This window comes from Oncorhynchus nerka, linkage group LG23 (genome assembly GCF_034236695.1).
Source record: "Oncorhynchus nerka isolate Pitt River linkage group LG23, Oner_Uvic_2.0, whole genome shotgun sequence".
In the NCBI taxonomy this organism is placed as follows: domain Eukaryota; kingdom Metazoa; phylum Chordata; class Actinopteri; order Salmoniformes; family Salmonidae; genus Oncorhynchus; species Oncorhynchus nerka.
This window is the reverse complement of record NC_088418.1, coordinates 19,033,373-19,177,551: the sequence shown is the minus strand read 5'-3', so window position 1 is coordinate 19,177,551 and position 144,179 is coordinate 19,033,373. Positions and strand designations below refer to the sequence as shown.

The following is a 144,179-nucleotide window of genomic DNA, read 5'->3' as shown; positions in this document are numbered from 1 at the left end:
GGAGACACGTTCTGATAAACGTACTTCAGTTCGAAAAGTGCAAATCAATCCCAGAACAACAGCAAAGAACCTTGTGAAGATGCTGGAGGAAACAGGTACAAAAGTTTCTATATCCATAGTAAAATGAGTCCTATATCGACATGACCTGAAAGGCCACTCAGCAAGGAAGAAGCCACTGCTCCAAAACCGCCATAATAAAGCTAGACTACGTTTTGCAACTGCACATGGAGGACAAAAATCATACAAAAATAGAACTCTTTGGCCATAATGACCATTGTTATGTTTGGAGGAAAAAGGGGGAAGCTTGCAAGCCGAAGAACACCATCCCAACCGTGAAGCATGGGGGTGGCAGCATCATGTTGTAGGGGTGCTTTACTGCAGGAGGGACTGGTGCACTTCACAAAATGGATGGCATCATGAGGTCGGACAATTATGTGGATATAGTGAAGCATCATCTCAAGACATCAGTCGGGAAGTTAAAGCTTGTGGGTCTTCCAAATGGACAATGACCGCAATCATACTTCCAAAGTTGAGGCAAAATGTCTTAAGGACAACAAAGTCAAGGTATTGGAGTGGCCATCACAAAGCCCTGACCTCAATCCCATAGAAAATTTGTGGGCAGAACTGAAAAAGCGTGTGCGAGCAAGGAGGCCTACAAACCTGACTCAGTTACACCAGCTCTGTCAGGAGGAATGGGCCAAAATTCACCCAATTTATTGTCGGAAGCTTGTGGAAGGCTACCTGAAATGTTTGACCCAAATTAAACATTTTAAAGGCAATGCTACCAAATACTAATTGAGTGTACAGTATGTCAACTTCTGTCCCACTGGGAATGTGATGAAAGAAATCAAATCTGAAATACATCTTTCTTTCTTCTATTATTTTGACATTTCACATTCTTACAATAAAGTGGTGATCCTAACTGACCTAAAACAGGGAATTTTTACTAAGATTAAATGTCAAGAATTGTGAAAAACTGAGTTTGAAGGTATTTGGCTAAGGTGTATGTAAACAAATGACTTCAACTGTAACTGTTTAACTTTTAATAAGAACTACTACTACTACGCTACTACTAAAATACTACTGCTACTACTAATAATACTGCTACTTGGCTACTACTACTACTACTACTACTACTACTACTGCTACTTCTAGTACTACTACTACTACTAGGCTACTACTACTACTTGGCTACTACTAGGCTACTACTACTTATTTTTTATATATATTTTTTAAACATTTTTTATTGAATCTTTATTTAACTAGGCAAGTCAGATAAGAACACATTCTTATTTACAATGACGGCCTACCAAAAGGCAAAAGGCCTGCTGCGGGGATGGGGGCCTGGGATAAAACTTTTTTTTTTTTAAATACAATATAAATATAGGACAAAACACACATCACAACAAGAGAGACAACACTACATAAAGAGAGACCTAGGACAACAACACAGCAAGGCAGCAACACATGACATCACAGTGCGGTAGCAACACAACATAACAACAACATGGTAGCAACACAACATGGTAGCAGCACAAAACATGGTACAAACAAGCTACTACTAATAATAATACTAATACTAGTAGTAGTAGTACTACTACTACATTCTACAACTACTGCTGCTGCTACTACTACTGCTACTACTACACTACTACTACGGACTAAAGACATCAAGTTCAATCTGTGTTTTTCTGCTCTACTAATAATACTGCTACTAGGCTACTACTGCTACTACTACTACTACTACTACTAGGCAACTGCTACTATTAGGCTACTACTACTACTACTCATCTGCTACTACACTACTACTATTATTACCACTACTGCTACTACTACTATTACTACTGCACTGCTGCTGCTGCTGCTGCTGCTACTACTACTTCTACCACTGCTACTACTACACTACTACTACTATTATGGACTAAAGACATCATCAAGTTCAATCTGTGAAAGTGTTTTTCTGCTCTGTTTCACATTGGATTAAATATCACTGTCCTCATCTGTCTTATCTACATGAACATCCTGTTTTCAGCTAACAGTTTCATCCTTACAACAAGTTGTGGACGCGTGACTGTCTGAGACAGATATTAGAGAAGTGCATTAGCTTGTTCTATAACAAAGTTTATCCCTGTGTTTCAGAGTCTATGTTGACAAATGTGAGAGGAAATGAACTGGAAAGCAATGAAGAACCAGGTAAGAAAGAAAGTTTCCTCAAAATTCATATCTATACTATAATGAGTCCTTTTTCTGTCAGTAGACTTTTAGTTGAGTGACCTATTTAGTAAGTGACCTATGCAGCTCAAACACTGACATGCCAAACAAGCCAATCCCCTATTACAATCCAAGGCCTTCCGATTCCAAGTGAGAACCACTGATGCACTCAAAGCATTTCAGATCAACACAGGTTCATACAGGGACTGAGGACCTAACTGGACCTTTCTTTAATCAGACTGAAGAAAAAGTCGACACATTGCATTCGGCAGCTCTCACGTGTAAACTGTCCTCTTGAGCAATCCAAGCAACTGTGTGCAGCTGCTTTCACAACATGCTGTTACAACATGCTGTTGATGACTTAGTCTGCATATTACATTCTCAACATTGTGTGTTGGTTTTTCTCAGATGCCACATATGCTTGGATTGGGGCAGGGATCGGGCTCTTCTTTGCTATCTGTTTTATTGGCAGCAAGCTCTACATGATTAAAAAGCATATGCTTGATAATGAAGTTTCAGGTAAATGCATAAGCACTACTGCATAATAGCATACCCTGATATACCCTGATATATGTGAAACTGAAAAGCATTCTTTACTTGTTTTAGAGTATTCCGTAAAAAGACCATCTCTTCGGTAAGTTGACAGTATCTAACATGATGGTAGTATCGATATATAACAAATTTGACTTAACTTCCCATGTGTGGTTTTATTCCTTTGCTAATAGAACTACTTTTGTGGACATGAAGGACTGAAGAAGAGTAACTGATAGATGAAGAGAGCAGGACACCAGGGGAATACTGAAGATAAATGGCATCTACTAATCTACTAATGTAATTCACTGTTTGGGCATACACAATGTGAATAACAATTTAGTAATATGTGTTGGAAGAGGGTCCACCCTATGTTCCCTGAGCCCTATGTTTCCTCAGTCCTATGCTCTCTCAGCCCTATGTTCCCTCAGCCCTATGGTCACTCAGCCCTATGGTCCCTCAGCCCTATGGTCCCTCAGCCCTATGGTCCCTCAGCCCTATGTTCCCTAACACCTATGCATGGCAATTTTAGAATGTAAATCTTGGTGGGGTATGCCAGCAAAGCCACTACACAACACAACAATAAACAATACATTAATTACACTACTACGGTGCCCACAAACTGTTAGGGCCTACATAAAGCTGTCCCGACGAATCCAAACAGCAGTCCCAACACCTTACCACTGGCTCTCAGCGGAGCCTTGTCTGGCAGTGAAACATTTAATTCAGACTCATTTACTGCCTTTAAAAAAATATAGCTGATTTGGCTGAAGATCTTCTTCTGTTGGCACTCCAAAAGGGCCAAGCTACATCACAAATGGTCCTTTTGTTCGATAAAGTCTTTATTTCCCCAAAAACTCAGTTTAGCTGGCGCACTTCATTCAATAATCCACCGGTTTCCCAACTTCAAAATACATACAAAATGAATCCCAAACATTACCAATAAACTTCTTCAAACAAGTCAAACAATATTTATAATCAAACCTCAGGTACCCTAATACATAAATAAACGATACAATTTAAGACGGAGAATCGATATTGTCTTTACCGGAGAAAAACAACAAAGAACATGTTCTCATCCACGCACATGAAAACACTTCAGCCAATATGGGAAGCACTTAGAAAAACTACAAATTCTAGATAATTCTTCCAAAAACAAGCCTGAAACTCTTTCTAAAGACTGTTGACATCTAGTGGAAGCCCTAGGAACTGTAATCTGGGAGGTTTTCCCTTTATATTAAACATGACAGCCATTGGAAACAGTGGTAGGCTGAAAAAAAAAATCTGGATGGTTTGTCCCTGGGTTTTCGCCTGCCATATCAGTTATGTTATACTCACAGACATTATTGTAACAGTTTTAGAAACTATAGAGTGTTTCCTATCCACATCTACCAACCATATGCATATCCTAGCTTCTGGGCCTGAGTAACAGGCAGTTTACTTTGGACAAGCTTTTCATCCAGACGGCAAAATACTGCCCCCTAGTCCAAAGAGGTTTTAAACTCACTGAAGTCAGATATCCCAGTTCCGAGTTAACAGTTGTTTTGAGCGTGGCAGAAATCATGCTGGATTGACAGCATGGCCAATGTTGAATGTTAATCATTTTAAGCTTGGAAAAGAGACCCTTAAACCCAGAATTGGGACCACACACCCACTCTACTGAATAGCAGACTAGTGATTGCTTTGCAATGCTTGCAGTTAGCCACTGATTTATTCCAAATCACTCATTGTTGAATTTGCAATTTCCTTCTTGTTGTGTAATGTTTATGTCCAATGGCCGATGAGCACCAATACATTTAATCTATAATTTCTCTTCATTATTTCTCTTCATATGACAAGGATTAAAACACATTTGCCAGTAGATTGTCGACTTGATTCATGATGATGACTTCTAGCTAAGATGTTGAGATGATCAGTCTACTGTAGCTACTGTAGATATAACATGATTTGACGTCATTTTATCTGTGGCCAATTACCTTGAGCCTTCTTGATGGGCACTTCTAATGTAACTCTATGGCAGCACCCAAGGGGATAATTTTGGCAGGGACATAGGTTCCCCCCTCTACTGACTCCCCATCCCGCATGCGGGAGCGTAATCATCGCCTGGCACTAATTAGCATAATGCAACGGACATAAATATCCCTAGAAAATATTCCTATTCATGAAAATCACAAATGAAATATATTGAGACACAGTTTAGCCTTTTGTTAATCACCCCGTCATCTCAGATTTTCTAAATATGCTTTACAGCCAAAGCTAGACAAGCATTTGTGTAAGTTTATCGATAGCCTAGCATAGCATTATGCCTTGCTAGCAGCAGGCAACCTTGTCACAAATCAGAAAAGCAATCAAATTAAATCGTTTACCTTTGATGAACTTCGGATATTTTCACTCACGAGACTCCCAGGTAGATAGCCAAAGTTCATTTCTTCCCAAAAGATTATTTTTGTAGGTGAAATTGTTCCGTTTGTTCTTCACGTTTGGCTGAGAAATCGCCCGGAAATTGCAGTCATGAAAACGCGAAAAAATATTCCAAATTAGCTCCATAATATCGACAGAAACATGGCAAACGTTGTTTATAATCAATCCTCAAGGTGTTTTTCAAATATCTATTTGATAATATATCCGTCGGGACAATTTGTTTTTCAGTAGAACCGATTGGAGTAATGGCTACCTCTGTATTTTATGCGAGAGTCACCCTGGGAGCCATCAGGTGACGACTTACGCAATGTAGCCGCCTACGGCTATTCTTCAACATAAATGTGTAAAACTACGTAACAATGCTGTAGACACCTTGGGGAATACGTAGAACGCGTAAGCTGGTTGATAGCACATTCACAGCTCAATAGCGACTCATTGGAACGCAGCGCTTTCAAAATATGGGGCACTTCCGGATTGGATTTTTCTCAGGCTTTCGCCTGCAACATCAATTCTGTTATACTCACAGACAATATCTTTACAGTTTTGGAAACGTTAGAGTGTTTTCTATCCAAAGCTTTCAATTATGTGCATATTCTAGCATCTTGTCCTGACAAAATATCCCGTCTAAAACGGGAACTTTTTTTCCCAAAAAATGTAAATACTGCCCCTAGAGTCGCAACTGGTCCCCTTTAAGTGACAGAACACTCAGCCAATCATGGCGCAACTAGAGAACATTACCAACCACTGGCTGCCCCACCACCACAAAAAGCACTGAGCTAAGCCAAAACACCAGCATTCTGGAGCTTCCTTACTCAAGAAAGCAGAAAAGAGACCAGGTTGGTATGGAGGCTTTATTAACTTATTTATTTTTTACATTGTTTTCAAACTGATATTTGACACGTATTGATGCTAAAATAACATGCAAAACAAGCAACCCAAAACATTTAGCTAAAAATGTGGAGCTCAGAATGTACCACCTGCCACTGGCCCTACGTTACCTAAGCCCTTTATTTTATTATTTTTATTTCACCTTTATTTAACCAGGTATGCCAGTTGAGAACAAGGTCTCATTTTTTCTATGGCGATCTGGCCAAGATAAAGCAATGCAGTGCGACAAAAAACAACAACACAGAGTTACACGTGTACAGTCAACAAAAGTACAGTCAATAACACAATAGAAAACGCTATATACAGTGTGTGCAAATGGAGTAAGGAAGTAAGGCAATAAATAGGCCATAGTAGCAAAGTAATTACAATTTAGCAAATGAACACTGGAGTGATAGATGTGTAAGTAGAAATACTGGTGTGCAAAAGAGCAAAAAAAGTAAACAAAAACAATATGGGAATGAGGTAGGTAATTGGATGGGCTATTTACAGATGGGCTGTGTACAGCTGCAGCAATCGGTAAGCAGCTCAGATAGCTGATGCTTAAAGTTAGTGAGGGAGATATAAGTTCCAACTTCAGCGATTCGTTCCAGTCGTTGGCAGCAGAGAACTGAAAGGAAAGGCGGCCAAAGGAGGTGTTGGCTTTGGGGATGACCAGTGAGATATACCTGCTGGAGCGCCTGCTACGGGTGGGTGTTGTTATGGTGACCAGTGAGCTGAGATAAGCTTTACCTAGCAAAGACTTATGGGTCTGGCAACGAATATGTAGCAAGGGCCAGCCGACGAGAGCATACAGGTCTCAGTGGTTGGGTGGTATATGGGGCTTTGGTGACAAAAAGGATGGCACTGTGATAGACTGCATCCAGTTTGCTGAGTAGAGTGTTGGAGGCTATTTTGTAAATGACATCGCCGAAGTCGAGGATCGGTAGGATAGTCAGTTTTACGAGGGTATGTTTGGCAGTGTGAGTGAAGGATGCTTTGTTGCGAAATAGGAAGGCGATTCTAGATTTAATTTTGGATTGGAGATGCTTAATATGAGTCTGGAAGGAGAGTTTACAGTCTAGCCAGACACCTAGGTATTTGTAGTTGTTCACATATTTGTCCAGAATAGTAATGCTAGTCGGGCGAGCGGGTGCGGGCAGCGATCAGTTGAAGAGCATGCATTTAGTTTTACTAGCGTTTAAGAGAAGATGGAGGCCACGGAAGGAGAGTTGTATGGCATTGAAGCTCGTTTGGAGGTTCGCTAACACAGTGTCCAAAGAAGAGCCAGATGTATACAGAATGGTGTCGTCTGCGTAGAGGTGGATCAAGGAATCACCCACAGCAAGAGCAACATCGTTGATACATATATACAGAGAAAAGAGTTGCCCCGAGAGTTGAACCCTGTAGGTACCCCCATAGAGACTGCCAGAGATCCGGGCAACAGGCCCTCTGATTTGACACACTGAACCCTATCTGAGAAGTAGTTGGTGAACCAGGCGAGGCAGTCATTTGAGAAACCAAGGCTGTTGAGTCTTCCGATAAGAATACAGTGATTGACAGAGTTGAAAGCCTTGGCCAGGTCGATGAAGACGGCTGCACAGTACTGTCTTTTATTGATGGCGGTTATGATATCGTTTAGTACCTTGATCGTGGCTGAGGTGCACCCGTGACGAGCTCAGAAACCACATTGCACAGCGGAGAATGTACAGTGGGATTCGAAATGGTCAGTATTCTGTTTGTTAACTTAGCTTTCGAAGACTTTAGAAAGGCAGGGCAGGATGGATATAGGTCTGTAACTTTTTGGGTCTAGAGTGTCACCCCCTTTGAAGAGGTGGATGACTGCGGCAGCTTTCCAATCTTTAGGAATCTCGGAAGATACGAAAAAGAGGTTGAACAGACTGGTAATAGGGGTTGCAACAATGCTGGCAAATAATTTTAGAAAGAGAGGGTCCATCGGTGGTGACTGTATTACCTAGCCTCAGTGCAGTGGGCAGCTGGGAGGAGGTGCTCTTATTCTCCATGGACTTTACAGTGTCCCAAAACATTTTAGAGTTAGAGTTACAGGGTGCAAATTTCTGTTTGAAAAAGCTAGCTAGCTTTGTTTTCCTAACTGACTGTGTGTATTGGTTCCTGACTTCCCTGAACAGTTGCATATCGCAGGGACTATTCGATGCTAGTGCAGTCCGCCACAGGATGTTTTTGTGCTGGTCGAGGGCAGTCAGGTCTGCAGTGAACCAAGGGCTATATCTGTTCTTAGTTCTACATTTCTTGAAAGGGGCATGCTTATTTAAGATGGTGAGGAAATTACTTTTAAAGAACAACCAGGCATCCTCTACTGACGGGATGAGGTCAATATCCTTCCAGGATACCCGGGCTAGGTTGATTAGAAAGGTCTGTTCCCAGAAGTGTTTTAGGGAGCATTTGACAGTGATGATGGTTGTTTGTTTGACCGCAGACCCATAACGGATGCAGGCAATGAGGCAGTGATCGCTAAGATCCTGATTGAAAACAGCAGAGGTGTATTTGGAGGGCAAGTTGGTCAGGATAATATCAATGAGGGTGCCCATGTTTACGGATTTAGGGTTGTACCTGATCATTTGTGTGAGATTGACGGCATCTGGCTTAGATTGTAGGACGATCAGGGTGTTAAGCATATCCCAGTTTAGGTCACCTAACAGAACAAACTCTGAAGATAGATGGGGGCAATCAATTCACATATGGTGTCCAGGGCACAGCTGGGAGCTGAGGGGGGTCTATAACAGGTGGCAACAGTGAGAAACTTATTTCTGGAGAGATTCATTTTTAACATTTGAAGCTCGAACTGTTTGGCCATAGACCTGGAAAGTATGACATCCTGCGAAGATCTAACTCTGCACTAGATTGCAACTCCTCCCCCTTTGGCAGTTCTATCTTGACGGAAAATGTTGTAGTTGGGGATGGAAATCTCAGAATTTTTGCTGGCCTTCCTAAGCCAGGATTCAGAAACGGCAAGGACATCAGGGTTGGCGGAGTGTGCTAAAGCAGTCAGTAAAACAAACTTAGGGAGGAGGCTTCTGATATTAGAATGCATGAAACCAAGGCTTTTAAGGTTATGTTCCTTCAGCCCTATGTTCCATCAGCCCTATGTTCCATCAGCCCTATGTTCCTTCAGCCCTATTTTCTCTCAGCCCTATGTTCCCTCAGTACCCACAGAATCACCTTTATTTGCCAAATTCATTTGCATGTACAGGAATTTGACTCTGAAATAGTGCTGCTACAATAAACAGAATATACAGACAAAATATTTAGACACATCACAATCCACATACAGTATATACATGAAGCTAAACACTACAGGCTACACTATGAACACTGAAGCTAAAAACTACAGGCTACACTATGAACTCTGAAGCTAAGACTACAGGCTACACTATGAACTCTGAAGCTAAAGACTACAGGCTACACTATGAACTCTGAAGCTAAGACTACAGGCTACACTATGAACTCTGAAGCTAAAGACTACAGGCTACACTATGAACACTGAAGCTAAAGTCTACAGGCTACAATACGAACACTGAAGCTAAAGACTACAGGCTACATTATGAATATTGAAGCTAAAGACTACAGGCTACACTATAAACACTGATGCTAAAGACTACAGGCTACACTATGAAAACTGAAGCTAAAGACTACAGGCTACATTATGAATATTGAAGCTAAATACTACAGGCTACACTATGAACACTGTAAGCTAAATTATAACTGTGCGTGTAGAGATGTATGAATAAAACATTTTTAAAGGTTGAGCATACAAAATATTAAGAACACCTGCTCTTTCAATGACAGGTGAATCCAGGTGAAAGCTATGATCCCTTATTGATATCACCTGTTAAATCAACTTTAATCAGTGTCAATGAAGGGGAGGAGACATGTTGAAGAAGGATTTTTAAGCATTGAGGAGATTGGGACATATATTGTGCATGTGTGTCATTCAGAGGGTGAACGGGCAAGACAAAAGATTTAAGTGCTGTTGAACGGTGTATGGTAGTAGGTGCCAGGTGCACCGGTTTGTGTCAAGAACTGCAACCCTGCTCGTTTTTTCAAGCTCAACAGTTTCCCGTGTGTATCAAGAATGGTCCACTACCCAAAGGACATGCAACCAACTTAACACAACTTTGGGATGCATTGGAGTCATCATGGGCCAGCATCCCTGTGGAACGCTTTCGACACCTTGCAGAGTCCATGCCCCGACGAATTGAAGCTGTTCTGTACAAAAATTCGCTTTTTGGTCTTAATTTAAGGTTAAGGTTAGGCATAAGGTCAGCAGTGTGGTTCATTTTAGAGTTTAGGTTAGGGTTAGGCTTCAAATACAAATGTAAGAGGAGAAATTGTAGAACTGGGTGAGATTTATGACTTTGTGTCTATAGAAGCTAGGGATGACCCAGAAGCAGCTCAGGGTGAAAGGTCAATGGCGTTTTGCTGCACGCGACTTCTGAATCTTCATGTTTTCGCACTGTCTCCATCCACCTTGTAATTCAATATTTGCCATGTTTGGAAATATATTGGTGGAAGCACTTAATGTCCCTCTATGCACATTAAACATGTTTTCAGCTGCAGGCAGTTTAAATGTACTTTATCTATCTGTAAGATTGATGGAAGAATACACCAAACATAATTTCAGAAATATCCTGACTTAATTAAATCATACAAACTCCAAAAATGCTTGCTATTTCAGCTAAACCTACTTCTGTTCTGATGACACAAATAGAGACAAATGTTCTTATTGGGAAACACTATCAATATACATCCCACAAGGTGGCAGTATTTCTTACCATTGATAGCACCATAACAAGGCAGCTTGCCTAAACTGCAACTCCACAACTCACTTCCCTGAGCTCCAATTCCTCCCACACATATCTCACATCTGAGTGCAAGAAGGATCTTGTTAACATGCCTGTTTACTTGACTTTCCCTGCAGCCACGTCAGTCTTAAGTGCCTTCTGTTGACAACACATAGACTTTGACTGAAAGGAACACTTGACTGATGAGAGTCTGAAGTCACTGTAGGATTTATACCCCCCCCCCCCCCCCTCCCCGCAATGGTTTCAGTCTCTCAGTGAAAAGAGAGAGAGTGTAATACTACGCAAACGTCAGATGCACTTAGGATTATCCTCAACAGATGTTCTTGAGCAGTGAAAATACAGTAACTCCCCCATGCCGCGCCCCCCTAGTAGCCTAGTGGTTAGAGCGTTGGACTAGTAACCGAAAGGTTGCCAGATCAAATCCCCGGGCTGACAAGGTAAAACAAGGCAGTTAACCCACTGTTCCTAGGCCGCCTAGTAAAATTAAATTAAAAATTGCTCTATATAAGTGTCTTCTTGGACGCTTGTCAAGGGGATGCGGAATAGCTCAGGATTTTCTATACAACTCACAACCGAGATGATTGCATCTCCAGCTTCGAGCATGGATAGAATATACAGATTTTAATTAAAGACTTTTGAGAAAGTTACCAGACATCCATGCACAGTTGAAGTGGGAAGTTTACATACACTTAGGTTGGAGTCATTAAAAAGAAATCAACCACTCCACAAATGTCGTGTTAACAAACTATAGTTTTGGCAAGTCAGTTAGGACATCTACTTTGTGCATGACACAAGTAATTTTTCCAACAATTGTTTACAGACAGATTATTTCACTCATAATTCACTGTATCACAATTCCAGTGGGTCAGAAGTTGACATACACTAAATTGACTGTGCCTTTAAACAGCTTGGAAAAATCCAGAAAATGATGTCATGACTGTAGAAGCTTCTGATATGCTAATTGACATCATTTGAGTCAATTGGAGGTGTACCTGTGGATGTATTTCAATGCCTACCTACAAACTCAGTGCCTCTTTGCTTGACATCATGGGAAAATCAAAAGAAATCAGCCATATCCTCAGAAAATAAATTGTAGACCTTCACAAGTCTGGTTCATCCTTGGGAGCAGTTTCCAAACGCCTGAAGGTACCACGTTCATCTGTACAAACAATAGTACCCACGTATAAACACCATGGGACCACGCAGCCGTCATACGGCTCAGGAAGGAGACACGTTCTGTCTCCTACAGATAAACGTACTTCAGTTCGAAAAGTGCAAATCAATCCCAGAACAACAGCAAAGGACCTTGTGAAGATGCTGGAGGAAACAGGTACATAAATATCCATATCCACAGTAAAACAAGTCCTGTATCACCATAACCTGAAAGGCCACTCAGCAAGGAAGAAGCCACTACTCCAAAACTGCCATAAAAAAGCCAGACTACGGTTTGCAACTGCACATGGGGACAAAGATCATACTTTTTGGAGAAATGTCCTCTGGTCTGATGAAACAAAAATAGAACTGTTTGGCCATAATGACCATTGTTACGTTTGGAGGAAAAAGGGGGAGGCTTGTAAGCCGAAGAACACCATCCCAACCGTGAAGCACAGGGGTGGCAGCATCATGTTGTGGGGGTGCTTTGCTGCAGGAGGGACTGGTGCACTTCATAAAATAGATGGCTTCATGAGGAAGGACAATTATGTGGATATATTGAAGTGACATCTCAAGACATCAGTCAGGAAGTTAAAGCTTGGTCGCAAATGGGTCTTCCAAATGGACAATGACCCCAAGCATACTTCCAAAGTTGTGGCAAAATGGCTTAAGGACAACAAAGTCAAGGTATTGGAGTGGCCATCACAAAGCCCTAACCTCAATCCTATAGACAATTTGTGGGCAGAACTGAAAAGCGTGTGCGAGCAAGGAGGCCTACAAACCTGACTCAGTTACACCAGCTCTGTCAGGAGGAATGGACCAAAATTCACCCAACTTATTGTGGGAAGCTTGTGGAAGGCTGCCCGAAACATTTGACCCAACTTAAACAATTTAAAGGCAATGCTACCAAATACTATGAGTGTATGTAAACTTCTGTCCCACTGAGAATGTGATGAAAGAAATAATTCTCTCTACTATTATTCGGACATTTCACATTCTTAAAATATAGTGGTGCTCCTAACTGACCTAAGACAGGGAATATTTATTAAGATTAAAAGTCAGGAATTGTGAAAAACGGACTTTAAATGTATTTGGCAAAGGTGTATGTAAACTTTCGACTTCAACTGTATGTCTCGCTAGCTCTAAGACAAATGGATCCATGAATGCAGTCACGTTTTATTTCAAGAAGAGTGAATGTCTGAACGTTTGTTCTAAACTCTAGTGTGTCTATAAAGAGAGGAAACAGAGTTGCTCTCACAAACTCCTGTACAAACATTGTCTGTGGGCTCCAGTTACACAGTCAGAGACTGTGTGTGTGTGTGTGTGTGTGTGTGTGTGTGTGTGTGTGTGTGTGTGTGTGTGTGTGTGTGTGTGTGTGTGTGTGTGTGTGTGTGTGTGTGTAATACAAATCTAGCCAAAAGTGTCTGTTTTCTCTGCTGTAAGTCTGATCGAGTCTGCGTCAAAGCTATAGCACAACCTTCCTTCCTCCTACACAGGAAATTGCATTTCCCACTTTCTGCCAAGCAGAGGAGTGAGGTGGGTGGGGTTGTGAGCCTGGGGGGAGGAGGGTGGTTCTAAGCAGAAACAGAGCGAGCCCCATTTCGTATTACACACGAATACAGAAAAAAGAAAAGGGAATCCTGAGCTGAGGCTCTTTACTTCGGGAGACATTTAACTGTTTTTTATGGAGACTGCTGGTCTGGAAAATGAAGATCTCTTCTGTGGTCATAGTTCTCCTGACTAAAGCGTTCATTGGAGGTAAGCAACTTTTCTATTTAGGTAACTTGGTTAAAATGGAAAATAGTGTTTTTAGGTCATGATATGAAATTTGGCAATACCTTGAAGAGTTATGTGTTGATGGAGAGAGAGAGAGAGAGAGAGAGAGAGAGAGAGAGAGAGAGAAGAGAGACAGCAAGAGAAAGAGAGAGAGAGAATGTCATAATAAAAGATTGGGAAAACTTTTGTGAAATGAGTAAGTGTTAGAAAACACATTCCACATGACATGCATTTGAATCAGTAAATAATGTGTTTTCCCTCATCTTTGTTCAAAACAAAATTTACTCTGGTTTGTGTGACTTTTTTCATAAGATGCAGCTTAATACTTTAGCTAAATAAATATATCTAGAAAATTATAGATTTTATCTAGAGATGAACAGTTCCCTTCTTAGTGGCTTGATGGCTTTGTGTGTCATATAAATATGCTGCAAATGGAAAGTTATGAAATTACTTGAAAAAACAGATGTTGCTTTTGTCATGAAACAGGCCATAAAGTCTGGTCCTTAATATTTCTTCCACTTAAAATGGACATATGCTTGCACTTGAGCCAAACACCACGTTCAGATGTCTCATCCACAAACATGCTGGACTGTGTTGACTCCAATTCTTACCACAGTTGTGTCAAGTTGGCTGGATGTCCCTTGGGTGGTGGACCATTCTTGATAAACTGTTGAGTGTGACAAACCCAGCTCAAACTGGTGTGCCTGGATCCAACTACTATATCCCATTCAAAGGCTCTGAATGGCACACATACGCAATCCATGTCTCAGTTGTCTCAAGGCTTAAACATCCTTCTTTAACCTATCCCATCCCCTTGATCTACACTAATTGAAGTGGAATTGAAGGTGACATCAATAAGGGATCATAGCTTTCACCTGGATTCACCTGGTCAGTCTATGTCATGGAAAGAGCCAGTGTTCCTTATATTTTGTCTACTCTGTGTTTATTTACTGTACATACCCTTTGTGTACTATATATTTCAGAAGTGTGCCAGGCCATCAACATCACTGTCACCCCCTCCCCATTTACGGTGGCCCAGGAGGGCGAGAACGTCACCCTGACCTGCCAGGTGTCCCAGAGACGTCGCTCCAGCAGCCTGCCCGTAGTCAAATGGACATTCCTGCCGGAACGTTCTTCAAGCGACAAAGAGTTCCTCATCGCCAGGGTCAACATGAGAAAGGCCAGGTTCTATGGGGACTATACCAAGAGCTTCCCCTGGCCTAAGTTGAAGCTGACAGTGGTCAAGCAGGGGAAGATTTTCGACCTGCTCATTATGAACATCTCAGCGGAGGACCGTGGACTCTACATATGCCGGGTGCAGGAGTTCAAGAAGCACCAGAACCGATGGAAGGCATCAACAAACTGTACGGCCGCCACCGAGCTTAGAGGTAACTATGGCTTTAGGTGTAGCACTGTCTGTGGTGCAGTAGAATATAAATTATGCAGTTGGTGGTGGTAGTAGTAGTAGTAGTAGCAGTAGTAGTAGTAGTAGTAGTAGTAGCAGTAGTACAGTGGTATAAGTAGTAATAGTAGTAGTACAGTGGTATTAGTAGTAGTACAGTGGTATTAGTAGTAGTACAGTGGTATTAGTAGTAGTACAGTGGTATTAGTAGTAGTACAGTGGTATTAGTAGTAGTACAGTGGTATTAGTAGTAGTAGTAATAATAGCAGTAATAGTAGTAGTAGTACAGTGGTATTAGTAGTAGTACAGTGGTATTAGTAGTAGTACAGTGGTATTAGTAGTAGTACAGTGGTATTAGTAGTAGTAGTAATAATAGCAGTAATAGTAGTAGTAGTACAGTGGTATTAGTAGTAGTACAGTGGTATTAGTAGTAGTAGTAATAATAGCATTAATAGTAGTAGTAGTACAGTGGTATTAGTAGTAGTAGTACAGTGGTATTAGTAGTAGTACAGTGGTATTAGTAGTAGTAGTAATAATAGCAGTAATAGTAGTAGTAGTAGTAGTACAATGGTATTAGTAGTAGCAGTAGTAGCAGTGGTGGTAGCAGTAGTAGAAGTACATTTACATTGATATTTTAGTTATTTAGCAGACGCTCTTATCCAGAGTGACTTACAGTTAGTGCATTCATCTTAAGATAGCTAGGTGGGACAACCATATATCTCAGGCATAGTAAGTACATTTTTCCTCAATAAAGTAGCTATCAGCAAAGTCAGTGCAAGTAGTAGCAGTAGTATTAGTAGTAGTATTAGTAGTAGTAGAAGTAGTAGTGTAGTACTGTGGAAATAGTAGTAGTAGCAGTAGCAGGAGTAATAGAAATAGCAGTAGCAGTTGTAGTAGTAGCAGCAGTAGTAGCAGTTTTAAGACAGCGCCGGAGAACAAGGCTGACGTTTTACGTATTCCTGACCAATTTTCTTTTTTTTTCTTTGCGTTGTTTGTAACCTAGTTTTCAACATATTTTGCACATAATGTTGCTGCTACAGTCTCTTATGACCGAAAATAACTTCTGCACATCAGAACTGCGATTACTCACCATGGACTGGCAGAATCCTTTTTTCCCCTACATTTGCGTGAAGAGAAGGTCGGAGAAAAAGGGGCCAGAGGGCGGGCTGCCTTCTGAGAATTTGTAGGCGATCGAATAAACCCCCACTTCCTTCCATTCTGCTAGCAAACGTGCAATCTTTGGAAAATAAAATCGATGACCTGCGCGGAAGATTTAACTACCAACGGGACATTCAAAATTGCAATGTCTTATGCTTCACGGACTTGTGGCTGAACGACGACATTATCAACATACAGCTGTCTGGTTATATGCTTTATCAGCAGGATAGAACAGCCATGCCTGGTAAGGCAAGGGGCAACGGACTATGTCTTTTTAAAAATAACAGCTGGTGCACGATATCTAAGGAAGTCTCAAGGTTTTGCTCGAGAGTATCTCATGATAAGCTGTAGACCACAATATCTACCAAGATAATTTTCATCTGTGTTTTTCATAGCTGTCTACATACCAGCACAGACTGATGCTGGTACTAAGACTGCACTCATAAGCAAACAGGAAAACACTCACCCAGAGGCGACGCTCCTAGTAGCCGGGGACTTTAATGCAGGGAAACTTAAATCCATTTTACCAAATTTCTATCAGCATGTTAAATGTGCAACCAGAGGGAAAAAACTCTGGACCACCTTTACTCCACACACAGAGACGCATACAAAACTCTCCCTCACCCTCCATTTGGCAAAACTGACCATAATTCTATCCTCCTGATTCCTGCTACCAAGCAAAAATGTAAGCATTAAGCACCAGTGACTCGATCAATAAAAAAAGTGGTCAGATGAAGCAGATGCTAAGCTACAGGACTGTTTTGGTAGCACAGGAGTACACCACATCAGTCATTGGCTTCATCAATAAGTGCATCGATGACATCATCCCCACAGTGACTGTATGTACATACCCCAACCAGAAGCCATGGATTACAGGCAACATCCGCACTGAGCTAAAGGCTAGAGCTTCCGCTTTCAAGGAGCGTTTCACTGACATTTTCAACCTCGCCTTATCTGAGTCTGTAATACCAACATGTTTCAAGCAGACCACCATAGTCCATGTGCCCAAGAACACTAAGGTGACCTGCCTAAATGACTACCCACCTGTAGCACTCACGTCTGTAGCCATGAAATGCTTTGAAACCCTGGTCATGGCTCACATCAACATCATTATCCCAGAAACCCTAGACCCACTCCAATTTGAATACCACCCTAACAGGTCCACATCTGATGTAATCTCTATTGCACTCCACACTGCCCTTTCTCACCTGGACAAAAGGAACACCTATGTGAGAATGCTATTCATTGACTACAGCTCAGCGTTCAACACCATAATGCCCTCAAAGCTCATCATTAAGCTAAGGACCCTGGGACTAAACACCTCCCTCTGCAGCTGGATCAGTGATAGGCCTGATCACCGACAATGACGAGACAGCCTATAGGGAGGAGGTCAGAGACCTGGCCATGTGGTGCCAGGACAACAACCTCTCCCTCAACGTGATGGACTACAGGAAAAAGAGCACCGAGCATGGCCCCATTCTCATCGACAGGGCTGTAGTGGAGCAGGTTGAGAGCAGTTTGACCACAAGGCACTACAGAGGGTAGTGCGCACAGCCCAGTGCATCACTGGGGCCAAGCTTCCTGCCATCCAGGACCTCTATACCAGGCAGTGTCAGAGGAAGGCCCTAAAAATTGCCAAAGACTCCAGCCACCCTAGTCATAGACTGCTCTCTCTGCTACCACACGGCAAGTCGTACCGGAGTGCCACGTTTAGGTCCAAGGGGCTTCTAAACAGCTTCTACCCCCAAGCCATAAGACTCCTGAACATCTAATCAAATGGCTACCCAGACTATTTGCATTGCCCCCTCCCCCCCACCCCCTCTTTTACACCGCTGCTACTCTCTGTTGTTATCATCTATGCATAGTCACTTTAGTAACTCTACCTACATGTACATATTAACTAACCGGTACTACCCCCTGTATATAGTCTTTCTATTGTTATTTTACTGCTGCTCTTTAATTACTTGTTACTTTTATTTCTTATTCTTATTCGTGTTGATTTTTGTATTTTATTAACTGCATTGTTGGTTAGGGCTCGTAAGTAAGAATTTCACTGTAAGGTTGTATTCGGCACATGTGACTAATACAATTTGACTTGATTTGATTAGTAGTAATAGTAGTAGTACAGTGGTATTATTATTAGTAGTAGTAGTAGCAACAGTACAAGTAGTAGTAGTATTAGTAATAGAAGTACAGTGTTGTTATTAGAAGTAGTAGTAGTAGTAGCATCAGTAGTAGCAGTAGTAGTAGTAGCATCAGTAGCAGTAGTAGTAGTAGCAGTAGCAGTAGTAGTAGTATCAGTAGTAGCAATAGCAGTAGCAGTAGCAGTAGCAGAAGTAGTGTATTAGTAGTAGCAGCAGTAGAAGTGTAGTAGTAGTATCAGTATAAGTAGCAGTAGTAGTGTAGTAGTAGTAGTAATATCAGTAGCAGCAGTAGTAATGTAGTAGCAGTATCAGTAGCAGAGGTAGTAGTAGTAGTAGCAGTAGCAGCAGAAGTAGTAGTAGCAGTAGCAGCAGCAGTAGTAGTAGTTGCAGTATTAGTAGTAGCAGTAGTATCAGTAGTAGTAGTAATAGTAGTAGTAGCAGTAGCAGTAGCAGTAGCAATAGCAGCAGCAGCAGTAGTGTTATTATCAGTGCTAGTAGTAGCAGTAGTAGTAGCAGTAGCAGTAGTAGTGTAGTAGTTGTTGTTGTAGTATTAGTAGCATTGGCAATAATAGTAGTAGTAGTATTAGTAATAATAATAGTAGTAGTAGTAGCAACAGTAGCAGGAGTAGTAGTATTAGTTGTAGCAGCAGTAGTAGTGTAGTAGTAGTAGTAGCATTAGTAGTGTAGTAGTAGTAGTAGTAGTAGTAGTAGTAGTAGTAGTAGTAGCAGTAGCAGTAGTAGTGTAGTAGTAGTAGTAGCATTAGTAGTGTAGTAGTAGTAGCATTAGTAGTGTAGTAGTAGTAGTAGTAGTAGTAGCAGTAGCAGTAGTGGTGTAGTAGTAGTAGTATAGGTAGTAATAGTAGCAGTGGTGGTAGTAGTATTGGTAGTAGCAGCAGTAGTGGGGTAGTGGTAGCAGTAGCAGTAGTAGTGTAGTAGTAGTAGTAGTAATAGTAGCAGGAGTAGTAGTATTGGTAGTAGGAACAGCAGTAGTGTAGTAATATTAGTAGTTGTAGTAGCAAAATTATTAGTAGTTGCAGTAGCAGTAGTAGTGTAGTACAGTGGAAACATCAGAAGTAGTAGTTGTAGAAGCAGGAGTACAGTGCTAATGATAGCTGGAACCAGAACTGGCTGACCTAGTTCCGTGTTTCATCGATCATGAGAAGGAAGAGATTGTGTGATGTGTAAAGGTCATGTTTTCATTGTGGTAAGGAGTTCCGTGGTTTTGAACAAGCTTGAAAAGAAGTGATACTTGATAGTGATGCTTCATGAGAGAGTATCTTGTCTTCTCTAAAGCTGATGTCAGCCCTTCTGTTCTGCCAGTTCAATGCACAACATTCTGTGAAAGAATCTAAGCAATATACACTGTAGCACAGCAGATGTAGCACAGCAGATGTAGCACAGCAGATGTAGCACAGCAGATATAGCACAGCAGATGTATCACAGCAGATATAGGAAAGCAGTAATATTACAGCAATGTAGCACAGCAGATGTAGCACAGCAGATATAGCACAGCAGATGTATCACAGCAGATATAGGAAAGCAGATGTATTACAGCAATGTAGCACAGCAGATGTAGTAAAGTAGAAAAACAAAGCAGATGTAGCAAAGCAGTTGTAGCAAAGCAGATGTAGTAAAGTAAATATAACAAAGCAGATGTAGTAAAGTAGATATAACAAAGCAGATGTAGCAAAGTAGATGTAGCAAAGTAGATGTAGTAAAGTAGATATAACAAAGCAGATGTAGCAAAGCAGATGTAGCAAAGCAGATGTAGTAAAGTAGATATAACAAAGCAGATGTAGTAAAGTAGATATAACAAAGCAGATGTAGCAAAGCAGATGTAGCAAAGCAGATGTAGTAAAGTAGATATAACAAAGCAGATGTAGCAAAGCAGATGTAGTAAAGTAGATATAACAAAGCAGATGTAGTAAAGTAGATATAACAAAGCAGATGTAGCAAAGCAGATGTAGTAAAGTAGATATAACAAAGTAGATGTAGTAAAGTAGATATAACAAAGCAGATGTAGTAAAGTAGATATAACAAAGCAGATGTAGTAAAGTAGATATAACAAAGCAGATGTAGCAAAGTAGATATAACAAAGCAGATGTAGTAAAATAGATATAACAAAGTAGATGTAGTAAAGTAGATGTAGCAAAGCAGATATAACAAAGCAGATGTAGCAAAGTAGATGCAGCAAAACTGATGTAGTAGATGAAAGTAGATGTAGCAAAGCAGATGCATCCTTTCTTTCTAAGCTATTACTTTGAGTATATTGAAACTTAACCAGTTTTTTCCATGAAATCATTTGTTCCGGCTGTGACATTTGACTGTCCTGTCTGAGCCCAGGCAGACAGACTGGCGGAACAGCCGAGGTAAGGGAACACTGGCACCATCACCACCAAACACATTTGGACTTTGGCTATAGCCAGGATTTTCCCTGCGTATTATACACATACACAATTGTGGCTAGAAGTGAGTGAACTCGACAGTGAGAGAACAAGAGATAGTTGTAGCATGAGACTGCCCAAAGTTGGTTGCCTAGACAACTGCATAGTAATGTGTAAACACACTCATTTTGCATTTACAGACGCTCTTATTGAGAGAGACTTACAGGAGCAATTAGAGTTATGTGCCTTGCTCAAGGACACGTCAACAGATTGTTTCACTCCACAGCTAGTCGCCAACGGTGCTATCGAATTAGATCCTTTTCTATAGCTCATTTGGCTCATGTTAGGGCTGGGAATTGCCAGGGACCACAAAATGTAGGTACCGATACAATATGTATTGTGATTCTCCCGATTCTCCCTATTCTACATGTGTTGCAATTTGATACTGTGATTTTATTGCGATTTCGTGTTCCAAACATATTGCTCACTATTTGGGGGGGTCCAAATAGTCTGGGAAGCCATTTGATTAGCTGTTCAGGAGTCTTATGGTTTGGGGGTAGAAGCTGTTTAGAAGCCTCTTGGACCTAGACTTGGCACTCCGGTACTGCTTGCCGTGCGGAAACAGAGAGAACAGTAAATGACTAGGGTAGCTGGAGTCTTTGACCATTTTTAGGGCCTTCCTCTGACACCGCCTGGTATAGAGGTCGGCAGGATGGCAGGAAGCTTGGCCCCGGTGATGCACTGGGCCGTACGCATTACCTTCTGTAGTGCCTTGCGGTCGGAGGCAGAGCAGTTACCATACCATGCAGGATGCTCTCGATGGTGCAGCTGTAAAATCTTTTGAGGATCTGAGGAACCATGCCAAATATTTTCAGTCTCCAGAGGGGGAATAGCTTTTGTCATGCCCTCTTCACGACAAAATCTTGGTGTGCTTGGACCATAATAGTTTGTTGGTGATGTGGACACCAAGGAACTTGAAGCTCTCAACCTGCTCCAATACAGCCCTGTTGATGAGAATGGGGGTGTGCTCTGTCCTCCTTTTCCTGTAGTCCACGATCATCTCCTTTGTCTTGATCACTTTGAGGGAGAGGTTGTTGTCCTTGCACCACACGGTCAGGTCTCTGACCTCCTCCCTTTAGGCTGTCTCGTTGTTGTCGGTGATCAGGCCTACCACTGTTGTGTCATCAGCTAACTTAAGGATGGTGTTGGAGTCGTGCCTGGCCGTGCAGTCATGAGTGAACAGGGAGGACAGGAGGGGACTGAGCACGCACCCTTGAGGGGCCCCCGTGTTGAGGATCAGCGTGTTGGATGTGTTGTTACCTACCCTTACAACCTGGGGGCGGCCCGTCAGGAAGTCCAGGATCAAGTTGCAGAGGGAGGTGTTTAGCCCAGGGTCCTTAGCTTACTGATGAGCTTTGAGGGCACTATTATGCTGAACGCTGAGCTGTAGTCAATGAATCGCATTCTCACATAGGTGTTCCTTTTGTGCAGGTGTGAAAGAGCAGTGTGGAGTGCAATAGAGATTGCATCATCTGTCTATCTGTTGGTGCGGTATGCAAATTGGAGTGGGTCTAGGGTGTCTGGGATAATGGTGTTGATGTGAGCCATGACCAGGGTTTCAAAGCATTTCATGGCTACAGACGTGAGTGCTACGGGTCGATAGTCATTTTGGCAGGTTACCTTAGTGTTCTTGGGGACAGGCACTATGGTGGTCTGCTTGAAACATGTTGGTATTACAGACTCAGACAGGGAGAGTTTGAAAATGTCGGTGACGACACTTACCACTTGGTCAGCGCACGCTTGGGGTCTCACACGGTGAAAGAGGGTGATGCAAAAAAGATGGAGAAAAGTGAAGAAAGAGGATGTTACAGGGAAGGATGTTTTGAAGGTTTTTGTGATGAGGACTTTTGTATGGATCATCACTGCATACTGGTATTAATTTCATTTTTTTTTCTTCTTTACATTTGATGAATACTCTGACGTAGCCCAAAGTGACCCATTGAATTGGTCTATTGATTGCTGAAGACAGTATTTATCCCAGAATGCAAATCTGTCTTAGGGATGCTATTCATTCGATCTGTGTACCGTCACTGTGTGAGGATATAATGAGAGACTTCCTATCAAAAATAAAGGGGGAGCACATATGAATGGAATCAATTGAACAGTGAGAGACATTTCTTTGGCTCCAAGCAGTGCTGCAGATTCAGATGATTCATAGTATTCCAGAATGTGCAGCTGGCCTTTTGGCTCAGTGCATATTCATAATGTCCTATTGAAGTCATACTATATGATTCATGGCAAAGAAGAGTCTTCTGCACCACGATACTGATTTCTGAAGGCCACTATCAAGTATATCCGGGACTCATCAATCAGACTTGGGAACCAAGAACATATGATCGAGTGTAACTTCACCTAGATAGGAACAAGCTATAGAATGTGTGGCAAAAAAAGTACATGGCAAACACAACTACAGCAAATACTGAGCCAAGACTCATGGCTCGCTGTCATCTACCTCAGACTAATGTTTCAAAATAGTTGAATGTAGGCCATAATTATGATCGGCACAGACAAAGCAAGTGCTGCTGGTTTAGCATCAAGGGAAATACTCTAGAGGTAACCCCAGCGTAAGGGTCAGTGCTATCCGGGTTCCTTGGAACATCCCTACTCCAAACCTGACGCTAACCTTAACCTTAACCTTAACCTTAACCTTAACCTTAACCATAACCCTTACCTAACCCTAACCTTAATCCTTACCTTGACCATTTTGCATTTCAACTTCAACGTGGTTGTCCCAATGATCTTGATTGGCACAGACCCAGTTTAAACCCTGTGGACAGGCTAACGTGCAGCACACCCAGCCAGGCTTCAGCCCAGTAACCCTGGAGATCTGGTGGCTAGCTAAGCTAAGGATGGCTGCTATGTGTGAGAGAGGCTGCTGTCAGCTGCTCGCGGTTTAGGGTATTTCAGGACGACTCGGTGGGTGTTAGCTACCACTAGCCAGTGATTCAGGAAGAGGATCCAGAGGAGAGGATAACCTCAATGCTGTCGTCCTATGCCGAGCCACGTACAATTAGATGTATTGCAAATGTATAATCAGGCAGGACGGTTGACACACTGATGATCGTGGACTTTCCCTGGTTTCCTTTCAGTGCATGTCCTACCAGCGACCACGGCCAAGGAGAGTCTGTGGAGCCTGTTTGAAGGTAAGAACGTGACTCTCTGGTTCTCTGCATTGTACTTGACTAAAATAGCGCAACAACAATAAATAGGTCATAAATGACACCGATATTTCTGCATAAGTGACTAACAACTGAAACATGAGTCTTCAGGGCTGTACAATATTATGACTGTGACTAATCTGGTCGGTTTTGTGTGTTTCAGACGTGTACCTGTGCGCTGTGCTGATCTGCTCTGTGGGACTAGTGTGCATGTGCATGTTCACCGTGGCGGTGACCTGCCAATATGTTCAGAGGAAGAAGAAGTTAAAAGGTGAGTAAACACTCTATCCCTGCTCCTTCCCATCCAACACTGAAAGCCCTCATCTGGGCCATATTACCAGATCATTTAAAGATAATGGACTCTGATATGTAAAGCCAAGGCATGCTTTTTGATGACACGGCAGAATGTTTTTTTGCCCCTCATGAGCTTATGTTTTGTCTCATTGCCTCATAGACAACTACCATTTGGTCAAGAGCCTACAGAACAGGTAAGTTTCATCCTTCAAACTCAAGTAACTATGACTTAAACTGTACTTTAGCCACTATGGTACACACAGACTCTTTTCATCCATGACCGCGATGGCTACTTACATTTCCCTGCTCTAATTCTGCTGTAAACATGCCTGTCTGCTGTCTGCAGTTCAGGGGAGACGGTGACCAGTCTAGTCAGTGTGTCTCCTGCTCTGCCCAAAAAGCAGAGGAGGTACAGGAGGAAACGAAGCAAAGCCCAGTCAGAGATACCACCAGAGATACCAGTTAAAGGTAAACAGACAGTCTCTCAACAACATCATACATCTGTATCACATTTTCCCTTACCCAAGCATGTATGTTTACTTAGAAGCCTATCTTCATACGCACAGTTGGGTATGTGGTCTGGGGGAGGGAATGTGGCTAAAGTAATCATCAGAGCATAAAGGAGTTCTGAACATTTTTCCTGATGCTTGAGATGTTGTGAATTATCTATGAAATATTGCTTTACTTGCCACTACCTTTTGAGCCCATATATGGATCAACTGTACCGTACGTGTGGGCATAGATAAACTGGAAATAGAGCAAAGCAACTTCTATGTCAGTCTTTGTGATATCAGGGTGCTACCAGAAATAGTGCAAAGTTTATGGTCAACTAATCAAGTAAGACAGCGGATTTGAAGAAAGTAACGTCTGTTATTGATATTTTTGTTTCCCCTTGAGATGAATAGGCTGATGTTGGGCAGTTTTAAAGTGTTGCATCTGTCTCACAAGGAGTTCATGTCATGTCGTAGTAGTCTGAATGCCAACACACGTCAAATGTTGTATGTCTGTTCAACTCTGCTTTGACGCGGGCACGTAAACATTGCAGACGGGGAACATTTTGGTTCTGGGTTTGGGTTTTAGGGGGGAAATGGTTCTTGTGACACAGACAATGTGTTCCCTATCTGCATAAAGTATGTAATCATTGTATTCTTCCACAGCACCCATAGCAAACAAAATCCCCAAACCCAAACTTTTAAAGGTACAGCCGATGAAAGTGGTCTTGGTAAGTGCTCTGGGGTAACTCCTGGTTCATACATACAATTAAAAAGGCAACAAGTTATTTCAGTAGAGGGCTGTCCAGAAATCTAAAATCGAATCTAAGTTTTACTTCATTCGATTTTTGTGTATATGTGACTGTTAACCCGAGGTAATTTTGTTCAGTATCAAATGATAAAATACACAACGTGAATAACGAGTATGCTTCTTCACCCGTTTAATCTTTCTCCTTGTCCCTGCAGCCAAAGATTGCAGAAGAGAGCCTGACATATGCAGAGTTGGAGCTGGTCAAGCCCCTACCGGACAACAAAGCCTCGTGCACAAGCACTGTGTATGCCCAAATCCTCTTTGAGGAGAGGCAAGTATGAGAAACACACCACTTTTAGCCGAAGCTCATGTACAAAATGTTATATTTATGATCAGCATTATTGTTCTATATTATATTGAGTTTTATTTTTCTTACAAAGCCAAAATGAGATGAAATACAAACAGGTTTTCTATACTGTGTTGAATTTTTATTTTACAATTGACTTCTTTTTTTTTGTTTACCTCCCAAAACATCTGCATGATGTCTGTCATCTTCTGCTATGTTATTACAGCAATACTGCAGCTGCAAAGGTTGACATTAAGGCAACAATTAGACGCCCGCCCATTTGTGTTATTTGTGTTATCACGCAGCTCTTTCAACTGGTGCCAAAGTCAACGGGCTCTTGGCGACACACTTGTACCCAGAGCTGTGATCAGCTGTGACAGAGCAGTTTAACTGGCTACAAACGAAAGGCCTTGTTTGGCTTGACTTGTATCACCAGAGTTTTCCTCTCACCTTATGATTACAAAGCACATGATTACTTACATTTTTTATTTTATTTTTTACTCCTGGTAAGAACAACACCAATGACCAAATGCCGTTTCTTTATCTCTCAAGATCTGCACAACAGCGGAGATTTTGTCTTCTGTTTTTTAAAACTTTTCCGTGAATGTAAGTGTGTGTAAAAATGCTTAGTATGTTTAATGACCCCTTGGATTTAACCATGGAAAACCGAGCAAAACAACAGTGTTTTTTTCTCCCCCAGTGAACTTGAAATGCCAGACATCCAGGCACCATAACCATTCCCCATCCACCAGTTCTCTCTCTCATATATGAAGATCTATACATAGACTAATAATCACCAGAGTACATTGAGACGATTCCATGTAGGAAAAACAAATCCTTCCCACATCCATTGACAACAACGAAATCTATCTATATCTATCTACACACATCTACACAATGGTTCAAAGTAACCTTCCTGGGGTGAGAAAAACGTCTTAAAACCTTTTTAAACTGTGAAAATTGAAGTCTCCTCCAAACCACGTTTGACTTAATGTGGAGGCCACTGCGTGGACCTCTAACTAGAACCATGTGTGAACGCTGAACTCTGCACTTTCCTCTGCACTTTTCCTTTGCCATTCGTTTCACCCGGAGAGTGACGTCGCCCGCACTCATCAACATTACTCTCCATTCCAGTTGGAGCGCCTCTGTTATTTGTTTTTGTCATTTGAAAATGACGTCGTCGCTGTCTGATGAAAACCTCATAACTAAATTTTTGCCAATTTAAATGTTTTTTCATTTATTGAAAGCAATATGTCCCCTCAATGTACTCTCAACATTGCATGACTCTCGGACCAAGAAAATGTATTCAAAATAGCTTCTGAAGTTTCATAATTGTATGTTCATTAATGGGAAAATATGGTCATTTTTTCATTTACTGAAAAGTTTCTGTTTTGGAGATGAGGGTTCATCAGACAGCGACGATATATGTGTGTGTGTATAATGTATCATATGTGCTGTATAAACATAAAGTGGATGTATATGGTCAGTGGTTAACGGCATGTTTCCTTGTGCTTTCTTTCACACCTCAGGATATCACTTCAGTGAAAAGTCAATGATTATTCATGACATGTTATAAGGAAACGAGAAATTGAACAAGTAGCAGGTAAAAGAGATGTGGTTTGATCATACCTCCATGTGTGCTTAATTGAGGGAAATGGAGGGTGGGGTAAGGAGTGTCTCCTCTTGTGAAGGAGGAACTGTAATGAGAGAGAGAGACAGAGAGAGAGAGACAGAGAGAGAGAGAGAGAGAGGCAGAGAGAGAGAGACAGAGAGAGAGAGAGAGAGAGACAGAGAGAGAGACAGAGAGAGAGACAGAGAGAGAGAGAGAGAGAGAGAGAGAGAGAGAGAGAGAGACATAGAGACAGAGACAGAGAGACAGAGAGAGAGAGAGAGAGAGAGAGAGAGAGAGAGAGAGAGAGAGAGGGAGAGAAAGAGAGTAAAGTGTGACAGGCCCAGACAGGTTGACAGAGGGAGCAAACAGACAGTCTGCCTCCCCGCCCTGCACACAGATTAAACTACAGAGGCCAGTGAATAATACGTGAAAAATCAAAGCATATTTTTCTGTGTGTCACGGAGGGGGTCAGATCTCAAGTCTCCAGACATCACAAAGTTTCTGAATTGCAGTGTACAGTAAACATAGTGTAGCTGTTGCCTACGTATATCCTGTGTGGTAAGAGAAATAGGTACCGTGACTGTCAAAGTACCAGTCTGACATCACTGACTCAGACTCAATAAGCTATAGGAAATAAATGGTTTAAGCTATTTAATCATGTCATGTCTCACTGCAAATTACCCACTGGCTCTGTTAAACACTCATTGTGTTCAAAGAGTGTTTAGGTCATTGGCTTACACTAAAAGTGTTGGGCCGTAACTAATGAAAACAGTTTGGTAACTGATCCCCTCTGGTCCCGTGCTGATGACATCAGTCCTTAGTGACACACTATGAACGAACCATTACATTTTTACAGAATACAGAAGAGTACTATTTTCATTGAAGATGTTCTTCTGTATCGACAGAGTTGTTTCTTTTTCCACAATCACATCTCTAAGCAATGACACAGTATCCAACTTCTCTCACCACCAAGCCCTTCCATTTTCCTGTACATCACAGCACCATTAGACACATTATGCAACTTTTCCAAGTATAATTATTATTGATACTCAGTCAAGTACCTTTGAAGTAGCTCCAGAAACATGTGTACAAGGAAGGGCCCTTTAAATGTAATCTTTAGACTGTATGACAGGGTTGTATTGAGTCAGAGGAGAACAAAACCACATCCATTCAGGACTTGAATAAACAGAACGACATGTTTCTGCCCATTCTTGACAGTTTTCCTAAACATGATGTCCAACAAACTCATCCTTTGAATAGGCTACATGGCTAACTTTGCTATCTTTGAAAGGAATTACAATACCAAAACAAAACAGCTCCGCAGTCAAAGACATGCCAGGAAAAGAAATGAGAATTGTACAGAAATCCTCTGTGAGTATCATCAGACAATTAGTCACTTGGGTCCTTAAATATTTAACACATAATGAAAACTCTGTACCTAGTGACCCTACCAAGTTTCAGGTAAGACCCATGTGCAGACTGTGTTGAAGTAACAATGCTTCTTGCAACAACAAGGGCAGTCAAACGACAGGTCAAGGCAGGCAGGGATGGATAATCCAGAGTAGCGGCAAAGGTACGGGACGGCAGGAGGAGACTTGGTAGACTGGGGTGGCGGGGGGGGGGAAAGTCGGCGATGAGGGCCGGGTCCAAGATGGAACCCAGCACCTCTCCTCTGGGCCATAACTCTCCTAGTCAACCAGGTACTGCTCCGTGGACGAACCTTCAGGATGCATCTCACAGTGTATGCTGGCTGGCTACCGATGACACAGGGGGAGGGATGGGACTAGAAACAGAAGACAAGGGGCAGTCAGACAAGGTTTTGACTATAGACAGAGCCAAGTTAAGAAAAATACAGAGGGTACGGTGCAACAGAGGACAAACAGCAGAGGGGCTAATGATCTTGGAGCGGGGAGGAAAAGTCTCAGCTTCCGGGGATGTAGCCGCGGCACTACAGTGGTGTGCCAGCGCCTCAGGCTTGACCTTCTTGGATACCGGTCGGTGCAGCGGAAGCGTAGTAGCCCCTTACTGAACCCCTCCCAGAGGTCCTGGTACTCTGTAGAGCTGGCGGAGAGATCCGGGGCAGGCAGAGCTGACTTCAGGCAATGAGTGTGGCAGGACGGGCTCCAGCCCCCGATGGCACCAGTAGCCCAGGCAACCAGCAGGAATTTGATCGTCTTGCTGTGGGTCCGACACTCGTAGGTTGACGGGGGGGGGTCTGGTGGGTGACCCGGCCTATAGAGCGCCTGTACAGCGCTCTAACGCCCATGGGAATGGAGAGGGGTTGAGTGGGGATGCCCAGCTCGGACTCTAGGTTAAAGTCCATGAGACTCACATCACCCCACCGCAGGATGGCACAGAGAGGGGGGCGAGTAAGGGGAGACGGACATTTTTCTTTAAGGCCCACCAGAGTACTCACTCCAACGAATGAGCTAGGTCTCTTGAAGGGACAGGTAGATACATAAAGACCGGCAGTACCGCAATACAGACAACTCTGGGTCTCAAGTCTGCGTACGCGTTCGGCTGGAGACAGCCTGGTCCTGCAGAGCTGCATCGGCTCGGGAAGATGTGAATGGGCAGTCTCCAGAGGCTCTTGGAGAACTCGGGGAAGCTCGGATGGGGGCTGGAGGAGGGGTGGAGACAAGTCAGGTGAAACAGATCAGGGAGAGACATACCCAATAGGGCAGTTACACAACAACAGAGGAAGAAAACCGAGAGGCTGTAACATACACTGTCAGCTGGCACAGGGTTGGGAGTAGGAAAGCTAGACCGGACATAACGGATGTCCTGCTAACAAGGGTGTGAACACGAATGGCTGTGTTCACACAGGCAGCCCAATTCCGATATTTTTCCCACTAATTGGTCTTTTGACCAATTATGTCTGATTTTTTCACAGCAGATATTTTTTCAGAGCTGATGTCAAAAGACCAATTCGTGAAAGAAGTATCATATTTGGGCTGCCTGTCTAAATGCAGCCGTTGTGTCCAGCAATCCAGCCTCAGCACTTGGCCAATGTGCTAGTATCGCAGCAGTAGATAACCCAGTATGATTGATTGCTGAGTGTCAGTGTTTGACATTGTCAGCTACTGGAGGGTTTTCTTGAAAGAAACAATAAGTAGAATCAGTGTGTATGAGTCGAATAAACCAATAAAATAACTAAATGAATAGGTTAGTTAAAACACCAGTTAAGGAAATGCAGGTATGTGTGTTTATACTCAACTGGTTGTCTGGCTGTTACAGAGGAATCATCACCCGTCAAGTAAAGCAGAGCTCTTTTTACAGGGGAGGATGACAGACTGAACACAGGTAAACAAGAGGCCCTTGTGATGTGCTGTCCTCCTGGGGACCAGAAACAGGATCCCATTGAAAGACACGATGACCTGGGGGATCTGTCTAGCTTGGTCTCTGTCTGTGGACAACCCAAAAAACCTGTGGACAACCCCCCCACCCACCCCCTCATCCTCTTTGCCTCTCTCAATTCATTTCAATTTAAGGGCTTTGTTGGCATGGGAAACATATGTTAACATTGCCAAAGCAAGTGAAATAGATAATAAACAAAAGTGAAATAAACAATAAAAATTTACAAATAACATAACACTTCCAAAATAATAAAGAAAAACATAAATGGCATGTTAATCAAATCAAATCAAATGTATTTATATAGCCCTTCGTACATCAGCTGATATCTCAAAGTGCTGTACAGAAACCCAGCCTAAAACCCCAAACAGCAAGCAATGCAGGTGTAGAAGCACAGTGGCTAGGAAAACTCCCTAGAATGGCCAAAACCTAGGAAGAAACCTAAAGAGGAACCAGGCTATGTGGGGTGGCCAGTCCTCTTCTGGCTGTGCCGGGTGGAGAATATAACAGAACATGGCCAAGATGTTCAAATGTTCATAAATGACCAGCATGGTCAAATAATAATAATCACAGGCAGAACAGTTGAAACTGGAGCAGCAGCACGGCCAGGTGGACTGGGGACAGCAAGGAGTCATCATGCCAGGTAGTCCTGAGGCATGGTCATAGGGCTCAGGTCCTCTGAGAGAAAGAAAGAGAGAAAGAGAATTAGAGAGAGCATACTTAAATTCACACAGGACACCGGATAGGACAGGAGAAGTACTTCAGATATAACAAACTAACCCTAGCCCCCCGACACATAAACTACTGCAGCATAAATACTGGAGGCTGAGACAGGAGGGGTCAGGAGACACTGTGGCCCCATCCGATGATACCCCCGGACAGGGCCAAACAGGAAGGATATAACCCCACCCACTTTGCCAAAGCACAGCCCCCACACCACTAGAGGGATATCTTCAACCACCAACTTACCATCCTGAAACAAGGCCGAGTATAGCCCACAAAGATCTCCGCCACGGCACAACCCAAGGGGGGGGTGCCAACCCAGACAGGAAGATCACATCAGTGACTCAACCCACTCAAGTGACTTACCCCTCCTAGGGATGGCATGAAAGAGCACCAGTAAGCCAGTGACTCAGCCCCTGTAATAGGGTTAGAGGCAGAGAATCCCAGTGGAAAGAGGGGAACCGGCCAGGCAGAGACAGCAAGGGCGGTTTGTTGACTTAAAGGTTGAGACCGAGTGTGCGTCTCTCACATGGGTAGGCAGACCATTCCATAAAAATGGAGCTCTATGGGAGAAAGCCCTGCCTCCAGCTGTTTGCTTAGAAATTCTAGGGACAATTAGGAGGCCTGCGTCTTGTGAACGTAGCATACGTGTAGGTATGTGCGGCAGGACCAAATCAGAGAGATAGGTAGGAGCAAGCCCATGTAATGCTTTGTAGGTTAGCAGTAAAACCTTGAAGTCAGCCCTTGCCTTGACAGGAAGCCAGTGTAGGGAGGCTAGCACTGGAGTAGTATTTAGCACTAACTGAAGTTTATTTAGTGCTTTATCCAGGTAGATGGAAAGTAGAGCATTGCAGTAGTCTAACCTAGAAGTAACAAAAGCATGGATTCATTTTTCTGCATCATTTTTGGACAGAAAGTTTCTGATTTTTGCAATGTTACGTAGATGGAAAAAAGCTGTCCTTGAAACAGTCTTGATATGTTCGTCAAAAGAGAGATCAGGGTCCAGAGTAACGCCAAGGTCCTTCACAGTTTTATTTGAGACGACTGCACAACCATTAAGATTAATTGTCAGATTCAACAGAAGATCTCTTTGTTTCTTGGGACCTAGAACAAGCATCTCTGTTTTGTCTGGGTTTAAAAGTAGAAAGTTTGCAGCCATCCACTTCCTTATGTCTGAAACACAGGCTTCTAGCGAGGGCAATTTTGGGGCTTCACCATGTTTCATTGAAATGTACAGCTGTGTGTCATCCGCATAGCAGTGAAAGTTAACATTGTGTTTTCGAATGACATCCCCAAGAGGTAAAATATATAGTGAAAACAATAGTGGTTCTAAAACGGAACCTTGAGGAACACCTAAATTTACAGTTGATTTGTCAGAGGACAAACCATTCACAGAGACAAACTGATATCTTTCCGACAGATAAGATCTAAACCAGGCCAGAACTTGTCCGTGTAGACCAATTTGGGGTTCCAATCCCTCCAAAAGAATGTGGTGATCGATGGTATCAAAAGCAGAACTAAGGTCTAGGAGCACAAGAACAGATGCAGAGCCTCGGTCTGATGCCATTAAAAGGTCATTTACCACCTTCACAAGTGCAGTCTCGGTGCTATGATGGGGTCTAAAACCAGACTGAAGCATTTTGTATACATTGTTTGTCTTCAGGAAGGCAGTGAGTTGCTTCGCAACAGCTTTTTCAAACATTTTTGAGAGGAATGGAAGATTCGATATAGGCTGATAGTTTGTTTATATTTTCTGGGTCAAGGTTTGGCTTTTTCAAGAGAGGCTTTGTTAGTGCCACTTTTAGTGAGTTTGGTACACATCCGGTGGATAGAGAGCCGTTTATTATGTTCAACATAGGAGGGCCAAGCACAGGAAGTAGCTCTTTCAGTAGTTTAGTTGGAATAGGGTCCAGTATGCAGCTTGAAGGTTTAGAGGCCAATACTATTTTCATCAATGTGTCAAGAGATATAGTACTAAAACACTTGAGTGTCTCTCTTGATCCTAGGTCCTGGCAGAGTTGTGCAGACTCAGAACAACTGAGCTTTGAAGGAATATGCAGATTTAAAGAGGAGTCCGTAATTTGCTTTCTAATAATCATGATCTTTTCCTCAAAGAAGTTCATGAATTTAGTACTGCTGAAGTGAAAGCCATCCTCTCTTGAGGAATGCTGCTTTTTAGTTAGCTTTGTGACAGTAACAAAAAGGAATTTCAGATTGTTCTTATTTTCCTCAATTAAGTTGGAAAAATAGGATGAGCAACTGTAAGGGCTCTTCGATACTGTACGGGACTGTCTTTCCAAGCTAGTCGGAAGACTTCCAGTTTGGTGTGGCGCCATTTCCGTTCCAATTTTCTGGAAGCTTGCTTCAGAGCTCGGGTATTTTCTGTATACCAGGGAGCTAGTTTCTTATGACAAATTTTTTTAGTTTTTGGGGTGCAGCTGCATATAGGGTATTGCGCAAGGTCAAATTGAGTTCCTCAGTTAGGCGGTTAACTGATTTTTGTCCTCTGACGTCCTTGGTTAGACAGAGGGAGTCTGGAAGGACATCAAGGAATCTTTGTGTTGTCTGTGAATTTATAGCACGACTTTTGATGTTCCTTGGTTGGAGTCTGAGCAGATTATCTGTTGCAATTGCAAACGTAATAAAATAGTGGTCCGATAGTCCAGTATTATGAGGAAAAACATTAAGATCCACAACATTTATTCCATGGGACAAAACTAGGTCCAGAGTATGACTGTGAGTAGGTCCAGAGACATGTTGGACAAAATCCACTGAGTCGATGATGTCTCCGAAAGCCTTTTGGAGTGGGTCTGTGGACTTTTCCATGTGAATATTAAAGTCACCAAAAATGACTTATGATTAGAAGATTAGAATATTATCTGCTATGACTACAAGGTCCGATAGGAATTCAGGGAACTCAATGAGGAACACTGTATATGGCCCAGGAGGCCTGTAAACAGTAGCTATAAAAAGTGATGGAGTAGGCTGCATAGATTTCATGACTAGAAGCTCAAAAGACGAAAAGGTCATTTTATTTTATTTTATTTATTTATTGTAAATTGAAATTTGCTATCGTAAATGTTAGCAACACCTCCGCCTTGGAACACCATTTCTCTCTCTCTCTCTCTCTCTCTCTCTCTCTCTCTCTCTCTCTGCAGATCATCAAGCGTAATCTATCCAGCCTATTCAAAGGTCCACAAGGTGCAGTGGGCCTCGCTCAATTAAGTAGGTCAGTCTTCATTACATGCATACATTTGCATATGGTCTATGTTAAATTCAGGCACTGAAGCGAAGTTGGTACTGTCTAACTGGCTAGGGTAAACTATACCCTTACATTTTATTAACACCAGATTCAGTTGTCAAACCAATTAAATTTACAACGGCCATGGTAAATGTCAAGAGCACAGATTTGATGGAAATGTGTGCTTTATTAGGTACGTTTAAGTATTTTCAAGCACCAGAGACGTTATTACTTTTCATAACATTTTTTATACTGCCAGTCCTCCTTCAGATTACATCTCTATCAACAATGACCTCCAAATATTTCATGTACATATAAGACTGACCATAGATTTAGAATGTATCGATTTACAGCAGTGAGTGACCTCATAAATACCTGTTCCATTCTTAAAACCATTCTCAGTAGAATACCAAATCATGGAATGGTAAGAATTCTACCCAAATCTGTGCTGCTGAAGTTTTGGATCAAGGTAACATTCATTTATTTTCCATCACCCCTTATCATGGTGCCATCTATTGGCGCTAAATGATACTGACTGAGATTAGTGTATCTTGAATGTGTTATGAAATACCCATCTGGCTAAAAATACACTTGTTGACAGGGCTGAGTAATGTCACTGTAAGGTATGTGTGTGGCTTTAAGGTATCTTATGAACCATGTGACAGATTTCATAACACTAATTGGGCGAAGTCTGAGATGTGGGTCATAGTCTATGCTATTTACAAACATGGGAAGGGGACCAGATCGAAGGGGACAAGTTAATTTATATGCCCTACTTTTGACTCCGTCTTGATGTCTTTAAGTTGAATTACATTACTCTCTTAGGGCTTCCAATAGCCAAAGATCAATCTCTTTATCTCCAAGTAAAAGAAAACATGTTGTTTTTGCTTTTCTATTCCTGTAGGATGAGGGCCCACTTAGGTACTTATATCTACATGGAAGTAAATGTAGCAGTAAATGACTTGAGAAATATGAGAATATAACACGAAAATAGTCTAACATTTTCCACATTTATGTCTCAACATGAAAGGCTTATTTGTGCTTATTTCTTCTGAGTTTCAACTGTATGCTAACTGTGTACAGAATGTACACAGTAAGGTATTAACAGCAACAACAATACACTAGCTCTTTCCCTGTAGGCCTCAGACCTAGTTATAAACCAAATTCAGTTGCTTGGTTACAAAGAAAAACGTGACAAAGCTTGCAGCACTCACAGTGCACCCAGGCCAGGCTGACAGTTAAACACAGGGCCTCAGCTGCGTCCACTTAAAAACGTCGGAGCGATGCACTTCCTGGTTTTTATTTACATGGCTCTCGGTGGCTCTTATATATAATTCACAGCCAGGGAGATGGAATGATCCTCGACAAACACGGCCGTACCTTGGGAGAGTATTCCTGTGTCTTCGCTCTGGAGATTGCACCCTCTCTGGCTCTGCACTGATCTGGGGGTGGTGGACTGACTCCAATGCTGGTAAGAAACAAAACATCATATTTTTCTTCTATTCTATGAGTTCAGAACAAGTGAAACTTGATGAAAAGTCATAGAGGTTAGGTTAAATAGGGGGAATGTGAGAATCGGTGAAACTTATTTATAATTGTTCAGTTAAAGACAAGCTATACAGTCAAATCAATGACTATTCACTCTTTTATTCTACTAAAAGGTGGGATTGAGAGTTGTTGTGCATGTTCATTCTCTGCTACAGTGGCAAACAGCCGGCTGTGTCATGTCCTTAGCTGTAATGTGATGAGCTTAGTTACAGTGAGACAAGTCTATTGCCATGGATACAAGGGATTATGACAATATCTATTACATCAAGTTCTGGTTCTACGAGTAATTCCATTGTTCTACTGTCTACTTCATGTGTAAAGGAGAAATTAAGAGCTTTGTTACGATCCTTGAAGTAGTTAGAACCATAGAAAACTGAATAACATATTGATGGAACAGGTTAAAGCTTAACCAAGGAAACCACCTTTAATCAAACTTGTTAAACACTAAACTCATAACAAGTTGCACCTCCTTTATTTATTCAAGCACCATGGCCAAGGGCAACAAGCAGTCAAAAGAGCCCAAAGGCCGGAAGATCACCCTGAAGATGGCAAAGCTGGCACTGAAGCTGACCGTGGATGGCAAGCGTCGGCTGGACCTCAGCAACATGGAGATCGCCAGCTTTCCCAAGTGCATCCTGAAGCTGTGTGATGTGGACGAGCTGGACCTGAGCCGCAACATGCTCAAGAAGATCCCTGACTCCATCGACAAGTTTGTCAACCTCCGCTGGCTGGATCTCCACAGCAACCAGCTGGACCACGTTCCGGAAGCTATCGGGCACCTCCAGAACCTATACAGCCTCAACCTGTGTAACAACCTACTGAGCAGTATAGGACTCCCCAACGAGATCGGCCTCCTGCAGAAGCTGAGGAGCCTCAACCTGGGCATGAACCTCCTTGAAAGCATCCCGTCCTCCATCGCAGCCCTCAAGGAGCTGCGCCACCTGGGTCTGTTCAACAACCACCTGACCCGGGTGCCCGAGTGCCTCCGCAACCTGCCCCACCTTGAGAGCATCAACCTGAAGTGTAACCCAATCCCCTCGGGGGATGACAAAGGCATAGACCCCATCCAGAGGGTGGAATGTCTGTACCTGGTGAGGGAGAGCTGCCTGTGTGCCTCCTGCCTCAAGAAGGTCAAAGACGCCAGGCAGAGGTTGGACAGCAGGCTAAGCAGAGCACCTGCTCATGGGAGGTCCATCTTCGCCGGCCTGATCACACCCAACTCGGTGGCGCAGGAGGACCAGGGCACCTGGAGGTGATTGAGGAACCAGGGTTGTGACTAGATGGAGTACAGCTATGACCGGAAGTGACTTTTCATGGCAGGTTAAGCTAACCCTAACCCTTTTCCTAACCTTAACCTAATACTCCTAACCCGATACATTATTTATCCTAATCTGCTGCGTACGTTCTCCTAACCTGCTACAAAAAAAGTTACTTCCGGGAAGCTCTATTCCACCAAGACAGAACCAGGAACCAGATCCTCCATGATCATCAAAAGGTCACCAAGGACAGATTATTTAGGATGAGAACAGTCCAGGGGCTCCATTGCAATAGCTGCTTATTACAAACTATGTATATTAAGCATATCAGGAATTCTGGTAGACAAAAACATTACAGAGGTTACAGTCATACATCCGTAACCACAGCTTTTTATAAGTGTTCTACTCTACCACCCTCTAGAGTTTGGACTACTGTAATGTTCTTCAACAAACTACTAGAAGAAAACCTGCCTTAGCTTCACTATACAGTATTCTCATTTGGTGTATTCTAAATCATTTCACATGTTTCTGTTAATAAATATGATTTCATTCTCATTCTTTATCTGATTATCTGTCTCCTCTGTTCCAGTAAGGAATCACACTAGGCCCAAGACAACAACATCCCAGACATAGTTTTTATTTTGTATTTTACCAGGTAAGTTGACTGAGAACACATTCTCATTTTCATCAACAACCTGGAGAATAGTTACAGGGGAGAGGAAGGGGGGATGAATCAGACAATTGGAAACCTAGGAAAAAAATATACAGTACCAGTCAAAAGTTTGGGTGGTATACAGAAAATAGTCCATTTTATGGCAAGGACAACTCAAATAAGCAAAGAGAAATGACAGCCTATCATTACTTTAAGAGATGGAGGTCAGTCAATATGGAACATTTCAAGAACTTCTTCAAGTGCAGTTGCAAAAACCATCAAGCTCTATGATGAAACTGACTCTCGTGAGGACCACCACAGGAAAGGAAGACCCAGAGTTACCTTGTGCTGCAGAGGATACGTTCATTAGAGTTGCCAGCCTCAGAAATTGCAGCCCAAATAAATGCTTCACAGAGTTCAAGTAACAGACACATCTCAACATCAACTGTTCAGAGGAGACTGCAAGAATCAGGCCTTCATGGTCAAATTGCTGCAAAAAACAACTACTAAAGGACACCAACTAGAAGAAGAGACTTGCGTGGGCCAAGAAACACAAGAAATAGACATTAAACCAGTGGAAATCTGTCCTTTGGTCTGATTTTTGGTTCCAACAGCCGTGGGAACTCCTTCAAGATTGTTGGAAAAGCATTCCAGGTAAAGCTGGTTGAAAGAATGCCAAGAGTGTGTAAAGCTGTCATCAAGGCAAAGGCTACCTTGAAGAATCTAAAATCTAGAATATTTTTTGATTTGTTAAACACTTTTGTTTACTACATGATTCCATTTGTGTTATTTCATAGTTTTGATGCCTTCACTATTATTACATTGTAGAAAATAGTAAAAATTAAGAAAAACCCTTGAATGAGTAGGTGTGTCCAGTCTTTGGACTGGTACTTTATGTTTGGCTTGACAATGACAGTGAAGTAGGCAAAAGCACAAACTGATCTGGGACCAGGCTGGCAAAGACTGCCAGCACATTTCTGCACCAACCGTGACGGCTTGATAAGGTCTGTGCACACACCTCAGTGGAACAGCCTTGCTATTACCCTATCTTCCATTTTAATAAACCCTTGAGACACAAGGTCATCACCATCTCCAACATTACACCGTATTTACCATACGGCTGCCTGGGGCTGACGCTGACCGGAGAAATGCTGAGTCAACAAGAAGATGAAGACGCTAAATCGATAGATTAACTAGTTAGCCAACAGAAACTACACAGTATTGATCTGACCATTATAAGATCTGGTCACTATCAATGTTAAGAGGTGGTATCTTATAAGATCCACCTTTCTGTGTTCTCTCCATGCAGCCTTGTCACAGGTGAGCAGTCTAACATGCTTTGCTTTACACACTGCTCACCACTGTGTCAGCGCTATAGGAAATCAATGCACCAGTACACACACACACACATGCACACACTCACTCCGTCAGTCAGGCTGGCAGAATGCAGTGGAGCAGAAGCCGTATGTGTGTGTGTGTGTGTGTGTGTGTGTGTGTGTGTGTGTGTGTGTGTGTGTGTGTGTGTGTGTGTGTGTGTGTGTGTGTGTGTGTGTGTGTGTGTGTGTGTGTGTGTGTGTGTGTGTGTGTGTGTGTGTGTGTGTGTGTGTGTGTGTGTGATGGACTTTAACACTCATCATTCAGACATACGTGGCAGCCAGTGCATACTCTGCTGTCAGAATGTTCCCCATCACATCCATTAGCAGATGAAATGATGGCCCTTGCTAATTGCCAGTGACAGGGTAATGGGGGTTTAGGCATTGTGTCGGGGAGAACGGGGGCTGCAGGGGCACATGGGAATCAACTTTGTCTCTACAGACGTTACAGGTTTGAACTAATAAGCCCCAATTGGATTTTTCACTGGTCAATTATGACTGTAGAATGCACTCAGCGTGGTTGGAGTCCACCTCCCACATCAAATTATTACCACAGATGTCTGTATTCTGGTATAACTGAATATATAGTATTAAATATTTAGAAGAAGATTAAAGAATGATTGGCACTGGAATAGCCCAAACAGTGGTTATAGGTTTTCATTTTCAAATTCAATTACATCATTCATTACAGTAAGGGCCCACCCCAGATGTGACCCAGATTTCCATTCATCGCATCCTAAATAATTGTCAGTATAACAACAATCTGTGAAGTAATTTAGTCTATACCTGTTTGTAAACGACCCATTCATTTCTTTAGATGCCAGATATTTAATGAAGTGTAAGTCCCCAGCATTCCGACTAACGCTACATTGAATATAATGAATACTATGTTTGGCACAGTGTCAACCATCAAAAAAAATCTTTACTGTAGAAACGAATGGTGTAGATCTGCAAAGCCTTCTGTCAATACAGGCACTGCCAAACACCCCATAAGAATGAATGGCTGATTCTTGAACACACTGCAAATCAATAAGTCATTCTAAGTCATCACACCTTTAACAGACAGCCAAGACAATCTCACAACAACTACCACACGTGTCCATTATGAAAATGTACTTAGGTTAAACTATTCATATCAGAGGAGGCTGGTGGGAGGAGCTATAGGAGGACAGGCTCATTGTTATGGCTGGAATGGAATGAATGGAACGGGTCAAACATGTGGTTTCCATATGTTTGATATGTTTGATACCCTTCCATTTATTCCATCCCAGCCATTCCAGTGAGACAATCCTCCTATAGCTCCTCCCACCAGCCTCCTCTGATGAATATTTAACTTGAGAGCAAAGCTCTGGATTCCCATTTGTAGACAGTCAGCAGTATCGCTAGTCAGCATATTCCAATTCAGTACAAGGACATGCATTGACACAAGAAGGCTACATGTGTATTATAAACTGGGTGGTTCTAGCCCTGAATTCTGATTGGTTGACAGCAGTGGTATATCAGACAGTATACCACAGGTATGAAAAAACATATTTTTACTGCTCTAATTACATTGGTAGCCAGTTCATAATAGCATTAAGGCACCTCAGGGTTTGTGGTATATGGCCAATATACCACGGCTAAGGGCTGTATCCAGACACTCAACTTTGCGTTGTGCCTAAGAACAGCCCTTAGCCGTGGTATATTGGCCACATACCACACTCCCTAAGGTCTTATTGCTTAATTACTGTACAGCATTGCTTGCAGGTTTTCACACAGCTAGTGCTAAGCCATGATATTTCCCATTTCAAACAATCCATCTTAAACCACTAAACAACAATACAACGTGTGATGCACCTCTGAAATAGACATTGGAGCCCATATTTCATGAGCAGCCCAGTGGTTATGACTGAACAAAAACAGCAGTGCCCAGCCCAACCCTAACCATAGTCCTATACGCTACCCATGGTGGTGAGGTTTTTATTGCTGTCTCATTTTGGGCTTGTGCTAGGGTGTGTGTTGCCCTCCCCCTCTGGGCTCTGTAATAAGAGCATCTGTGGTCTACAGGGCAGTGCTGATTCAATTGCAATGGAGGATTTAAAGCTATTATCCTCCATACGGGAAGAGGAGCATGAAGAGGGGGAGAACAGGAGGAGGATGAAGAGTAGAAGTGGAGGATATCTGGGCTACTGCTGCCTGACTGAGGGACATATTCTTAGAGAGATGTGGAAATAAGGGAAAGAGAAAGGGAGAGAGAGATAATATACAGAGATCTAGAGATGACAAAGGCAGAGATAATATACAGAGATCTAGATACGTGAGAGGCATAGAGAGATCATATACAGAGATCTAGATACGTGAGAGGCATAGAGAGATCATATACAGAGATCTAGAGATGAGAGAGATAATATACAGAGATCTAGAGACGAGAGGCAGAGAGAGATAATATACAAAGATCTAGATACGTGAGAGGCATAGAGAGATAATATACAGAGATCTAGAGATGAGAGAGGCAGAGAGAGATAATATACAGAGCTCTAGAGATGATAGAGGCAGAGACTCGAGAAAGAAAAGGAAGAACACAGAGGGAGAAGAAGAGAGAAAGTGAGAAAATGACAGAACATCTGTGAAAAACAGGGAAGCACACAGCTGTAGCCGATTAAGATGGTAGCTGCCAGCCAGAGAGAGAGGAAGAGTGAGAGGACGAGAGAGGGAAGACAGCAGCTCTACTCCTCGTGTGTTTCAGCCTCAGTGAAGCCTGCGCTTGGAAGGACATTCTGGTCACACACAGGCATTTACCTGTCAGTGTGGTGTAGTAAGAGTGGGATGAGATCCGCCGTGGTCACCCTGGTGATGAATAATGCAGTAGGGATGGGTGGAGGACACTGAGCGTGTGCGAGGAGGAGGGATCCCTCCCCCTCAGCCTCAGCCCCCTAGCCTGCTGTTGCTGCTGCTGCTGTTGCCTACTGCAGAACGTCAGTGGTAGAGAGGAGAGAAGAGAGGAGAGGCACGACAGAGGAGAGGATGGTGTGTTGAGAGAGAGTGATAGAGAGCAAGAGCAAGAGGGGTGGGGTGCCGGACGGACGGACAGATGAACATGCCCAGTGTGGTATTCCTGCGATGACAGCCATGCTGAGTCCCAAGATTAGACAGACCAGGAGAGGTGAGAGAGCCGAGCGCGTTGTATTTTTCTCTACCACTACTACCTAACCATACTACTACTACTACCACTACATATCTGAATGGAGCATATGGGCGGTACACACGGGTCGTTCTACTACGATGCTGTCAATGACATCATCATCTCTTGTTTCATCTTGATAATGCTGATCTGATGCTTGTCTGTCAATTGCTGCTTTTGATGCATTGAATGGTGAAAGTCAAAATGATGCAGGTGTGTTTAAATAGTGAATGTGAAAAGGTGAATATCACTAGATATAGGGATAGGTCACTTTGTTATCTTTGTTCTGTTATTCTCTCTAAAGTAAAGATACAATTGAGAGTGTACGAGAAACTAAATGGATTCATGAAATAGATTAAATTAGCTTTGTGGTTCTAAGATACACACATTCTCTGCATAGATGTTGTAATTGGAATGTGATTGCTTCCTTTTATTCATTCAACAAAACACATGACGAAATTCGATTTCAATTCCTGGTCCATAGAAAATCTATTTCCTGGTCCATGGAAACCTCATTAAATAGCCCACATCGCAGCTGTTTCCCTCTTCTCCTCACCATGTTTTTTTGGAATGAGAGATCCCACTACTGTACTATATTACACATCATGGACAGTACTGACAGCTAAGCTACAGGCACAGTAGTACACCCACACACACAGCATAGATAAGTAACCCCCCCCCCCCCCCCACACAGTTTCTCCGGCAACGCAAACACTCCACTAATTCTCAATGGGTTAATACATTCATCAACCACAGAGGAGTCGGTGGAAATTATGCACCTGTAACTCTACAAGCCCCTTCCCAGGCATCATAAATCACACAGCAACCAGATTCGTGAAATAGAATTTCTCAAAATGGATTCCATGCTTGGAGAAAAAGAGCCAGGTAATTTGTCTTGTGGCTAATAAGTCTACCCATTGTGACGGGTTAATGGATAGCTATTCTTCGACGTGGAGAGGGTGTGATGATGACTACACAGCTCAAAAGTGCATTCAAAATAGCGACTGGATATCATAGGCTATTGTACGTGTGTGCAATGCAATCATGCAGTCATAATTCTCTAGGGTCATGGTGACTATCTCTGGGTTGAGTTTTCACCCACGTTGAAACATCATAGTGTAAGGTAGGTATGAGATCAACAGGAAAACAGCCACACTTAGTCTATGCCATTACTATGGATCAGAGCCATGTATTTAGCTAACGTGGCTGCATCATAATGCTCATTCTAGACATGATATTCCTCATGTAATGTTAATGGGGAGCCAACATGGCTGCCATAGAATGTTGTAGTGTCATGTAAATGCATCATAACGCTCATTCTAGACATGATATTCCTCATGTAATGTTAATAGGAAGCCAACATGGCTGCCATAGAATGTTGTAGTGTCATGCAAATGCATCATATTGCAGAAGCCTCAATGTCTCAACTCTCCAAATACATGGCTCTGCTATGGATTAAATCATGCAATGTGTAATTACTATGGGTTAGACATATATAGCATACACTAGTAGCAGCACATTGAAACATGCTAAATAAACAAATTATACAGAGCACATCTTCGCTGGCGCTTTTAGACATTAGCTCATTGATTGATGGTATTGATGAAGATCATACACAATATAAATGACTCATGATGCACATCCTTGGTAGACTATTCTCTGGGGTCAGGGGGTACATGATACATAGAATCAAGATGGTGGACCACCAATCTACTACTTGTTCATTGAAGATAACTATAGATCATATGGAGGGGAAAGCGTGTGTGGGTTTGAATCCCAGGGCTACTGGGAGAGTGAATCATCCATTTATTTAACTTTAAACATGGAAAGACCTAGTATGAACGCACACTCAATGAATTGCTAGTATTTTGTGAAAATGTTCACTTTGAACCACAGTCCCAATGTTACATATTGAGTGAGACCACATTGTAGCTACACCCATGTCAACCCTATGGAAGGTATGAATCACTGTGAGGAGAAAGGTCCAAACTGACTCAGTGTAGCGTTTGGCCTACAAACACACCCACACACACACAAACACACACACACACACACACACTGACTCAGATAATTGGGCAGTGTATTCCAAAGCGCCCACGGATTGCAACAGCTGGTGCGAACTACAGTACATTACATTACTATGGCAACATTTACAAATCATTCCTTCATTCCTCTTGGACCCAGTTGGTTTCTTCCTGTGGAGACAAATGTGAAAAGACAGTGTGGAAACTGGAAAACAAAACTCATGAGGTTTCCCCCAAATGTCCGTTTAGAAAACCCACAACGCCACTGTGTCCTGAAACACCACTGATGAAATACATCTGTCCAGAATGACAGAATAATGACTACAGTAGTGAAAGACCTTCTCCTAATAGTTATTGTTCGATAATTCTTCGATATTGGGTTCTATTCAATCCGCATCGCAGAAGTTCAGCTTTACAGAATGATTGAAATTTAAAGGCAATGTTCCCGCTTCGGCGGAGACTGTATTCACGGTAAACTCTGTATATGCCAGCTCAATCGGAAATGACCTTAACATTTCATGCGCGGAATCTGTAACGCTTCAGCTTTGAACAGATTGACTAGAGCCCATTGTATCTCACAATAAACCAATTCAAATTAATTCTCACAATAAACCAATTCAAATTAATTCTCTCAATAAACCAATTCAAACAAAAGAGCTCAAACAACACTCTACTAACCATGCTTATAGTCCCTGCAGGACTCTTGAGTGTACAGTATGCACTTACTCTAATAAGGCTTCCAGGGTAGAACACAGGGCTGAGTGGGGCCAGCAGCGCAGCCAGACACGGTGACGGAGGCAGAGAGGGATGGTTGTAGACGGAAAGAGAGAGAGAGATGGTTAATGTGATATACGGCCCCTGTTCCTCTTGTGAGTTTAACCGATTAGGAATGGAGCCAGGCAACGATGGAGGTAGGAGTAGAGGGTGGAGTGATGACCAGGCTATAGTGGCCATGCTATGTTGTGCCACAGCCAAGCCCACAACCACAGAGTATAGTACACAATGACTGTAAATGAATGAACCGTTTGAACTATCAGTTTCATCCAATGAAACATGGTTGGTGGTGCCCGGGGATATGTCGGGAAGTGTCTCTTCGGGGTGTCTGCATCTATACCATAGCATTCCCCATCCTTAGGGTCAGGAGTTTTCTTTGAACATGTGAGAAACTCCTGCCCCCCCCATCCCATATCGCAAGAAGAAGAAGAAGCAGAAGGAGAATAAGAGAGAAATAACAGAACAAACATTGATTTTCATCCCCCCTTCCGCCTCCAAGCCATCTGGGCATTGATCCTGAGTGTGTCACACAGGATGCTGGATTGATTCTTATAAATTATACATGATAATCAAATAGTTTTGTCTTGTTTGCTGTTTGGCTCCGTGAGATGTGTTGCTGAGTGGTTATTCTCTCAGGATTGTCTCTAGAAGCTGTATTCAGGGTTTAGTTGATTTGGGGAAATGGCATGATCAAAGCATGCTGTTTCCCCCTAGTAATCACCAGATGTTACTTTCTGCACAGGCTGTACTGTATTCAAATCACATTTTATTTGTCACATACACATATTTAGCAGATGTTATAGCAGGTGTAGCGAAATGCTTGTATTTGAGTTTAATAGAAATAACACACAAAAAAGACAAATACTGCAAAGCTGCTTAGGAGCTAGAAGCAGAACTGCCATGTCTCTCAGCGCCATCTTCTCTCTGAGAAAAATATTGAGTAATATTGAGTGATTCCTGTCATTTTTAATGTAGCTCATTTCATCAATTGCGTTGAATAGAGAACAGATTGAAACTGATACAGGATGAGGGACAGCGCGTGACTCCAGAGCCTCCTGACATGAACTGCATCTGAAACGGTCCTTGACTGAGCTCACATTACACTAAAACCCAGAGACAATCCCAGGAGGCCTTGTTATCCCAGTTCAAACAGGTTCCTGGTTCTATTGGTCTGCCAGAACTGACAATAACTCTCTACCAGGGGCTTTACATTAATCACTTATATCACCTGAGGCCTCTAATTTCTTCCCTGTGCCGGGTGGGTCTCCAGCCACCTCTACCCGGGGGAGGAAGGGGGGCCTCAGCCTCAGCTCCAGGGCAGGACATGGTGTGTGTGGTATGTGCCTCACCATGGCAACCCTGGAGCGCACACACACTGTGTGTATGTGCCTGTCTCCCTGTTGCTTAAATGTGTACTTGTATTCATGTTTGTATGTGTATCTCCACTCTCCAGCCCGGTCCAAGAGCATGGTGATGGGAGATGTGTCCCGGGGCCCAATCCGCCCGTCCTCCCCCAGTCTCCAGGAGGGGGCTCTGAAAGCTGGCTGGCTGAAGAAACAGAGGAGCATCATGAAGAACTGGCAGCTGAGATGGTTTGTCCTGCGCTCCGACCAGCTTTTCTTCTACAAAGAGGAGGAGGAGACCAAGCCACAGGTACTGAACGTTCACACCTAAGCTCTTCTTCACCTTCTTACAGAGGTTAGCTGACATCCTTTATTTGGTTGAATGTGGGACCTTACTATAAAGCCAATGTCGCAGGTTCAGATCCTCTCCACAAATACTTTGCATGTCTGCTGTGGTTTTTCCATCCATTCCTTAGACACGCAGGTCAAATGGGCAATAGAAAATATAGATCTTTCTATACCATGACCTAGCCTGGATGGATTACATTGTCATCGTGCCCTGCCTAGGAGGAAAATCAGGATAAAACATCATTTTGATACCGTCACTCAGTGTTGGTCATGAGTCATGACATCTGTTGGTTGACACCTTTTAATCACAGGTTGTCCATAGTCATCCAGCCAGAACTGATTTCTCTACACACACACCTCCCTGTGCAGTATTCAGGATGTGTGAGAGTGTCGATCTGGACGCTTTCCGCCCATCTAATCAATAGGAATCGGAGCAGGGCACTGCATAGGCACATGACACATCAAGGTCTCACACTGAGATGAAAGGAAATTATAATTGGAGGAAGGACATTTGCACAAAAGCGATCTATAGCCATTTCTCATCATGCAGAGCAGGTCATTAAGGAATGGATTGGTGTTAGAGCCAGAGAGTTAGCTCCAAGACACATTCTGAAGGAAGAATAATCTCAGATCTTGAGTTACATTTTGGTTCTTCTCATTCATTCGTTCCCACCAGCAGTATTCAAGCCACATTGTACGCTTGGGAGATATGCTTCTGGGCTGCTAGCCCTGCGCCAACGCTCTACCAATTTGTTGCCATGGCGACTAATGTGGTGACAGCTTGGCCTCTAGTTTGGCCATTTGGAAGATCGCAGCCTGTTTGATGTGGGATTAGTGCCAGCTCCAGACTGGTAGGATGAGACCAATTTTCCTTCTGCGTAGTCTCTAATTAACAGGCCTTGATTAACAGGCCTTGTTAAATTACTATTGATCTGCATTTGATAATGTGTACATCTTCATCATTGGATAGATTAAAGAGATCAATATAAATAACGAGATCTTCGGTCTATTTTCTACCCTAATATTCTCATCATGATTTAATCAATATTTGTGATTTAATCGATTAGAGTCTCACTGAGGTATCATTAATCTTTGGTTTCAAATTGATCTATTCCCAAATGCTGCTGATTCCTGTGTTCCAGTTAAGTCCCTCTTGGTTTGTTCGTTCCAGGGCTGCATACCCCTGCAGGGCTGTCAGGTGAATGAGCTCACCGCCAACTCAGAAGAACCAGGGAGACATCTTTTTGAAATCGTTCCAGGTGAGGTGATCCATCAACACCAAACCCTCTCCTATTCTCACAAAAAAATACATGTGCTGTCAAAGTCAGGCATCACCGCACAGAGCTGATGTTTACCGTTGCAGTTTTCTCAATACCGCCGTAGGCCAGCAGGGGGCAATGCTGATGTTTAACAACGGTGTCTGGTGTAGAGAATGTAGATGTAGGACACATACAGTACACACTACTGACTGGTAGATGAGCTTGCACTCAATGCACTGTGCAATTATATGACCAGCTAAGAATTGCTTTCGAAATCCTGTGGATGGTAATCTCTCTCATAACATAATTTCCAAACTAAGACTCCAGAATCAGAACTAATCTCTCTCAATACAGCCAAATGGTCATTTTCAATGAAAGTCACTCAGAGTATGCGAGTTAGCTACATCACTCAGTAAAGGGTATTTGCTAGGTGGTTTTTCCCACTGTTTATTGTTGTCGACGGGCCAGTGGGTCCCTGTGTGTTTTATTTATGCTGAGTAAATATTGCAGGAGAGTGTGACCCCAATCAGCCAAGTGTGGATGGGCCAGGCAGGCAGCACACAGCCAGACAAAGCCATTTCTGAAGACCATTAAAACAGTGCGACAGTGAGAATGGAAAGGGGATTGAATTTCAATCTGGTCTGTGCACTTTACATACCTTTCACTCCCACACCCAACTCATCCCCTCTATACCGCCTACATCTAATGTTTACAAGATATTCAATCCTCAGGCCCTTGTTTAGTTGTTTTATCCCCCTTTGTTTTATTCTTAATCAGCTTAAACGAAAGCCTTTTTCGCTTCTCAGCTTTGAAATGAACAGCCACTGAGGGCTTAGGTTGACTTTCGCACTACGATAAAGATCCACTCTAGCACTTTAGTAAGAGGGGTTGGGAAACAGGGGATCATGGTAAACAAGTATTACTGTAAGGCTTCAACAGAGGCGCAGGGAAGCTTTCTGTACACTTCTTACAGTGGGTCCACAGGGAATAATACACTGACCCATATCAGCCAAAATGTCTCCATACAGTATGGAGTCAGATCCACTTCAAATCAAATCAAATCAAATTTGATTTGTCACATACACGTGGTTAGCAGATGTTAATGCGAGTGTAGCGAAATGCTTCTGCTTCTAGTTCCGACAATGCAGTAATAACCAACAAGTAATCTAACTAACAATTCCAAAACTACTGTCTTATACACAGTGTAAGGGGATAAAGAATATGTACATAAAGATATATGAATGAGTGATGGTACAGAGCAGCATAGGCAAGATACAGTAGATGGTATCGAGTACAGTATATACATATGAGATGAGTATGTAAACAAAGTGGCATAGTTAAAGTGGCTAGTGATACATGTATTACATAAGGATGCAGTCGATGATATAGAGTACAGTATATACGTATGCATATGAGATGAATAATGTAGGGTATGTAACATTATATTAGGTAGCATTGTTTAAAGTGGCTAGTGATATATTTTACATCATTTCCCATCAATTCCCATTATTAAAGTGGCTGGAGTTGAGTCAGTGTCAGTGTGTTGGCAGCAGCCACTCAATGTTAGTGGTGGCTGTTTAACAGTCTGTTGGCCTTGAGATAGAAGCTGTTTTTCAGTCTCTCGGTCCCAGCTTTGATGCACCTGTACTGACATCGCCTTCTGGATGATAGCGGGGTGAACAGGCAGTGGCTCGGGTGGTTGTTGTCCTTGATGATCTTTATGGCCTTCCTGTAACATTGGGTGGTGTAGGTGTCCTGGAGGGCAGGTAGTTTGCCCCCGGTGATGCGTTGTGCAGACCTCACTACCCTCTGGAGAGCCTTACGGTTGTGGGCGGAGCAGTTGCCGTACCAGGCGGTGATACAGCCCGCCAGGATGCTCTCGATTGTGCATCTGTAGAAGTTTGTGAGTGCTTTTGGTGACAAGCCGAATTTCTTCAGCCTCCTGAGGTTGAAGAGGCACTGCTGCGCCTTCTTCACGATGCTGTCTGTGTGAGTGGACCAATTCAGTTTGTCTGTGATGTGTATGCCGAGGAACTTAAAACTTACTACCCTCTCCACTACTGTTCCATCGATGTGGATAGGGGGGTGTTCCCTCTGCTGTTTCCTGAAGTCCACAATCATCTCCTTAGTTTTGTTGACGTTGAGTGTGAGGTTATTTTCCTGACACCACACTCCGAGGGCCCTCACCTCCTCCCTGTAGGCCGATGTTCCTATGTCCTCATTCATACTATCCATTTCAACACAGGTTCTGGCACAGAGCAGTGCCTGCAATTCATTTAACAATTTGGCTTTTGACTGCAGGGGGATAGAGAGCCCATGACTCCTGAGGCTACTGTCGGTATGGTGTTCATAGCACGTTTGATGAATTTCTCTTAGCACCTTTCGTTTTCTGTTACTGCGTCGCGTAATCCTTTCAGAGCAAGGGTGGGCGATAGGGTGTTCCTGGGTCTCAGTTCACTGACTCTATGCATGAGCTCTGGCAATAAACGCCCTTGCAGCTCGTGTTTGTTGTGGACACCTTAAAGGTCCTTGCGCTGTCCAAACGAAAGAGAGGCAAAAGCCCCTGCAAACTGAGACTAACTCATCAAGGGTACAAGTAGCTGGATTTTCTTTGGGGTCCAAAATGTGGCAGGTGATGTACCTCCCCTCATTTCCACAAGAACTTCTACATTGATAGACATCCTGTATGACCAAATGAACCTCTCTGATAGCATTTCTTCTGTCCTCATATCCAAGGGTTTTATTCAACTAGTTTGGGAGGCCTCACACCTTTTCAAAGTAAAATATCCTGCTTATTTTAACTGTCAAATCCTTGGGACCTAGAAAGTAAGCAATGAATGAAAGCACAGCCAAATCCAACAATCCATTTTGGTTCAACTGAAAGTATACGGCTATGACTGAAAGCCAGTCAGATTATGACTGAAAATCAGATTAAGGAACAGTTGTAATAATCTGTGGTTTTTAAGTGCTGTCTGTGCTTAAGGGGGCTACTCAAGGCTAAACTTCCCTTTGTGTTGGTCTCTAGCCATAAAGCCAGCTGGGAAACAACAGCCAGGAAAGGATGGTGCACTAACACACACACACACACACACACACACACACACACACACACACACACACACACACACACACACACACACACACACACACACACACACACACACACACACACACACACACACACACACACACACACACACACACACACTAAAGCACAAGCCTGGGTAAACGTGGCTACTTCAGCTAATTCCTTATTGCAGGCTACTTGTTTAGCCAGTGCATGTGCAAACACACACACACACACACACACACTTGGAGCCTGTCCCCTGCCCCCAGCTCTCCCACAGAGTATTTAACTAAGTTCAGCCTTATCAAATATCTGTTTGTCTATCCCCTTCCCCCACACGTGCAACATCCATGGGTTTTATAAAGCACACCGGTAACAGTTCTAGACAAAGGGACAGTCCTCCTCTCTAAAGAATACAGGACTTCTGCTCTGAGTCCAGCTTGCTGTCAGAGCTGAATGTCTGTCTGATCATTCCTTACAGACCAGGCTGACTCGGAATAGGGATAGACTACAACAAGATCCTTATAAGTCCCTATAGTTAATTGCTGTGTGAAATGACGTGATTCTGATTGGTTTATGACCTTGTTTACTTGAGTAATGTAACCCAGGTTGGAAAAGTAGACAATATTAATGCATACCTACATTTCATCTGAGATTCAGTGTGAGCTCTTCTTACTTGATATGCATAAACTGTCAGCAACTACAACAATGGTTCACTTCATGACCCCAGATAGTGTTGCGTAAGAAATGGAAACGAGCTAAGTGCTGGGTTTAAGTCCCATGTCTATGGATGGAAACAAGCTAAGTGCTGGGTTTAAGTCCCACGTCTATGGATGGAAACGAGCTAAATGCTGGGTTTAAGTCCCATGTCTATGGATGGAAACAAGCTAAGTGCTGGGTTTAAGTCCCATGTCTATGGATGGAAACAAGCTAAGTGCTGGGTTTAAGTCCCACGTCTATGGATGGAAACGAGCTAAGTGCTGGGTTTAAGTCCCATGTCTATGAAAGGAAACGAGCTAAGTGCTGGGTTTGAGTCCCATGTCTGAGCAGCATACTGGAATTAATACAGGCCATTTATCAAACGTTTTTATCGAAAGCGACTTGCTTGCATACAGTACCAGTCAAAAGTTTGGACACACCTACTCATTCAAGGGTTTTCTGTATTTATTTTTTTTACAGTTTTCTACATTGTAAAATAATAATGAAGACATCAAAACTATGAAATAATACATATGGAATCATGTAGTAAAAAAGTGTTAAACAAATCAAAATATATTTCATATTTCAGGTTCTTCAAAGTAGCCACACATTGCCTTGATGACAGCTTTGCACGCTCTTGGCATTCTCTCAACCAGCTTCATGAGGTAGTCACCTGGAATGCATTTCAATTAACAGGTGTGCCTTGTTAAAAGTTAATTTGTGGAATTTCTTTCCTTCTTAATGTGTTTGAGCCAATCAGTTGTTTTGTGACAAGGTAAGGGTGGTATACAGAAGATACCCTATTTTGTAAAAGACCAAGTCCATATTATGGCAAGAACAGCTCAAATCAGCAAAGAGAAATGACAGTCCATCATTACTTTAAGATATGAACGTCAGTCGATCCAGTAAATTTCAAGAACTTTGAAAGTTTCTTCAAGTGCAGTCGCAAAAACCATCAAGCACGATGATGAAACTGAGTCTCATGAGGACCGCCACAAGAAAGGAAGACCCAGAGTTACCTCTGTTGCAGAGGATAAGTTCATTAGATTTACCAGCCTCAGAAATTGCAGCCCAAAAAAATGCTTCACAGAATTCAAGTAACAGACACATCTCAACATCAACTGTTCAGAGGAGACCGCGCCGTCATGGTTGAATTACTGCAAAGAAACCACTACTAAAGGACACCAATAAGAAGAAGAGACTTGTTTGGGCCAAGAAACACGAGCAATAGACATTAGACCGGTGGAAATATGTCCTTTTGTCTGATGTCCTAATTTGTGATTTTTGTGAGACGCAGAGTAGGTGAACGTATGATCTCCACATGTGTGGTTCTCAATGTGAAGCATGGAGGAGGAGGTGTGGGGGTGCTTTACTGGTGACACTGTCAGTGATTTATATAGAATTCAAGGCACACTTAATCAGCATGGCTACCACAGAATTCTGCAGTGATACGCCATCTCATCTGGTTTGTGCTTAGTGGGACTATCATTTGTTTTTCAACAGGACAATGACCCAAACACACCTCCAGGCTGTGTAAAGGCTATTCGACCGAGGAGAGAGATGGAGTGCAGCATCAGATGACCTGGCCTCCACAATCACCAAACTTCAACCCAATTGAGATGGTTTGGGATGAGTTGGACCGCAGAGTGAAGGAAAAGCAGCCAACAAGTGCTCAGCAAATGTGGGAACTCCTTCAAGACTGTTGGAAAAGCATTGCTCATGAAGCTGGTTGAGAGAATTCCAAGAGTATTCAAACCTGTCATCAAGGCAAAGGGTGGCTACTTTGAAGAATCTCAAATATAAAATATATTTTCATTTGTTTAACGCTTTTTTGTGTATGGGCTAGTAGTACAAACTTGCCTACAGCATCGTGTGATCCAACAACATGATTACATTGATACAGTACATTGCGGTTTAGACTCATACTATAGATCACCATCACAAAGCTGGCCAGCCAGAGGCTTCCCAATTGATTAGCAGGGTCTGTTTGTTTTCTGTCTGGGGACGGTGGAGGTTTGTTTGGTAAGGAAAGGAAGAGCAGCCCATCTTCCTGTCACTCCACGCACAGCTGCACACGGCCAGGGAGGGAGAGCAAGGCAAGGCAACACAAGGAGAGCTCTTCCTCTGGGACCTACCTCTCCATAGGGGAGCTAGGGGATAGAGGGATTTGATCCTACCCATGTTAGTGAATGAGAGACCGTGTGAACAGATGAAACATAAGAAGGGACTTGTTTTTGGGGTTTTGTTTTTCCTGGCATCGAGCATGCCTTATTGGCACCGTCTGCCCAGTAGTACCTGTTTGTGGATAAAGATATACAACCTCCAGGAGGGCAGTGTGTACGTTCATGCCCCAGCTGTAGCACTGTCAGCTCCCCTCAGTGAAACATGGGAATGGGGCTGGCCTGCTGTAAGCCCACCGGGCTCAAACAGGAACACCTGCAAGGTAATGCTAGCTACCTTTTTAGAGTTATATATTTGGAAAATGTCATTTCATTTCATTTGAGTACATGTAATGTGCTGTAATTACAATGTACATTGGACAGCTATGGGTGGTTGAAGCCTAGTCTCATAGATTAGATGTAACATACTGTAGTAAATGTAAACACCCAAATGAGTATGATATGTTAGGTTTGGTATGGTTACATAAGACATAAATGAAAGGAGGGTGGTTGGGTTGGACGTGAACGTCTAGCAACCCAAAGGTCATCAAGGACAATTTTAGCAACTATTTACTACTTTTTAGCTACTTTGCAACTACTTAGCATGTTAGCTAACCCTTCCCCTAACCTTAACCATTTTACCTAACTACTAACTCTAAACTTAACCCTAACCGTATCCCCTAACCCTAATCCCTAGCCTAGCTAACTATAGCTACAATTCGTGACATAGCATACGTATTGCAAAATCGTAACATATTGTACGAATTGCAATTTGTAACATATCATGCGAATTGTAATTCGTAACATATCCTACGAAATGGATGATGGACATTCACAAATTAATAGATACCACACGAAACGTAACATATCATACTAAATGGGAGTGTTTCGGATTTACATACAGATCCATGGGAAATGCTATGAGACCAGGTTGGAGGTTGAGATTAATCTGTCTGTTGTGGATTTCACTTGTTTTGTCCATAGTGCAGTCTGTCATACCCCGACAGAAGGTGTACTTAGTAGGGGCACTAGAGGGGTTCAAAGAAGTGTTATCTTTAGTTGGTGGCTCTGTTGTTGTTTAACAAACTGCAGTCAGGTTTTGTGAAGAGTCCTTCATTTCACTTGAAGGGTAAAGCTTTTCTGATTATCCAACAAAGGTTGGACAATCAGAATGGTCGACAGGAGTTAATCCACTCCCAATCCTCAGAATAATTCTCAGGCCAATTATTAACACTGACCACACACACATACCGTACACACACAACACCACTGCTTACCATTTACTGCAGTCAGTTAACTAAGCTCACAGAGTAAAATCAGCGATAAGAAGAAATGTATTTTTCGCAGTAAAACCCATCCTTCATCTTCCACTAAGGATCCATTCATCCACAAGCACAGTTGGCAGTCTGACATTTACCAACCTGAGGGAATCATTATCATCAAAAAAATGACCTTCACTGCAGTTTTCTGTGGAACATGAAGTGTCCTTTTCAAAATACCAGCCCTTCACTGTGCTCTGGAGGAGTGAGACTTACATTCATTAAATCCCAGAGCTCTTGTCTCCAAATCAAATCTTTTAACTTTCTTCCTTCAAACAGAGGATTTTCTTAGATTTGTTGACAGTCTGCCTGTCCTTGACTGATTTAGTGAAGCTGTCTTATCCGCCTGGCGGTGGGCTGGAAGAGGAACTATTGGCTGTGTTCAGGCTCCTCTATGTCTGCGTCGGCAAGACATCTTTATCACTTCTCTGATTTCTCTCTTTCCCGTTGGCTAGGCAACCTGGTGGGAAGGGATCCATCTGGTCGACACTGTTATTAATGACAGGAACTGGGTCTGAAAAGCTTTGGCTTTCCTATCAGACCACATAAAGGAACAGCTTTTTGAAGAAGTGCTTTTCAAGCTGTAGCGATATCAAGTCCTATGTTTTAGAACCGAAAGTAGCCAATAAAGACAAGACGGTTAGAAGGTATATTTGGTACAAGACAGTAGAAGGTATTATATTTGGTGAATGATATGATCATCTCCAACAGTGGGAGTCCATTTATTCTCTGCTTTATTGAAGTTCATATCAGATGGCAGCAGCTAGCTGGGCATTATTGCTTTATTCCTGTCTGGTATATGAGTAAGTTGTTTTGAAGCAGAAGACAAGTGGGAAATACAGTATACCTTCGCAGAACCAATATTCCACCAGTCAAATGATAGGATCGTAATGCAATATTTTATGAAGGCAAGGGAATTCTCATTACTTTTTACCCGGGCATAAGGGGTTTGAACTGATTCTAAGACTATAGTAATATGGTAGCAATGCACTAACAGGAATTCCATCTACAGATGCTCTTAACTTGATCACACTTCTGTCGCAGAGGATTTTCGTGCTGCATCAGTAAATTCAAATGAGCCTTGTGAGTGGCTGAAAATGAGCAGTTCTCTTTCTCTCCATGCAGAGGTAGTCGAATCACTGGGATCAGGCTTGCTATCAAAATCATATTCTCTCTCGATTGCACAAACTCTAAGCCTAGGCCTTGTTACTGCAACAATTAAATTTACAAACATTTATCTCAAATTCAGCCATACTCATCAACAACCGTCGTTTTATATAGAGTAATAACACAAGATAGACATTGGTCTCCACCAGACAACAACATACAAATGTTTAGTGTATCCTAAGGTTACAAATTAACTGTCAAAATTGAGTTCAATTGTGGCCTGGGATGGTTTAGCGGTTAGGGACGCTGCCTTCAGTGTGCACATATAGGCCTACAGTGTCACGCAGATACGATTCCGGCCCGCGCCCTTCTGGCACAAATAAATGAATCCCCTGATTGACTTGATGTAGTTACACATTTCAAATGTGGTCCATGGTTGTTTTCCCCCTGATCTTGATAAGAAATTACACTTTTGGATAACGTAAATAGGAAACTATTAACAAATAAAATAATAACAGTCAGTAAGCTACACCAATATTAATTTCTATTCATACGAATTGTCGAGTAAATTGCCACAGTAGATTTTGTGTGGTAACCAAGGAAATACTTTACAGAATACTTGTCAAATAGATAAATTGCCCGTAGTCTGTTAAAAAAGGACTAAGTTGTTGCTATGACAATACCAACCATAGAGCGAACATACACTACATTACCAAAAGTATGTGGACACATGCTCACCGAACATCTCATTCCAAAATCATGGGCTATAACAGCCTCCATTCTTCTGGGAAGGCTTTCCAACTAGATGTTGGAACATTGCTGTGGGGATTGCTTTCATTCAGCCACGAGCATTAGTGAGGTCGGGCAGTGATGTTGGGCGATTAGGCCTGGCTCGCAGTCGGCGTTCCAATTAATCTCAAAGATGTTCGATTGGGTTGAGGTCAAGGCTCTGTGCAGGCCAATCAAGTTCTTCCACACCGATCTCGACAAACCATTTCTGTATGGGCCTTGTCATCCTGAAACAGGAAAGGGTCTTCCTCAAACTGTTGCCACAAAGGTGGAAGCACAGAATCATCTATAATGTCATTGTATGCTGTAGTGTTAAGATTTCCCTTCACAGGAACTAAGGGGCCTAGCCCGAACCATGACAAACAGCCCCAAACCATTACTCTTCCTCGACCAAACTATACAGTTGACACTATGCATTGGGGCAGGTAGCATTTTTTTGGCATCCGACAAACCCGGACTGCCACATGGTGAAAAGTGATTCATTACTAAAGAAGAACACGTTTCCACTACTCCAGAGTCCAATGGTGGTGAGCTTTACATCACTCCAGCCGACGCTTAACTGAAATAGCCAAATCCACAAATTGAAGGGGCGTCCACATACTTTTGTATATATAGTTTATCTTGAAAGACTTGGGTTGCAACAGGACACAAATATCATATTTTAGGGAGCGGTAAAGGAGGTGACCAATAATAATTGAGATCAACTGTGCAGGTGAATTCAGCGTGTATTGATGGTTTTGAGGCAGAATTTCGAGGCAGAGCGTCAATATTAGCATGTCCCAATGCCATGTATACTGAGTAGAGTTGATCTGCAGATCGCGTACTACATGCCACACCCACTGTATGCCGCGAGGGTATCATTTATCTGAAAAGCCTGGAAGGGATGAGATCGCCAAGCCTATGGGTTTGTAGCTTCAACCCTGCAGCACACACACACACACTTACACAGACCAACTGATTATTGGGCTGCTGAATGTTTTTTCTTTCCTTTTTGGTTTGTTTGTTCTTTTCCATATTATGTCTATCTCTGATAAACTGACCAGGAAAGGGATGAAAATAGCCCATATGTCACGTTCTGACCTTCATTTCCTTTGTTTTGTCATTATTTAGTATGGTCAGGGCGTGAGTTGGGGTGGGCAGTCAGTTTGTTTTTCTATGATTTGGGGATTTCTATGTTTCGGCCTAGTATGGTTCTCAATCAGAGGCAGGTGTCATTATGTAGTTGTCTCTGATTGAGAATCATACTTAGGTAGCCTGGGTTTCACTGTTTGTTTGTGGGTGTTTGTTTCCGTGTCTGTGTTTTTCACCACATGGTACTGTTTTGGGTTTCGTTCGTTCCACATTTATTGTTTTTGTATTTCAGTCGTATTCATGTGTAGTATTTCTTATTAAAAGAACCATGGACACTTACTATGGTCCTCCGATCCTTCTCGCCTCTCCTCTTCGGAAGAAGAGGAGGAAATCCCTTACACCATATTAATATGTGTAGCCCTATAAATAAGGTTCATTGTCACATTCTGACCTTTATTTCCTTTGTTTTGTCTTTATTTAGTATGGTCAGGGCATGATTTTCTATGTTTTTCCATTTCTATGTTTGGCCTGATATGGTTCTCAATCAGAGGCAGCTGTTTATCGTTGTCCCTGATTGAGAACCATATTTAGGTAGCCTGGGTTTCAATGTTGGTTTGTGGGTGTTTGTTTCGGTGTGTGTGTGTTTGTCGCCACACGGTACTGTTTCGGTTTGGTTATTTCACGTATTCGTTTATTGTTTTTGTATTTCATAGTGTTCAGTGCTTTTCTTATTAAAATCGTCATGAACACTTACCACGCCGCATCTTGGTCCGATCCTTAATCCTCTTCAGATGAAGAGGAGGATATCTGCCGTTACAGAACCACCCACCAAAAAAGGACCAAGCAGCTTGGTAACAGGCAGCAGCAGGAGCAGCAGCATGAGGAGCAGCGTGATAAGGAGGAATGGACATGGGAGGACATTCTAGATGGCAAGGGTTGCTACACATGGGAGGAGATCCTGGCTGGAAGGGATCGCCTCCCATGGGAACAGGTGGAGGCAGCCAGGAGAGCGGAGGCAGCAGCTAAAGGGAGCCAGCGCTTTGAGGGAACACGGCTGGCAAGGAAGCCCGAGAGGCAGCCCCAAAAATGTATTGGAGGGGAGGCACACAGGGAGTGTGGCTAAGGCAGGTAGGAGACCTGCGCCAACTCCCCATGCTTATCGTGGAGAGAGAGGGCGTTGTACCGGGCCAGGTGCCATGAAACAGGCTCTACGCATCTGGTCTCCAGTGCATCTCCTCAGGCTGGCATACATGGCACCAGCCTTACGCATGGTGTCCCCGGTTCACCAGCACAGCCCAGTGCGGGCTATTCCACCTCGCCGCACTGGCCTGGCTACAGGGAGCATTCAACCAGGTAAGGTTGGGCAGGCTCGTCGCTCCAGATCTCAGTGCGCCTTCTCGGTCCGGTCTATCCGGTGCCATCTCCACGCACCAGCCCTCCGGTGGCAGCCCCCCGCACCAGGCTTCCTGTGCGTCTCCAGAGCCCAGTGCTCCCTGTTCCTGCTCCTCGCACTCACCCTGAGGTGTGTATCCTAGGCCCAGTACCACCAGTGCCGGCATCAGGCACCAGGCCACCAGTGCGCCTTCAGGGTCCAGTACTCCCTGTTCCTGCTCCTCGCACTCGCCCTGAGGTGTGTGTCCCCAGCCCGGTACCACCAGTGCCGGCACCACGCACCAGGCCTACAGTGCGCATCGTCTGTCCTGAGCCGCCAGAGTCTCCCGTCTGTCCTGAGCCGCCAGAGACTCCCGTCTGTCCTGAGCCACCAGAGTCTCCCGTCTGTCCTGAGCCGCCAGAGTCTCCCGTCTGTCCTGAGCCGCCGGAGCCGCCCGTCTGTCCTGAGCCGCCAGAGCCACCCGTCTGTCCTGAGCCGCCAGAGCCGCCTGTCTGTCCTGAGCCGCCAGAGTCGCCCGTCTATCCTGAGCCGCCAAAGCCGCCCGTCTGTCCTGAGCCGCCAGAGCCGCCCGTCTGTCCTGAGCCGCCAGAGCCGCCAGCCAGCCAGGAGCCGCGAGAGCCATCAGCCAGCCAGGAGCCGCCAGAGCCGGAATTGCTTTTCAGTCCGGAGCTGTTCTTCAGTCCGGAGTTGCCCTCAGTCCAGAGCTGCCCCTCAGTCCAGAGCTGCCCCTCAGTCCAGAGCTACCTCTCAGTCTTTGTGTGTCTGCACCAGATAGAACTGTTTCGGTTGTCACTTTTGTTGTTTTGTCATTTGAAGTGTTCAGTTTTTTTATTATTATTAAATTAAGATGAACACTAACCACGCTGCGCTTTGGTCCTCTCCTCTATCTCCAGACCATTACATTCATGAAATCAATAACTTGCTGAAGATAGATAACATCCATATATTGGCCATGTCAGAGACTCACTTAGATAATTAATTTGATGATACAGCAGTAGCAAATCAAGGATATACAGTTGAAGTCAGAAGTTTACATACACCTTAGCCAAATACATTTTAACTCCGTTTTTCACAATTTCTGACATTTAATCCTAGTAAAAATATTCCCTGTCTTAGGTCAATTAGGATCACCACTTTATTTTAAGAATGTGAAATGTCAGAATAATAGTAGAGAGAATTATTTCTTTCAGCTTTATTTCTTTCATCACATTCCCAGTGGTCAGACGTTTACATACACTCAATTAGTATTTCATAGCATTTCCTTTAAATTGTTTAACTTGGGTCAAACGTTTCAGGTAGCCTTCCACAAGCTTCCCACAATAAGTTGGGTGAATTTTGGCCCATTCCTCCTGACAGAGCTGGTGTAACTGAGTCAGGATTGTAGGCATCCTTGCTCGCACACGCTTTTTCAGTTCTGCCCACAAGTGTTCTATAGGATAGAGGTCATGGCTTTGTGATGGCCACTCCAATAGCTTGACTTTGTTGTCCTTAGGCCATTTTGCCACAACTTTGGAAGTATGCTTGGGGTCATTGTCCATTTGGAAGACACATTTGCGACCCAGCTTTAACTTCCTTTGATTTTCCCATGATGTCAGATTCTGCGCTTGATGAATTTATGAAATTGCTTCTTCCAATTATTGATAACCATGGTTGAAAGAGATGGGGCAAAAGGAGTGGGGCTTACTGCAAATCGTGAAGTTATGTGACTAAACTCAACAAATAGAAGAAGAAACTGTATTATGAAGCCAAGATCTATGACATGAAGAATGATGAAAAAAAACTTTGGAGTACTTTAAATGGAAATATGGGAAATATGTATGATTACTTAATGGCAAAGTGGGTAAACTTAAGCAGGAAATTCCAACAACGAACAGTGAGCCATCGTATTCGTGCATAAAAAAAACATTATGAAAGAAAAGCATTGTAAGTTTGAATTTTGTAAAGTTAGTATGGGAGAGGTGGAGGCATTATTGTTATCGATCAATAATGACAAACGTCCTGGCACTGACAACTTAGATGGAAAGCTACTGAGGATGGTAGCTGCTATAGCCACTCCTATCTGTCATATCTTTAATCTGAGCCTAGAGGAAAGTGTTTGTCCTCAGGCCTGGAGGGAAGCCAAAGTCATTCCACTACGCAAGAGTGGTAAAGTGGCCTTTATTGGTTCTAACAACAGGCCTATAAGCTTGCTGCCAACTCATAGCAAACTGTTGTAAAAAAAAAATGGAAGCTTCTCTAATGTCAAACATGTAAAATGTGGTGTACCGCAGAGCAGCTCTCTAGGCCCTCTTCTCGTTTTCTCTTTTTTTTCTGATTCAATCCTATATACACTACCGTTCAAAAGTTTGGGGTCACTTGTTTTTTAAGAAAAAAAACACCATTTTTTGTCCATTAAAATAACATTAAATTGATCAGAAATACAGTGTAGACATGGTTAATGTTGTAAATGACTATTGTAGCTGGAAACGGCAGATTTGTTATGGAATATATACACATAGGCGTACAGAGGCCCATTATCAGCAACCATCACTCCTGTGTTCCAATGGCACGTTGTGTTAGCTAATCCAAGTTCATAATTTTAAAGGCTAATTGATCATTAGAAAACCCTTTTGCAATTATGTTAGCACAGCTGAAAACTGTTGTTCTGATTGAAGAAGCAATACAACTGGCCTTCTTTAGACTAGTTGAGTGTCTGGAGCATCAGAATTTGTGGGTTCGGTTACAGTTTGAAATGACTAGAAACAAATAACTTTCTTCTGAAACTCATCAGTCTATTCTTGTTCTGAGAAAGGAAGGCTATTCCATGCGAGAAATTGTCAAGAAACTGAAGATCTCATACAACACTGTGTACTACTCACATCACAGAAGAGCGCAAAACCCTCAAATGCTGATACTCCAGATATTCAACTAGTCTAAAGAAGTGTTATGCACTTGAGTGAGGACCCAAAAGCGGTTTAACAAAAACAGAGTCCTTTAATGTAAAAACACAGGGAAGACATTGATCCTCTTCAGATGCAGATAATGGCAAAATAGACAACCCGCAGAGAGGGCGACAAATGAAACAAAAAGTCCTTCTGATAATTACAAAAGAGTCCCCTTCTTAGCAGCAGAGGAGAATAGCTGGGTTAGAGTCCCCTTCTTAGCAGCAGAGGAGAATAGCTGGGTTAGCGGCGACAGACTGCTGGTCTCTCTGGGTAGGCGCGGGTCGTAGCGGACAGAGGTACCTGATCACACGTAGCATCAGAAGAACAGGCAAACTCCGACAGGACGGGACAAGGGTGAAGCAAACGAGATGATAGTTTGGTTCTGGCATGAGAAACTCAAACGAGAATCTGACAAAGAAAGAAGCAGGAACAGAGAGAGAAATAGAGATCTAATCAGAGGGAAAAAGGGAACAGGTGGGAAAAGGGTGAACGAGGTAGTTAGAGAAAATGAGGAACAGCTGGGGGGAGGAGAGGAAGAGAAGGTAACCTAATACGACCAGCAGAGGGAGACGGAGTGAAGAGAAAGAACAGGAACAAGACATAATATGACAATACATGACAAGAAGGCCAGTACCCGCAAAACACCAGTCTCAACGTCAACAGTGAAGAGGCGAATTCTAGTCAGAGTAGCAAAGAAAAAGCCATATCTCAGACTGGCCAATAAAAAGAAAAGATTAAGATGGGTAAAAGAACAACGACACTGGACAGAGGTACTCTGCATAGAAGGCCAGCATCCCGGAGTAGATTTTGCGGGTACTATTTAATGTTAACAACTTGTAAAAAACTCACTCATCCAATCTTTTTTTATTTATTTTTTATTTATTTCACCTTTATTTAACCAGGTAGGCTAGTTGAGAACAAGTTCTCATTTGCAACTGCGACCTGGCCAGGATAAAGCATAGCAGTGTGAACAGACAACACAGAGTTACACATGGAGTAAACAATTAACAAGTCAATAACACAGTAGAAAAAAAAATGGGCAGTCTATATACAATGTGTGCAAAAGGCATGAGGAGGTAGGCGAATAATACAATTTTGCAGATTAACACTGGAGTGATAAATTATCAGATGGTCATGTACAGGTAGAGATATTGGTGTGCAAAAGAGCAGAAAAGTAAATAAATAAAAAACAGTATAAAAACAGTATGGGAATGAGGTAGGTGAAAATGGGTGGGCTATTTACCAATAGACTATGTACAGCTGCAGCGATCGGTTAGCTGCTCAGATAGCTGATGTTTGAAGTTGGTGAGGGAGATAAAACTTCAGCGATTTTTGCAGTTCGTTCCAGTCACAGGCAGCAGAGTACTGGAATGAAAGGCGGCCAAATGAGGTGTTGGCTTTAGGGATGATCAGTGAGATACACCTGCTGGAGCGCGTGCTACGGATGGGTGTTGCCATCGTGACCAGTGAACTGAGATAAGGCGGAGCTTTACCTAGCATGGACTTGTAGATGACCTGGAGCCAGTGGGTCTGGCGACGAATATGTAGCGAGGGCCAGCCGACTAGAGCATACAAGTCGCAGTGGTGGGTGGTATAAGGTGCTTTGGTGACAAAACGGATGGCACTGTGATAGACTGCATCCAGTTTGCTGAGTAGAGTGTTGGAAGCCATTTTGTAGATGACATCGCCGAAGTCGAGGATCGGTAGGATAGTCAGTTTTACTAGGGTAAGCTTGGCGGCGTGAGTGAAGGAGGCTTTGTTGCGGAATAGAAAGCCGACTCTTGATTTGATTTTCGATTGGAGATGTTTGATGTGAGTCTGGAAGGAGAGTTTGCAGTCTAGCCAGACACCTAGGTACTTATAGATGTCCACATATTCAAGGTCGGAACCATCCAGGGTGGTGATGCTAGTCGGGCATGCGGGTGCAGGCAGCGATCGGTTGAAAAGCATGCATTTGGTTTTACTCGCGTTTAAGAGCAGTTGGAGGCCACGGAAGGAGTGCTGTATGGCATTGAAGCTCGTTTGGAGGTTAGATAGCACAGTGTCCAATGACGGGCCGAAAGTATATAGAATGGTGTCGTCTGCGTAGAGGTGGATCAGGGAATCGCCCGCAGCAAGAGCAACATCATTGATATATACAGAGAAAAGAGTCGGCCCGAGAATTGAACCCTGTGGCACCCCCATAGAGACTGCCAGAGGACCGGACAGCATGCCCTCCGATTTGACACACTGAACTCTGTCTGCAAAGTAATTGGTGAACCAGGCAAGGCAGTCATCCGAAAACCGAGGCTATTGAGTCTGCCGATAAGAATATGGTGATTGACAGAGTCGAAAGCCTTGGCGAGGTCGATGAAGACGGCTGCACAGTACTGTCTTTTATCGATGGCGGTTATGATATCGTTTAGTACCTTGAGTGTGGCTGAGGTGCACCCGTGACCGGCTCGGAAACCAGATTGCACAGCGGAGAAGGTACGGTGGGATTCGAGATGGTCAGTGACCTGTTTGTTGACTTGGCTTTCAAGACCTTAGATAGGCAGGGCAGGATGGATATAGGTCTATAGCAGTTTGGGTCCAGGGTGTCTCCCCCTTTGAAGAGGGGGATGACTGCGGCAGCTTTCAATCCTTGGGGATCTCAGACGATATGAAAGAGAGGTTGAACAGGCTGGTAATAGGGGTTGCGACAATGGCGGCAGATAGTTTCAGAAATAGAGGGTCCAGATTGTCAAGCCCAGCTGATTTGTACGGGTCCAGGTTTTGCAGCTCTTTCAGAACATCTGCTATCTGGATTTGGGTAAAGGAGAACCTGGAGAGGCTTGGGCGAGGAGCTGCGGGGGGGGGCGGAGCTGTTGGCCGAGGTTGGAGTAGCCAGGCGGAAGGCATGGCCAGCCGTTGAGAAGTGCTTATTGAAGTTTTTGATAATCATGGATTTATCGGTGGAGACCGTGTTACCTAGCCTCAGTGCAGTGGGCAGCTGGGAGGAGGTGCTCTTGTTCTCCATGGACTTCACAGTGTCCCAGAACTTTTTGGAGTTGGAGCTACAGGATGCAAACTTCTGCCTGAAGAAGCTGGCCTTAGCTTTCCTGACTGACTGCGTGTATCGGTTCCTGACATCCCTGAACAGTTGCATATCACGGGGGCTATTCGATGCTATTGCAGTCCGCCACAGGATGTTTTTGTGCTGGTCGAGGGCAGTCAGGTCTGGAGTGAACCAAGGGCTGTATCTGTTCTTGGTTCTGCATTTTTTGAACGGAGCATGCTTATCTAAAATGGTGAGGAAGTTACTTTTAAAGAATGACCAGGCATCCTCAACTGACGGGATGAGGTCTATGTCCTTCCAGGATACCCGGGCCAGGTCGATTAGAAAGGCCTGCTCACAGAAGTGTTTTAGGGAGCGTTTGACAGTGATGATGGGTGGTCGTTTGACTGCGGCTCCGTGGCGGATACAGGCAATGAGGCAGTGATCGCTGAGATCCTGGTTGAAGACAGCAGAGGTGTATTTGGAGGGCCAGTTGGTCAGGATGACGTCTATGAGGGTGCCCTTGTTTACAGAGTTAGGGTTGTACCTGGTGGGTTCCTTGATGATTTGAGTGAGATTGAGGGCATCTAGCTTACATTGTAGGACTGCCGGGGTGTTAAGCATATCCCAGTTTAGGTCACCTAACAGAACAAACTCTGAAACTAGATGGGGGGCGATCAATTCACAAATGGTGTCCAGGGCACAGCTGGGAGCTGAGGGTGGTCGGTAGCAGGCGGCAACAGTGAGAGACTTATTTCTGGAGAGAGTAATTTTCAAAATTAGTAGTTTGAACTGTTTGGGTATGGACCTGGAAAGTATGACATTACTTTGCAGGCTATCTCTGCAGTAGACTGCAACTCCGCCCCCTTTGGCAGTTCTATCTTGACGGAAGATGTTATAGTTGGGTATGGAAATCTCTGAATTTTTGGTGGCCTTCCTGAGCCAGGATTCAGACACGGCAAGGACATCAGGGTTAGCAGAGTGTGCTAAAGCAGTGAGTAAAACAAACTTAGGGAGGAGGCTTCTGATGTTGACATGCATAAAACCAAGGCTTTTCGATCACAGAAGTCAACAAATGAGGGTACCTGGGGACATGCAGGGCCTGGGTTTACCTCCACATCACCCGCGGAACAGAGAAGGAGTAGTATGAGGGTGCGGCTAAAGGCTATCAAAACTGGTCGCCTAGAGCGTTGGGGGCAGAGGATAAGAGGAGCAGGTTTCTGGGCATGGTAGAATATATTCAGGGCATAATGCGCAGACAGGGGTATGGTGGGGTGCGGGTACAGCGGAGGTAAGCCCAGGCACTGGATGATGATGAGAGAGGTTGTATCTCTGGACATGCTGGTTGTAATGGGTGAGGTCACCGCATGTGTGGGAGGTGGGACAAAGGAGGTAACAGGGGTATGCAGAGTGGATCTAGGGGCTCCATTGTGAAGTAAAACAATGATAACTAACCTGAACAACAGTATACAAGGCATATTGACATTTGAGAGAGACATACAGCGAGGCATACAGTAATCACAGGTGTTGAATTTCGAAAGCTAGCTAAAAACAGTAGGCGAGGCTAATCAGCTAGCACAACAAACAGCAGGTAAAATGGCGTTGACTAGGCAACGGGGCCGACAGTTAAAACAAACAAGCAGAATGGAGTACCGTGATTAATGGACAGTCCAGCGTGCGTCAGCTATGTAGCCAAGAGATCAGTGTCCAGGGGGCAGCGGTGGATGGGCAGGGAAGCTGGGCTGGCGAGTGTTATCCAGGTTTTTTTTATTTTAAACTAACAATGACTAAATAGCTTGTAGCTAGTTAGCTGGTTAGCGTCTGGAGGTTCTTGAGTGTGTCATAAAAATAAAATTAAAATTAAAAGTAACAGCGATTCCGTATCACATTGGGTGAGGCAGGTTTCCGGAAGGTATAAACAAATTAAAAATCAAAAAGAGATAGAAAGTAAATGGGTTCAGAGAGTGATTGGGACGTGGTGGTTCAGACGGTTAGCAGGCCTGTGCTAACAAGCTAACAGTTCGTAGGCCCGGGCTAGACAAGGTAGCAGTTAGCGGACCGGAGCTTGACAAGCTAGCCGTTAGCAGGCCGAATTAGCAAGCAGGGAGATAGCGAGGGCTAGAGAGTTAACCTTTGGGGGACGTCGCGATGGGGTGAGTCTGTTTATTCCTCTTCATGCGGTGACATCGACAGACCGGTCGTGGGCCCGGGTAATTGTAGCCCAGGAGTATGCTACAGGTGCTCTAGTATGCTAGGTGAGCTGGAGACACAGCGATTCAGAAAGCTCGCGGGCCTTGGCCAGCAGATGGATCTTTGGCGATGTCGCAACGGAAAAGCCTGTTGAAACCACCTCGGACGATTATGTCGGCGGACCAGTCGTGATGGATCGGCGGGGCTCCGTGTCGGCAGTAGAGGGTCCAGGCCAATTGGCAAAATAGGTATTGTTGGACCTCTTCGGCTAGTCGGGAGATGGGCTTAGCTCGAGGCTAGCTCAAGGCTAACTGGTGCTTGCTCTAGGACAGAGACGTTAGCCAGGAGTAGCCACTCGGATTGCAGCTAGCTAGTTGCGATGATCCGGTGTAAAGGTTCAGAGCTTGCGGTAGGAATCCGGAGATGTGGTAGAGAAAAAGCAGTCTGATATGCTCTGGGTTGATGTCGCGCTGGTGTCCTAGTTAGCTTTGAAGACCGCTAGCAGTGGCTAGCTACTAGCTAGTAGCTAGTTAGCTGGCTAGCTTCTGATGAGGGTTCCGGTTCTAAAGTATAGAAAAAGCAGATCCGTACCACATTGGGTGATGCGGGTTGCAGGAGAGTATATTCAGCCTGTAGTTGGAAAGTGAGATTAAAATATGTACGAAATATATACAGAAAAAAAACGAGGAAAAACTATATTTACACTATATTTACACCAGACAGGACGGGACAAGACAAAACACACGTCCGACTGCTACGCCATCTTGGAAAACCACCTCTGTTCACGCACAACGTGCCAGATACATTCTTAAAGCAACAGTGTTCAGTACTCAACTGAGCTATGACACCATATTACTGAAAACAACATTTTGCATAGTCAACTTACACACAGCACTGCCAGCCAGTAACACTTACCCCACCAGACATCAGGGGTATTTTCACAGTCCACAGGTCCAGAACAAATTCAAGGACACGTGCAGTATTATTCAGAGCCAAGATTGCATGGAACTCCCTTCCATCTCATATAGTGCAAGTGAACAGCAAACCTGGGTCGAAAAAACAAATAAAGCAACAACTCACGGCACAACATCTCTCCCACATGTGACCTTCATGTTGTGTGTTTGTACTGACATGCAAACTCAGCAAAAAAAGAAACGTCCTTTTTCCAAAACCCTGTCTTTCAAAGATAATTCATAAAAATCCAAATAACTTCACAGATCTTTATTGTAAAGGGTTTAAACACTGTTTCTCATGCTTGTTCAATGAACCATAAACAATTAATGAACATGCAACCGTGGATCGGTCGTTAAGACACTAACAGCTTACAGACGGTAGGCAATTAAGGTCAAAAAGTGCTCTTCACTGACGAGTTGAGGTTTTGTCTCACCAGGGGTGATGGTCGGATTCGCGTTTATCGTCGAAGGAATGAGTGTTACACCGAGGCCTGTACTCTGGAGAGGGATCAATTTGGAGTTGGAGTGTCCGTCATGGTCTGGGGCAGTGTGTCACAGCATCATCGGACTGAGCTTGTTGTCATTGCTGGCAATCTCAACCCTGTGCGTTACAGGGAAGACATTAACCTCCCTCATGTGGTACCCATCTTGCAGGCTCATCCTGACATGACCCTCCAGCATGACAATGCCACCAGTCATACTGCTCGTTCTGTGGGTGATTTCCTGCAAAACAGGAATGTCAGTGTTCTGGCATGGCCAGCGAAGAGCCCGGATCTCAATCCCATTGAGCACGTCTGGGACCTGTTGGATCAGAGGGTGAGGGCTAGGGCCATTCCTCCCAGAAATGTCCGGGAACTTGGTGGAAGAGTGGGGTAACATCTCACAGCAAGAACTGGCAAATTTGGTGCAGTTCATGAGGAGGAGATGCACTGCAGTACTTAATGCAGCTGGTGGCCACACCAGATATTGACTGTTACTTTTGATTTGATCAGTGACACATGATCAGTGACACGTTATTCAATTTCTGTTAGTCAGGTGTCTGTGGAACTTGTTCAGTGTATGTCTCAGTTGTTGAATCTTGTTGTGTTCATACAAATATTTACACATTTGCTGAAAATAAACACAGTGAGAGGACGTTTCTTTTTTTGCTGAGTTTATGTGTAACTGATAGATGCACACACATTCCCCCCAGAAAGTGTTTTTAAATGTATGTAAACTGTAAAGTATTTTGTCTGTAATGTATTTTTCGTTGTATATCGGACCCCAGTAATACTAGCTTTCGCCGTTGGCGTTAGGTAGCCTAGTGGTTAGAGCATTGGGACAGTAGCCAGAAGGTTGCTGGATCAAATCCCCGAGCTGACAAGGTAAAAATCTGAGCTAGGCAGTAAACCCACTGTTCGCCGGAGGCGTGGATGTCAATTTTGGCAGCCCCCTGCACCTCTCTGACAAATGCGGAAGACACGTTAGGCATAGGGAGCCTAATCAAATAAAGAATAGAAACCCTTAACACCTTGCGACGCAGCGAAAGTTATTTTAAAGAACATCTGAATTAATGGCGGACAAGAAGTCCCAGCTTGGGATAGCATTTTCCAGAAGAAAAATAAATAATTTTGCGAAATGTAAGTATAACGTTTGTTTATTCATAAAATTATGTTTTTTTAAAATCAACAAATTACTTTCATATGAATGTTTTATTAAAATTCGAAGTCACTGGTGTTTATCCGCTTGTTGCCAAGTTAGCGAGCTAACACGTCAATTCAACATCTATTCCATGTTCAATGTAATGAAGTGACGTGGAAAAAACGTTGATTCAACCAGTGTGTGACCAGATGGGGCGGACGCGATAACTAGCTAGCAGGCGATCTCATCCTGCTTATCGTATGTTTAGATATGAACAACTAAACGAACTAATCGTAGATTCAGCAATGGGCCAATTGTGAAGAATCAGACCGTTTTTAAGTCATGAATCGGTGAACTTGCTAGCCAGTTAAAGACATGTCGCAAATATTTTTTAAATATTTTCAGGAACTAAAGTGGGCACCTGATCCCGTTTCACTCCATTGACTTGGCTTGGCAGAAGAAAACAGTCCTGCCCGACTCGTTTGGAGGTAAAACATTTGAACAACATCTGTTCATTGTGTATTGTTCAGTCCAGGCTTGCTAGCCAGCCAAGTTATTTGTGCGTTTTGTTGACGAGTCTGTTTTGCTAGCTAGCTGTATGCAGTGTCTGTTTACCTAGCTAACGTTTTCTTGCCACATTCCCTTCCCCTATCGTGTTGCACCATTGGGGTTGGTGTTACTAGTTCAAAATTAGAAGCTAAGTTATTCTACTCTTACTGTAAATAACTTGACCAAGCCTAAAACATATGCAAAACTGTTAACAACGATTGCACATTAATAAAGGTAGTTGTGGCTTCATCAACTTGAACCAGTAACGTTACTGAAATTTGAGCAGTGAGGTTAATTACTCCCCCCTTGTCTCTGCTTGTTCCAGGATGAAGGATCCCACCATGACACCCTGCAGATGTAAATATCTTGTTGTGAACTTCCCAGGCACCAGGATAATCACCATATCCCGGGATCATATTCAGGAGTGTTACATCACAATGTTAGATAGAAATAGATTCATCCGTGTTATTGTGTACCATGCAGATTTGTTAGGACATTGTCATTTATGAAGCTCATTCTAAGATACAGATATGATGTCTGACCCAGGGGAATGCACTGAACAATTCTTCAATTTCGACCACAATTAGTTGAATTAGGTGTTAGTGAAGGGCTGGAACAAAAAAAAACTGTAAACTCTGGTCCTGTCTATTTAAAAAAAAATAATAATGTGGCTGAACAAGCTTATGTACTGAACAAGCTTATGACTGTTGGAGGTTAATCTCCTTGAAATCCCTCACTTGGTAATTATTTATTTTGTACAATGGACTGTGTTTTAAGGACTCATGCACTGATACAGGAAAACCAATAAAAAAGTTAACATTTATTTAAAATTACAATTGTTGATGTCTCATGTTTCTGGTTTTGAGGCTTGGGCATCTAAAGTATCTGGTGACTGCATCTGTCTAATCCACTGCAAGGAGAGAAAGGCATCAATCATATTACAATTCTGTATTCATTTAATTGAATATATATTTCTATTTGATATACATTTACATAATTATTTTGGACATGTTGTCCTTTATCACATGCCAGTATTTGTTTTGTATACAATGCATTTAGCTTACATTAGGATGGAATAGACTAGGCCTTCTTATCTAGTTAGAATGCATCATATCACCTTTTCAATATTAGTTATCAACTAATATAAATCTTGGAAATCAATGTCATTTAATAATATGCACGGGTGTGATAGTTATATGAATTACTTACAATGCAAGCCTACTCATTAGAGAAGTACATTATCAGCTCTAATGCAATATTAGCTTCACAGTGAAACCACTATTCTGGCTATTAATCATTCTTAAACAGTCAGCTAAATAACATATTTTACTATCTCAAAAAATTGTAGCCTGTATAATATCATGCAGGCAAGCTTACTATGATGGAGCAGCAGACCAAGCAATATGCTAGAGGAGGACGCTATTCCAAAGGATAATTATTCTGGTCGGTGTCAACTTCATTCATTAACAGGTAGTGAGGAGATGGATTCTGTTAATTGTTTATTTGTGTCAGATATTTCCCTTTTAGATGATGACGAGATTGCTAGCACTAGTTGCTCACACTAGTCACACACTTAGCAGCCGAGGAGAGAGAGGAAGGACAGCTGTGAAAATAATAGCTGGAAAATTAGTCGGAAGCACAGTAGCATTTAGATGCATTTGAATAATGTAGAGAATGTTAGAGCACAGTGTAGAATTTGCCAAAACAAAATCTCATATAAGCCGGTTCTACGCACAACCTACACCGGCACATGCAAACTGTGCACCCAACTCTTCTCAGCTATGTGACAGCCTCAAAAATGATACTCCCGTGTAAGGGTCTGCAGCGAATCACAGAGAGAAGCAAATGTAACCACAGGACATGTGACAGAGTTCATGGACACCCTATGTTTATCAATGGACAGAAAATTCCACGGAATGGAATATAATCACGTGCTATCAGAAACTGCTGCACTTGACCCCAGGTTTAAGAAGTTAGCCTTCAGTGATGCCACAGCGATTGATGAGGCTCTTCAAAGAATAACCTCAGCAGCAGGGAGGGACAGCCCAAGCAGTCAGCTGGCTCAGGCACCAGGGCAACAGGAAGAAGAGAGATCAGATGGAGTAGACGCACCAGCAGTAGTGCCACAAACGTCTGCTGTTTGGATGCTGTTTGACGAGAGAGCAACTGGGGATGCAGCACAAAGGAATCCCTCAGCAGATGCCATAATGGAGGTCCGATCCTATTTGGAGGAGCTGGTGGAAGAACAAGGCCTCTGTCTACCCACGGCTTACTAAAGTCATAACAGGGAGACTTTGCATAGTGGGCACATACGTTCCCTCTAAAGAAGAGAGAGAAAATAGGGAACAGTTTTGATGTATTAAGTCGGATGCTGCAGTTTTACACATTGTTATTTATTTTTATTTGATATGGTGCAATATTCTATTATTATGTTGTTCAGATTGTATTCATTTTGAATTGTTACATTTATATGCACTTTGTTCATAAACATTAAAAAGTTATATTTTAAATGCAAATGTTTAATAGCATTCTTTTTTCATAACAGACCAATGCATTTTTAAATACATTTGTGGTTAAGTATGATTTAATCATTTAATTAGAATTGTTTTAACACCGATCATAGTCAAACAATCGCAAACTGTTTGATTTGAAAAAATACAAAACATTTTTTTTAAGAGCCGTTTGGGAGCCAAAAGAGCCGTCTCTTTTTGGTGACCTGAGCGGAACGAGCCGGCTCACTGAAAATAGCCGGATTGCCCATCACTAGCTCACACTGCTACAGTGGCTACAATGTGACTGTAAACGTTTCGCGCTCGGTGGAATTTAAATGCGTTATCACGTGATGCGGCCTTTGACTCGTTGCAAGTGGCAGTAACCTACTGGAAAAGTGCTACCTACTAAAGGTAGGTGCTTCTGGAGGCAGGTAGGCAGTATGTACCTAGCTGCTTTTGGATTGGTTAAACAATAACAATAGGCTACACCAACATTAGTTTCCAGTCATACAAAGTGTAAAAATGATTGCACCAGCACTGGCCGCGAGCCTGTAATGATTGGCTTTGAAGTGTGCTGCTCAGAAATCTGCGCTATGGCATTTCACAATACTTTAGCAAGCCATGAGAATACTTGATGGTATGAGGTCGGTTGTTTTGCAGCGTTTTGCAAACCATAGGTATTGTACTGCATTGTGCAGCCTACAAACACCACTTCCAGCTGCCCGCTGAAAGCGATTCTACATTTTCGATATTCATTCAAATCCTCCTGTGCGGGATTATTTTTCTTCTGCGACGAAATTGGTCATATTAAGATCCGACATCTGTACTTCATCAACATGATATTAAGTACCGTATATGAAGTACTGACTGAATGAAATGACTGCATGTGGTAATAATGATGAAAGTAATGATGACTAAAGAATTTCAGCTAGGTACTAGAATTACAACCCTAAATCTACACTCTTTCAAAAAGTGCTATCTATAACCTAAAATGGTTCTTTGGCTGTCCCCATAGTATAACCGTTTGAGGACCCCTTTTTGGTTCCAGGTAGAACCCATTTGGTTCCAGGTAAAAACCCTTTCCACCCAGGGTTCAACATGGAACCAAAAGGGGTTCTCCTATGGGGAAAGCCGAAGAACCCTTTTGGAACCCTTTTTTCTAAGTGTAGGGGTCACATGAGTACACAGCAACTGGTCTGCTCAGTGATAAAGGTGTGAGTTTGCTGAGCTAGGTGACAAAGGCCTTTAACTTTGAGGCACTTCTGTTTTCTATTTGGTTTACCTTCCTCGAAGCTAAATGCGATTGAGTAACATGGCAAGAGATACCATAACATAACGACCACAGTAAAATGACATCTAAATAATTATATCTGATTAATCACTTAAATGTGACAATTAGGGTCAATCAATTGAGACACGTAGTCTATACCGGTATTTCAGTCATTCTGGTACGTTTGTAGCTGTCACTGTATGCTAAACAAATCAACTCCACCATCTAGTGGTACTAACGGCAGTTACAATGTTATTTACTGATAGGTCTGAGATGAGGGCAGATGATAATTTGCTTGATTTGCTGAAAATCAAATCAGAATTTTAATTTAGACAATTAGATTTTTGAGGAGTCGGAGGTTGTTGACCAGTCACAATATCTCATACTGTAGCCTAGTACAGGGGTGGGATCTTGAAGGACACCATCTCCCCCTGTAGAGTTGTGGTATGGGGGAAAACATGGGAGGATATTGAAGTGGCTGCTGGACTCATCAACCTTAACATCAGTCCAGTCTTCCCCAAGATTGGAGTCTGGCAAAAACATGTACTTTTCAAAGACTAATTCCACTCATCTCTCTCTCCCCATCTCCCTCTTTCTCGCTCTCTCCATCTCTCTCTATCCCTCTTTCTTTCTTTCTTTCTTTCTCTCCATTTCTCTCTCTTCATCTCTCTCTCTTGCTCTTTTTCGTTCTCTCTCTTTCTCGCTCAGGTGGTCCAGGAGGAGAAAAGGACCGTGCTGCCCTCAGTCATGAGGCCTTTCTGCTCATGGCCAACTCTCAGAGTGACATGGATGACTGGGTCAAGGCCATAAGACGGGTCATCTGGGCACCCTTTGGAGGAGGTAAACTAGCCTGGCATTCCAAATGATTTTGCTCGGTTTCACTGTTGTTTTTGCTTTGTTCAGGCTGGTTTAGCCGGGCTAGAGGTAAACTGCTTTGCCCAGAATTATATTACTAGACAGAATGATTACAAAATGCACTCTAAATCTCAGTAAAAGCATATTCTGGTACGGGCTCACATTATGCTCTTTGTATATGCCACTCAAACGTCTTTGTCTAGTGCTCTATGGGGTCAGTGGTTTGACAGACAGAAGATCATTTTATGACGTACTGTGCATTTGAAAAGTATTCAGACCCCTTGACTTTTTCCACATTTTGTTACATTACAGCCTTATTCTAAAATTGATTAAATAAATAACAAATATTTGTCAATCACACACAATACCCCCATAACGACAAAGCAAAAAAATTTTTTTTTTAAACAGAAATACCTTATTTACATAAGTATTCAGACCCTTTGCTGTGAGACTCGAAATTGAGTTCAGGTGCATCCTGTTTCCATTGATCATCCTTGAGATGTTTCTACCACTATATTGGAGTCCACCTGTGGTAAATTCAGTTGATTGGCTATGATTTGGAAAGGCACACACCTGTCTATATATGGTCCCACAGTTGACAGTACATGTCAAAGTAAAAACCAAGCCATGAGGTTGAAGGAATCGTCCGTAAAGCTCTGAGACAGGATTGTGTCGAGGATCAGATCTGGGGAAGGGTAACACAAAATGTATGTAGCATTGAAGGTCCCCAAGAACACAGTGGCTTCCATCATTCTTAAATGGAAGAAGTTTGGAACCACCAAGACTCTTCCTAGAGCTGGCCGCCCGGCCAAACTGAGCAATCATGGGGAGAAGGGCCTTGTTCAGGGAGGTGACCAAGAACCCGATGGTCACTCTGACAGAGCTCCAGAGTTCCTATGTGGAGATGGGGGAACCTTCCAGAAGGACAACCATCTCTGCAGCACTTCACCAATCAGGCCTTTATGGTAGAGTGGTCAGACGGAAGCCACTCCTCAGTAAAAGGCACATGACAGCCCACTTAGAGATTGCCAAAAGGCACCTAAAGGACTGTCAGACCATGAGAAACAAGATTATCTGGTCTGGTGAAACCAAGATTGAACTCTCTGTCCTGAATGCCAAGCATCACAGTGAAGCATGGTGGTGGCAGCATCATGCTGTGGGGATGTTTTTCAGCGGCAGGGTTTGGGAGACTAGTCAGGATCGAGGGAAAGATGAACAGAGCAAAGTACAGAGAGTTCCTTGATGAAAACCTCCTTCGCCCCAGTTCTCAGGACATGAGACTGGGGGCGAAGGTTCACCTTCCAACAGGACAACGACCCTAAGCAAACAGCCAAGACATTGCAGGAGTGGGTTCTGGACAAGTCTCTGAATGTCCTTGAGAAGCCCAGCCAGAGCAGGAACTTGAACCCGATCAAACATCTCTGGAGAGACCTGGAAATAGCTGTGCAAAGATGCTCCCCATCCAACCTGACAGAGCTTGAGAGGATCTGTGTGCCAAGCTTTGAATGTCATACCCAAGAAGACTCGAGGTTGTAATCACTGCCAAAGGAGCCACAACAAAGTACAGAGTAAAGAGTCTGGATACTTATGTAAATGTGATATTTTTTAAATATATTTTTTAAATACATTTGCAAAAATGTCTTTGTCATTATGTAATATATTTTAGAATAATGCTGTAATTAACCAAATGTGGAAAAAGACAAGGGGTCTGAATACATTCCGAATGCACTGTATGTTCAGAACAGAATAAAAGGTCCTACCAGAGCTTCATTTCCTTACTAGTCTGTCTTTACACCTTGTACAGTTGCTAACGTTGCACTGGAGGCTAGTCTACTGTATGCTACTATCCTTGACATGTGTCCAGAAATATAACTAGGCTAGGTTGTGTGGAGGCAGCTGGGTGTACAGATATTATGTTACGAAAAGGACGTTATAAATAGGAGGATCACAGTATGTCTGTGATCATTGCTGAAACTTTAAACCAACCAACTCTCTGGAACTGGAAGGGAGGCACTGTATTGCAGCCAGTACTTGTGGCTTCATACATTATATTTTAAAAGGAGCATGCAATGCCGAAGATCACTCTTCTTTAGCCTGACATGTCTAATTCATGTAAATAGGGCCTAAACTGAAAACGGTTGGCTATCATTTCCATTTTACATCAGGAGGATATACACGAGATTGCTGATAACAGCAGGATTTCATCTGTACAGTATTTGAGGCTTATTGACACGTTTTGTATTGGCCCCTGAATGTCCTGTTGCACTGGAGTGTATTTCGTTTCCATCGTCTCAAATGTACATGGCTGCAGGAATGCTTTCCAAGTTCTCGCTCTCCATCAAGAATAGAATTGTTGCCAATTTATAGAACTGTCATTAACAGGAATACTGCTGGCAGAACCCGTGACACTTCCACGTCTGTTATTTAAATGTTTCTGTGCTGACTATCTGCCACCAAACCTTTTATCTCTTGCTCATCCTCTTCCCACTTCTGCTCGGACGCTGCGCTATTACCAACGTCTATAGATGTGTCATTACGGTCATTACGTGTTATTAGAAAACCAGTCATCTCGAGTGCACGAGCCAGACTGGATTGAATTACTTCGACCGTCGCTGCTTGGTAAATGTGGCTTTGGCGTGTATGAAAAGCACGCTCTGACGCTGTGTAGCACTTGCTCGGTGACGTACTACGACTACTCTGATCTGTCAGTGTCTAGTGGTTGCGACTGTGTTGAGAGGCGGCGTTGCGCACAATCAGGTGAGATGCGGTGCGCGATTGATCGATGTAGATGTGAAGACTGTCTGAACTGTTTTTCCTCCCTCTCCGTTTCTCCTTTATTTAATTTGCATTTTGTGTTTACTGTTCATCCAACTACTGAATGTTGACCAACTGCATATTGGTATTCCTGAAGATAACTTTCCATTGATTTGTCATTTTAATATGTTAAAACTTTTTAAATTGAATGAATGACAACCATCATAAAATACTGAAATACAGAACCCTATACTGTATGTAAACCACGTTTTTTGCCTGCAGGGATATTTGGCCAGCATTTAGAAGACACAGTCCAGTATGAGAAGAAATTTGGGCACCGCCTGGCACCTCTTCTGGTGGAGCAGTGTGTGGACTTCATAAAGGAACGAGGTCTGGATGAGGAGGGCCTCTTTCGGATGCCAGGGCAGGCTAACCTGGTAAAGGATCTACAGGAAGCCTTTGACTGTGGGGATAAGCCTCTGTTTGACAGGTAGATCTGCATTCGCTGATATTGAATGGCAAAAAGTGCTGACTTGCTATTTGTTCAGCTGGATGTAGAAGTGGGGGCCACAGTAATGGTGGCAGTGGTCAATTATTGAAAGTCAAATAAAATGAAATGTTATAAGTCACATGTGCTGAATACAACAGGTGTGGGTGGACCTTAGCGTGAAATACTTACTTACAAGCCCTTAAAAAAAGTTACAACATTTGGTAAATAAATGAAATGAAAAATAGTAACACAATAAAATAACAATAGCAAGGCTACATACAGTGGGTACTATGTGCAGGGGTACGGGTCAGTCGAGGTAATGGAGGTATGTGCATGTAAGTAGGGGTAAAGTGACTATACATAGATAATAAACAGATAGTAGCAGTTTGTGTGTGTGTGTGTGTGTGTGTGTGTGTGTGTGTGTAGTATTGGTGAGTTTGTGGTTAGATTCCAGTGAGTGTATATCGAGCCTGTGCAAGAGAGTCAGTGCAAAAATAAGGGTAGCCATTTGATTAATGGCTGTTCAGCTGTCTTATGGCTTGGGGTAGAAAATGTTCAGGAGTCTTTTGGTCCCAGACTTGGCGCTCCGTTACTGCTTGTAATGCGGTTGCAGAGAGAACAGTCGACCCATCGTCGTGGGTGATCAGGCATATTACCGTCGTGTTGGAGTCGTGTGTGGCCACGCAGTCATAGGTGAACAGGCAGTACAGGAGGGGACTAAGCACACACCCTTGATGGGCCTCCGTGTTGGGGGTCAGTGTGGCGGATGTGTTGCTGCCTACCCTCACCACCTGGGGGCGGCCCATCAGGAAATCCAGGATCCAGGTTCAAAGGGATGTGTTCAGTCCCAGGGTCTTTAGCTTAGTGATGAGCTTGGAGGGCACTATGGTGTTGAACGCTGAACAGTATTCTCATGTAGGTGTTCCTTTTGTCCAGTTGGGAGAGGGCAGTGTGAAGTGCAATAGAGATTGCATCATCTGTGGATCCGTTTGGGCAGTATGTGAATTGGAGTGGGTCCAGGATTTCTGGTATGATGGTGTTGATGTGAGCCATGACCAGCCTTTCAAAGTATTTCCTGGCTACAGATGTGAGTGCTACGGGGCGGTAGTCATTTAGACAGGTTTCCTTGGCGTTCTAGGGCACAAGGACTATGGTGGTCTATTTGAAACATGTAGGCATTACAGACTGAGTCAGGGAGAGTTGTAAATGTCAATGAAGACAGCTGGTCAGTGCCTGCTCTGAGTACGCATCCTGTACTGTGATAGTGTATAGAGGCTGGTGAGGGGAGAACGGCTCATAACGACGACTGGAATGAAGTGAATGGAATGGTATCAAACATAAGTAAACCATGTGTCCGATGTTTTGACTTCATTCCATTACTGCCATTACTATCAGCCCGTTCCTCCCCAATTAAGGTGCCACCCAGCCGCCTATGAAACACACAATACATCCCTCTACTGTTGGCCACTAAGGCTATAGCACTTGCTATTGGACTGATTCATGCAGTTAGTAGACCACTCTAGATAACTATTTTGTACCCTCTTGCAGTAACACTGACGTCCACACGGTGGCGTCCCTGCTGAAGCTCTACCTCCGTGAACTGCCTGAGCCTGTGGTCCCTTTCTCCAAGTATGAGGACTTCCTCTCCTGTGCTCAGCTGCTGGCCAAAGACGTGGAGGAGGTAAGAGACACTTCTCTGCACTAGTTCCAGTTCATGTTAGTATTCACACTATGACACCGAAGCCAAAGAACAGAACTGCTCTGTCATTCGATAGAAGCCAGTGTTCAAGTACATGTTGTCTATGTGAAGAAACAAGTGATGGTGATACTGTATGTTCTCATCTCATCTTTTAGGGTGTACAGGAGCTGGTCAAGCAAGTGAGCAATCTTCCTCCCGCCAACTACAATCTCCTGAAGTATATATGCATGTACGTCCACAAACATACAACTCCTTCTTTTGAAGATCTCAAATATCTTATTTTATCACGGTGCCATTTTCATATCATTTTAATTCCATCCCACCGTGCCATGCCTTCCTTTGTAGGTTTCTTGACGAGGTCCAGTCTCACGCAAACAAAAACAAGATGAGTGTACAGAACCTGGCCACGGTATTTGGACCAAATATCCTCCGACCCAAAATGGAGGACCCAGTGGCTATTATGGAAGGTATGAACTCTCATTCATTTTATATTATACTGATATTAATAGGCACTGTATTAATCATATGAGACATTCCTAATATTTTTTTATACAACTGTCTGGGAGGTATGAGCCAGAGTAGATACAGTACATTAGCCTATGGAAAGCAGAGTACAGAGAAACGTCACTATTGCATGTTATCTATTCATAACTCATCTTGTCTATCTCTAGTTCATAAAACATGTCAAATCTCAAGTAGAGCAGCGTTGTACAGTATAGTTCCTTATTGTTTTTTATTTCCTGTTAAGGGACCTCCCTAGTCCAAAGCCTCATGACCGTACTGATCAGTGAACATAACCGTCTGTACTCGGGGAGGGGGGAGCTGGAGGTCCCTGTTCCCCAGCCAGAGGTGACCCTCCAGGGCCAAAGGCTCCAGCAGCACAGCATCGGTGGCTGGATCTCTGAGGAGGACCTCCAGAACTGCCCCACCAACCCCAACGAGGACCTCGCCTGCAGCAGCGCCTCTTCTTTGGACGCAAAGCTCTGTGCTGCCACCACCCCTCCACCTAGACTTGCTCCTTCAGGGAAGGGGGAGCCAGTGGTCAGCCCCAGCAAGCAGACCAAGAACCTTCCCTCCTGGAAGTACTCCTTCAAGGGCACCTCAACGCCACGGCCCCCTCCTCAGGCCGACGTCACCACCGTGTCCCCCAGTGGCAACTGGCTGATGAACGGGCTGTCCTCTCTGAGGAGCCACAGGCGCACCTCCTCTGGGGAGCGTGTCAGGGACTCCACCGGCTTTTCCCAGAGACTGTCCACCTACGACAACGTCACGTCTTCCTCCAGCATGGGCAGTGGCCCTAGTGTAGCCAGCACACCTTGGTCTACCTCCTCCTGTGACATCTCCGCATCCGACTCAGGCAGCGAGCCCTCAGGGCTTAACTGTGGTAATGGGAAGGGTCTAGAGGAGTGCCAAGGGCAGGAGCTAGCCTCACCCCAGGGCCCGGGCCAGGGTCAGAGGGGAGGCCGGGTGGAGGAGAGAGTTGGAGATAGGGTCTCAGAGCAAGAGCAGGACAGTAGTGAAGCCATGGAGCTGTGTGTTAGCAGTGCAGGCTGCAGTGACAACGGGAACACCATAGCCAATATGGTGGTGCCGTCCATCGTGACGCCAGAAGACCTTGATGGAGGCTCCAAAGCACTTACCAGCCTGGTGGAGGGTCTGAAGGATGAGCTGAGGAAACAGAAGGTGGCCTACGAGACCAGGATCAAAAGGTAAGTCTGCAAGGTTATTTATTGTACTATGGGGGTTTATAAGTCAGAATTTTGAAAGAAACTTCTGAGAAACAGTTCTTGTGAACATAACAACAAAATATGCACTGTCTGAGTAGATTTATTTATTTTTTATTTTTATTTCACCTTTATTTAACCAGGTAGGCAAGTTGAGAACAAGTTCTCATTTACAATTGCGACCTGGCCAAGATAAAGCAAAGCAGTTCGACAGATACAACGACACAGAGTTACACATGGAGTAAAACAAACATACAGTCAATAATACAGTATAAACAAGTCTATATACAATGTGAGCAAATGAGGTGAGAAGGGAGGTAAAGGCAAAAAAGGCCATGGTGGCAAAGTAAATACAATATAGCAAGTAAAACACTGGAATGGTAGTTTTGCAATGGAAGAATGTGCAAAGTAGAAATAAAAATAATGGGGTGCAAAGGAGCAAAATAAATAAATTAATTAAATACAGTTGGGAAAGAGGTAGTTGTTTGGGCTAAATTATAGGTGGGCTATGTACAGGTGCAGTAATCTGTGAGCTGCTCTGACAGTTGGTGCTTAAAGCTAGTGAGGGAGATAAGTGTTTCCAGTTTCAGAGATTTTTGTAGTTCGTTCCAGTCATTGGCAGCAGAGAACTGGAAGGAGAGGCGGCCAAAGAAAGAATTGGTTTTGGGGGTGACTAGAGAGATATACCTGCTGGAGTGTGTGCTACAGGTGGGAGATGCTATGGTGACCAGCGAGCTGAGATAAGGGGGGACTTTACCTAGCAGGGTCTTGTAGATGACATGGAGCCAGTGGGTTTGGCAACTAGTATGAAGCGAGGGCCAGCCAACGAGAGCGTACAGGTCGCAATGGTGGGTAGTATATGGGGCTTTGGTGACAAAACGGATTGCACTGTGATAAACTGCATCCAATTTGTTGAGTAGGGTATTGGAGGCTATTTTGTAAATGACATCGCCAAAGTCGAGGATTGGTAGGATGGTCAGTTTTACAAGGGTATGTTTGGCAGCATGAGTGAAGGATGCTTTGTTGCGAAATAGGAAGCCAATTCTAGATTTAACTTTGGATTGGAGATGTTTGATATGGGTCTGGAAGGAGAGTTTACAGTCTAACCAGACACCTAAGTATTTGTAATTGTCCACGTATTCTAAGTCAGAGTCGTCCAGAGTAGTGATGTTGGACAGGCGGGTAGGTGCAGGTAGCGATCGGTTGAAGAGCATGCATTTAGTTTTACTTGTATTTAAGAGCAATTGGAGGCCACGGAAGGAGAGTTGTATGGCATTGAAGCTTGCCTGGAGGGTTGTTAACACAGTGTCCAAAGATTGATTCCTAGTGCCCCAAAAAATCAAAGGACTAGAGTATTTTCCCCTCTAAAATACTCAATATTGCTATAAATCTGTCAACAATCTTTCTCGGGTTACATGTATTGAGGAGCACCAGCTCTACATTTGTGGAAATCAACATATGTGTGTGTGCGCCCCCTGCAGGCTGGAGGAGTCCAGTGCGGCACTGTGTGCTCAGATGGAGCGTCTGGAGCAGGAGATGGAGCAGGAGAGAAAAAAGCAGCGGATGCTGGAGATCAAGCTCCGTAACTCAGAGCGAGCCCGTCACGACGCAGAGAACAGGAACCGGCTCCTGGAGAAGGAAATGGAGGACTTCTTCTCCACTCTGGGGGACCTGGCTCTGGGAGCAAGGACTAGTGACATTTAATAGCCCTGGTCATAGACCTCTATAGTCTCTTCCCACAGCTGAGTGCCATGAGTCTGGCAAGCAAGACTGACAACTACATGGACTCAGTGAATAATACTGCATGTTGTCCAACGCAGGCAGCTGCGTCTCTCAATGTTTCCTCAGGCCTCAAAGTGTGCCTATGACTACCACGAGTATCTATCTGGATGGAATTCCGTGTCGTTTGGTGACAAAGCCTCGGTCCTTGGTTTACTCTGGTCAACTCTGTCAGTATACTTTTAATGTAAATCAATGACTGCTGTCATTATGACTATACAATAATCCCTGCTGTGTTAATCATATGCTGCCTACAACAGTACACAATATGCAAATACAACATTACCAAAGCTGGACTCTGCTAAGGACCAGGGTTGAAGCCACCATGTTGGTTTGGGGCACATGAAGCTGACTACTGCCCTCAAAGGAACAATGAAGAAGTATGCTGGCTGTGCCTTTGCAGACTTTTTGAATTCGATAAAAGAAAATGTTGCGTGCTTGTCCAGAGGTGTAGTTAGTCAATTACTGTCAATACTCACACGGTACATGTTTTGCTTAACTTAATCACTACTCCAAATTTGTTGAAGAGCCACATGACATCCTCAGAGTCACTTGCAGTAAGATGACAATCGCGGAGGTGTATAAAGATGGCGGCCCCCATGTACTTGCCGCGAATACCTCGTTTGATAAGTTCGCTGTATTGCTCTCCTGTTCTCCAGTGTTGTCGTTAGCACAGTATACATGATCCCAATTCTAGCTCCAAGACGGCGATTTAAAAACAACGAAGTATAATGTTCTGATTTATTGGCGTGTTGAACCATGTCGCAGGCTGTAGTTTAAAAATACAGTATATAACTTAGTGGTAAAACAATGAAGTCAAACCTGAATTCTGACATCTTTATGCACCGCCATTAGTTGAACATTTTGAAAAATGGTGTATACTTTAGTGAATGTAACTGTGTTGTTGATCAAGCCAGCCCTGTAAATTGAGCCTAAACTAATTCTTAAAACATTGACATAGATTTGAATGGATAACAATTATATACATTTCCCAGGACATTCTCATGTGAGCGTTGCATGTGGTGAAACTGTTGATAGAATCCCCTTTTCAGCAAATTATTACTGCTACTGCATAGAAATGTCTTGAGGCTTGAACACGAAACATTATTTGGTTCTTGAAGACCACTATAAGCAGTATAATAATGTGCATTCATTAAGGTAATGTGACTATTTTTTGTTTTGTTTTTACATTTTATACAGACCCTTTTCATATGCTGTTCACAAGGTTGTGTTTTGAAAGACGACCGTTATAGACAAGCGTCTAGTGTTCGCCCTGTCGATGATTGCAGTTGAAATGTGTATCTCTTAAAACAAACTTAGGCTGAATGTTTCTTATGTCTTTGATTCATATTTTAGTTGCTTATTTATTATTAATCTACACACTTGTAATGAATGGCATTATGGCAATCTAAGTAAATAAAGATGACAGGTGTCATTTTGTGACTGATACATGGGTCAGCAAGCTTGTGTTCCGTGCATCTTCTACTTAGTTCAGAGTGTCTTACTCACAATTCCAACACATTATACCACATATTAAGATCAAGTGCAAAAGAAAGATCTACAAATGCATGAGTCAAATTGTTTCTTTTATTTGCAGTACATGTTTGTTTTTTAAGTTGGCATCATCAGATCCCAGTGTTTTTATTCCAGTAGTGTACTTTTCATTGGCTGCGGTCAGGATGCAGAGCCCGAAATGTTTAACTAGTTGCATAACAAACCAGCACCATATATATGAGTTTGTTTTTAGGCATTACTTATCTTTAACATTTTTTCCTTTATCATTATTTGGCCTTATCCCAATCAAAATCTATTGGCCATGTATGATATAACCGCCTCTGGCCATAGATTAAGGACTGGTTTAGGACTGATTACGTAACATCATAGATTAAAAGTCACAAGGAATCATCCTAATTCATAAAAAAGGAAAACATGGATTGACAGTACCAAACATTTCTCTACCTTCAGAAAAATACAAAGTAACAGGCTAGATCCATCACTTAGTTTACTACTAGCATAATTTGCAGAAGGTATTGCACATGAACTGTAAAAACAAGAGGGGAAAAGGGGGGGGGGGGGTGACATTTACATAAACAATTCTCTTTACATCTAGGTGAAGTACACACCGTACACAACTAGAAGTTTCCTAACATTGACAATATTACACTTTCAAATAAATAAATAACGGAATCTGTATTCACATGTCTTCGATAGCTAATCATGTGGGCAACTAGGTATCCTAGAACTTGTAGAAATTGAGTGTGAGGTAGTTCATCAAAGCCTACTTAAAAAATCACAATTACAATTTTCAGAGATGTGATAGAAAAGCAAAAAGCCACAGAAAGTCAAACAATTCTGAATGTGTCCCTAATAATGCTGGGTTAAGAAACAGAAGAGCACTTAAAATAACAAAAAAAGTAATCATAATTATGAATGATAAACACAGCTACTATAATAATGGTTACATGTGATTGGCTGTTATTCTGCATACCTTCCCCTTCGACCATTCAACAACACACTACATGGTATTTTACATTCTGAAACTCCATCATTTAGCACAGGCATTCTTCAACGCCACCGCATAACAGCTACACTGCCACAGCCACCATTCAACGCAAATACATTTGGCTTAATATTGAGGAAATGAGGCAAAACAGTATGATCATTGACCCTCCTAAAATCATCAAGCACATTCTCATTATGCAAAGTAAAGCCGCAAACCATACGCACCTACCGGTCATTGTAATTTTTTTAAAAAATGTATTTTACTTTGATGAAAGACCTACTTTGATAAAACTGCCCCCTTTTTGAAAAATGTTCAAATGTATGAGCTAAAATAATCAGAAGCATACATCATCCTCTTGACAGAACATTGACCGTAAAGTTGGAGACTTAACAATTCCAAGAAAATGTACAATACATTAACGATAAACGCCTCAAATGTGATTGACTTATTTGTGGAAACTAACTGTAGTCATTATCAGGAACCGTTATTGACCTCGACACAACAGGACTACTCATCCTCTTCCGAGATACTCAGGAATGAATGCTTGACAAACTACAGGCACTTTTTCCTTTTAAAAGCTAAATTAATTAATTTTTTAAAAAACACTAAGGACACCATTATTGCATACAGTTCAGAATCACTGATTCACTTGGGTTTTGAGGTGGTTCTGTAGCTATTGTGTGATGTACTAAGCATAGGGTGACATTTATTTAGTGCATGCATACGTACAAGTTCTGCAAAGGGTTCAGACAATTATCTTCTCTGAGATCCAGCTTATTACTTACGTATTGTACACTCATTTTCCAATTTGAAATTTCTGCAAACTGCCTGCACACTTATATTACATGAATAACATGAGCACAGATTAGGAACCTTGTTTCTTTAAATAGTTTGTTTCTGCGCTTTAAGCCGGCAGAATGTCCATCCCTCCAAAGACAACCAACATCACCACATACACAAGCCCTCTCTTTACGTCCCTGTGTTGGACTCAATCGAAACACATTCTTCATATACCTTCAACCGTCTCCAAGTCATGTATTCTAACTAGTAACATCCTATTTCTCACAAAGCTCTTCGGCATACTGCCACGTTTCTCAGTCCTAGCGTTCAACATAGGTTTACTCTTTCTTTGACAGTGGGGCTGTAGAAAATAATCACTGGAGAATAACTGACCAGTGCAGAGGAAGCAGTGTCTTCAGCACTGACAAACAAAGAAAATGATCAAAAGCTCCTTAGTTTCCTTTCTGGGCCTATCTGCTCCATTTCCGTCATATACTGTAACACCCATAACGTTGGAAAAGAAAATTCAGACAAAAATTCCAAAAAAAAAAAAGAAAAGAAATACTAAATGTCTTCTCTTACCAAAAGAGAAAATGGTTCAGGAATCTAACAGCATTTTGAGATATTTTAAGACTAAACTAATGAGAAAAGAAAAAAAGAAAGCGGTTTGATAAACTGTTTTGTTTTTTCAAGGAGGTAGTGACTCACGAGGAAAACTGTTTTTTTTTTTTTTTTTTTTTTACAAATAAATCTAAAGTATATCTCAAATGGATATGCATGAAACAATATTCTATATGAAAGATTAGAATAGACAAAGAAATAGTACTATTCAGAAGGGGAGTACTAAAATCATAAATGTATCAATTAAATGATGGTTAGAATGGCTCACTGCAAACTAAATTTGAAAAAAATATATTCACCATAAAATCTGTACAAACTCATTCTACATTGATATGGCCAGTTGAAACAGCAGTAGCTTAAATAGAAGTAGACGAAATTAAAAACAAAGATACAAAATTAAAGCATGTAAAACTCTTTTACAGACATTCTCAAACTATCACCATTGGCCAAAACTGCAGCGTAGTGAAATCATAAAGTTCCTAGGTTAAAAATAAATTGATATTACAGCCTGGACTAAAAAATATTAATAAAATGTAATAAAAATGACTCTGTAGTAGTACTTTAAGGAAAAAATGTTTGTTTTTTAAACTGTTTTTTTTTTTTTTTTTTTTTTACAAACAAACAAACATCGAAACTGGCCTAAACTTTACACCATTGAAGACAAGCGGAGGGACTGGTGGGACAGGGACCAGGGCAGGGTGATGGTCATCTGCAGCAGCCCAGCGAGTCCGTGTTAGAGGCCGTCTCCAGGCTGCTGTCTGTGTCCGAGGCCAGGGTGGGATCGGTGGACATGGAGGACACATCGTTGGCGGACGAGGACGACGCAGAAGGGTGCTGCTGGAAGCTGCTGCTCACTGCTGCACCTGTGCTACATGTATGGAGAAACAGAAAGGGGGTATCAAGTCAGACTTAAACCACTTCTGGTTAGGCAGAAAGAGGAAAGGTTCTTCATTAAGAACTGGAACAGAAGCCAACTACGGGCAGAGAGACCGTGCCAGTCTCAATTTGTTGCTCCCACACATAGTACTCTAGAACCAGGAGATTTCTCTGACCATAAGACCTGACCAGGAACAACTCTGGGCCCTAGTTATAGAGTATAACTATCAGAGTTTGAGTGCTAGGTTGCCCTTGGAGAAAACTCTCTAAACTAACCTAAAGACGCTGGCTGTCCCCGGATCACTCCATTCTTCGTTCTCTCCTCCCAGTCCTGAACCTCCATGTATATCAAATCTGCAATGAATCACAAGATTTAGTAAAAAGAGTGACTACAGTTGAACTTCTGGTAACTACACCAAAACAGATTCCTGGAATTAGGAGGGAACAAGCAGGCTATTTAGGTATCTTCCAACTGGAATTTCTGGAAAACCTGTGGATCTCAAGAATTTTGCAACCCTAAACATGAGACATAAACCTAAGAAGAACATGACAGACAGGAACATTGCTAGCATGATATGACACGGGAGTCCAGAATTGAGAATAGAGCCAATAAACAGGGCTCTGCTAGACTCGGGTGTGAATGCCCTGTCGTCATTATCACGCTCCCAGAGGAAGCAGGGTTAGATCACCAGACCAGGTTTAGATTAGACAGATAGTGAGATGTGTTTATGGTGCATCCTACCCCTCCCTTTAGACAGGCATTTTTTTTAGGACAGACAGACAGACAAAGGGCAAAACCTGCATAAAACTCAAATATTAAGATTGAATGTCCCACAAGAACATCTTGAGATGTAGATTCTTAGTAGAATAATGTGCAATTGTAATGTAACATAGTGGAAAATTTAAACATGCTCAAAGTGTATGAATCAAAGATTGGGTAAGGAAAATGGCTTCTCTCGCTCTCTACTGTACCTTTCCACTCCTCCACCGTGTGCTCCCTCTCATCCAGCTGCTTGTCTGTGATCAGTGGTGGGGGCTGCAAGAGGAACAGGACAGGGCACAGTGTACTTTAAGTGGGGTGACATGGGGACTGTTGGCCTTCTCTTCACTTGGCTGAGTCACAATCAAATTTGATACATTTGCGCAAGGCGCTGCACTGCAGCCAAATCTACACGTCTCAAGGCCGATTTTGTCAGTTGTGAGGAATGCTTGCATGCGAGTGACTGAGTGGAGTGCAACATCTCATTCTCCACCCCCGCACTTTAGGGTAGCCGGGGTCTGATTGGTTGACAGAGGAAAAACGGCAAGTGCACTCTCGGTGATGACGACCTGGCTGTCAATGGATGTCAAATCCAGAGCCCCTGCTTAAACAGTCAGGGAGTTTTATGATCTGATCCGGGCTAAGCTTTTCCCAGGCAGGCAAACTCACAGGGCTTTCATCATTTTGCGTGTGGCTGTTTTGACGTTCCCTCTTATTGTGAATCACCACTCAATGTGTATTTCGAGGCATATGCACGCATAAAATATAAAAACACACATACAGTAGATCTGAAGAGTCATGTTATTATCTAACGTAAGAGTAGGTCATTAACACAAGAACCACCCCTCCACGCCCACATAATGGGCAAGTAAGTGCTTACCGCCTCCACTTCAGTTGGATCATACCACACGTTGATGTAGGGGTGCTGGAGAGCCTCGCTCACAGAGATCCTTTTGGATGCATCTATTACCAGCATCTTCGATAATAGGTCTCTGGCTTGACTTGCTGCAAGACAATTGAGACAAATAGAGAAATTAATGGCTTGAGCAAATTCCCCTTTCATTCCCTCGGCTGACATTCACTGTGCTTATAAATGAGTGTAGTGGGCCAGAATAGAGTCCCTTAGTCAAACATGATCCGAATCAAAGCAGAGTAAGGCTTCAAACCACTACATAAAATACTATTCATGATCAGACTACTTTCCGTGGAATTTCCAATTGGTCACATAAGTCAGACTCGATTAGTTAGTGCATATCAGAGACAGTGTTAGGCACATAATATACTTATATTCAGCAAATAACTGACTACTATATATGGGATATTCTAGTCATACAGACATGTATGAGACATTTTGCATCTCACAATGACACACCATACTGCAGTTTCCATGCTTGGGGTGTCCCCCAGGGGCGTGTGCTCTCCCCACTTACCTTTCAGTTTGTTGTGCTCTGAGTCGGCTGGGAAGAGGACGTCGGGGAAGAGCTTCTCGAAGGTATAGCCGGCATAGCGGGGTCTGTTTTCCACGTAAGTCCTCACTGACTGGTTGAGCTTCATCAGGAACTCCTGACTTGGAGTCCCCAGCTGCTCGATCACCTTGTTCCACTGATCAATATCTGACGTTCCAACATGTAAGAAAAATGCTGCAAAGGGCTTTTCAGAGGCGGAATATTGGCAAGGTTTTGTGCTTGTAGTTGGGATAAAAGAGGAGGATTACAGACACTGGACACAGAGGCAAATTTCTTTCACTGTTGACTTTGTAGAACAACTGTGATTGAGGAACCAAGGGAAAGCTGTTCGATCGCCTCTTCTCCAGTGAGACAGACACAAAGAAGACTGAAAACAGCCTCGGCGTGGGACTGTGTAATGGAGGTGAAGTGATCAGAACACTTTTCCCTTGAGTTGAAATGGCCACCGACAGGTACAAACCCTTTCACATATACCCAACCCAGTGGAAAGTAATTTGGATGGAGTGAAAGGTCGCTGGTTTCAAATCCCTAAGCAGACTAGGTGAAAAATCTGTCGATGTGCCCTTGAGCAAGGGACTTAACCCTAATCGATCCTGTAACTCGCACTGGTTAAGAGCATCTGCTAAATGACTAACATGTAAATGCAGTACGATACGCTGACCACCAGAAACACACACAACAAACACATTTGTATACACACACACAATGGAGGGACGACGAGGGTCCAGGGAAGGATACGATCTGTGCCTGGGAACAACACACTACCTCGGACCATTTCTGCCATGATGCAGCCAATAGACCAGACATCAACTGAAAAATGGAATGACAACCAAATTAGCATGCAGAACTCAAAGCAATCCAAAAAAAATCATATGAAAAATCATAAAACAAGGAAGTAATTACGATGCAGACAAGGTGATGTGTGTGAATACCAACAAAGAAAATGAAGGCATGCCAACTCTCATGTCAAACTGCTGTCAGTGTCCGACTAGGCAGTGCATCATGATAAGGTGAGGGTTTTTTGCTTCACTATCTGGCATACTATTAAACAAAGTGGAAGTGGGCCAAAGAACTGCCTACATTGGCTTTCTTTTTTTTTTTTTTACATTGGCCACATAGCATTGGCTTTCGGCTAGCAAGACACTGACACTCGAGGCCTGCAGAAACTGTATTATGACAGCAGAAATACATAAAAACCCTCAAGATTTTTTACTATCAGTTTAATAGACAAAGGCCAATTTTTGATCATTGATAAAAGATGGACCAGTCAATCATTGTTATTAGATATTCTGTTAGGACAGGGTCCATTTCTTATTCTCTGCCAAAATGGCTGCTTATCTTTGAAGAAGAACATCAAACAATATGATTTAAAAGGGTATGTTTTGCAATTGTGTTGGTAAAAAATGAAAGCGCAAAACACTGTCGAATTCTATTTCAGGAGCTTGTTGCATAAGTCGGAAGTGCATCAAGCTACAGCACTGGGTGCTTTGCTTTGGGGGATAGAGGGAAGGTGTGGGGGGGGAGTGGAGGTGTCAGGCATATCAGAAGAGAAATAGAATTTTGACAGTTGCTCTTTGACATGATCTCCACAATCCGTTGTAAACAAGCCTTCAAAAATAAATACAAAATTCAAATGCAGAACTGAACTGCTTCAAGCAGCACAAGGATACAATCCCTTCCTGGAAAAAGGATTTTGTGGCGAACCATTTCTGCCATAATGCAGCCCACAGCCCATATATCCACTAAATATGTGTTGCATAGAAAGAAGGAGAAGAAGAAAGGCAAAGCAACAAGTCAGCAGGAAAGTTTGGGTCGTTTTTAGACACTGCAGGGATGCTCATATTTTCAGGCAGTTTTTTCCCTCGTATTTAATCTTTGAATTTTATCGCAGCGAGTCCAATGATTCGGAGATATCAAGCACCATCACATCTGCACATTCTTGCAGTAAACGTTAATTGATAAAGGCAAGCCAAACTAGGGACTGGATCACACTGACATCTAGTCCAGCTGCGCCCTCTCTGGACAGCCTCCTAGAAAACACAAGCACTACACCTGCTCTGCACTGGCTCTCTATGCAGCAGGAAAGGAACCCACAACGCATAGCCAGGCGTGTCACCTCCCCCTCTGACTGCGACACTGACACGGGAGGGGGGGGTGTGGCTGTGAAGGTGGGTGTGTCTCAGGACCTTGTGGGCGGGGCATGCGACAAACAGCGTTCTGCAGCACACACAGCTCCAATTGGCCGATCCCTCAGTCGCTCACTCACCGTTGGCCTGGTAACCCATGCCCAATATGACTTCAGGGGCGCGGTAGTAGCGGGTCACCACGTACGGGGTCATCAGGAGTCCCGTGGCCGCTGTCCTGGCCAATCCAAAGTCCAGGATCTTCAGCGTGCAGTCAGACTTTACCACAATGTTGCTGGGTTTCAGATCCTGAGGTTGGGGGACAGGAGGGGGATACGCTTTAGAGATGGATAACTCTCTACCGAAGCTTAAGTTCCATTCACACCACACCAGGCCAATGAAATTTATTTGTATTGATTTTATTTTATTCTCCAAAGGTGATTGTAAGATTGTAAGAGAAGGGACAACTTTAGGAATACACAGGAGGACTGGGTCATATTAAGGTTGCTTGGCCAGGCAAGGTGTGGTGGTGTGTGCCCACCCTGTGTATGATGCCCGCGGCGTGAAGGTGCTTGATGCCACACAGCATCTGGTAGAGCAGATAGGACAGCCGCTCGTGGTCCAGCTCCATCTGAATCACCTGGCACAGGTTGGCATCCATCAGCTCCATCACAATATACCTGGGACGGATACAGAGGAGAAGGGAGGGTGGATGACATTACACAGAAAGATGTGCAGTGCACATGTATACACTCACAAACGTATGCATACACAGGCAGACGCACACAGATACACCCACACACATGAAAGAATATGAGCAGAGCGCACACATCTCGGGCTCTCACTCACACACCAGGGCTTCAGACTGTGACCATTAGACTAGTTGAGTATCTGGAGCATCAGCATTTGTGGGTTCGATTACAGGCTCAAAATGGCCAGAAACAATCACCTTTCTTCTGAAACTCGTCAGTCTATTCTTGTTCTGAGAAATGAAAGCTATTCCATGCGAGAAATTGCAAAGAAACTGTGTACTACTCCCTTCATAGAACAGCTAACCAGAATAGAAAGAGGAGTGGGAGGCCCCGGTGCATAACTGAGTAAGAGGACAAAGTACATTAGAGTGTCTAGTTTGAGAAACAGACGCCTCACAAGTCCTCAACTGGCAGCTTCATTAAATAGTACCCGCAAAACACTGGTCTCAACCTCAAAAGTGAAGAGGTGACTCGGGGATGCTGGCCTTTTTCTTTGCATGGTTGCAAAGAAAAAGCCATATCTCAGACTGGCCAATAAAATTAAAGATTAAGATGGGCAAAAGAACACAGACACTGGACAGACAAATCTAAGTTTGAGGTGTTCGGATCTCAAAAAAGAACATTCGTGAGATGCATAAAAAATGAAAAGATGCTGGAAGAGATGCCATCTGTCAAGCATGGTGGAGGCAATGTGATGGTCTGGGGGTGCTTTGGTGGTGGTAAAGTGGGAGATTTGTACAGGGTAAAAGGGATCTTGAAGAAGGAAGGCTATCACTCCATTTTGCAACGCCATACCCTGTGGACGGTGCTTCATTGGAGCCAATTTCCTCCAACAACAGGACAATTTTTAAATTTAAATTGGACCTTTATTTAACTAGGCAAGTCAGTTAAGAACAAATTCTTATTTTCAATGACGGCCTAGGAACAGTGGGTTAACTGAATCAAAGCAGGAACAGATTGTCTCTATGATAACAGGCTGCTTGGGCATGTATGGTACACTTAATAATAACACCCATTATCAAATATTATTATTCATATATTTATTTAACCTGGCAAGTCAGTTAAGAACAATTTCTTATTTTCAATGACAGCCTAGGAACAGTGGGTTAACTGCCTGTTCAGGGGCAGAACAAAATATTTGTACCTTGGCAGCTCGGGGATTTGAACATGAAACCTTTCGGTTACTAGTCCAACGCTCTAACCACTAGGCTACCCTGCCGCCCCAAAGTACAGCTCCAAACTATGCAATAACTATTTAGGGAAGAAGCAGTGAGCTGGTATTCTGTCTATAATGGAGTGGCCAGCACAGTCACCGGATCTCAACCCTATTGAGCTGTTGTGGGAGCAGCCTGACCGTAGGGTACGTAAGAAGTGCCCATCAAGCCAATCCAACTTGTGGGAGGTGCTTCAGGAAGCACGGGGTGAAATCACTTCAGATTACCTCAACAAATTGACAACTAGACTGCCAAAGGTCTGCAAGGCTGTAATTGTCGGAGGATTCTTTGACGAAAGCAAAGTTTGAAGGATACAATTATTATTTAAATTAAAAATCATTATTTATAACCTTGTCAACATCTTGACTATATTTCCTATTCATTTTGCAACCCATTTCATGTATGTTTTCATGGAAAACAAAGGAAATGTCTAATTTCTGACCCCAAACTTCTAAACAGTAGTGTGTATATATAAATAATGTGCTCTTTGAGAACTAACAATCAAATAACAGCTAGACAGTCAGGGAGAATCTAAAATAAAAAAATGTTCACGGTCATTCAGGCCACATGTCCATTGATTTTGTTATAATGTTTGAGCAGAGGAACACAGCATTAGCCATGGCAAAATACATAGAATTGCAGGAAATTATCTTAAAACTGCTAAAGTGTTTCGCAGCTTGATGCCAAACTGTGTAGATTAAAAACTGCAAGTTACCTTTCAAGTTGCAAGTTACACTTCCTCTTCCAATAAACTGTGGGGAGGTCAAAATAATAACTGTCGACCAAATCTATTCATTTTAAAATGTTCATTACTTGTACTTGCCATTATCATTCACCCAATGATAAGACAAGATGTGATTCCTTTTTGTTTTGCTAAGATATGATGGTGGTCCCTCAGTCACTGGTTTGCCTGGGCAAGAACAGTTTGAAAAACCCTGGTCTATTACACTTCTTAATAAAGCATCGTAAATGACTTCGTAAATGACTCAAATGTATTCTATTGTGTGATGCTGCAGGATACATACACGCACACAGGAGTGGGCTGCTCCTCCGTCATAGTGAAACAGGCGGTTTACCCCCCAGCCGTGATGTTCATTTTTCTTTTTAGATCCAAATCAGAAAGACAGAGATTCTCAAAGTACCTCCCTCCGCTCTGAGAATGAATCACATTTCCTCCCATGCACTACAATGTACTAACCCTTCAGTTATCCCACAATAGACCCTGGTCCCCACTACACTGTACAAAAAAAAAAAAACATCCAAAATATACTCTTGGCCATTTCAGCACTACAGTCTACCAGGGAACAGAGATTATACAGTATTGCAATTTATCCTTATTGATTTTATAAGCAAAGGCGACGATGACGTTACTTACACATCTTGAAATTCTTCCAGCGTCTTCTGTGGCGTGAATACATTTAATAGGCCAATGATCTGTGGAGATATAAGATGCATCCGTGCATCATAGTTCTGTGAGCAGCGTATGTAGGAACATTGCATTTCATGCTGACAATATGCTGCCTAAGGGCGCGCTAAAACTACAGAAGGGTTCTTCCGAAAATGAATAACACCACATCAAATAGACAATGACATTTTAGAAAAATGGAAACATCAAGAATTCATATAAGTGCTACAAGAGGATCGCAACATTCTAGAATGATCTGTGATGATCTTACATTTTGGTTCAATTGTACAAGAGAAAATGCTTTCACAACTTTCTATTCTATAATTTGGGACAACTCCCTTTTCTACTTGCTGTTCCCCTTTTTCTATCAGACACACAGATTCAGAGAGGTAAATAGCTTACGTTCTTATGGTTGACACATTTCATGAGCACCAGTTCTCTGTAAGCTCTTTTGGCATGGGTCTGGTTCTGGAAAGGCCGGCTGAGTTTTTTAATTGCCACATTTCGTTCAAGGTTGTGGTCATACGCTGAGCTGGAAACACAAAAATACAAATGTAAGTCCATACTTTATGATGCATCTGAAGAAGGTGAGCATTAAATATATATATTTTTTAATGAAAGATGAGTTTTGCTCCTTATTTCCCACATCCTAGATCAATATCAGGGTCCAAATGATTGAAGTGTAATACTGGACCAATGGCAAACATATAGCATATAAACAAACTTAAAGCAGCTAATAACATATCATATTGACTTCCAATGCCATTTCAACCTACAGCAGCTAATAACGTATCATATTGACTTCCAATGCCATTTCAACCTACAGCAGCTAATAACGTATCATATTGACTTCCAATGCCATTTCAACCTACAGCAGCTAATAACGTATCATATTGACTTCCAATGCCATTTCAACCTACAGCAGCTAATAACGTATCATATTGACTTCCAATGCCATTTCAACCTACAGCAGCTAATAACGTATCATAGTGACTTCCAATGCCATTTCAACCTACAGCAGCTAATAACGTATCATATTGACTTCCAATGCCATTTCAACCTACAGCAGCTAATAACGTATCATATTGACTTCCAATGCCATTTCAACCTACAGCAGCTAATAACGTATCATATTGACTTCCAATGCCATTTCAACCTACAGCAGCTAATAACATATCATAGTGACTTCCAATGCCATTTCAACCTACAGCAGCTAATAACGTATCATATTGACTTTCAATGCCATTTCAACCTACAGCAGCTAATAACGTATCATATTGACTTCCAATGCCATTTCAACCTACAGCAGCTAATAACGTATCATATTGACTTTCAATGCCATTTCAACCTACAGCAGCTAATAACGTATCATAGTGACTTCCAATGCCATTTCAACCTACAGCAGCTAATAACGTATCATAGTGACTTCCAATGCCATTTCAACCTACAGCAGCTAATAACGTATCATATTGACTTCCAATGCCATTTCAACCTACAGCAGTTAATAACGTATGAATCACATTGACTTCCAATGCCATTTCAACCTACAGCAGCTAATAACGTATCATATTGACTTCCAATGCCATTTCAACCTACCGCAGTTAATAACGTATGAATCACATTGACTTCCAATGCCATTTCAAATAGCTGGCAAATTGTTATATTTTATAGTATGATTCAGACGAGATGTTCTTTCCCAGAGTAACACACACAGTTCTAACATAGCCACTGGAAAATGAGCATTGGGCTACAGGGCATCTCTTTTCCTTTCCAATTCACAGCTCCATCTACTCACCAGACAATCCCTTGTGCTCCGGAGCCTATGGGTCTTAAATTCTGGTAGCGCTTCAAAACCGTAAAAGTGGAATCCCCGACATCTAAACTGTAATACTCCTTTTCACGCTTATTCCGATTCATGATGAAATCTGGACAAAGTGTGTGTTTTGGGCATCCAAGTGGGACTTCTGTCTCAAGACCTAAGACAGAGGGAGAAGAAACAGAAAGATAAAAAAGCAATTAGCATATTATCAGCTTATTACCTGGACCTTCCAAGCCATAGCTGTCAATCTATGGGAGTACGATTGACAGAGGCTGCATTGTGTGTCAAAATTCATGAGGGGAAATTATTCAGTATATGAGAGAAATCAAGTCCTCCCTGAATAGCGATGACATTTGGGTCATCTAGGCTAGCGAGGGTATACTGCGTTACACATACAGTTAATATAAAAAGGTTTAAATGCATTACAACACATTATAGTTCTGGGTTTATAGGATTAGCTGGTATTTTATATCCCATCATAAATCAATATACTGTACAAATTCATTCCAGCATTTGGATCACAGCTTTCAAAAATGTAAAACCAGAGCACTGCAGAGCAAAACATCAGCCCAGCAAACTGTCTGGTACCACCAATCAATTGTGGTCTAAACAGGGACCAATGGTCCAGCCACAATTGTGTTAGCCTAAGCTGGCTAAACCTTCAGCTCAAAAAATCCATGGCATACATCCTGCTTCTACAGCTTTAAAAACATCTCCAATATCAGAAAACAGAGAGGCATTTCCTGGGGTTTGTGGCAGTGCTTTGCTAGGATTTGAAATAGGGTCGTGTAGATACCAGTGTCGCAATACGTTTCCATGGCAAAAATTAAAACAAAGCAGACCACACTCTGGTCCTTTAAAAACCTGCTGTATGTAAAATACTGTGTGGAAAGGCAGGGAAAATAAATAAATGTGACTCTGGATGACACTAAAAGTATGTTAATTTCTAACATTAGGGCTGTTTTGCTAAAGAAGTTAAATCCACTTCGTGTTTTGTTTCCTTGCCACAATAGTAACGAGTCGTCCGGGCTCGATTTTAACATAGAAAATGTAAAACACAATGTCTTTGGATGATTGTTCGGGCGAGTTATTGGCCAGCGCTAGAAAAGTTCATCACTAGCTTATAGAGAAATCCCACAGCTATCACAACAAGAGGGACTAGTACCACTGTCCGAAGCCCATTTGAGCATGTAGAAATGTATATTTAAGACTCATTGTTCAGGCAAATGGAAGGAAGTATTGAGGCAGAGAGAAAAGGAGAGCGGGAGGGAGCGCTGGATTTGATAAGGAGCTAGAAGAAGAAATCATTAGTCAAATCTAGAACATTTGTGCTGAGGACATTTTCACTGGCTGATGGCTGCACGGTCAACAGACCATGACTTGACCTCCATACTCCTATACAGCCACCCCCTTCCCCTTTTCCACATGAAGGGGCGTTCAGCAGGGTTTTTTTCATCCCGGTTGAAAGGCATGTCAACGGCCTGAAGCCCTGCTATGAGATGGAGGGACTAAAACAGGGTTTGGAGAAGTCTGAACAGAATGCTTTGCCAAATTCAAAATGAAATCGTTTCCATGCTGTCGCTCCATCCAATTGTGTGCTCTGGAGCAGAATGAATGGCGGTGTGAACAACGGGATGACCATAGCGATACAGTCGGATTAAATTGAATGATATGCGTGTAATTTTATTAAAACAACATGAATGACACTATTTTTTTCCCAGCCACATTATCACTGGAATGTGAGCATTTTTATGACATGTGAGTTGGTCTTTAGATGTGAAACTTAGATGAGTGCTGCTTCAAATCACAGAGAATCTGAGAGAATATGTGATCAGAGGGAGGCAGAGAACCATAGCGATGAAGCATGTCGTCACGCTACATCATCTGATGCTGTTTCAAGGTCTCTCACTAATCACACGTTCACGGTGTGGGGCATTTCAGTCAAATGGGGGCCATTTCATTTTAAGGAATAAATTAAATGCATAACTGGAAGAAAGCTGAACATGAAAATGGGTTGTTCAGCTTTCAAACCAGCTGTCAAACCATTCAGGGTCATCCATGACTCTCTTTCATAGAGCAATGCCCAGCTGGGGTCTACATCTAACCTAAATGAATATGACTTCTCACATTATCTATGTGTTTTTCTGGGATTCACCAGCCTACTTTTCCAGCTAATGAAGACACTGAAGCCTATCACCACTGAGAGCAGACATCAGCATTAGAAGCAATGTGCCAAAAGCCTCTGGCTTCATCTGTTATAGAGGTCATTCTTCTACATGACACACCTGGAATGGTTAATGAAGGTGTCCAAAATCATTTAAAAACAACATGCGACACTAAACATCACCGAAATTGTATTCATCTTTACTTGAATAGATAGTCAAATTAAGATATGATTTAACCATAGCGTTCTTATTATAATAGATGGTTGTCGATGTGAACATAATATCGTCGATTCATTATTCTGCTATTCTTAGATATATAGGATGAAATGTAGACAAATTCCAGTTATACACCTCTCACTTGTTTAATAGAAATCGACTTGACGCACTAGCAGCATGCAATAAGTTAACTTGCACTCACAAGTTTATACTAGTCCATTGGTGGTAGGCGAATTGTCAAAAGCCCATTTATGACCGAATGGTGGGCTTGTGTTTCTTATTCATTTTAGAAATTATGGTGATGTTACAAATCAAAATATAGCATGGCAAATGTAACCACGCCGTTGATGTTGTCAGTAGACTATATGCCCGAAGATACTTAACCTTAGGTCGTTGTTACAATGTAGCACTAGCTGTTAAGCAGGTAGTTAAAGTCTTAAAATGTAACGTTATCGCATTTTGTAACCTGTCGTGCGCGTTTGAGAATATCCTAATAGCCATCTTTTTTTTATGCGGTGCATGTCTTTAAAAGCCAAAACTTGACAATATGGTCCAACTAGCTAATTGCAGTTATTTAATGTATTTTCTGTGTTCTTTGCAATCCATCAGTGCTAATACCCTCCCCCCACTGCTAACAATAACATGTCTTATAATGGTTTAATATCGAACTCACCCTACTCCAAAAGAACGCGTTAGAAATTCCAAAACTGTCAAACCACGGTTTCTGGTCTTCCGTTGAAATATACAGCAGAATGTTTGAAGATATTATATTATTTTTTGCTTAGTAGGACAACATCTGAATCCACTGCGTTTCCTTCCACTGGCAGGCCTGGGTCCGCAAAATACATGTGTACTACGTAGCCTAATCTTTGAGTCCGTGACACAGAGGCCGTTTCTGCCATTTCATACCGATGTCGTCGAAACCTTGCGATGTTTGCCGGAAGTTGCCGATGAGAACTAGGTGACATTCAAGAGCAAATCGTCCTGCGGTGTTGTATAGCCTGCGGTAGCCTACCTCTCACGGTATTAGTTTATGTACACTATGCAGGACAAATTAGAGGCATTTCACCTCTGTGATCTCGCCATAATAAGCACTTACGCTCGTGCATAGAGCGAGAGAGAACCTACAGCAGCACCTAGATCTTCTGCTCAGATTATGCCAGACCTGGGCCCTGACAGTAAATCTCAGTAGAGCAGTGGTTCCCAAACTTTTTATAGTCCAGTACCCCTTCAAACATTTAACCTCCAGCTGCGTACCCCCTCTAGCACCAGGGTCAGTGCACTCTCAAATGTTGTTTTTTGCCATCATTGTAAACCTGCCACGCACACACTATATTATACATTTATTAAACATAAGAATGAGTGTGAGTTTTTGTCACAACACGGCTCGTGGGAAGCCGGCTGCGACAGAGCCTGGACTCAAACCCAGAATCTCTAGTGACACAGCTGGCAGGATATTCTGAGCGCAGCCCTACCCAGAAATCTGGCAGTGGCTTCTGATTAAATTCAATTTTCACAAAACCACTTGTTGCAATTTCGATGAGGCTCTCTTGTTCAGATATCTAAGTGGACTGGAAGCAGGGCATGGATAATGAATCCAGTTGTTTGTGTTGTCCATTTCAGGAAAGTACTGGCGTAATTGTGCACCCAGCTCACTCAAGTGCTTCGCTATAATCACATTTTACATTGTCCGTAAGCTTGAGTTCATTTGTCTTCCTGAATTGACCCCCCATAAATATAATGGACATATATCAGGAGCTGTGCCAGGCCAGCCAAGTCTGTTGACTCATCCAGCTGTAACGCATAGAATTCACTGGCTTGTATGCGAAACAGTAATTGTTTCAAAACATCTCCTGCAATTTCACTGATGAGTCGTAAAACAGTGTTGTTTGAAGGCATTGTCTGTATAGTTTTTGTTGGCCTTTTCCCCCAGCATTGTCCCAGCCATATCCGCGGTAGCCGGAAGAATCAAGTCCTCCACAATAGTATGTGGCTTGCCTGTTCTAGTCACTTGGTAGCTCACCATATAATACGCTTCTAGCCCTTTCTTATTAATGATATCAGTTGCTTTTATAAAGTTGCAGTCAGAAGTTTGCATACACCTTAGCCAAATACATTTAAACTCTGTTTTTCACAATTCCTGACATTTAATCCTAGTAAAAAATTCCCTGTCTTAGGTCAGTTAGGATCACCATTTTATTTTAAGAATGTGAAATGCCAGAATAATAGTAGAGAGAATTCATCACATTCCCAGTGGGTCAGAAGTTTACCAACACTCAATTAGTATTTAGTTGGTATTGCCTTTAAATGGTTTAACTTGGGTCAAACGTTTCAGGTAGCCTTCCACAAGCTTCCCACAATAAGTTGGGTGAATTTTGGCCCATTCCTCCTGACAGAGCTGGTGTAAACGAGTCAGGTTTGTAGGTCTTCTTGCTCGCACACGCTTTTTCTGTTCTGCCCACACATTTTCTATAGGATGAGGTCAGGGCTTTGTGATGGCCACTCCAGTACCTTGACTTTGTTGTCCCGAAGCCATTTTGCCACAACTTTGTAAGTATGCTTGGGGTCATTGTCCATTTGGAAGACCCATTTGTGACCAAGCTTCAACTTCAACCTCATGATGCCATCTATTTTGTGAAGTGCACCAGTCCCTCCTGCAGCAAAGCACCCCAAACAACATGATTCTGCCACCCCCGTGCTTCACGATTGGGATGGTGTTCTTCGGCTTGCAAGCCTCCCCCTTTTTTCTCTATAACGATAGTTATTATGGCCAAACAGTTCTATTTTGTTTCATTAGTCCAGAGGACATTTCTCCAAAAATTATGATCTTTGTCCCCATGTGCAGTTGCAAACCATAGTCTGTTTTTTTATGGCAGTTTTGGAGCAGGGGCTTCTTCCTTGCTGAGTGGGCTTTCAGGTTATGTCGATATAGGACTTGTTTTACTGTGGATATAGATACTTTGGACCTGTTTCCTCCAGCATCTTCACAAGGTCCATTGCTGTTGTTCTGGGATTGATTTGCACTTTTCGCATCAAAGTACATTCATCTCTAGGAGACAGAACGTGTCTCCTTCCTGAGCGGTATGACGTCTGCTTGGTCCCATGGTGTTTATACTTGCGTACTATTGTTTGTACAGATGAACGTGGTACCTTCAGGCGTTTGGAAAATGCTCCCAAGGATGAACCAGACTTGTGGAGGTCTACAATTTTTTTTCTGAGGTCTTGGCTGATTTCTTTACATATTCCCATTATGTCAAGCAACGAGGCACTGAGTTTGAAGGTAGGCCTTGAAATACATCCACAGGTACACCTCCAATTGACTCAAATGATGTCAATTAGCCTATCAGAAGCTTCTAAAGCCATGACATCATTTTCTGGATTTTTCCAAGCTGTTTAAAGGCACAGTCAATTTAGTGTATGTAAACTTCTGGCCCATTGGAATTGTGATACAGTGAATTATAAGTGAAATAATCTGTCTGTAAACAAATGTTTGGAAAAATTACTTGTGTCATGCACAAAGTAGATGTCCTAACCGACTTGCCAAAACTATAGTTTGTTAGCAAGACATTTGTGGAGTGGTTGAAAAAGTTTTAATGACTCCAACCTAAGTGTATGTAAACTTCTGACTTCAACTGTACATGTCTTACTACTCAAAAGACATCTTTGTAACTAAAAGTACTTGAATCAATAATAGAACCCATTGCCCTTTTTGGTTGTGAAGTCTGGGATCCGCTCACCAACCAAGAATTCACAAAATGGGACAAACACCAAATTGAGACTCTGCATGCAGAATTCTGCAAAAACGTCCTCTGTGTACATCGTAAAACATAAAATAGTGCACGCAGAGCAGAGTAAGGCTGATTCCCACTAATTACCAGAAAAGAGACGTTAAATTCTACAACCACCTAAAAGGAAGTCCCCTAAGCAACCTGGTCTTGGGGCTATGTTCACAAATACAAACAGAGCCCCAGGAATTGAATTGAGATTGGGTACCGGAAATTCCCAAAAGTCCCCACAAGGATAGCAAAACAAGGAAAATTCTCCCAGCTAATTATTCTCACTTTTTAACTGTGCATTTCTTCTCGTGGGCCTAAGCTATTTTAGGTTTAAGGGTTAGGTTCAGGGTTCAAATCAAATTAACTGCAGTTTATTTTTCACATGCGCCAACACAAGAGCTGTAGACTCCATTGTGAAATGCTTACTTACGAGCCCTTTCCCAACAATGCAGTTAAAAAGTAAGAGAAATTGGTAAACAAACGTTTGCCAATTGAACAGAAGGGAAATGTGGTTTATCCACTCGCCAACCTAGTCTCATCTGGTATCCCACACACTGGCCTCTATAACGCCTCCTGGGATGAGTAGTATGTCCTTCGCCCCAACTAATGGCAGTACTATTCCCTTCAGCGCCATTCTTTTAGGGTTACAATTAGGGTTAGGGTTATAACTAGGGTCAGGAGTTAGGTGTTGGTTTAGCGTTAGGATTTTGAATGGAAATGGTGTGTGTGTGTGTGTGTGTGTGTGAGAGAGAGAGAGAGAGAGAGAGAGAGGGAGAGAGAGAGAGGGAGAGGAAGAGAGAGAGAGAGAGAGAGAGAGAGAGAGAGTGAGTGTAAGAAAGTAAAAAAGATAGCAAGAGAAAGAGAGTGTTGGTGACTTTAGCCAAACAACAATCACACATTATAGTCGATTTTTATATATATATGTGTGTATAAATATATATATTATTAACACGGGTTGGATTAGTAGAATTGAGCAGAACAATACGTGTATCACTTTACTATTGAAAGATTCGCTAAATGTTCTTGCCCACACCGATTGGTTGACCACTACCTTGCTGCTTGTCAAACAGCTCCTGCGTAATCCAATTGAGTTCTTATACCTGGAGTCTAAAAATAGTCAAAATTGACCGAAAACCCAGTATCGATACATCGCTACGTTTGTGTACAGAACATTATATTCAATGGAGAAAATTACTTATTTCCACGCTATCTTGTGATGGAATTATGGATAGATGAAAAATCGCCTGATAGGCTAGAAAAAGTAGCGAATGAAGAGTACAGCCACAGGTGGAATGCGGTGTGATGCTTGAGAAGATTACATTCGAGCTGGAGGTTTTCTGAAGAGGGATTTCTTCATATATTGAATGAAATTAGGTAAAGTTATGGGTTTAATTGGATAGAATTGCACAAAAATATAGGCCTACATCTATTCAACACAAATGGGATATTCTATGAATGTCTAAAAGTTCCGGGAACACGACCAATGAGTAAGTGAATGAATGCCGGTATGTCATCGGGAGGTAATTGTGGCCTGATCTTGTCATTAGGTATTTACAGTTTAATTACAACATATTCCATCGACAGTTTCTAGACAATAGCCTGGTAGGCATGATCTTAACCTAAAGAGTTTATCGTCAGCGATAGTTTTAGCACATCAATGTAATTATTGGGCAAGTGATTTTGATATTTTGCCAGGACAAGAGTTAGTGAATATGTTTTAAATGTAACGACAGCATTACTATAGCCAGTTATCATGCCTTTATATTTAAACTATTTATATATTTTTGTACAAACTGTCCTGTTGCAAAAATAGACCTATATTTGTTTATTTTCAGAGTAAACCAATTGAGAACGTGGTATTTAGGTAGTGGGAGTACCGTACCATCAATAAATCTCACTTTGTTGATGTCCTTTATACCAGCCTTCTCATCTAAGATACAGTATTGCCATTTTACTGATACCTGCTATTGCAGCAGTAGTGCTTACTCTCTTCTGTCAGAAAACACAACCTTGTGTGAGTTACAGTTGAGTGATTGCCTACCTACTTATTTTGGGATAAAATTAATCTTCAGTTTGCCGTTGTTTATGAGAAACGCTATTTTATAGGACTACTTTGAAAGTAATGTCGTCATGAAACAAGATGGCGAATGCTTAGTCTCGGCTTGTAAATGCAGTCCTGTTCAACTGCACCCAGGTTGAAAAACAATAGGAACTACTGTGTTCCTGTAGAGCAGATACAATGGCTTTGTAGCAATTAGATCTCCCACTAAACCTGGTGTCTCCGGACAGTCTTTGTTGGCCCAGATCAATCCTTGATCAAATGCTGGTACAGAGCGTTTTAGGTCTCAGCTAACTGAGTATTGGTATGAAGATTACTTATTTAATTTGAGTTTAGCTACAGTACGAATACCCATCTACCCACAGTTATCCCCGATTCAAAACACCAACAAGGCTACACAATATATTGTTTAACTGTAATGACGAACCCAGCATAATTAACTCCCTAGAGTATATCTTTTTGGAGACGTTTCCACCTGCAGGAACCAGAGATGCTACACAATCAAATTACACCGCTGACATTAATTTTATTATAGTTCTGTGTTATCATTTGATTTAGTTTATATTTTCAGTAATCAACGTATGATTTTAGAGTGAAATGGGATACCACCTTGTTGTTCCATTCATCACTCAGTCAGTGTATAACTCCACAACTTTGAGGTTTAATTTAAAGAAAAGTAAACCAGCATCCCTCTAAAATAAGGTTTTATATGCACACAAAAACATAATACCTAATGGGTTGTTCCTTGCTCCAAAATACTTTTTCATGTATTACATTTAGTAATGTTGTTTTTTTTGTCCCAATTTCTTGTGGAACGACCCTAATTCTAAAATGCCATCGCTGTTTAGTGAAATCGTACACGAGGTACACTAATTTAATATGTCAGAGAACCTCAGCACTGTCACTTCTCATCTCAACGCTTCACCGTCACCTTGGTGACGAGAGGGGGGGAAAAAATCAAAGGCACAGAGAGAGCAGAGACGTTAGAGCAAATCCTTCAGGCTCTGTGAAAGCCAATTACCGGTATTTGCCAACTGAAAGCTCAGTTTGAATGTGTGAAAGCCTGGTGTGCGTGTGTGAGGAAGAGGGGGAAAGAAACAGAGGGGGGGTGGTGCCTTCCATTAGACCAAGCATTGGCCTTACTCATTGTACTCTAGATATTTATCCTAATATCCCTATATTCTCAGCGAAAAGGATCAGTTTGAGATAATGATTTATGCGATAAGACAGTACGGTTGTGTGGACCCGTTTTAAAACTCAGAAATTATTCTGGAAATGATTAAGTTTCTTACATTCAACAGTTTCACTGTAATCCAAATATCAGCTTCGCTTATTTTTTCACTTAGACTATGATGAAACATATTTTGCTCATCAAATAACATCAGATTGAATTAGTCACATGCTTTGTAAACAGCAGGTGTGGACTAACAGTGACATGTTTACTTACAGGCCTTTTCCCAACGATGCAGAGAGAAATATAATCGAGTCTATAATAGAGAAGTAAAACACGTCATAATAAATACACAATGAGTAACGAGCACTTGGCTATATACACAGGGTATCAGTACCTAGTCAATGTGAAGGGGTACGAGTTAATTGAGGTAGATACTGTACATATAACTAGGAATAAAGTTCGCTAGTACAGCGTTTGAACTTAAATAACAACAAATATTCCCCCCCTTATATAATATATGACTGTATCTACCCATGGTTGTGTCCCCCAGGATGGGCACGTTCGTGACCCTGGCAGAGGTGCTGGAGGCCCGGGGGTCACCTCTGGAGGAGGATGAGGTGTGGCGTCTGCTTTTGGGCACCGCCGAGGCCTTAACGGACATCTCCCACAAAGGTACCTGGGCACATTTATATCCCATTGCTGACCCATGAAAATACCCACTGGCAGTTGCTAAAAGGATCTTTAGAACAGGGCTCCGGGCAGCCGAGCGGAAATGGAGGAAAACTCGCCTCCCTGCGGACCTGGCATCCTTTCACTCCCTCCTCTCTACATTTTCCTCTTCTGTCTCTGCTGCTAAAGCTACTTTCTACCACTCTAAATTCCAAGCATCTGCCTCTAACCCTAGGAAGCTCTTTGCCACCTTCTCCTCCCTCCTGAATCCTCCTCCCCCTCCCCCCTCCTCCCTCTCTGCAGATGACTTCGTCAACCATTTTGAAAAGAAGGTCGACGACATCCGATCCTCGTTTGCTAAGTCAAACGACACCGCTGGTTCTGCTCACACTGCCCTACCCTGTGCTCTGACCTCTTTCTCCCCTCTCTCTCCAGATGACATCTCGCGTCTTGTGACGGCCGGCCGCCCAACAACCTGCCCGCTTGACCCTATCCCCTCCTCTCTTCTCCAGACCATTTCCGGAGACCTTCTCCCTTACCTCACCTCGCTCATCAACTCATCCCTGACCGCTGGCTACGTCCCTTCCGTCTTCAAGAGAGCGAGAGTTGCACCCCTTCTGAAAAAACCTACACTCGATCCCTCCGATGTCAACAACTACAGACCAGTATCCCTTCTTTCTTTTCTCTCCAAAACTCTTGAACGTGCCGTCCTTGGCCAGCTCTCCCGCTATCTCTCTCAGAATGACCTTCTTGATCCAAATCAGTCAGGTTTCAAGACTAGTCATTCAACTGAGACTGCTCTTCTCTGTATCACGGAGGCGCTCCGCACTGCTAAAGCTAACTCTCTCTCCTCTGCTCTCATCCTTCTAGACCTATCGGCTGCCTTCGATACTGTGAACCATCAGATCCTCCTCTCCACCCTCTCCGAGTTGGGCATCTCCGGCGCGGCCCACGCTTGGATTGCGTCCTACCTGACAGGTCGCTCCTACCAGGTGGCGTGGCGAGAATCTGTCTCCTCACCACGTGCTCTCACCACTGGTGTCCCCCAGGGCGCTGTTCTAGGCCCTCTCCTATTCTCGCTATACACCAAGTCACTTGGCTCTGTCATAACCTCACATGGTCTCTCCTATCATTGCTATGCAGACGACACTCAATTAATCTTCTCCTTTCCCCCTTCTGATGACCAGGTGGCGATTCGCATCTCTGCATGTCTGGCAGACATATCAGTGTGGATGACGGATCACCACCTCAAGCTGAACCTCGGCAAGACGGAGCTGCTCTTCCTCCCGGGGAAGGACTGCCCGTTCCATGATCTCGCCATCACGGTTGACAACTCCATTGTGTCCTCCTCCCAGAGCGCTAAGAACCTTGGCGTGATCCTGGACAACACCCTGTCGTTCTCAACTAACATCAAGGCGGTGGCCCGTTCCTGTAGGTTCATGCTCTACAACATCCGCAGAGTACGACCCTGCCTCACACAGGAAGCGGCGCAGGTCCTAATCCAGGCACTTGTCATCTCCCGTCTGGATTACTGCAACTCGCTGTTGGCTGGGCTCCCTGCCTGTGCCATTAAACCCCTACAACTCATCCAGAACGCCGCAGCCCGTCTGGTGTTCAACCTTCCCAAGTTCTCTCACGTCACCCCGCTCCTCCGCTCTCTCCACTGGCTTCCAGTTGAAGCTCGCATCCGCTACAAGACCATGGTGCTTGCCTACGGAGCTGTGAGGGGAACGGCACCTCAGTACCTCCAGGCTCTGATCAGGCCCTACACCCAAACAAGGGCACTGCGTTCATCCACCTCTGGCCTGCTCGCCTCCCTACCACTGAGGAAGTACAGTTCCCGCGCAGCCCAGTCAAAACTGTTCGCTGCTCTGGCCCCCCAATGGTGGAACAAACTCCCTCACGACGCCAGGACAGCGGAGTCAATCACCACCTTCCGGAGACACCTGAAACCCCACCTCTTTCAGGAATACCTAGGATAGGATAAAGTAATCCTTCTCACCCCCCTTACTAGATTTAGATGCACTATTGTAAAGTGGCTGTTCCACTGGATGTCTTAAGGTGAACGCACCAATTTGTAAGTCGCTCTGGATAAGAGCGTCTGCTAAATGACTTAAATGTAAATGTTTAGGTCTTAAAGGGATTGCTCATGGCCCATTAAACATTTGTCCGATGTTTGCAGACCTCAAAAGTGGTCTAATATCCCATGACTTCTGTTGTTACATGCCTCTTTATGCATTAGAAGAAATAGGCCTCAAACCTGAAATGAATGGGAAAGATAGGCACCACCATATCATACCGTGCTCTACTTCTAACGTCTGACAAACGTACCTTTTTGGGAGTGAGTTATTCCTATAACCATGCAGACATGCAAGTTAATAGTATGTCTTTTGTCTTGTTGTCAGGTCCTGGTAACATGTGCAGTGTACTGAGCCCCGGCTCTATGTTACTGTCAGCCAGTGGGAACCTTGCTTTTAAAAGCTGTGCCCGGTCTGGGGACTTGGGCTCCTTCACTGCTCCAGAGGTACAGGATGGACACGCTGCCTCCAACAGGACAGCCTCAGAAAAGGTCATCAATAAATCCTGCTCTTAGAGTAATCATAATAATAATAGATGTAATGAAAAGCGCTATATAAAATACAAGTAGAATCTCGAAGTCGGTTAAAAAAAATTGTACCAATTTTTTTTTTAAATAATGTAATTGTATATCACTACTAGCGTAGTTCCAGATCTGTCTGTGCTGTCTGGAAAACTCCTATGGTTATTGGCATGACATCTCACCACTGTTTTGGTTCTTGACTTTTGGTTTTACATGAATTCCTCTGGAAGGATTTTACTCATTTTTGTGTGTGTTTTTTTTCTTCTTTCAGATGGTTGTATATTCCCTAGGAATGACCCTCTACTGGTCTGTTGATTATCAACTACCTCAAAACCAGCCCATTCAGCTGAGTGGCAAACTGAACAACCTGTTGCTGAGCATGTGTGAGGACACGGTCCAGAGACGAGCGGATCTCGCGACTGTGCTGGAGACCTGTGATCAGCACATCAAGACTGCTCAACTGCCCCCACCAGAGAAGCTCATCAAACAGCTAGTAGAAGATGTGTTTAGGGACTCTGTGAGTTCACCCACATTCCCTTTGTTTTATGAAATGCACCTCTAGTCAGTATAGGTATCACTGTACCTACCTGGCTTTTGTGTATGCAAAACCCTGGTCTACAGGTATACATTTGGCAGTCATACGTGAGTCATTATCTTTTCATTTTGTCCCTTTTGTTATCGATACGCTGAAATTGAGATCTGTCTTGCCCAGTTTGGTATAGGGCGGCGCACAATTGGCCCAGCATCGTCCGGGTTTGGCCGGTGTAGGCCGTCATTGTAAATAATCATTTGTTCTTAACTGACTTGCCTAGTTAAATAAAGCTTCCATTGAAGCAGCGGTGGGGGAGACATGAAGTCATTAACTTGAGCTTTTAGCTCTGTATGTCTTCGTTTTCGATTAGGGTAATACCACAGCACCCCGCTGATTTCTTAGTGATGTACACTAAAGCATGCCAGGGGTTACCCTACACTCCATGTGACATCCAGCACGATGACATTATAAGGTCAAATTTCCTAGGAATACGTTGGCATCCATATTGTGACACTACAGACTCTTGGCTGGCTAAACCTCTATCTCGGTGGCGATCTTAAGCTGGGTTTGTGACATACGGTTATTTTTAAGGATAGGTCAGTGCAACTTTTCTAATTCAGTAGCTGCAATTTTATTTGGTTTTCTAGGTCAATCATGTGTCTATGGCTGAGAATGGTCCTCAACTTACTGACCGGAGTCAGATGGTCAGAGAGAGGATTCACAGTTTCTCGGGAAGTGCCTCGCACCATAACTCTACCTGGGCGCTGAGAAACAGAAGCAACTCAACATTCCAAGTCGAACTCAGCAGAGGGTAAGAACCTAGCTGGCGCCTTTCAAACAACAAAGGCTCATTTTGACCGTAATACACAAAGTATCAGCTTTACAAATGTGTTTTTTTTAAAGGGATAGTTCACCCAACAGTCTGTGGACAATAAATTAAAGAATCCATGTATTCTTTTTTTCTTACAGAATTGCCCAGGGGTTACGTCACAGAGAGAGTTACTGCAGCTATCAATTCCGTAACCCCTGTAGCCCTTACCTGGATGGCTTTCGCCGTGGCAGCATCAGACCTATACCATATGTGTATCTGAACGAGTCCACTGTCAGTCTTAATGAAAATAAAGCCAAGGTATGATATCATAGAGAGTCATGTGACATTTTGGGTTGAAATACCAGAAGATATAGTATATATATATTTATATGTATTTATATGCATACAATTGTGGATTCGGCTATTTCAGCCACACCTGTTGCTGACAGGTGTATAAAATTGAGCACACCGCCATGCAATCTCCATAGACAAACATTGGCAGTAGAATGGCCTTACTGAAGAGCTCAGTGACTTTCAACGTGGCACCATCATAGGATGCCACCTTTCCATCAAGTCAGTTTGTCAAATTTCTGCCCTGCTAGAGCTGCCCCGGTCATCTGTAAGTGCTATTATTGTGAAGTGGAAACGTCTAGGAGCAACAGTTTGGGGAAACGTCTTGTGGCAACAGTTTGGGGAAAGTCGTTTCCTGTTTCAGCACGACAATGCCCCAGTGCACAAAGCAAGGTCCATACAGAAATGGTTTGTTGAGATTGGTGCGGAAGAACTTGACTGTTCTGTACAGAGCCCTGGCCTCAACCCCATCGCACACCGTATGCGAGCCAGGCCTAATCACCCAACATCAGTGCCCGACCTCACTAATGCTTTTGTGGCTGAATGGAAGCAAGTCCCCACAGCAATGTTCCAACATCTAGTGGAAAGCCTTCCCAGTGGAGGCTGTTATAGCAGCAATGGGGGGACCAACTCCATATTAATGCCCATGATTTTGGAATTAGATGTTCGACGAGCAGGTGTCCACATACTTTTTGTCACATAGTGTAGTTCTTAACGTTTCCCTCTTTTTTTTTTTATGTGCAGGATGTGGGTCCAGAGTTTTTTCGAATGTTAGATGAGCCACTGGTTGTCTTGGAGCTGCCCGGATCCATTGTTGTAATTATGACTTTTCATCATCAAGAACTCCATCATCAAATGCTTTTTTTTTTACATCATCCCAACTATCACCAGCCTGTCTATCTATTAATCACTATCTTTCTGTCTGCCAATCCAGTCAAAGAAAGGGAAGTCTCACTCCACTATGAGGGAGCTGAGTGTGGTCATGCCAAACGGACAGAGCATCCTGGTCAAGTGTGACGTCAAGTCAGAAGGAGGGGATGTCTTTGATATGATTGTTGCCCACTCCAACCTGGTTGAACACTTCTACTTCGGCCTTGCTTACATTGATGGTAATTGACCAGGTTCACTAGTGTTTTTGTTTTGAATGGCTCTTGTCCGCTACCTGCTGATTTGTTGCTGTTTAACTACAGTTCTGAAAAAGTCTTTACATGGTGGATGTGTTAAACATGTCACTCTTTTTCGTCTTGTCTCGGTTTTTAGATAATGAGTTTTTCTTCCTGGACAATGACACAAAGATATCCAAGGTTGCCCCCCATAGTTGGAGGAAAGTGCCTACGTCCACGTTTGTCCTTTTCTTCAGGGTCAAATTCTTTGTCCACGACATCGCTCTACTTTTGTAAGTACAGTACGACACATCCTCCTATGCTCACACTGTGTCGTATTGAAGGACGACCTATAGAATCCATAGAGGTCAGGCAACATGGTCCACCGATTTCTCTATGTAAGCATATTGTGGGTTTTTGGCAGGCACAAGCTGACTCGTCACCAGTACTACCTACAGCTGAGGAAAGATATACTGGAGGACAGGTTGTCCTGCCATGAAGAGACAGGCCTATATCTGGGTGCCTTGGCTCTCCAAGCAGAGTATGGAGACTGCATGCCTGAGGTGTTTGCTACTTTTTATTTTAGTTATATGGTCATGAAGTATCTTTGATATGCTGTATCGCACAATTGTCACATGATTGGTCAAGGTCTAGGCGGATTGATCTGCATACTTAAGTATCAATTGCCTTGTTAGTATTTTGTAATATTAGCTCTGGAAATGTTATAGTTGAGTGATGACTAACTTTGTCTGATCTTTTCTAAAGGTTTATGGGAGGAACTACTATCGACCAGACCAGTACATTGCCAAGAGCGTCATGGAGAAAAGAGCCCTGCCTTACTTAAAGGAGGAGTTGCTACGGTTACATGCCAACAACTCCACGATGAGTACCGACGAGTCCGAGCTTGAGTTCCTCAAGGTAACATGAACCAATGAAAACGCTTCATAGAGTTCTACGTTTTATATCGTTATATTCATGTTATTAGTTTCATACTCAGTGGACTGATATTTGAATCATTACACCAAAAGGCTGTGGCACCTGCACAGTGGATTAATGGTGAACATATGGTAATATAGTATATTACATAAATGTTTGGCTTGTATTCTTAGCCCGTGTGATAAACTTGCACATCGGCAGTTCCCGGTTTCCACTAGATTCCACAGCCACAAAGTCAAAATATCATAAAAAATCATGAAAACAAAATGAGCTTCTTGGTCTTAATTTAAGGTTAGGGTGGGGCATAAGGTTAGGAGTGTAGTTAGGGTTCAAATAAAATGTAATAAAGAGAAATTGTAGAAATAGGCATGGTTTATGACTTTGTAGCTGTGGAAGCTAGTGACGACCCAGTTCTAACATCTAACTTCCTTCCCAGGCCACCCAGCAGCTTCCTGAGTACGGTGTTCTGTTCTACCGCGTGGGGCGCGAGAAGAAGCCAGTCATCGGAGAGCTGATCCTCGGAGTGTGTGCCAGAGGAGTCATAGTGTATGAGGTTAAAGATAGCTCTCGCTCCACGAGTCAGACATTCCACTGGTGGGAAACAAGCAGTATCTCCTCCTCTGTGAGTATTATGCCTTAGATAATGCATAACTCAGTTTTTTAAAGTGGCACTCCAATCTCCTTTTCATCTCAAAAAAGAAAATCAGGTGTTAATCCTGATTTACTTAACAAAAGGCACATCTCAATAGGTGGTCCAGGTATCCTCATGACATGGCACAAGTGGGGGAGCCTTTCCTTTCTTTTTTCCGCCCTCTTTTATTAAAATATTTTCTTTTATCCCCTTTTTCTCCCCAATTTCGTGATATCCAATTGGTAGTTACAGTCTTGTCCCGTTGCTGCAACTCCAGTACGGACTTGGGAGAAGCGAAGGTCGAGAGCCATGCGTCCTCCGAAACACGACCCTGCCAAGCCACACTTGTTCTTGACACACTGCTCGCTTAATCCGGAAGCCAGACGCACCAATGCGTCGGAGGAAACACCGTACAACTGGCGACCGTATCAGTGTGCATGCGCCCGGCTTGCCACAGGAGTCGCTAGAGCGCGATGGGACAAGGACATCCCGGCAAAGAAACAAGGAAACCCCTCCCCTAACCCGGACGAAGCTGGGCCAGTTGTGGGCCGCTTCATGGGTCTCCCGGTCGTGGCCGGCTACGACACAGCCCGGGATGGAACCCCCCTGGCCTTTACCCTTTTGTTCTCTATTGCTTCTCTATTGTTCTTCAAGCAAGGAGGGAGGCCTATGACATAACGGATTTACATCAGACCAATTCCTTGAAGTTTGCAGTTGTGTTTAAAATGCGCTATTATGCTCAATGTATTTTTTTTACCCTTTTAGTGTGTGTATTTACTGTATTTATACTTGGGATATTAGTTTTCAACAGTAAAAGTATTTTCTTTTTTTATTCCTGGAGAATCATTTTAATAAAGGAAACTGAGGAATATTGAAAATGAATATAGTTGACTATAAAGTGTTTGTATAGTCAGTGAATTTTGTAGCTGTTGTTTTGTTGGATTGTTATGTCTGTAAATACCTTAACCCCACCTCGCTCTCTGTCCCACCACAGTGCCGGAAATTGGTCATCGAGAGCAGAGGGAGCGCGAGAAAGCACACCTTTGTCACTGAGAGATCCAAGATGGCCACGTACCTGTGCAACCTCTGCTCTGCCCAGCACAAGTTTCACAATGAGATGAACTCTCGCCAGCTCGGAGACAGTCTGGCCTCAGGTCAGAACATTTTATGATGACATCATAACTGGTAAAGTCACATGGTCAAGAAAAAACTCCTGGCCCAAACCATAACCACTTCTACATTCCTGTAAATAGTGTCCCAGTGACAGCTTGTTCTGATTCTATACAGTTTGTGTCCTGTTCTTGGTGAATCTTTTTTTGCCAGACCCTTCAGCCATATACAGTATATAGCTAATAAGCTATATATCTCGCTAATGTACCACCTGGGCTTATTGATAGGCCAAACAGAGAAACTTCTGGATCATTGGATTATAGCACAGTTATTGGATCTACATCTTTGATTTCATTATAGCCACCTTTGACCAACCTTGATTTGAACGAAAGAGCCCTTTTTTTCTTTCCAGAGGACAACATAGCGCAATATGCGTCAGTGTGTCAGGCACAGAACAGCCGGATGAACAGGAACTCTGAGACCGTACTGACAGACAGCGGTCTGACCACACCGCAGGACGGCTCCATGACCAAACTGTGTGATGACATCGCCGCCAAGATCGAGGCGCGGATCAAACAGCACCGTGTCCTCCACGAGCAGGGGTAGGAGTGATGGAGAGCATACCCGCTGGGCACAGGCGCCAGTTCAACATCTATTTTTGAATTACATTTGGTTGACTTGTCAACTAACGTGACTTCAACGTGAAATCAACAAATGTCACCATGTCACTGGATTTAGGTTAAAATTTGGGTGAAAAAAATGACAAAATCACCTTATGTTGATGACTTTATGCAAATTCACTTGGTTTCCCACGTTGATTTAACGTCATCACATTGAATTATTTTGTTGAAACGACATGGAAACAACGTTGATTCAACCAGTTTGTGCCCAGTGCGTAAAGTATCCTTCCCTGTATTATCTCTGTCCGTATACACTACTGTACATTCCTTTGCATTTAATTTCTTGCACGTTGTAAGTATTTCTATTTCCCTGCATGTTGTAAGTCATTTCTCCCTGTATAATTTTCAGCAGAAGGAGGCCATTGCCTGGGAACCTGTCTCCAGCCCTGTCTCGTGGGTCTGGGAAGTGTGGGTCAGAGGTCAACCCCATGTCCTCAGCAGGCAGAGGTATGGATAGATGATCAGCTCCTAAGAAAATTAACCTCTTAACACTGGGTAATCAGGTACAGGATCAAGTGTTCACATTCTGGAAGCGTTCCAAATCCGAGCACCGTGCAGAAGACATCCTCGCAACCATTGTAGTAGCCTGTCAGTATCATCCACAGAGATGGCATACGGGTTTCTTATGAGGTGCTGCGGTCAATGTACAGTAATGCGTTAAAAGGTAGCTGCGGTATTTCTGTCAACAGATGTTTTTGCCCAAATGAAGAGAGTCATACCAGAGAGAGAAGTCATTTGTGTGTGCTTAAAGAAAGACCCGAAGCTCGGCGTCGGTGAGTTCATCGCTTACAACATTTAGTCATATATCCATTAAAGGATATGTTGTAGAATAGAACTAAAATGGAAAAGTACTTTTATCTATTCAGGTGTTGTGATAGTTGGAGAAGACATGGTGGGGAAGTATGACCTGGGTGTCTTCATAGCATCCATCGTGCGGGGAGGACCAGCGGATAAAGATGGCCGCATCAGACCAGGTAGGTGACTAGGTTTTATTTCTGGGCTTGTCTTCACAAGGCTCACACCGGATTATGACGCCTGGGCACATTGGTGAACAATAGCCTTGCATGCCAGGTTTATTTTTAAGTTCTCATGTGAGCTTTTTCTCTTGACACTGCCGGTTAATTAGTCATGACTAGGGCCCCATCTACTCTCTTAGGAAGAAAATGGTGCTATCTAGAACCTTAAAGTGTTCTTCGGCTGTCCCCATAGGAGAACACTTTGAAGAACCCTTTTTGGTGGCAGGTAGAAGCCTTTTGGTTCCAGATAGAACCCTTTCTACAGGGGTTCTACATGGAACCCAAAAGGGTTCTACCTGAAACCAAAAAGGGGTCACCTGGAACCAAAAAGGGTTCTCCTATGGGGAAAGCCAAATAACCCCTTTGGAACTGTTTTTACTGAATGTAAAATCAGCAATAAAAGAAACGTCCTCACTGTCAACTACGTTTATTTTCAGCAAACTTAACAACTGTAAATATTTGTATGAACATAACAAGATTCAACAACTGAGACATAATCTGAACAAGTTCCATAGACAAAATAAATGGAATAATGTGTCCCTGAACAAAGGGGGGGTCAAAATCCAAAGTAACAGTCAGTGTCTGGTGTGGCCACCAGCTGCATTAAGTACTGCAGTGCATCTCCTCCTCATGGACTGCACCAGATTTGCCAGTTCTTGCTGTGAGATGTTACCCCACTCTTCCAACAAGGTACCTGCAAGTTCCCAGATATTTCTGGGGGGAATGGCCCTAGCCCTCACCCTCTGATCCAACAGGTCCCAGGCGTGCTCAATGGGATTGAGTTCTGGGCTCTTCGTTGGCCATGGCAGAACACTGACATTCCTGTCTTACAGGAAATCACACCCAGAACAAGCAGTATGACTCGTGGCATTGTCATGCTGGAGGCTCATGTCAGGATGAGCCTGCAGGAAGGGTACCACATAAGGGAGGAGGATGTGTTCCCTGTAACGCACATTGCCAGCAATGACAGCAAGCTCATTCCAATGATGCTGTGACACACCGCCCCAGACCATGACAGACCCTCCACCTCCAAATCGATCCCGCTCCAGTGTACAGGCCTCATTGTAACGATCATTCCTTTGACGATAAACGCGAATCCGACCATCACCCCTGGCGAGACAAGACCGCGACTCGTCAGTGAAGAGCACTTTTTGCCAGTCCTGTCTGGTTCAGCAACGATGGGTTTGCCCATAGGTGACGTTGTTGCCGGTGATGTCTGGTGAGGACCTGCCTTACAACAGGCCTATAAGCCCTCAGTCCAGCCTCTCTCAACCTATTGCGGACAGTCTGAGCACTGATGGAGGGATTGTGCGTTCCTGGTGTAACTCGGGCAGTTGTTGCCATCCTGTACCTGTCCCACAGGTGTGATGTTCGGATGTACCGATCCTGTGCAGGTGTTGTTGCACGTGGTCTGCCACTGCAAGGACGATCAGCTGTCCGTCCTGTCTCTCTGTCGGGCTGTCTTAGGTGTCTCACAGTACGGACATTGCAATTTATTGCCCTGGCTACATCTGCAGTCCTCATGCCTCCTTGCAGCATGCCTAAGGCACATTCACGCAGATGAGCAGGGACCCTGAACATCTTTCTTTTGGTGTTTTTCAGAGTCAGTAGAAAGTCCTCTTTAGTGTCCTAAGTTTTCATAACTGTGACCTTAATTGCCTACCGTCTGTAAGCTGTTAGTGTCTTAACTACCGTTCCACAGGTGCATGTTCATTAATTATTTATGGTTCATTGAACAAGCATAGGAAACAGTGTTTAAACCCTTTACAATGAAGATCTGTGAAGGTATTTGGATTTTTACAAATTATTTTTGAAAGACCGGGTCCTGAAAAGGCGACGCTTATTTTTTTGCTGAGTTTAGATGCAACTCCCAGTCTATTTTTGTATCCCCTATTTCTATGGTCTTTACAAATCTGAAGGAATTGGATAGGGGCTAAGGGTAACTGTTGATTCTGGACCAGGACTAGGTGGATACCAACAAAATTATTATTTATATGAAATGTTGTGGTGATGTTCTCCCTCAGGTGGGCGTCTGATCTCTCTGAACCACACCAGTCTGGAGGGCATGACCTTCAGTGAGGCTGCAGAGGTCATGCAGAACAGCCCACAGGAGGTCACACTCATCGTGACCCAGCCCAAAGGTACTGGAAGTGCGTATATACAGTACCAGTCAGTACCAGAGAATGCCAAGAGTGTGCAAAGCTGTCAAGGCAAAGGGTGGCTACTTTGAAGATTCTGAAATATATAAAATATTTTGATTTGTTTACACTTTTTTTTTGGTTACTACATGATTCCATATGTGTTATTTCATAGTTGTGATGTCTTCACTATTATTCTACAAAATAGTAAAAATAAAGAAAAACCCTGGAATGAGTTGGTGTGTCCAAACTTTTGACAGGTACTATATATCTCTGCTCTGTTCAGGCTCATTTACTTTCCGTGATAAACTATATATTTTAAGTCGACTGGCTTTTCAGCTAGATGTTTTAGTTAGAGCTCCAAATGGGAATGTACTTTTTCGTCCTCTCTGGATCATCACTACATACATGGCCAGGCTTTCGTTATTAGTTCATAATTCCACATTTTAAACTTTTATTACAATGTGGATTTTTTTGTTGTGTTTTTGTTGATGTTTCTTTACAGTTTCCTCGACACCCAACAACGTGAGATCTCCGCTATTGAAGAACTACGAGTCCCAGACCACTTTGAGGACTAACGTGCTCTCTGGGGAGGACGACCTGGATGAGATCGTGTCTGTCATGTTGACCCCAAAGACTGGCAGTAGATTGCAACTCCCTGATGTACGCATCCTCAACGCTCAGGTAACCAATGGCTACTGACCATCATCTCCTCCATGTTAAGGACAATACTCTACATGTGCTAAGACTGGGGAACAATTGTATTCATTTTGTACACAAACAAGACAACAAACGTTAGCAATCAACTCTACATAATGTCAATTAAATCAACAAATAGAAACAAATACAATACAATCGTGCCTTTGTTGTGAATTGTATCATCCATCTTAATCTCATCATGAACTCTTATTCCCTATCCATTATCCAGGACTGCCGCTCCAGGTCTCCTTCCACAGACTGCTTCAGGGGTGGTGAGATCTCTGTGGAGCTGAAGAAGAAAGCTGGAGTAGGTTTAGGGATCAGTATCGCTGTAAGTTAACTATTTCATGTCTAACTCCCTAGGACAGCGCTAGAAATGACTGTTATACACATGATATAACCTCACACTCCGGCCAGAGAGAACATTTCCCACCCAATACCCCAAGAGAGGGCCAGACAAGCTCCCATTTTTTCCTCAACATCTGATCTGAGATCAGTAATCTCACACCATTGTACGGAAGGGGTTTATTTTACTGGTCAGTGGTACTATAGGGAGATGGACCTACTGTACTTAAGTCTGGGATGGACAAATTAGTCTAGTCAGGAAGTCAGCTGCTTCTGTGTCTCTGGGTAGTAATCCTTTAGACCCCTGGGGTTAATCACCTTGGAGAGGGAGGAGCTGGAGCTGGACCCACTAGAGCCTGCAGCTTGGAGCCTGCCTTTTTACTGGACAGTACAGTAGGCTACGAGAGAGAGAGAGAGCAAGCGGGTGAGAGGGAGGGAGGGAAGGAAAGGGAGCGAAAGATCGAGCGAGGCAGAGAGAAAGGGAGCAGTAACAGCCTTCTGAGACGTCATTAAAATGCCTGTTAATTCTCATTAGGCCTGACTGGGATTCGGATGATGTGAAGGTGGATCAGGGATGAAAGAATCCCACACCACACTCCTGGTGTATCTGTTGGCAGACATTCTATTTGTTTACCCCCTATGTGTGAGAGACAGAGCGATAGATTGTAAGATCGTATAAACATACTATATTCCTTTTAATCTTGATACATCCCTCTCACCTAGCAGCCTGAGGGCTCTATTTTTGGCTGGCGTGAAGCCAGCGCAATTGTCAATCGCACGCCCTATTAAAACCGGCGCTCTTCTGTTTTCAAACTGTAGGGCAAGGATTGGTCATTTACATGTCTTATATGAGCTTGCTTGCGCAGAGGTGGGCGGGGTGTGTCCTTAAAAACGTGACCCAAAGTGCCAATTTCAGGCAGCGCTGGTGGGGATATTTAAGACCAACCAAAGCTGATCTTACCGGTAACGCGGTTGGTTTTGGCATGGATTTGGACAGTGGAATTGGACACGGCTTATCCAGCCGTGACGCCCACTGCCAAAATGCAAATGGAACAAGAGAGATGTGCTTTTAGTGCCAGTAAACCTCCCATTTAGTTTCATCTGATTGAAAAACCAATCATAACCTCCCCTCCTCTCAATGAAGACAATTTTTTTCTTTTGTCCTGCCTAATGCATTTGCCAAGTAGGAAAGACGATTATAAAGGGTTTGACTCGTGAGACCACATACAGTCATTCTTAAATCACCAAAGCGTTATTAAAATGTTTTTTATTTGTTTCTATGTGGGGTTAGGGTTCGTTTGTACGTTATTTTAACCTGCTCTTTTTTTTTTGCTTAAATAACCCTCCCTGTATCCTACTGTATATGCCCATCATGGAACTAGACATGAGATGATCCAATTTGTAAGTCGCTCTGGATAAGAGCGTCTGCTAAATGACTTAAATGTAAATGTAAATGTAATGATCCGTTCACACTCGTATTTAGAAACATTTAAGTTATTTTCCTGTAACAATTGCTTGTTTTCCCATTTCATTTTTTATAAAAGCCCTTTAAGCTACACTTACCCTACTCGAACAAAAACTGGTTCAACAGCAATGTGTCTGCTGTCTTCCTGATCCTGGCAATGCATTAGTCAAGTATCCATAAAAGGTTTCTAAGTGGTCTACTTGTGAGGCTTTTGCAGTATTCACCATTCACATAAGCCAACCTGCCGTGCATACTTTATTTCAAACTCCATTTTCAAAGAGCGCCTCTTGTCTGGTTACCAAAGACGGGCTTATTTAAGTCATTTAAGGCCCTATCAACGGTGTCTGGCTTATTGAGAACGTGCTCAACACGTGTAATACAATTTACGGTAGCCTAGGATGTTTTATTTCAGGGGAAAGTGCACCGCGGTAAAGGCCTATACTCGTTAAATCCAATTGCAACAATGTTGACTGTCAACACTCCGAACATATTGAGCAAACATTGCATTTATTATTACTGTTGCTATTACTCATTACTGTAGCCTATGCTATTTAATAAACTGTATCGATCCACAATGAACCGGGAAGAGAATATTCCGTGCCCCCAGCCCGAATTACTGTTGATGACAACTCAAAGACCTTCAATAACCTACAGAACATGAGGCAACGGCATGCAGTATTAACCCATGAAACACTTCGATTGGCCAGTGATTGACCAAGCCCTCGTAGATTGGCCAGTGATTGACCAAGCCCTCGTCGATTGGCCAGTGATTGACCAAGTCACACCTATAATTGATTTATTCGTCAAAACCCTGTCCTTTTGCGGCACCGCCAGCTATTGCGCTCATAATTCCCGCAGTGAAAATAGCACAAATATTCCCTACACACCCCTAAAACTGTAGCTCTACTGCCAGAGCTAAGATTTACCATGGCGTTCGGTTTGTTAAAGTAGAGCCCAGAGAGTAGGGACTTATTATATTAGCATGAAAATAATATGGGGAATTAACCCTTTATGGTACATTGTCATATTAAGCCACTTCAGCAATTAGTCAGACATGCAAATGTTATTGATGGTGTACAGTATATTGATCAACTTACATTTCAACCGAGACTGTCATGTTGTTGGATAATAACCTTGTGTTTCTGATTTGTCAGGGTGGTGTGAACACAGGCCTGCGTCATGGAGGTATCTACATCAAAAGCCTAGTCTGTGGAGGGGCTGCTGAGCAAGATGGCCGCATTCAGTCAGGTACAGTATAATGCTGAACAAGCTGCTACTCTGTTACAGTAAAGCACCTGGAATAATAATGGCATTTAGAAGAACATTATACTGGATTATTGCTGCACAAATTGAATTTAGATGAGTGAGATTTTGTGTGCTTGCATCTAACAGGTGACAGACTGCTGAAAGTTGATGGAATCAGGTTTCAAGGGTTCACATATCAGCAGGCTGTGGAATGTCTGGCAAAAACAGGAAAGGTAAAGGAACATCAATATCTCAGCTGCAACACCAGGGCAAGGCAACACCATCTTCGTTTTGCCTCTGCGTTGGCCTTTAACCGAACTGTGTACAAAACTGAGTGCAAACAAACACTGACATGTTAACATGTGTTCTGATTATGTGCTGTTTATCTTGTGCAATGTGAATATACCTGTGTATATACAGTACACTATTAGAACAAAAGGTGCTATCTAGAACCTAAAAGGGTTCTTTGGCTGATCTCATAAGAGAACCCTTTGAAGAACCCTTTTGGGTTCCATCTAGAACTATTTCCACAGATGGTTCTACCTGGACCCTAAAAGGGTTTTAACAGGAATCAAAAATGGTTATCCTATGGGGACAGCCGGAGAACCGTTTTGGAAGCCTTTTTTCAAAGAGAGTAGTTTAAAACTAGTTTCTGAAAGGTACAGACTAATGAGAAGCATTAACTGTTGTTTGTCTTTATGTAACCGTTTCCTGTCCAAGGTGGTGACCCTGGTCCTGGAGAGGGAGAACATGAACAGCCTGCCCTGGGTGTCTCTGAGCCCAGACACAGCGTGCCACCTCTCCCCTCAGAGTTCCCACCGGGACATCACCCAGAAGAGGAACAACAGCTGCCCTGCCGTCATCACCCCCTTCTTGGTCAAGCCCAAGGACTACAGCTTCGTGTCTGACGGTAAGGGATAGTATATCATCGACATGGGAACTTTAGTGTAAGGGGAACACTGGCGCTTCGAGGGACTGAGCTCAGAAGCATTGTCCCTGACTGAAGAAGGGATTAGAAATCAGTCAGACGAACAGGAGAAATCTGTTTAAACAAACTGACAAAAAATGATCAGCAGATGGTGTAAAAACAAGCAAGCACACCCACTGACAGGCAACTAAACCATCTTATCAGTATAGTGTGAGTGAATACAGTAGGTCTATTAGGCTTTTGTGAGAGAGAGTCTTACCTTTGATAGCTACCCAGTCTGGATCCACGGTCCAAGCCTCCCAAAGTGAACTCTGACACACTTCAATCCCCTAACCCCTCCACCCTACAGGGAACACTTTGGAGGTGACCTTGAATAAGAGGCTGAATGGCTTGGGCTTCAGCTTCCTGGTCCCTGAGCTCGAGCCCTCGAAAGGAGACTCGGGCAGTGGTCTTGTCCGGATCAAGAAGCTTTTCCCTGGCCAGCCAGCGGAGGAGAGTGGGCAGATCCAGGAGGGAGACGTCATCCTGGCAGTCAATGGAGAACCGCTGAAGGGATTGTCCTACCAGGTAAATATAGACGCAGACTGGTGTGACGTAATACGATTGTTCAACCGTAGCTCCAGGTGTGAGTTGGCATGCTGTATATGGGGGTGGGTGGGAGCGTTGGAAGACAGAGATATTGTGGAAATTGTAGTGTGAGAGATAGGGTTTTTGTTTCACTCAGTGTGATTGATCTGTTCAATATTTCTGTATCACCACTCATTATCTTATAGGCTTATAAGGCTTACTATACATTATTATGGCCATTTATCAGTCCATAATTGTGGATGTGACAGTGAGTGACGGTTATCTCTCTGGCATGTAGAGGGTGGTCGCGCTGCTGAGAGGCTCTCCTCCTGAAGTCCGGTTGTCTCTGTGCCGTCCTGCTCCAGGTAAACACATCTACACATCCGGATGCAGGTTGATGTTTATTGCCATGAGTCTTGTCCTGGAGGAAGAACAGAGCGATTTTCTCTTAGATAGGCAAGCTGCAAAGTAGAAATTGGTTTTATTCATGAAAATTAAGACTAGCTTTTTTTTTGTCTTAATTTAAGGTTAGGGTTAGGCATTAGAGTTAACAGTGTGGTTAGGGTTAACAGTGTGGTTAAGGTTAGGGTTAGGCATTAGGGTTAACAGTGTGGTTAAGGTTAGGGTTAGGCATTAGGGTTAACAGTGTGGTTAAGGTTAGGGTTAGGCATTAGGTTAACAGTGTGGTTAGGTTTCAAATCAGATTTTATGACTTTGTGGCTGTGCCTCCAGAACAACATCCATGATGAAAAACACTAACCTGCTATCCGGACAGGGCAGACAACATAATCCAATTTACAGTTTTTCCTTTCACAAAGTAATGTCAGCATAGCTTTAATTCGTTTAAATGTTACCTTTTTGTAAGACACATTTTCATCTTTCACACCTAAAGAAGTTGTCTTTTTATGCAGAGACTAACATCAAACTGCATGTATTTCTCATTCCTTCCCTTCCCATTTTGATATCTTCAAAGGAATTCTGCCTCCCATTGAAACGTTGTTTGGCACCTGAGTGATGTCACACCACAGTACGCGAGCACTAATGGGAGTTCAGGAATATACTTCCTGAAAGACAGAGAGGAGATCTTGGAGGAGCAGGACAGGGGAAGAGTAGGACCGGGGGAGACGCCTGGCCCTCCCTACCTTGTAGCAGAGCCCTGGGCCTGACCTGACAGATTACAGAACCCACCTGGATGGTGGGTGGATGGACAGTACCAGCACTGCAAGACATATCACAAGATACCTCATAATGTCAGATTCAGTTTAAAGACTGCAAAAATGTCACCTGAATATTTATGAAATTATTATTTTCAGCATCTCTGCGTTCTATGAGTCAGAGGGTTTGGGATGAGTCGCCCCGCAGACAAGAACCAACTGTGTCATGTTGCAACAGCCAGGAGGCACTGCTGAGGTCAACTCGTGTGAGGTGAAGAAAATGCCAAACGATGGAAATCTCTTGCTACTTAGGTAAATAATAGTTTGTTTAAAGTCTTGTGACATTAATGTTTGAAATATGTATATTCGGATCAAGGCAATGACCTTTTCTCTTTTCCAAGATTCTGTTGAACACCAGAAGAGGCGAAAGAGTTGGTTGGACTGGGGGCTTGGGGGTTCTACAGTGTGAACCCTTGACGATAAGGAGAGAACTATTAAACAAGCTCAGTTGGTTTGAAGGTGAGGAGGACTGGATGGTGAGGGGTTCTGTGAACTGTGTGCTTTACCCTGAATACGGATGTGGTTTCAGTTCTGGCACAGAAAGATAAGACGGTATACAAACATAGAAAAGGTGTATGGTTGAGGTACTATGGTCACATAGGGAGGCCTGATATAGGAGCAGGACTTAACCACCGTCCTGCTTTAATAACCTGATAATAGGCTGATAGTCACCCGTGCGTCACAAAGTGATGTCATTTTGAATACTGAGTAGCTCCCGGTGTGTTTATACTAGAGACTTACCGTGTCTTGTAGTGGCTGCAGCTCAATCCCCTCTTTCCGCCGATATAAGGTTTGCACCTATTCCATAACATGGGGCTTGTGAAAGCTGCCTTTATTATTCTTTTTTTACACTTGAGAGGATCCAGACAAGAAAATCCCCTTTTCTATTTAATTGGAATTCAAACTCAAATCTTACTGCAGGCAATACCATCAGAATCTCACCCCAGATCACCTCCCATGAAGGGCATAAAGCATGCGCTATGGTCAAGTTCATATAGTACGCAATGTAGGTTAAGTCACCAAAAGTGCAAACATTTAGTATGCGGGAAAAGGGTACAGCCTGACGGTCTTTGTAAAGCAATGCATACAATGTAAACTATATTTTGTCTCCAATGTTTATTTAAAACATAAATAAAATTGCACAATGAGCACTTGTTGTCTCAAATACATTTTTACAGTTGTTGGTTAGCTAGCTGGCCATTTTTTTTGCCGTAGTAGCATAGATGTGACATCAGTCAAAACACCTCAAAACAAGACATTGTATCAAAAACAAGTTCAAAACGAGCTGAAAGTAGGAACTTACGATTCACCACCTGGCAGTTTCTTGTCATTGTTGACAAGAATCTGAAACTGTCTATCTGGCCATCCAGAACCATAACAACACACGGCCTTCTGCCCCCTTTGAAGTGGACACATCGTTTTCGTGACGTTGCCAGCCAACCAGTCTATATATCCCCCTGGCGGTGTTCATGAGTAGAGATCAGGTCGTCAGAGTAAAACCTTGACAGTGGTAAGCCAGTTAAGGTGTGACCTGGGGTTAGTTAGGTGAAGTACTTTGGCCAATATCCACTGATACAGGGATCACATCTATTTAAGGTCGAACAGAACAGAGCTCTTACAGAGTGATCTCAGGCTTTCGCTGCCTGCTAGTGCAGCTATCAATTCACACATACGCTGTTAAAACATACTAGTTAAATGGATCCCAGATTTGAACTAATATTTACATAATGCCCAGGGCTACATGGCCTGCCCTCTACCTTTTACATTTACATGTATTATTCATATATTATTATTTATTTATTCAACAGTGTATATTATAGCCTGGAGGGTGATCTCGGACAGATTGCACCACTAATGCAGTGCCTAATCAAAGAAAAGGTAAGCAAATAAAACAAATGATTTGAGCCATAAAGATATTGTCCACTGGGAGGCAGCATAGGGCTAAAAACGATTCACTACCCTCTGTTGCTGTCCCTATCTCATCTCTCCTTTGCCTCAAACCTAGGTTGGTTGGGGAAAGTCTTACCAAAGATGTCTCACTAAGAAGTCGTTTTGCTAGATTTTTGGTTTGTTATTGATCTTTTCCTCTCTTTACAGACGGAGCTACAGAACGCCATATGGTGCAGCGTGCTGACAGCCCCTGAAACACATGAAATGAACGTTACGTCTGACTGTTGATGCACTCATACGTTCATCTTTGAATTAACTCCTACCTCTGTTTAGTCTAAACGTCTGCAGGATCCCACTGATTCTGACATGGTCCTTAGAGCCACACTGCATGATGGGTACTGAGTGGCAAAGGCCTAAATTAGTAGCAGTTCAACCATGTGGATGTTTAGCTGTGACAAAGGCACAACAAACATAAGATTCTGGTCTTGTTTCTGAATTCTACTGTATTAAAGACCTCTTCTAGACATCATCGGCGGTCTTGTGTGTGTGTGTGTGTGTGTGTGTGTGTGGCGAGGACATTCTCACCTTTACTGTTAAGGTAAGGCTACAAGTTCTACCAACTAAATATAATCTAGCACTCTGGTACCCTGTAAACCATGGTCCATGTTGTATTCTACATGAGTCAAGTGTAATGGAGTCCATTGCCCATGTTGTGAAGGGCTGCTGTTCATACAAGGATTTGTACATTGCTAGACATGACCGCACATTGACTCTGTACCGGTACCCCCTGTATAAAGCCCCGCTATTGTTATTTACTGCTGCTCTTTAATTATTTGTTACTCCTATCTCTTTTTTTTGTGGTATTTTCTTAAATCTGCATTATTGGTTAAGGGCTTATAAGTAAGCATTTCACTGTAAGGTATTTCACCTGTTGTATTCAGCGCTTGTGACAAATAAAATTTGATTTGATTTGTTGACCAGATAGCCAGCGAGGTGAGACGAGTAGAATTATTGTGTAAGGGGAAGCTGGTTTCATGTTGATGTGTGACAAATATGCCTGATATAGTTTTTCTGTGGGGGAGGTGCTCGTTTTGGATGTGGGCTGCTCATGTGACGGCTACACGGAGCAGGCGTTTGCAGAGACGCTGTTTAAATACCAGCCCCACGTGGCACACTTGGACAGCCTCAGGTGTAGGTGCAAGCTGGTGGTGCTGATATTTGGCAGTCTCGGCCATGTACACAGCAAGATGGCCCCCTTGCTCGTATTCCCTCTTGGGGGATACACACCGTTCAGTCTACTCTGGAGGTCAAAGCCAGTCTGAAAGGGGGACTGGTGGTTGGTGAAGAACATTATACATCACCTTGGAGCCACTGGATTTCCAAACACGACATGTAGATGCTAAACTCATTAATGTACCTCCCTGCGTGTTAACATACAAAACACACACACACAATCTGGAGGCCACGCACTGCAAGCCTGTGTACATGGCTCTTTTGGGGTTCTGGATAGAGATGAACCCCGCTCCCCCCGACCAGGAACCCTTCAACTCCCCTCGTAAATAAGGGTTACTGTATTTCGGGGGAAACCCACCATTGGTTGATCAATATGGTTCCCATTTGGGCTCGTGTTCCCTCGTTTCTCCCCCATTCCCCTCGTTCTCTCTCTCTTTCTCATTGTTTCTCACTTGCAGTTTCTGTCTCAAGTCGAGGTAACCTGGGACATTGGTGTTCTCCGCACTCTTCCCACTGAGCCAGAGGAGAAGGCAATCGGTGGGTTTGGGGATCTTCTCTGTGGTTCGATGAATCCTCCACAATGTCTTCCATTGTGGTCACATTCTCCACAGCCACTGCCAGCGAAAGGCCGTTTTAATAGTGAGTGCTGCATGGTCATAAAAAAAAGAAGTAGGATTCCAAGGAGGTTTGGTGAATTACAGCAGGAAAGTCATTTGGGACACAGGGTTCTGAACGTGACTCCCCCCGAGATCATGGAAATCAAAATCTCTGACTCAGTCCTTTTCACTGTGGGTGGCTTCGGGGTTGCAGACCTGACTTTATAACACTATATATATATATATATATATATATATGAGAGAGAGCGAGAGTGCCAACCTTGCTGCTCCTCCAGAATAACAGAAAAAACCCAGCCAGACGAATGGACATGGTGTCGCAGTCTGGCAGCTCTAAAACCTTCTCCCTCTATTATGAGAGATTTTGAAATATTCACTTTTTCCACAGCTCTGACGCACAATCCTGCCATCCGTCCATAATTGTGTGTGTTCTGCTTGTGTCTTTGATGTGCTTCTCACACAGCTATTTCCCCAATTAAAGTGACTGTGCTAATGTGTTAAGTGGAAAGCTACGATTGAAGGGGGACACTTATTTTTGAGAAGGCTTCAAATTCATCACCTGCTGATGAGGCCGAAAGGCATGGAAAAAGCCACCGCCTCCGAGAAGGTGAGTAAGAAAATCACAAATGTTGAGGTATAATTTGAGTGGAAAAAGACACCCTAATTGTGTCTTCATATTGACAATTGAAACAGTGCTAATTGTACATCATGAGTGGTAGCCGGCCAACTTGTAAGGTTTCTGGCTCATTCCAGCTTTGAGGGGGATGAAGAGAAAGATAATTGAGGTCACTGTCAATTAAAGAATGTTTAAAAAGGACCAGTGAAAGTGTGTCAAGTACAATACGTTCAACGGGTTGCAGGCTGAATAGGGGGGAAGAGGAAAAATAGAGAAGGAACTATACAGGCTGGGCCTGGTGTCCAATGTTGACATGATTCTCCGTGTGAGGTCCCTGTGATGACCGCACATTAACACACAGGAGAGCCTTTCAATACATCCCATAACGGAAATCCACAGCATAAGTCTCTCCACTTTAGGAAACAAAAACAAAGTCATGGTGTTATGTGCACAGCAGACCCCGTTTTGGTATTGTGTAGGACGTGGTTGGCTGGGGGATGGGGTTGGCTTCTGGGGAGAGAGGAGGGCGACAGCTTTGAATGATGTATTCATGGTTTTGCGTTGCACTTACTTTGAGGTGAAAGACTTTTGCCCACAGAGGGGTTACATTCTTTTCAACTTGGTGATGAGTTTTCAAGCTTATAGTCATACTCCATACAGTCGTTTTGACTTTGTCCTTCTCCCACAGATCCCACGTCAGTCTTGCTTTTGGCTAAATAATACTAAAGGTCTTAGAAAAAACTAGGTGCACAGTATCCAAAATACTTCACAGATCCCATTTTCACTCACCTCTTCCTGAGGGGAAACATCTGCAGAATGGATCAAAGGACCTTAGGGAACTGGAGGTTATTCCCCAAACACTGCAGTTGCTGCAGGTGAAGCCAAAAACCTGAAATATGGGCCTCAGTCAGGGTGAAACTGCTGCCATTACCTGAAACAGCCATTGGGATATGGAGAAAGGGCTTGAAGTAGAGGTTTACCTTTACCACAGATCTAGGATCAGATTACACTAATCTAACTTTAAGCGTTAATTTAATATTATACCTGATCCTGTGTCAGTGGTAAAGGGCATCTTCTATCTACTCCAGTGATGCGTAACTTCTGTTAACTCGAACTCAACAAAAGTGCACATTCAGTGTTTAGTTGGGCCTCTTTCCATCCCTCTCCCCATTCTACTTTTCTAGGGCCTCACTGAAGCCTATTTTCCACAGTCACAAGTTCACAATCATGGAGTTAAACTCCGATGTTAGAGTTGAGTGTTGATTCTCGCCTTGACACAGGAAGCCTAGTACAGTAGAGCATTGCATGGGGACTTTAAAATACTGGGTTAATGGGGCGAACTTCCAGTTATATAAAACATGCTCCATTGCTGCCATATGGTGTGTAACCTCACAGACCAGTCCAGGATTATATGAGAAAATGTGCGAAGGAAATTAATCAAGGTGGCTGTTATCATTTTACAGTATGGAGAGAAAGAGGTGGGGAGAGAGAGCGAACACAAATCATTTCAACATAATGACAATTCAGGGTTCAGTCAGATCAGTGAAATAACACTATGCAATGAGGATGCCATGTCACTTTCATTCACGGGCACCCTCGCAGGCAGCATAGCACAACCAAAAAACATGTTATCCCCAGGCAGGCCTCAGCTGGTCATTTCCATCCGCCATCCACTGCTTCCACTGCTCTCTTCCACCATACCCTCTAGGCTCTATACCATCGCTGCAGGGTATTACCACCCAGGGTCGTGGCCAAAGTAAACAGACAAATCGTGGGCCTCCACACTGAGCCGTTAATATCAGCCTGCGTGAAATGCAGTGAGACCACAGCGCTCCAACACTGCTTTTACAAGACCTCTCTCTCTCTGCCTCCTCTGAACGTCAAACCCTGAGAACCGGAATCCAAACAAGCAAAGTCAAATTAAAGACATTGTTTTCCCTCCGATCAGAAACACGAGAGCCTCAGGGAAGCTCAGAGAGGAGAAGAGAAGAAATTTAACAACGCCTCGGAGCTTCAGTCCAGGCCCCTTTTTATTTGACTTTAAGATAATGGAATTGAGCTCAAAGAATCCTTTATATCCTTCCTCTAGCGCTCCCTCGCTCCCTCTCTCCTCCTCTAATGCTTCCCCCAGGACAAGAAGCAGGGCATGCCAGAACTGTAAATTCTAGCTCTGTATCTGTCCATCTCTCAGCATAGTATGACCAAATGTGTATTTGTACCCATAAAGATTCATGCTGGGGCTGTTTTGGGGCTGTTTTTGGGTGGCAAGTACCCTGGTCTTTATGATGGTCATATAATATAAATGATCAGGCCGTCCATGCAATGAAACACTGATGAATGAGAGCAGGTGGGTGAGTATCAGAGTGCTGTCAGAGCTACACAAGAGGAAATGTGGCTAATCGGAGTTGACCTCTGGGGTCACATTTTCTCCACCTGGATCCAGCCATGCAGAAAGCCCCAACATCCTGAGTGGAGGAGGCAGACGACGTGAATCGATCATTGTCAACACAAGTGTTTCCACCAGATGTCAGCAGGGCATTCACACTCATAGTACATGTTTAAGCTAAGCTAACCACTCAACAACTGCTCACGGCCAATCAATGTAGGCAGGCATAGCATATTACTGTAAAGTCCTCTGGCACTGTGTGATAGACAGTTCAGTTTCATAGTGTTACTGTCTACTGTTAGAGTCCATGCATGGACGGCTATTATTCCTCTGCTGTGGTTATGTAAATAGAGGGGAAGGAGTCTCATTATGTAGTGGCAGGAATCATGGGACAAGCTATACTTTTCGTGGCTGTTTGTGTACCACCACAGACAGATGCTGGCACTAAGAGCGCACTCAGTCAGCTGTATAAGGAAATAAGCAAACAGGAAACCACTCACACAGAGGTGGCGGTCCTTGTGGCCGGAGACTTTAATGCAGGGAAACTTAAATCATTTCTACCAAATTTCCATCAACATGTTAAATGTGCAACCAGAGGGAAAAAAATTCTAGATCACCTGTACTCCACACACAGAAACGAGTACAAAACTCTCCTTCGCCCTCCATTTGGTAAATCTGACCACAACTCTATCCTCCTGATTCCGGCTTACAAGCAAAAATTAAAGTAGGAAGCACCAGTGACTCGGTCTATAAAAAAATGGTTCAGATGAGGCAGATGCTAAACTACAGGACTGCTTTGCTATCACACACTGGAACATGTTCTGGGATTCTTCCGATGACATTGAGGAATACACCACATCAGTCACTGGCTTTATCAATAAGTGCATCGAGGACGTCGTCCCCACAGTGACTGTACATACATACCCCAACCAGAAGCCATGGATTACAGGCAATATTCGCACTGAGCTAAACGGTAGAGCTGCCGCTTTCAAAGTGCGGGACTCTAACCCGGAAGCTTACAAGAAATCCTGCTTTGCCCTGCGACGAACCATCAAACAGGCAAAGCGTCAACACAGGGCTAAGATTGAATCATACTACACCGGCTCCGATGCTCGTCTTATGTTGCAGGGCTTGCAAACTGTTACAGACTACAAAGGGAAGCACAGCCGTGAGCTGCCCAGTGACACAAGCCTACCAGACGAGCTAAATAACTTCTATGCTCGCTTCAAGGCAAGCAACACTGAGGCATGAATGAGAGCATCAGCTGTTCGGACGACTGTGTGATCACGCTCCGTAGCTGACGTGAGTAAGACCTTTAAACAGGTCAATATACTCAAGGCTGCGGGGCCAGACGGATTACCAGGACGTGTGCTCCGGGCATGTGCTGACCAACTGGCAGGTGTCTTCACTGACATTTTCATCATTTCCCTGATTGAGTCTGTAATACCAACATGTTTCAAGCAGCCCACCATAGTCCCTGTGCCTAAGAACACAAAGGCAACCTGCCTAAATGACAACAGACCCGTTGCCCTCACGTCCGTAGCCATGAAGTGCTTTGAAAGGTTGGTAATGGCTCACATCAACACCATTATCCCAGAAACCCTAGACCCACTCTAATTTGCATACCGCCCAAACAGATCCACAGATGATGCAATCTCTATTGCACTCCACACTGCCCTTTCCCACCTGGACAAAAGGAACACTTATGTGAGAATGCTATTCATTGACTACAGCTCCGCATTCAACACCGTAGTACCCTCAAAACTCATCACTATGCTAAGGATCCTGGGACTAAACACCTCCCTCTGCAACTGGATACAGGACTTCCTGATGGGCCGCCCCCAGGTGGTGAGGGTAGGTAGCAACACATCTGCCAGGCTGATCCTCAACACTGGAGCTCCACAGGGGTGCATGCTCAGTCCCCTCCTGTACTCCCTGTTCACCCACGACTGCATGTCCAGGCACAACTCCAACACCATCATTAAGTTAGCAGGCGACACAACAACGAGACAGCCTATAGGGAGGAGGTCAGAGACCTGGCCGGGTGGTGCCAGAATAACAACCTATCCCTCAACGTAACCAAGACTAAGGAGATGATTGTGGACTACAGGAAAAGGAGGACTGAGCACACCCCCATTCTCATCGACGGGGCTGTAGTGGAGCAGGTTGAGAGCTTCAAGTTCCTTGGTGTCCACATCAACAACAAACTAGAATGGTCCAAAAACACCAAGACAGTCGTGAAGAGGACACGACAAAGTCTATTCCCCCTCAGGAAACTAAAAAGACTTGGCATGGGTCCTGAGATCCTCAAAAGGTTCTACAGCTGCAACATCGAAAGCATCCTGACCGGTGACTGGTACGGCAATTGCTCGGCCTCTGACCGCAAGGCACTACAGAGGGTAGTGCGTACGGCCCAGTACATCACTGGGGCTAAGCTGCCTGCCATCCAGGACCTCTACACCAGGCGGTGTCAGAGGAAGGCCCTAAAAATTGTCAAGACCCCAGCCACCCCACTCATAGACTGTTCTCTCTACTACCGCATGGTAAGTGGTAAGTCTAGGACAAAAAGGCTTCTCAACAGTTTTTACCCCCAAGCCATAAGAATCCTGAACAGGTAATAAAATGGCTACCCGGACTATTTGCATTGTGTGCCCCCCCAACCCCTCCCCCCAGCCCCTCTTTGTACACTGCTGCTACTCTCTGTTTATCATATATGCATAGTCACGTTAACTATACATTCATGGACATACCATCTCAATTGGTCCGAACAACCAGTGCTCCCGCACATTGGCTAACCGGGCTATCTGTATTGTTTCCCGCCACCCACCACCCGCCAACCCCTCTTTTACACTACTGCTACTCTCTCTTCATCATATATGCATAGTCACTTTAACCATATCTACATGTACATACCACCTCAATCAGCCTGACTAACCGGTGTCTATATGTAGCCTCACTACTTTTATAGCCTCGCTACTGTATATATTCTGTCTTTTACTGTTGTTTTATTTCTTTACTTACCTATTGTTCATCTAACACCTTTTTTGCACTATTGGTTAGAGCCTGTAAGTAAGCATTTCACTGTAAGGTCTACACCTGTTGTATTCGGCGCACGTGACAAATAAACTTTGATTTGATTTGATCTGTGTATCTGCATGCCACAGGACGTTGGTGGCACCTTAATTGGGGACGATGGGTTCTTGGTAATAGCTGGAGCGGAATCAGTGGAATGGTATCAAACACATGGTTTCCATGGTTTCTATGTGTTTGATACCATTCCAATTATCGCTTTTCCAGACATTATTATGAGCCGTCCTCCCCTTAGCAGCCTCCATTGAAGCGTTCGTGAGTGTGATTTTTGCCATTTTATTACAGACAGCTATTTTAAATGCCCAGCTTGTCTCTTTACATACCATTTGATATTCTGTGCACAGACACAGTAAAATAAACCAAAGGAATTTTATTTTTTTGTTTAATCAACTTTCAAATTTCGATCAGATTGAGCTTATCTTTATCTAGACTTGGCCAAATTCAAGCAAACAAAAAAACTTTGGAAATGCAGAAATAGTTTATCTTGCAGAGCATATCAGTGTTGTGTTTGATGCTTTTCAATGTTAAGCAAATATCATGGCTCTCAGTCCCATGCTTGGCTTCAAGTTCCAACAGAGCTGCAGCAGCACCACTGCCTCCCCCACCTGAAAGGCACTGCACGAACAACCCAACATCTGCATTGGCCACGCAGCCTTTTACGGTGATACTGCCTCTGCCTGGTTGCTTGACCAAGAACTGGGTGGCCATCAGCTGAGATGGCGCTTGGGAAATGTTCATCCATTTCTGAACCAACATTTTTGATGAACAGGTTAGTGGCCTTGGCTCCAATTTTCGCTTCACGCTCTTTGCGAGACTTATAGTGCCCAATAACCACTTTTTTTCTCATTACACACCCCGCTCTTCCTCAGGGGGTTAGGCTGAGACGACATGAACATCTCATAGTTCAACTCGATCGGGGCTCGGTCAGAATTGGCTGGCTGATAGTTGTTGACATAAACATGTGCCAGCAATCGGCAGGTGATGATGTCCCGAGTATAATGGGCCGACGGAACTGAACAGCTCATGGAGCTGAGCCTCGGTGACATCACAGAGTTTCTAAACCCAAAGGCCCAACATCGAAAGACTTCCGGGAACGCTTGTGAAGCAGTCTCGGCAGACCAGACGGGGGTTTGAGAAGTCAATGAGAGAAGTGAAACATTCTTCCTTAGTTGTTCATGTTCTCCAAATCTAAAGGCACAACCTAGATCCAAGTCAAAGTCTTAAGTAGTTGAACATGTTATTACTCCAACCTTGTGAAAGTGACAAACTGACACCTTTTAAGTGTTTGTCAAAAACAACTTTACATCGAAGGACTGACTTTAATTTGACGGCCTGCACATGTGCAGTTCAGCGTGAGGTGACCTTTAGACCCGATGACGTGTTTCTGCGCATAAGCTTAGCTAACCAACGTCGCCACGACATCACCTACAAGCATGATCGGGGATTTCTATTGGAGAAACAGTTTCTACATATCTTCACACTGAAATATCTTCGGTGACATGCTGGTGAAGGTCACCAACATAAAAGGAGGAGATGGGTGATGCACTGAGATTCATGTCCGACTTTTAGATACTTTCTTTGCTTACAGAAATCTTTGTTGAATTTGTAGGAGCACATGACAGGAGATTGAATCATGACAGAAGAGTGAAACAATGTCATTTGGGATCCCCGTAACTCCATTGTTTGTTGTGTTATTAGTGATGTTCAACCAGATAGAATACATCATATAATTGGATGTATAAACCAACAGATGGTGCTAGTGATCCTCGTCTGCTGGCTGTACAATACAGCACAGTACCGTACAGTCATCAGTCTGCCTGGGACCAGGGGCCCTTATCCATTACCACAGCAGACTCCCCATCAGATAGCAGCAGTGGTTAACCATAGAGGTCCTGGGAGAACTGTCGAAATAAGATTCTGTTTCTCAGTTCAATCGAGGAAAGGCTAACTGAAGGAACAACCGAGACGGAGTGCAATATGAAAATGCATTAAAATAGGAATGCTCTTCGGTGCCAGAGACCCCCCTGCTGGGAAAAAGGGGTTTGATGACAGGCCTTAAGCTGGTGGTGGTGGTGGTGGTGGTGGTGGGGAGGTGGTTGTTGGAAACAGCAAGTGAGAGAACAAGGGTAACTTGACATATAAATACATCCCAAGAGTTACGCCCATTGATGGAAAAAGAGAGGAAGGTGATAATTGTGAACCCATTGGTTAAACTGCAAGCGTGAGGAATGTGCATTATTGTCCGTGCCCACAGGCTATAAGGTAAATAAGTGCATGACATTCCGAATGTCGCAAATAGAAAAGAGGAGAGATATGACATTTGTAAACACTAACATATATACTGGAGAAAAATATAAACGTAACACGTAAAGTGTTTCATGAGCTAGAAATGTTCCATATGCACAAAAAGTCTATTTCTCTCAAACGTTGTGCACAAATGTGTTTACATCCCTGGTAGTGAGCATTTCTCTTTTGCCAAGATAATCCATCCACCTGCCAGGTGTGGCATATCAAGAAGCTGATTAAACAGCATGATCAGGTGTACCTTGTGCTGGGGACAATAAAAGGTCACTCTAAAATGTGTAGTTTTGTCACACAACACAATGCTTTACATTCTTAGTAAAAAGGGTTCCAAAAAGGTAGAACCATTTTGGGTTATATGTAGAACCCTCTGTGGAAAGGGTTCTTCATGGAACCCAAAATGGTTCTAACTGGAACCAAAAGGGTTCTACCCAGAACCAAAAAGGGTTCTTCAAAGGGTTCTCCTATGGGGACAGCCAATAACCATTTTAAGTTCTAGATAGCACCTTTTTTTATAAGCGTGTTGATGTTCTATGTTCTATGAGACTTGAATGTTCTTTCTCTACCATAAGCCGCCTCCAACGTTATTATTATTTTTTTGGCTGTACATCCAACCGGTCTCCTGTACCCACGCCAGCTCAGGACCTCCACATCCGGCTTCTTCACCAGCGGGATGGTCTGTGACGAGCCAACCGGACAGCTGATGAAACTGTGGGTTTGCTCAACCGAATAATTTCTGCACAAACTGTTAGAAACCGTCTCAGGGAAGCTCATCTGCGTGCTTGTCGTCCTCACCAGGGTCTTGACCTGACTGCAGTTCGGCATTGTAACTGACTTCAGTGGGCAAATGCTCACCTTCGATGGCCACTGGTATGCTAGAGAAGTGTGCTCTTCACAGATTAATTCAACTGTACCGGGCAGATGGCAGACAGTGTGTATCAAGTGGCGTGGGCGAGCGGTTTGCTGATGTCAACGTTGTGAACAGAGAGCCCCATGGTGGTGGTGGGGTTATGGTATGGGCAGACATAAGCAATGGACAACGAACACAATTGCATTTTATTTTATGGCAATTTGAATGCACCGTGATCAGATCCTGAGGCCCATTGTCGTGCCATTCATCCGTTGCTATCACCTCATGTTTCAGCATGATAATGCACGGCCCCATGTTGCAAGGATCTGTACACAATACCTGGAAGCTGAAAATGTCCCAGCTCTTCCATGGCCTATATACTCACCAGACCTGTTTGGGATGCTCTGGATCAACGTGTACGACAACATGTTCCTGTTCCTGCCAATATCCAGCAACTTCGCACAGCCATTGAAGAAGAGTGGGACAGCATCACACAGGCCAAAATCAACAGTCTGATCAACTCTATGTGAAGGAGATGTGTCGCGTTGCATGAGGCAAATGGTGGTCACACCAGATACTGACTGCTTTTCTGATCCACGCCCCTAAATTTTTTTTAAAGGTATCTGTGACCAACAGATGCATATCTGTACTCCCAGTCATGTGAAATCCATCGATTAATTAACTTATTTAAATTGACTGATTTCCTTACATGAACTGTAACTCAGTAAAAATCTATGAAATTGTTGCATGTTGAAGGGCGGTGAGGAGGGCAACTCTTTCACATTGATTAAAGTGAGATTATTTTACACTTGTTTGCAATTGTTGTATATACCGCAGACCTAAATGTGAAGATGTGAACACATCTTCATAGCTCTTCTTCCACAGGAATGCTTCCGAGAGAATTTCTATGACAAACTCATTTGGGAAGAGTTGCCGAAAAAAATGTCAATGCCGTGTTTCTATCCAAAGATGGAGATTTCTCCCAGGCCTCCAGCAGTTTCCAGGAGTCCAAGAACAACACAAATAATAGTATCAAGAGGACCGAGTGCTGAGAGACTGCAGTGTCTGTCCGTTTTACACTCGGAGTCCTATTTCCTCCGTCCTGCTAGCATGTCAAATGTGTCCTACTTTTAAGAGCAAAGTGCTTGGCTTTGAACACTCACAATAATGACCCACTCTTGCTGTCTTCTGAACCCCGTGTGAAGTTCCCAAAATTGCGGGAGATTAATAAAATATTATATTTCCATGACTGCTCCTGCGACAATGACCACGGAGCCGAGGATATGAGTATACCTTCCATTGGCAAGTCTCTCTCTTCCATCTGCCAATGCTAAGGACACCATTATTCTCACTAACTAGATTCCAACCTCTGGCTTTGATGACAGTTGCAACTCGGCTTCACTTTTACGGTGACGTCTCCTTGCCAAGAGAGAAATGACTCTGAATATGCTGATTCTGCTATCATGTCAGGAGAAATGTGTCAAGTCCTGTTCTCACGATGATGAATGCCGTGCCTTCTCCAGGTGCCTGTGTGTGGAGTTTCGTCATCGTTTGGTTCATCAGACGTCGAACAAATTGATGTTTTGTTTCCACACAAACAGTACCTTTAAGGAATATATGGACATCAGCTTGAGACTTTGCTCCCAAATGAATAACCATTGAAGAGATAGAACATGTGAGCTATAGAAAAGACATATCGATGTCGGTCAAAGGTTCGGCCTTTATTATGGAGATAGATTTGTGATTTTTCTTTGTATTCTACAGACCACGGTACACATTGACTTTGTATGCTGTGTATTTACAAGAATTCTGGCACCAATCTATCTCCGTACTTTATTTTCTTTAAAAAAAAAAGAATGAATCACAGAGGCTTGTGGTTGCTCTCACTCACTATGAAAATGGTGGAGGAGGATAAATATTGAATAGATATTACTCAGTCCAACCCAAAGGTCAACAGTAATATATTAACCACACGCGATTATGATCCCAGGGGGTTTCCAAGTCATTCTGGGTTTTCCAGCATTTATGGTCAGTATTGTTGTCTATTTGGCTGAACTATTTTCAACATTGGTTTTGAGTAAAGACTTTCATGGCTCCAAGCAACTTTTTGGACACATCCAGCATGGCGGGGTTAAGGGGGTTGTGTGAGAAAGAGAGAGCGTTTACAGGAAATGTGTTCATCCGTCCAGTCGAACAAAAGGAAAAACACACACTTTAGCCTGACCTTTACAATGCTAGAGCCAGCATTTTTCTGGTGTACAAACGATTCAATGAGGGGACGTTCATAAAACACCATGTTGTTTATTGTTTGGCTACACCTTCCTCCTATGGAGGAAACCACAGCCATTCGTTAGCTGGTGTGGCTAATCATTTATGGAATGGTATTTATATGTTCAATATGGGGCCATTAGCAGCTGACTTTCACAGGCGGCACAGCAGGAGGGGACAGGGCTTTGTGTGCTGTTGTTATTCAGGCAACACACACACACACACACACCACACACACACATTCTCTCTCCCAGAGCATGGGTGGTCATGGGCCAACTACAGCCCCAACTAACACCGTGGTCGTTGGCACGCCTCCCACAACACAGACACACTCCCGCTGCTCCACAAAAACTGCTCCAAATCGTTTTTGTCTTCCGATTACATACTCCCATTCCATAAGCTGTGCTTTGGTGGCTTGGTAACAAATGTCATATTGATCGGTGCATTTGTTTGGGTGTACTGCAGTGTCCCTTATGAAGGACAGCTTTATGCACAATAAGTTCCATACAGCCATCTTTAAAGGTCCCAATGTTAAGCACTCACCCACCCTAATGGCTGGCCCCAAAACAGGAAAGGCTCAAATTATGAGAACCACTTGAATTTTTGACAGACATATTGAAGTGGAAACTCCATGCTGAAGGATTTGGCCTCTTGGATGATATTTGGTGAGTTGACCAATCCCCCACCCAGTAGTCATGACCACTTATTTGGGTAAAGAGAGCTCCAACGTGACTCTTTTCACTCACAGAGGGACATCTGTTGCCAGTAGCTACAAACCTCGTTCACTTTGGATTGACAACATCAGTAAATCCTGACATATTATGCTTTCCTCCATTGGTAGATGATACGGACATAAATACTTCTACAGTTGCGTATTGGTTCCATTTTACATGGTTAGTGTTAGTCAAAACAGCCTGGTGAATGTCAAGCTTATGGAAGACGGGAGGGCCTGCTTCTTTGGGATAATTTGCTCTTGGAGCCAGGTTGAGACACTCCTGTAGGCTATAGCAGTGATAAGATCATGACAGGAAAGAGATTGGCCACACATACGTAGGGCCCTGAGTTTTTCCCTGCCAGGTCATGTGATTCGAAAACACTCATGGCCCCAGCTACACTTCCATAGCTTTTATGTTAATGCTCCAATGAGCAACAACTGTCCCGGTTTAGGGACACCGATCCGTAGAGGTTAAATGCTCAGCCGTGCTTGAAGTGTTCTTGTAGCAGAGAGGAGATGAAGAGTCTAGTTAAAGGATATCTTTATAGCCAACAGACAACATGCAAAGTGAGGAAGAGGTTGGTTTTATACGGCAGCTGTGTAACTATACCCTGAAAAGAGTGAAAGATGTGCTATAGCAGTGTTTCCCAAACTCGGTCCTGGGCCCCCCTGGGTACACATTTTGTTTTTTGTCCTACCACTATACAGCTGATTCAAATAACCAACTCACCATCAACCTTTGATTATTTGTGTCACGTTCTGACCATAGTTCTGTTATTTTATCTTTGTTTTAGTATGGTCAGGGCGTGAGTTGGGTGGGCAGTCTATGTTTGTTTTTCTATGTTGGTTTTTGAGTTCGGCCTAGTATGGTTCTCAATCAGAGGCAGCTGTCAAT

At 43.2% G+C, this 144,179-nt stretch overlaps 5 protein-coding genes across 12 annotated transcripts; 4 read left to right on the top strand and 1 right to left on the bottom strand.

The window, feature by feature from the left end:
* The first annotated feature begins 13,564 nt into the window (after nucleotides 1-13,564).
* Nucleotides 13,565-27,481, top strand: LOC115106411 (V-set and transmembrane domain-containing protein 4-like). The gene is made up of 9 exons (XM_029629123.1): nucleotides 13,565-13,781; nucleotides 14,783-15,187; nucleotides 24,037-24,090; nucleotides 24,269-24,376; nucleotides 24,560-24,593; nucleotides 24,746-24,867; nucleotides 25,557-25,621; nucleotides 25,857-25,972; nucleotides 26,293-27,481. The coding sequence occupies exons 1-9, from the start codon at nucleotides 13,730-13,732 to the stop codon at nucleotides 26,375-26,377; spliced, it is 1,041 nt and encodes a 346-aa protein (XP_029484983.1). The 5' UTR covers nucleotides 13,565-13,729; the 3' UTR covers nucleotides 26,378-27,481.
* Nucleotides 27,482-36,118: 8,637 nt separating this feature from the next.
* Nucleotides 36,119-39,146, top strand: LOC115106161 (leucine-rich repeat-containing protein 18-like). The gene is made up of 3 exons (XM_029628718.2): nucleotides 36,119-36,388; nucleotides 36,950-37,717; nucleotides 38,311-39,146. The coding sequence occupies exons 2-3, from the start codon at nucleotides 36,954-36,956 to the stop codon at nucleotides 38,324-38,326; spliced, it is 780 nt and encodes a 259-aa protein (XP_029484578.1). The 5' UTR covers nucleotides 36,119-36,388; nucleotides 36,950-36,953; the 3' UTR covers nucleotides 38,327-39,146.
* Nucleotides 39,147-42,226: 3,080 nt separating this feature from the next.
* Nucleotides 42,227-86,020, top strand: LOC115106408 (rho GTPase-activating protein 22-like). Of its 2 annotated transcripts, XM_029629114.2 has the most exons (10): nucleotides 42,227-42,888; nucleotides 47,158-47,357; nucleotides 48,567-48,654; nucleotides 75,981-76,112; nucleotides 79,164-79,371; nucleotides 80,920-81,052; nucleotides 81,226-81,299; nucleotides 81,416-81,537; nucleotides 81,819-82,779; nucleotides 84,276-86,020. In XM_029629114.2, exons 1-10 carry the CDS (start codon nucleotides 42,846-42,848, stop codon nucleotides 84,496-84,498), a joined length of 2,184 nt encoding a protein of 727 aa, XP_029484974.1. In that variant the 5' UTR covers nucleotides 42,227-42,845; the 3' UTR covers nucleotides 84,499-86,020. The 2 variants fall into 2 exon arrangements, with proteins under 2 accessions (XP_029484974.1, XP_029484975.1); XM_029629115.2 differs by lacking the exons at nucleotides 42,227-42,888; nucleotides 47,158-47,357; nucleotides 48,567-48,654; nucleotides 75,981-76,112 and adding an exon at nucleotides 77,912-78,884.
* A 122-nt stretch (nucleotides 86,021-86,142) lies between these two features.
* LOC115106409 (mitogen-activated protein kinase 8) lies at nucleotides 86,143-102,151 on the bottom strand. 4 transcript variants are annotated; one of them, XM_029629119.2, is made up of 12 exons: nucleotides 101,947-102,151; nucleotides 98,869-99,049; nucleotides 97,476-97,605; nucleotides 97,044-97,102; nucleotides 94,244-94,382; nucleotides 93,846-94,011; nucleotides 92,318-92,389; nucleotides 91,544-91,726; nucleotides 90,994-91,118; nucleotides 90,326-90,389; nucleotides 89,630-89,707; nucleotides 86,143-89,340 (listed from the first exon to the last, which is right to left on the bottom strand). In XM_029629119.2, the coding sequence occupies exons 2-12, from the start codon at nucleotides 98,988-98,990 to the stop codon at nucleotides 89,183-89,185; spliced, it is 1,296 nt and encodes a 431-aa protein (XP_029484979.1). In that variant the 5' UTR covers nucleotides 98,991-99,049; nucleotides 101,947-102,151; the 3' UTR covers nucleotides 86,143-89,182. The 4 variants fall into 4 exon arrangements, with proteins under 4 accessions (XP_029484979.1, XP_029484980.1, XP_064863996.1 ...); XM_029629121.2 differs by having other exon boundaries at nucleotides 89,233-89,345; nucleotides 101,947-102,148; XM_029629120.2 differs by lacking the exons at nucleotides 92,318-92,389; nucleotides 101,947-102,151 and adding an exon at nucleotides 93,250-93,321 and having other exon boundaries at nucleotides 98,869-99,018.
* Nucleotides 97,538-130,026, top strand: LOC115106407 (tyrosine-protein phosphatase non-receptor type 13-like). Of its 4 annotated transcripts, none has more exons than XM_029629111.2 (30): nucleotides 97,538-97,627; nucleotides 108,833-108,954; nucleotides 111,357-111,520; nucleotides 111,822-112,067; nucleotides 112,730-112,893; nucleotides 113,052-113,211; nucleotides 113,989-114,060; nucleotides 114,179-114,353; nucleotides 114,505-114,640; nucleotides 114,772-114,910; nucleotides 115,113-115,265; nucleotides 115,720-115,905; nucleotides 116,909-117,068; nucleotides 117,437-117,626; nucleotides 118,054-118,151; nucleotides 118,394-118,477; nucleotides 118,571-118,678; nucleotides 120,745-120,861; nucleotides 121,364-121,542; nucleotides 121,787-121,888; nucleotides 124,522-124,615; nucleotides 124,760-124,845; nucleotides 125,333-125,522; nucleotides 125,890-126,107; nucleotides 126,406-126,472; nucleotides 127,081-127,302; nucleotides 127,421-127,573; nucleotides 127,663-127,780; nucleotides 129,130-129,199; nucleotides 129,419-130,026. In XM_029629111.2, coding segments are annotated over exons 1-26 (3,450 nt in total). In that variant the 5' UTR covers nucleotides 97,538-97,625; the 3' UTR covers nucleotides 127,119-127,302; nucleotides 127,421-127,573; nucleotides 127,663-127,780; nucleotides 129,130-129,199; nucleotides 129,419-130,026. The 4 variants fall into 4 exon arrangements, with proteins under 4 accessions (XP_029484971.2, XP_029484973.2, XP_029484970.2 ...); XM_029629113.2 differs by lacking the exon at nucleotides 97,538-97,627 and adding an exon at nucleotides 106,184-106,423; XM_029629110.2 differs by lacking the exons at nucleotides 97,538-97,627; nucleotides 108,833-108,954 and having other exon boundaries at nucleotides 110,949-111,520; nucleotides 118,057-118,151.
* Nucleotides 130,027-144,179: the final 14,153 nt, after the last annotated feature.

What these genes read in the sequence shown, in the direction of transcription:
- LOC115106411 (XM_029629123.1), top strand. Translation starts at nt 13,730, where the DNA reads ATGAAGATCTCTTCTGTGGTCATAGTTCTCCTGACTAAAGCGTTCATT. An exon ending in ACCAGAGATACCAGTTAAAG is followed by an intron (nt 24,868 to 25,556) that starts GTAAACAGACAG and finishes ATTCTTCCACAG; the next exon opens with CACCCATAGCAAACAAAATC. An exon ending in AGCCGATGAAAGTGGTCTTG is followed by an intron (nt 25,622 to 25,856) that starts GTAAGTGCTCTG and finishes TTGTCCCTGCAG; the next exon opens with CCAAAGATTGCAGAAGAGAG.
- LOC115106161 (XM_029628718.2), top strand. Translation starts at nt 36,954, where the DNA reads ATGGCCAAGGGCAACAAGCAGTCAAAAGAGCCCAAAGGCCGGAAGATC.
- LOC115106408 (XM_029629114.2), top strand. Translation starts at nt 42,846, where the DNA reads ATGACAGCCATGCTGAGTCCCAAGATTAGACAGACCAGGAGAG. An exon ending in GATAAGCCTCTGTTTGACAG is followed by an intron (nt 79,372 to 80,919) that starts GTAGATCTGCAT and finishes ACCCTCTTGCAG; the next exon opens with TAACACTGACGTCCACACGG. An exon ending in CTCCTGAAGTATATATGCAT is followed by an intron (nt 81,300 to 81,415) that starts GTACGTCCACAA and finishes CTTCCTTTGTAG; the next exon opens with GTTTCTTGACGAGGTCCAGT.
- LOC115106409 (XM_029629119.2), bottom strand. Translation starts at nt 98,990, where the DNA reads ATGAATCGGAATAAGCGTGAAAAGGAGTATTACAGTTTAGATGTCGGG. An exon ending in CACGGTGGAGGAGTGGAAAG is followed by an intron (nt 89,708 to 90,325) that starts GTACAGTAGAGA and finishes GATTCATTGCAG; the next exon opens with ATTTGATATACATGGAGGTT. An exon ending in GGGACAGCCAGCGTCTTTAG is followed by an intron (nt 89,341 to 89,629) that starts GTTAGTTTAGAG and finishes CATGTAGCACAG; the next exon opens with GTGCAGCAGTGAGCAGCAGC.
- LOC115106407 (XM_029629109.2), top strand. Translation starts at nt 111,221, where the DNA reads ATGGGAAAGATAGGCACCACCATATCATACCGTGCTCTACTTCTAACG. An exon ending in ATGGAGACTGCATGCCTGAG is followed by an intron (nt 114,911 to 115,112) that starts GTGTTTGCTACT and finishes TCTTTTCTAAAG; the next exon opens with GTTTATGGGAGGAACTACTA. An exon ending in GTTTAGGGATCAGTATCGCT is followed by an intron (nt 121,889 to 124,521) that starts GTAAGTTAACTA and finishes CTGATTTGTCAG; the next exon opens with GGTGGTGTGAACACAGGCCT.